General features: G+C 49.0%; 1 protein-coding gene and 1 long non-coding RNA gene across 4 annotated transcripts; one reads left to right on the top strand and one right to left on the bottom strand.

Annotated features, from left to right (window-relative positions):
• The first annotated feature begins 11,905 nt into the window (after nt 1-11,905).
• LOC145349464 (uncharacterized) lies at nt 11,906-15,967 on the top strand. Its single transcript, XR_013888078.1, has 3 exons — nt 11,906-12,062; nt 13,049-13,148; nt 15,815-15,967. It is a non-coding gene; the product is annotated as an uncharacterized LOC145349464 (long non-coding RNA).
• A 29,123-nt stretch (nt 15,968-45,090) lies between these two features.
• LOC145349278 (tripartite motif-containing protein 2-like) lies at nt 45,091-142,887 on the bottom strand. 3 transcript variants are annotated; one of them, XM_080197790.1, is made up of 12 exons: nt 142,868-142,887; nt 118,905-119,077; nt 118,437-118,671; nt 116,254-116,405; nt 100,603-100,783; nt 97,670-98,393; nt 80,914-81,017; nt 79,994-80,161; nt 75,338-75,518; nt 54,025-54,095; nt 53,623-53,763; nt 45,091-45,775 (listed from the first exon to the last, which is right to left on the bottom strand). In XM_080197790.1, exons 2-12 carry the CDS (start codon nt 119,033-119,035, stop codon nt 45,623-45,625), a joined length of 2,241 nt encoding a protein of 746 aa, XP_080053916.1. In that variant the 5' UTR covers nt 119,036-119,077; nt 142,868-142,887; the 3' UTR covers nt 45,091-45,622. The 3 variants fall into 3 exon arrangements, with proteins under 3 accessions (XP_080053916.1, XP_080053918.1, XP_080053915.1); XM_080197792.1 differs by lacking the exon at nt 142,868-142,887 and adding an exon at nt 134,931-134,993 and having other exon boundaries at nt 75,350-75,518; XM_080197789.1 differs by lacking the exon at nt 142,868-142,887 and adding an exon at nt 134,931-134,993 and having other exon boundaries at nt 45,092-45,775.
• Between the last annotated feature and the right edge of the window lie 1,292 nt (nt 142,888-144,179).

The raw sequence follows: 144,179 nt of genomic DNA, 5'->3' as shown, positions 1-144,179 counted from the left end.
GAACAAAGATTGACTAAGAAGTTGATAAAGAAAGGAAGGATAGACTGTGAAGCTAAACTAGCACTAAATATAAAAAAGGACAGTAAGAGTTTTTATAAATATATAAAGAGGAGGAGGCTGGCTAGAGTGAATGTTGGACCCTCAGAGGATGAGAGGGGGGATTTAGTGGTGGGAGATGAGGAAATGGCTGAGGCCTTAAATAAGTTTTTTGCCTCGGTCTTCACAGAGGAGGACACGAATAGTTTGCCAGATATTAAAGATAGAAGGATGGTAGGAGTTGAGGGCCTGAATGCGATTACTGTCACGAGCGAGGTAGTGCTTGATAGACTAGTGGGACTGACGGTGGACAAGTCCCCAGGACCAGATGGAATGCATCCCAGGGTTCTGAAGGAAATGGCAGAGGTGATAGTGGATGCCTTAGTGATTATTTATCAAAATTCGCTGGATTCCGGGGAAGTGCCGGAAGATTAGAAAATGGCTAATGTTACGCCGCTGTTTAAAAAAGGTAGCAGACAAAAGGCAGGGAATTATAGGCCAGTTAGTTTAACGTCTGTTGTTGGAAAAATGCTTGAATCCGTCATCAAAGAAGAAATAGCAAGGCACCTAGAAAAGAATGGTTTGATCGAGCAGACGCAGCACGGATTCGTTAAGGGGAAGTTGTGTTTGGTGAATTTATTGGATTTCTATGAGGATGTGACTAGTGCGGTAGACAGAGGGGAACCGGTGGATGTGGTGTTTTTAGATTTCCAAAAGGCATTTGATAAGGTGCCTCATAAAAGGTTGCTTCAGAAGGTTAGGGTGCATGGAGTTGGGGGTAAGGTGTTAGCGTGGATAGAGGATTGGTTGTCTTATAGGAGGCAGAGAGTTGGTATCAATGGGTGCTATTCTGATTGGCGGTTGGTGACTAGTGGAGTGCCGCAGGGATCGGTGCTGGGGCCTCAACTATTTACCATTTATATAGATGATCTGGAGGAGGGGGCTGAGTGTAGGGTGACGAAATTTGCTGATGACACGAAGATGAGTGGAAAAGCAAATTGCATGGAAGGCACGGAAAGTCTGCAGAGGGATCTGGATAGGCTGAGTGAGTGGGCGAGGACCTGGCAGATGGAGTACAATGTTAGCAAGTGTGAGGTTATCCACTTTGGCAGGAATAATAGCAGGAGGGATTACTATTTAAAGGGTGAAAAGCTGCAGCATGCTACGGTGCAGAGGGACCTGAGGGTCCTTGTGCATGAGTCGCAAAAACCCAGTCTGCAGGTGCAGCAGGTGGTCAAGAAGGCGAATGGGATGCTGGCCTTTATAGCGAGGGGGATAGAATATAAAAGCAGGGAGGTCTTGCTGCAACTGTACAGGGCACTGGTGAGGCCGCAGCTGGAGTACTGTGTGCAGTTTTGGTCGCCGCACTTGTTCAAGGATATTTTGGCCTTGGAGGGAGTGCAGAGGAGGTTCACTAGGCTGATACCGGAGATGAGGGGGTTGGACTATGAAGAGAGACTAAATAAACTGGGTCTGTACTCGTTGGAGTTTATAAGGATGAGGGGGAATCTTATAGAGATGTATAAGATAATGAATGGGATGGATAGGGTAGAGGTAGAGAGATTCTTCCCACTCAGAAAGGACAGCAGGACTAGAGGGCACAGCCTCAAGATAAGGGGGGGGGCGCAGTTTAGATCAGAGTTGAGGAGGAACTTCTTCACTCAAAGGGTGGTGAATCTCTGGAATTCTCTGCCCGTTGAAGTGGTGGAGGCTACCTCGCTAAATACATTTAAGTCACGGGTAGATAGGTTTTTGACAGACAAGGGAATTAAGGGTTATGGGGAGAAAGCGGGAAAGTGGAACTGATCCACTTCAGATCAGCCATGATAATATTGAATGGTGGGGCAGGCTTGAAGGGCTAGATGGCCTACTCCTGCTCCTGTTTCTTATGTTCTTATGTTCTTAAACTGCCCCCCTCTTATTTTGAGGCTGTGCCCTCTAGTTCTGGTTTCCTTTCTAAGCGGGAATAATCTCTCTACCTCTATCCATCCCCTTCATTATCTTATACGTGTCTATAAGATCCCCCCTCAGCCTTCTAAACTCCGAGTACAGACCCAGTCTATTCAATCTCTCTCCTCATAAGCTAACCCCCTCATCTCTGGTATCAGCCTGGTGAACCTTCTCTGTACTCGCTCCAAGGCCAATATATCCTTTCGCAAATAAGGGGACCAAAACTGCACACAGTACTCCAGTTGTGGCCTCACCAGTGCCCTGTACAGTTGCAGCAAGACCTCCCTGCTTTTATATTCTATCCCCCTCGCTATAAAGGCCAGCATCCCATTCACCTTCTTGATCACCTGCTGCACCTGCAGACTGGGTTTTTGTGACTCATGCACAAGGACCCCCAGGTCCCTCTGCACAGTAGCATGCTGCAGCTTTTCGCCTTTTAAATAATATTCCATCCTACTATTATTTCTACCAAAGTGGATAACCTCACATTTGCTAACATTATACTCCATCTGCCAGGTGCTCGCCCACTCCCTCAGCCTGTCCAAATCTCTCTAAAGACTTTCTGCATCCTCCACGCAATTTGCTTTTCCACTCATCTTTGTGTCATCAGCAAATTTTGTTACCCTACACTCAGCCCCCTCGTCTATGTACATGGTAAACAGTTGAGGCTCCAGCGCCGATCCACTAGTCACCAACTGCCAACCAGAAAAACATTTGATTCCAACTCTCTGCTTCCTATTAGACATCATCTCTCCTTATTGCAGAAATGGACTCTTTAATTAATAGTCTCACAGAGTCATAGAGTTTTACAGCTTGGAAACAGGCCCTTCAGCCCAACTTGTCCATGCCGCTCTTTTTCTTAAACCTCTAAGCTAATCTTGCCTTTGGTCCATATCCCTCTATACCCATCGTATCCATGTAACTGTCTAAATGCTTTTTAAAAGACAAAATTGTACCCACTTCTACTACTACCTCTGGCAGCTTGTTCCAGACACTCACCACCCTCTGTGTGAAAGAATTGCCCCTCTGGACACTTTTGTATCTTTCCCCTCTCACCTTAAACCAATGTTCTGTAGTTTTAAACTTCCCTACTTTTGGGAAAAGATATTGACTATCTCGCTGATCTGTGCCCCTCATTATTTTATAGACCTCTATAAGATCACCCCTCAGCCTCCTACGCTCCAGAGAAAAAAATCCCAGTCTATCCAGCCTCTCCTTATAACTCAATCCATCAAGTCCCGGTGGCATCCTAGTAAATCTTTTCTGCACTCTTTCTAATTTAATAATATCCATTCTATAATAGGGTGACCAGAACTGGACACAGTATTTCCAAGTGTGACCTTACCAATGTCTTGTACAACTTCAACAAGACATCCCAACTCCTGTATTCAATGTTATGACCAATGAAACCAAGCATGCTGAATGCCTTCTTCACCACTCTGTCCACCTGTGACTCCACTTTCAAGGAGCTATGAACATGTACCCCTAGATCTCTTTGTTCTGTAACTCTCCCCAACACCCTACCATTAACTGAGTAAGTCCTGCCCTGGTTCAATCTACCAAAATGCATCACCTCGCATTTATCTAAATTAAACTCTATCTGCCATTCGTCAGCCCACTGGCCCAATTGATCAAGATCCTTTGCAATTGGAGATAACTTTCTTCACTGTCCACTCTGCCACCAATCTTAGTGTCATCTGTAAACTTACTAACCATGCCGCCTATATTCTCATCCAAATCATTAATATAAATGACAAATAACAGTGGGCCCAGCACTGATCCCTGAGGCACACCGTTGGTCACAGGCCTCCAGTTTGAAAAATAACTCTCTACAACCACCCTCTGGCTTCTGTCATCGACACCAGGTGAAAGTCTAACAGGTTTATTTGGTAGCACGAGCTTTCAGAGTGTCTCTCCTTCATCAGGTGAAAGAACATAAGAACATAAGAAATAGGAGCAGGAGTAGGCCACCTAGCCCCTCGAGCCTGCCCCGCCATTCAATAAGATCATGGCTGATCTGTCGTGGCTCAGTTCCACATTCCCGCCCTCTCCCCATAACCCTTAATCCCCTCTCTTATCAAAAACCCATCAACCCGCGTCTTAAAAATATTTAGCGAGGCAGCCTCCACCACTTCAACGGGCAGAGAATTCCAGAGATTCACCACCCTTTGAGTGAAGAAGTTCTTCCTCAACTCCGTTCTAAACCGCCCCCCCTTTAACTTGAGGCTGTGCCCCCTAGTCCTACTGTCTTTTTTGAGCGGGAAGAGTCTCTCCACCTCTATCCTATCCATCCCATTCATCATCTTATATGTCTCAATGAGATCTCCCCTCATTCTTCTAAACTCTAACGAGTACAAGCCTAGTTTATTCAGCCTCTCCTCATAGCTCAACCCCCTCAACTACGGCATCAGCCTAGTAAACCTCCTCTGCACTCCCTCCAAGGCCAAAATATCCTTGCGTAAGTACGGCGCCCAAAACTGCACACAGTACTCCAGCTGCGGCCTCACCAATGCCCTATACAGCTGCAGCAAGACCTCCCTACTTTTATATTCAATTCCCCTCGCTACGAAGGCCAGCATCCCATTCGCCTTCCTGACCACCTGCTGCACCTGCAGGCTGGGTTTTTGCGACTCATGCACAAGGACCCCGAGGTCCCTCTGCACCGTCGCCTGCTGCAGTTTTTCGCCACGTAAGTAATAGTCCTTCCTACCATTCTTCCTACCAAAGTGGACCACCTCACACTTGCCAACATTAAATTCCATTTGCCATTTCCTGGCCCATTCGCCCAGCCTATCTAGATCCTTCTGCAGACTCTCCACACCCTCCGCACAATTTGCCGTTCCCCCAATCTTGGTGTCATCAGCAAATTTCGACACCCTACACTCGGTTCCCTCCTCCAGATCATCTATATAAATGGTAAATAGCTGAGGCCCCAGCACCGACCCCTGAGGCACTCCACTAGTCACCATCCGCCAATCCGAATAGCACCCATTGACCCCCACTCTCTGCCTCCTATTTGACAACCAATCCTCTATCCACGCTAACACCCTACCCCCAACTCCATGTCCCCCGACCTTCTGCAATAACCTCTTGTGAGGCACTTTGTCAAACGCCTTCTGAAAATCAAGAAAGACCACATCCACCGGCTCTCCTCTATCCACCGCCCTAGACACATCCTCATAGAACTCCAGTAAATTTGTCAGACACGACTTCCCCTTAACGAAATCGTGCTGCGTCTGCTCTGTCAAGCAATTCCCTTCAAGATGCCTCGCAATTTCCTCCTTGATGACGGATTCTAACATTTTACCTACAACAGACGTTAAACTAACCGGCCTATAATTCCCTGCCTTTTGCCTGCCACCCTTCTTAAACAACGGCGTAACGGCGAAAGCTTGTGTTACTGCGAAAGCTCATGCTACAAATAAACCTGTTGGGTTTTAACTGGTGTTGTGAGACTGTTTTACCCCAGTCCAATGCCAGCATCTCTACATTTTGCCATGAAGCCATTTAGATACCTCACCCTGAATCCCGTGAGATTTAACCTTATGCAACAACCAATAACGCTCCAGCATTTGCTTTTTTACCCCTTCCTCTGTCTGACCTAAAGATCCGATACCCCGGAATGTTGAGTTACCAGTCCCATCCTTCCCTCAACCAGGTTTCTGTGATGGCAACAATCTCACACTTCATGTGTCAATCCACAAAACACAGAGAGAGAGAGAGACAACGAGACAGAGAGACACACACAGACAGAGAGAGAGATAGATAGAGAGACAACGAGACAGAGAGACACACACAGACAGAGAGAGAGATAGATAGATAGAGAGACAACGAGACAGAGAGACACACACGGAGACAGAGACAGAGAGAGAGATAGACAGAGAGAGACACTCACAGAAAGAGACAACGAAACAGAGAGACACACACAGACACAGAGACAGAGACAGATTGCACAACAATGAAAAATGTGACAGAAATTGTTAACTTGATAAGGAATTGAACAGAGTTGGAAAATGTGATTGTAATCGTAGTGTTTCTCTGAATAGAATTGGGGAGTGGCAAAAAGCTGGATTTGTATCAGCAAATTCCTACTTACCGTCAACAAGGTTCCATTTACTGAAATATAACAGCCGGAATGTGGATCGAGAGCCCGAGGCAATGGACAGAGCTTTAAACAGATAAAAATAGAAAAGAGGAGGACATTCAGCCTCCCAGACTACACCTGTTCAGTAGTTTAATTTGCTTTGATTTATTATCACATGTTGAGTATACAGTGAAAAGTATTGTTTCTTGCACGCTATACAGACAAAGCATACTTTGTCTGAGAGGCTGAGGGATTTGGGGTTGTTTTCGTTGGAAAGAAGGCGGCTAAGAGGGGATCTTATTGAAACATATAAGATGATTAGAGGTTTAGATAGGGTGGACAGTGATAGCCTTTTTCCTCTGATGGAGAAATCTAGCACGAGGGGGCATGGCTTTAAATTAAGGGGGGGTAGTTATAGGACGGATGTCAGGGGTAGGTTCTTTACCCAGAGGGTGGTGAGGGATTGGAATGCCCTGCCTGCTGCAGTTGTAAATGTGCCTAGTTTGGGGGCGTTTAAGAGATCCGTGGATAGGTTTATGGACGAGAAGGGATTGGTTTAGGTTAGAGGGTCATTGTTTTTTAACTGGTCGGCGCAACATGGTGGGCCGAAGGGCCTGTTCTGCGCTGTAATGTTCTATGTTCTACTGTTCATAGAGAAGGAAAGGAGAGAGTGCGGAATGTAGTGTTAAGATCAGGGCTCATCTGCTGTCCCCACATCGCTTTCCCCCACTCTCCGCAAATCCCTGCATTCCCCAAATCCCACCAATCCCTGTTTGGACTATTCCTGGGGACAGAGAGAATTCAGAAAGGGTCACAACTTCCCCTCGAATCCTGCCTGAGATCCTGACCTCTTACCCTGAGACTGTGACCCCCGCCCCTGTTTCCATGAGGTGGGGGGCGTTGGAGAGGGCTGAGGATCCAGAGGAAATTCCCAATGGCTTTACACTGGCAGCACTCCCATTTCCATTAACCCCCCCGTCCCATTGCCAATAACACAACAGGGTTCCCACTGTGAAAGGTGGGCTGTCCATTGCCATAAATTAACAGATCATTAACAGGCCCCCCCCCACCAGCCCCTCACATTAGGATTCCCCACTCCCCCACCCCACAAGATCAATCACAGCTACCATTTCCTGACAAACAGGGATCCAGCAAAGAGAATCCATCAGGTTTGTACAGCATTCCCAGGAGAGATGTGCATTCCCAGGCAGGAATCCTGGCAGTGCCTAACCAGAGAGTGGGACACAAGAGGATCCGAAACAAAAGTCTCAGACACAAACAAAGACCGGAATCAGAGAGAGATCCCACTGGGCCAAAAAAACACCAGGATCAGAGAAATAGTGTGATGAGCCTGTCCAAAGTTCACCAATTGGTTCACTTGTAACGCGAACTTACCCTGAGTATTCAAATCTAGAAATAGCTGTAGTTTTCCTGATGGATCTGTAAAGATATCACTGGGTGAAGAAATAGTGAACATTGGAATCCTTTGTTTTTGTGTTTATATTGAAATCTTTCCAACTTTTTGTCAAAGATTGTCAGAGAATAGAGCAAGATACGGACAGGCTGGAAAATTGGACAGGGAAATGGCAGTTGGAATTTAATCCGGGGTAAAATAATTCATTTCCCCTGATTAATAAATGTTTTATTCTTTTACTGAAATTCACCAGCAGACTCTTGTGAATTTAGAACATAGAACATTACAGCACAAACAGGCCCTTCGGCCCACAAGTTGAGCCGATCATATCCATACCTACCAGGCCTATCTATAACCCTCAATCCCATTAAATCCCATAAACTCATCCAGAAGTCTCTTGAAAGATCCCAGCGAATTCACCTCTACCGCCACAGACGGCAGCCGATTCCACTCACCCACCACCCTCTGAGTGAAAAACTTACCCCTAACATCTCCTAATGTTTGTTCACTAACTTCTGCCATTTCTAAAACGATACAAGTTGGATCTATCAAAGCAGTCCGGGATCTGAATCCTCCAATAATCAGCCTGAACCAATGGGAGGGAGGAGTGGAACCTGTTGTAACTTCAGTGATAGAAATCCCACAGATGACACACGGCCAGTGAATGGGGTTCCTCACAAAACTGCTGACCTTTCTCCAAGTCTAACATCAGCAAATCTTCCTTATTCCTTTAACTTAATCCTTTGGTCATTGCACACTGGGTGTTAATCGACTGAATGAGACCATTTAGCCCGTTCTGTTAATGCCAGTTCATTTCAGGAACAACTCATCAACTCCCGTCCCCCTGCCTTCCCCCCGTATCCCTGCACACTGTTTCTGTTCAAATAATCATCTAACACCCTCCTGAATGCCTCCATCACACACTCAGGCGGAACATTCCAGACCGCAAACCACTCGCTGTGTGAAGAGCTTCATTCTCACATCATATTTATTTCTTCTGCAAATAATTTTAAATTTCTGCCCTCTCATTCTTGATCCTTTTCCGAGAAGGAACAGATTCTCCCTGTCTAATCTGTCCAGCCCCCTCAGGATTTTGAGCATTTCTACTGAAATCTCCTTTTAGTCTTCTTCCCTCCAAAAAGAACAGCCCCAACCTCTCCACTCTATCCTCATCACTGAAGTTTCTCATCCCTGGCACCTCTTTGGCACTCTCTCCAATGTGTTCACCTCCTGCTTGTAGTGTGGTACCCAGAACTGTACAATATTTCAGCTGAGATCCACCTTGTATTAGGGAAGGCAAGGGAAGGGCTGGCGTGGTTTACATGGACAATAGTAAAGCATCTGATATGGTCCCCCACACTGGTGCAAAAGATTCAATCTCATGGGATCAGAGATGAACTAGCTGCATGGATTCAGAACTGGCTTGGTTACAGAAAACACAGTAAAAAGTCTGACAACACCAGGTTTTAGTCCAACCTATTTATTTGATAATATACTCACAAGCTTCCGAGGGGACTGCCTCTTCGTCAGGTGAATGGAGAGTTCTGGCCTCAGACAGAGCATTTAAAGCACAGACAGTTTAGAGATTACTGATTAAAATGCGAATCCTTACACCTAACCTGCTGTTCAAGACCTGAAGTGGCTGATAATGTGAGTGGAAGGAGCACTGATCACAGTTTAAAGAGATGTGTATTGTCTCCAGACAGTACAGTAAGTGAGGTTTTGCAAACCCAGGCAAGTCACGGGGGTTACAGATAGTGCGACATGAACCCAAGATCCCTGTTGAGACCGTCCTCATGTGTGCGGAACTTGGCTATCAGTCTCTGTTCAGCGACTCTGCGCTGTCGTGTGTCGTGAAGGCCGCCTTGGAGAATGCTTACCCAAAGGTCAGAGGCTGAATGCCCGTGACCACTGAAGTGTTCGCCAACTGGAAGGGAACAGACTGTTTCGAGGCAGTCCCCTCGAAAGCTTGTGAGTATACTATCAAATAAATAGGTTGGACTAAAACCTGGTGTTGTCAGACTTTTTACTGTGTTTACGCCAGTCCAACGCCGGCATACCCACATCATGTCGGTTATAGAAGCCATGATGTGGAGATGCCAGCGTTGGACTGGGGGCTTCTTACTTGGTTATAGAAGACAGAGAGTCGTGGTGGAAGGGTGTTTTTCAGAATGGAGATCTGTAGCTAGTGGAATTCCACAGGGATCAGTGCTGGGACCTCTGTTGTTTGTAGTATATATAAATGATCTGGAGGAAAATGTGGGTAGTTTGATTAGTAAGTTTATGGATAATACTGAGATTGGCGGAGTTGCGGATAGTGATGAACATTGTTGGAGAATACAGCAGGATACGGATAGGCTGGAAAATTGGGCGGAGAAATGGCAGGTGGTCAATCCAATTCAGGTGGGAGATATAAAATAAATGTCAGAACCATCAGGATCACAGACACACAGAGAGAGCTGGGAGTCCAGGTCCACAGATCCTTAAAAGTGCCAGCGCAGGTGGAGAAGGTGGTGAAGAAAGCGTACGGCATGCTCGCTTTCACCAGCTGGGGAATCGAGTATAAGAGTTGGTAAATTATGTTACAGTTGTATAAAGTGCTGTTTAGGCCACATTTGGAATTCCAATTCTGGCCACCACATTACCCAGAAGGACATGGAGACTTTGGAGAGAGTACAGGAAAGGTTTACCAGGATGCTCCTGCTCCTATTTCTTATGTTCTTATATAAGAGAGGGGATTAAGGGTTATGGGGAGAGGGCGGGAATGTGGAACTGAGACACGACAGATCAGCCATGATCTTATTGAATGGCGGCGCAGGCTCGAAGGGCTAGATGGCCTACTCCTGCTCCTATTTCTTATGTTCTTATGTTTGCCTGGTATGGAGGGGATGAGCTGTGAGGAGAGATTGAATAAACTGGGATTGTTTTCCTGGAAAGATGGAGCTGAGGGGGTGACATGATAGAGGTTTATAAAATTATGGGGGGTATGGATTGGGTGAACAGTTGGAAGCTTTTTCCCAGGGGCTGAAATGATAATTACAAGGGGGTACAAGTTCAAGATAAGGGGAGAAAGGTTCAGTGGAGATGTGGGGGGGAGTTTTTTTACACAGAGGGTGGTGGGGGCCTGGAATGCACTGCCAGTGAGGTGGTTGAGGCAGATACGTTAGTGATTTTTAAGATTTATCTGGATAGACACAGGAACAGACAGGGAATAGAGAGAGATAGAGGTGGTTGGTCCAGATAGGACAACATGATTGGTCAGGCTCGGAGGAACTGTGCTGTATTGTTCTTTGTTCTAGTGTCCTGTATAAATTCAGCATTAATTCCTTGCTCTTGTACTCTATGCCACTATTAATAAAGTGCAGTATCCTATATGCTTTATTAACTGCTCTCTGTCTTGCCACTTTGAGTGATCCATGCACAGATACACATAAGAACATAAGAAATAGGAGCAGGAGTAGGCCATCTAGCCCTTCGAGCCTGCCCCGCCATTCAATAAGATCATGGCTGATCTGTCGTGGCTCAGTTCCACATTCCCGCCCTCTCCCCATAACCCTTAATCCCCTCGCTTATCAAAAACCCATCAACCCGCGTCTTAAAAATATTTAGCGAGGCAGCCTCCACCACTTCAACGGGCAGAGAATTCCAGAGATTCACCACCCTTTGAGTGAAGAAGTTCCTCCTCAACTCCGTTCTAAACCGCCCCCCCTTTATCTTAAGGCTGGTTCCTCTCTGCTCCTGCATCCACTTCAGAATTTTATCTCTTACTTTATGTTGTCTCTCCATGTCCTTCCCACCAAAATACATCATCTCTCACACTTCACTGCATTGTAGAATTCCTACAGTGCAGCTGGAGGCCATTCATCCCAACAAGTCTGCGCATACTCTCCCTACAGAGCATCCCACCCAGGCCCCATCAACGTAACCCATGTATTTACCCACTAATCCCCTTAATCTGCACATCTTGGAACACTAAAGGGCAATTTAGCACAGCCAATCCACCTAACCAGCACATCTTTTGGACTGTGGGACGAAACCAGAGCACCCGGAGGAAACCCATGCAGACACGGGGAGAAGGTGCAGATTCCACACAGTCAGTGACCCAAGCTGGGAATCGAGCCCGGGTCCCTGGTGCTGTGATGCAGCAGTGCTAATCACCGTGCCAGCGTGGCACCCTGGATATGTTGCATGTTCCAGGAAGCATGAGGATTTCTGGAATTCCTTCAACATCACTGACAATGGAACTGAATCCTGTGATTGCCTCTGCTGAAAATTCCCCTGATTGAAGCTCAGATGAGTGAGAAGAATGTGGAAGAGCAGGAAGTGGGTGAAAGTTGGCATTTACCCAGGGGAACAGTAACAACAACAGCCCCACAGATACGTAAACTATTCAAAAACTCAGAGCAGTCACAAACACTTCCTCATCAGCCAGCTTATAAAAACAAGCTGACTTTTCAGATCCCCATCTGTCTACAATCTCCATCTCACTCAACGAGATAGATTGAAGAGTTAATATGAAGTTTGTGATCATCACTCTGCTTCTGGTGATGGCAGCCAGTCAGATGCAGTGTACTGACGGTGAGTGACTGGGACGTACTGACCACATTACACCTGTCTCAGCAGCCAGGAGCTGTCTTCCCAGAGCGCAGTTTGTCCAGATCAGTGTAACAGTGAGATTCAGAGCAGTGATGGAGAACACACCAGAGCCACACTGTGTGTCACCCACTGAGCCCCAGTCAGTATGGGAAATGATAGCCCCCAGCCTGCTGAGTTCCCACTGAGGCATCCCTGAGCATTGAAAACCCCAGGGAATTAGTCAATTCACATTGACCAGTGTAGAGGGAGCTTTACTCTGTATCTAACCCTGTGCTGTACCTGTCCCGGGAGTGTTTGATGGGGACAGTGTAGAGGGAGCTTTACTCTGTATCTAACCCCGTGCTGTACCTGTCCTGGGAGTGTTTGATGGGGGGACAGTATAGAGGAGCTTTACTCTGTATCTAACCCTGTGCTGTACCTGTCCCGGGAGTGTTTGATGGGGACAGTGTAGAGGGAGCTTTACTCTGTATCTAACCCTGTGCTGTACCTGTCCCGGGAGTGTTTGATGGGGACAGTGTAGAGGGAGCTTTACTCTGTATCTAACCCCGTGCTGTACCTGTCCTGGGAGTGTTTGATGGGGGGACAGTGTAGAGGGAGCTTTACTCTGTATCTAACCCCGTGCTATACCTGTCCTGGGAGTGTTTGATGGGGGGACAGTATAGAGGAGCTTTACTCTGTATCTAACCCCGTGCTGTACCTGTCCTGGGAGTGTTTGATGGGGGGACAGTATAGAGGAGCTTTACTCTGTATCTAACCCTGTGCTGTATCTGTCCTGGGAGTGTTTGATGAGGACAGTGTAGAGGGAGCTTTACTCTGTATCTAACTCCGTGCTGTACCTGTCCTGGGAGTGTTTGATGAGGACAGTGTAGAGGGAGCTTTACTCTGTATCTAACTCCGTGCTGTACCTGTCCTGGGAGTGTTTGGTGGTTCTCATAGTGTTTAAGCTCTATTTTTGGTTTCTTTCTCAGCTCCTGCGCTGGAATGTGCGAATGGGGCAGGACAATGCGAGGCAGTTGGATGCACCGATGAGATCACTGAAGCTTCTGGGCAGTGTGGTGATGGATTATTGTAAGGAAATGATGTTTTTTATTGGTTTGGGGTCGTGTGTGTGTCGCTGGTCAGCTCGGCAGTTATTGTCATCCCTAATCTCCCGTCAACTAACTGCCTCTCTTGGCCTTTCAGTGGGTGGTGCAGACTCACCCACATCGCTGTGGGTCTGGAGTCACGTGTCGGCCAGACCGGATCTGGGTGGCAGATTTCCTTCCCTAAAACCATTAGTGAAACAGATGGGTTTTCCCGACAATCGACAAAGGTTTCGTTATTTATAGAATTCAAATCTCAGCAACTCCCCTGATATAATTTTATTTGAATTCATTAATTGAACATGGGCATTGCTGACAGGCCAGTATTTATTACTGTAAATTAAATCTGGATGTACGATTAGAGAATATTGCTGAAACGATGAATTAATGTATCTTGTGACTTCTAGTCTCTCCTTCACCATTTCAGCCACTTCCAAACATTAACCTTCAACCCCTAACCTCTCACCTCTTGGCTGGTTCACTGCATGCTGTTTATTCAGCCCTCCCCTTCCCCCACCGGACCCCCTTCCTGTCCCTGTGTATTGTTTCGCTGTGATAGAGAGGGGGCTGTGACATCCAGGCCCCCTCCTCACGTGTGAGTCCCTCTGGGTGGAATTGGCAAGATATTGAACCATTGGCTCATCAATAGATTCAGTGCCAGCCCCGGAGAGGCAGTGATGTGTGAACCCAGTCAGACAGCAGGGCAACAACACATCCACAACAAGACCCCAGTCTCCAACCAGCCAGACTGGGAAATTAGAGGGAAAATCTACCATCGTTACCATGACAACACCCATCCTAGTCTGCCAGAACCTGCCAACTCCCCGTCACCTCACACACCACTCGGAACAACTCTCTCAGCTTACTGTCTGAACGTAGTTTGTGTGATGAATTATTGTGAGGGGAATTACAATCATTGGGAGGTTATGCTTCAACTGTACAGGTCACTGGTGAGAGCAGAGCTGGAGTATTGTGTACAGTGTTGGGTCTCCCTACTTAAGGAAAGATTTAACTTTATTAGTAACAATTCAGAGAGGTTTAGAACATAGAAACATCGAACAGTACAACACAGTACAGGCCCTTCAGCCCTCAATGTTGTGCTGAGCTATGTCCAAACCCAAGATCAAGCTACCCCACTCCCTATCATTCTGGTGTGCTCCATGTGGCTATCCAATAACCGCTTGAAAGTTCCTAAAGTGTCTGACTCCACTATCACAGCAGGCAGTGCATTCCACACTCTAACCACTCTCTGAGTGAAGAACGTACCTCGGACATCCCTCCTATATCTCCCACCATGAACCCTATAGTTGTGCCCCCAGTAACAGCTACATCCACCCGAGGAAATAGTCTCTGAACGTCCACTCTATCAATCCCTCTCGTCATCTTATAAACCTCTATTAAGTCGCCTCTCATCCTCCTCCGCTCCAAAGAGAAAAGTCCCAGCTCCCTCAACCTTTCCTCGTAAGACCTACCCTCCAAACCAGGCAGCATCCTGGTAAATCTCCTCTGCACTCTCTCCAATGCTTCCACATCCTTCTTATAGTGAGGTGACCAGAACTGCACCCAATATTCCAAATGTGGTCTCACCAACGTCCGGTATAGTTGCAGCATAACCCCACGGCTCAAACCCCCTGTTAATAAACGCTATTAGACTTATATTTTATTTCTGTTTATTAGACTAAGAGCAGGAATGAGAGAGTTGTTTTATGAGGAAAGGTCGGAGAGGTTCTGTTTGTATCCACTGGAGTTTGGAAGAGAAAGAGACAACTTGATTAAAATCTCCAGGATCCAGTGGGGTCCCAACTTGTCCAAGCTGCCCTTTTTTAAAACCCCCTAAGCTAATCCCAATTGCTGCATTTGGCCCATATCCCTCTATACCCATCGTACCCACGTAACTGTCTAAATGCTTTTCAAAACATAAAATTGTACCCGCCTCCACTACTGCCTCTGGCAGCTTGTTCCAGACACTCATCACCCTTTGGGTGAAAAAAATTGCCCCTCTGGACACTTTTGTATCTCTCCCCTTAAACCTATGTCCTCTAGTTTTAGACGCCTCTACCTTTGGGAAAAGATATTGACTATCTAGCTGATCTGTGCCCCTCATTATTTTATAGACCTCTATAAGGTCACCACTCAGCCTCCTACACTCCAGAGAAAAATGTCCCGGGGTGGGGGAGGGTATCAACAGGGTGGATGTGGAGAGGGGAGAAGGAGACAAATGGAGAGTGAGGAATGAGGGGCTGCTGCAATGTGGGACAGGAGACCAGCTGAGTAGATGAGCGTTAGAATATAATGAGAGTTCAAAAGAAGCAATGACACAGTGGTTAGCACCCCAGCCTCACAGCACCAGCAACCCGGATTCAATACCAGCTTCGGGTCACTGTCTGTGTGGAGTCTGCACATTCTCCTCGTGTCTGCATGGGTTTCCTCCGGGTGCTCTGGTTTCCTCCCACAGTCTGAAAGATGTGCTGGTTGGGCCGTGCTAAATTCTCTCTCAGTGTAACCCAAACAGGCGGCGGAGTGTAGCGACTAGGGGAATTTCACAGTAACTTCATTGCAGTGTTAATGTAAGCCTATTTGTGACACTAATAAATAAACATTAAAACACATTGGAGAAATTCCTCAAACTAACCCCTTTTCTCTGGATTTCAGCTGTTGTCCGAAGCCCGAGGACTAGCTGAGAGCTGCGGGGAGAAGCACCCGACTGATCTGATCCATGGTTCTATCAATCTCTGTCTATCAGCAAATCACTACTGGAAATTCTGGTTCATGCCTGAATAAAAAATTTCCCAATGCTTCAATCTATTCATTGGCTTCAATGTCTGCTCCTTTCCCCATGAGACCGAGTGGAGTGGGAGGGGACGGGGCCTGCGAAAAAGGGAGAGGGGCAGGGAGGGAGTTTGAGCAGGTTTGAGGGGGCAGAGAGAGGAGGAAGGGTAGGGAAAGGGATTTGGGGACTGGTAGGGAAAGGGTAGGGGTGGGCCAGGGAGGGAGGAGTGTGGGTGGGGAAGGTGCCAGGAGGCGAAGGGGAGGACACAGAGCAAGGAAGAGGAACACCGCGCAGTCACAGACTCATAGAGGCTTACAACATGGAAACAGGCCCTTCGGCCCAACTTGTCCATTCCACCCTGTTTTTAACCCCTAAGCTAATCTCAATTGCCCACACATCCCTCTACACCAATCTTAACCATGTAACTATCCAAATGCTTTTCAAAAGATAAAATTGTACCCGCCTCTACCACTACCTCTGGCAGCTTGTTCCAGACACTCACCACCCTTGGTGTGAAACAATTGTCCCTCCCCTCTCACCTTAAACCTCTGCCCTCTAGTTCTAGACTCCCCTTTGGGAAAAGATATTGACTATCTCGCTGATCTGTGCCCCTCATTATTTTATAGACCTCTATAAGATCACCCCTCAGCCTCCTACACTCCAGAGAAAAAAGTCCCAGTCTATCCAGCCTCTCCTTATAACTCAATCCACCAAGTCCTGGTAGCATCCTAGTAAATATTTTCTGCTCTCTTTCTAGTTTAATAATATCCTTTCTATAATAGGGTGACCAGAACTGGACACAGTATTCCAAGTGTGGCCTTACCAATGTCTTTGTTCAACAAGACGTCCCAACTCCTGTATTCAATATTCTGACCAATGAAACCAAGCATGCTGAATGCCTTCTTCACCACTCTGTCCAGCTGTGACTCCACTTATTGGGTCTGATTTTACTAATGGGTAAAGTCAGGGCTGAGGCCATTAACGCAATTGGTGCCAGTGTCCACGCAGATTGCCCCTTTACCAGGACTTGGCAATGGTCACAATCAATTCACACCCAAAACGGGTGCGATGGGGATTTAAATGCATTTGTATTTAAACTGAATTAATGAACTGCCCGCCAACTCTATCATCATTTCCCCCTTTACCCCCCCTCCCCCTCCACATTCCCCAATCCGGAACCGAGCTGTAACGGACCCACTGAATAAAACTCTGAATCGGGCCCTCCAGCTGCTGAAGGGCGAGTTCCGAGCTGCCAACAGCTCCCTGACTCAGATCGATGGGGGGGGGGGTTTAGATCATTCTCTGGTTGTGTGGGGGGGGGGGGGGGGGGGGGCAGGGAGGTGGGTCAGATGTTCCTCTTGGGGGGGTGGTAGTGAGGCCACATCATTTTCTGGGGGGGAGGGGAGGAGAGAGGTTAGACCATTGTCACGGGTGGGGGAGGCCCGATCACTCGCTGCTGGGGAGGCACAGACGATCTCTGTTGGGTGGGCGGGGGGGAGGGGTGGTGCAGAAGGGTCTGCTGCCACTCTGGGGGCAATTGGTGGGGTGGATAAGGGGGTCAGTGATGTGTGTGGGTAGTGGGGGGGTGGATAAGGGGGACAGTGATGTGTGTGGGTAGTGGGGGGGTAGATAAGGGGGACAGTGATGTGTGTGGGTAGTGGGGGGGGTAGATAAGGGGGACAGTGATGTGTGTGGGTAGTGGGGGGGTGGATAAGGGGGACAGTGATGTGTGTGGGTAGTGGGGGGGGTAGATAAGGCGGACAGTGATGTGTGTGGGTAGTGGGGGGGTAGATAAGGGGGACAGTGATGTGTGTGGGTAGTGGGGGGGGTGGATAAGGGGGACAGTGATGTGTGTGGGTAGTGGGGGGTGGATAAGGGGGACAGTGATGTGTGTGGGTAGTGGGGGGGGGGTGGATAAGGGGGACAGTGATGTGTGTGGGTAGTGGGGGGGGTAGATAAGGGGGACAGTGATGTGTGTGGGTAGTGGGGGGGGTGGATAAGGGGGACAGTGATGTGTGTGGGTAGTGGGGGGTGGATAAGGGGGACAGTGATGTGTGTGGGTAGTGGGGGGGGTGGATAAGGGGGACAGTGATGTGTGTGGGTAGTGGGGGGTGGATAAGGGGGACAGTGATGTGTGTGGGTAGTGGGGGGTGGATAAGGGGGACAGTGATGTGTGTGGGTAGTGGGGGGTGGATAAGGGGGACAGTGATGTGTGCGGGTAGTGGGGGGGGTGGATCAGGGGGACAGTGATGTGTGTGGGTAGTGGGGTGGGTGGATAAGGGGGACAGTGATGTGTGTGGGTAGTGGGGGGGTGGATAAGGGGGACAGTGATGTGTGTGGGTAGTGGGGGGGTGGATAAGGGGGACAGTGATGTGTGTGGGTAGTGGGGGGGTGGATAAGGGGGACAGTGATGTGTGTGGGTAGTGGGGGGGGTGGATAAGGGGGACAGTGATGTGTGTGGGTAGTGGGGGGGGTGGATAAGGGGGACAGTGATGTGTGTGGGTAGTGGGGGGGTGGATAAGGGGGACAGTGATGTGTGTGGGTAGTGGGGGGGTGGATAAGGGGGACAGTGATGTGTGTGGGTAGTGGGGGGGGTGGATAAGGGGGACAGTGATGTGTGTGGGTAGTGGGGGGGGTGGATAAGGGGGACAGTGATGTGTGTGGGTAGTGGGGGGGTGGATAAGGGGGACAGTGATGTGTGTGGGTAGTGGGGGGGGTGGATAAGGGGGACAGTGATGTGTGTGGGTAGTGGGGGGGGTGGATAAGGGGGACAGTGATGTGTGTGGGTAGTGGGGGGGTGGATAAGGGGGACAGTGATGTGTGTGGGTAGTGGGGGGGTGGTGGATAGAACACAGAACACTACAGCACAAACAGGCCCTTCGGCCCACAAGTTGCGCTGATCACATCTATGCCTCTAACCATCGTGTCCCCCACCATTATTGCTCTCCTAATCCCCTTCTTTCCCTTCCGGGCCACAGAGCTTGTCTCCGTGCAGGCGATCTGGTCCTCATGGCCTACCCCTGGAGTGTCATCCCCTTCCACAGAATCCAAAACAATATCCATATTTTGGAGAGGGACAACCACAGGGAACCCATTCACTGACTCTCCCCCCTCGCTCACTCCCCTCCCCTCTCCCATCTGTCGCCCAGCCCTTACTATTATGGGAGACAGCCACTGGGGTACTCTCTGGTACATCACTCTTCTGATTTTTACCCTTCCTAATAGTGACCCACATATCTCCACCCCGAGGCCCCGGTGTGACTACCTGCCTATAATTTTTATCTATTAATTTCTCATTCTCCCTGACTAGACTAAGGTCATCGAACCGCAGCTCCAGTTCCCTTACACGGTCCCTCAGGAGCTGCAGTTCCAGCACCTGGCACAGATATGAACTTCTGGGAGGGAACTCGTCTCCAGGAACTCCCACATCTGATACTGAAATCAGCAAACTGGCCTCATACCTGCCATTTCCTTTATTGTTTTGGAAGAACCAAAACCACAACCTAAGAACATAAGAAATAGGAGCAGGAGTAGGCCATCTAGCCCTTCGAGCCTGCCCCGCCATTCAATAAGATCATGGCTGATCTGTTGTGGCTCAGTTCCACTTTCCCGCCCTCTCCCCATAACCCTTAATCCCCTCTCTTATCAAAAACCCATCAACCCGCTTCTTAAAAATATTTAGCGAGGCAGCCCCCACCACTTCAACCGGCAGAGAATTCCAGAGATTCACCACCCTTTGAGTGAAGAAGTTCCTCCTCAACTCTGATCTAAACTGCCCCCCTCCCTTATCTTGAGGCTGTGCCCTCTAGTCCTACTGTCCTTTCTGAGTGGGAAGAATCTCTCTACCTCTACCCTATCCATCCCTTTCATTATCTTACACGTCTCTATAAGATCCCCCCTCATCCTTCTAAACTCCAACAAGTACAGACCCAGTCTACTTAGTCTCTCTTCATAGTCCAACCCCCTCATCTGTGGTATCAGTCTAGTGAACCTCCTCTGCACTCCCTCCAAGGCCAAAATATCCTTGCGTAAGTGTGGCGACCAAAACTGCACACAGTACTCCAGCTGCAGCCTCACCAGTGCCCTATACAGCTGCAGCAAGACCTCCCTACTTTTATATTCTATCCCCCTCGCTATAAAGGCCAGCATCCCATTCGCCTTCTTGATCACCTGCTGCACCTGCAGGCTGGGTTTTTGTGACTCATGCACAAGGACCCCCAGGTCCCTCTGCACTGTAGCATGCTGCAGCTTTTCACCTTTTAAATAATAATCCCTCCTACTATTATTCCTGCCAAAGTGGATAACCTCACACTTGCTAACATTATACTCCATCTGCCAGGTCCTCGCCCACTCGCTCAGCCTATCCAGATCCCTCTGCAGACTTTCCACACCCTCCACACAATTTGTTTTTCCACTCATCTTTGTGTCATCAGCAAATTTCATCACCCTATACTCAGCCCCCTCCTCCAGATCATCTATATAAATGGTAAATAGCTGAGGCCCCAGCACCGATCCCTGCGGCACTCCACGAGTCACCAACCGCCAATCAGAATAGCACCCATTGATACCAACTCTCTGCTTCCTATTAGACAACCAATCCTCTATCCACGCTAACACCTTACCCCCAACTCCATGCCCCCTAACCTTCTGCAGCAACTTTTTAATGAGGTACAACCTGCCCTGCCTCTGCCTGTTCTCGCCGAAGCCCATTGAGCCAAAGCCCTTTCAGCCTTCATTCCGCTCCCTCTCACTCCGCTGCATAGTGCGGCCTTCCTTTTATGTCTCATCTACCCTTCCCAGCTCACCCCGCAACTTACTTCTGCTTTAAATTTAAAGCTACTCGTGAACAGAAAAAAACCGCGAAAAAATCAAAATAGACTCAATCGCTTACCGCACTGCACCAGTCACAAATAGCTCCAGGGAACAATGGACTTTAATCTGGTGTTGTGATACTGTGTCCAGTCCAACACTGACATTTCCACATCATAACTTTGACTTGTCAATCAATCTTCCCGTTCACAATACAGGGTCATTAAAGATCCTAGAAACTGCCTGAGAACCAGAGCCAAAACAAACAAAACCCCATTTAAACCATTGAAGCAGCAATAAAAGGACTGTTAGCAGCTGGCCCAGCAACACCGAAACCCATAGGGTTTGCTCACTACTGCAGAGAACATGATTTTAAAAAAGTCTTTTAAAGGTACACTCACATCACAAACTCAGCCCATATTTTCATTCAGTCTTCACAAACAAAAACACAAATAAGATATCAGGAATGTTGGTGACCCCAGGGTTCAGTGAGAGGGAGGAGCTGATGGAAATCAGGATTGGTATAAAAATGGTGGAAATTGATGGGATTGAAGGCGGATAAATCCCCAGGGGCTGATATTCTTTATCTCAGAGTACGTCAGTGGGTGGCCCAAGAAATAATGGATGTATTGGCCGTTATCTTCCAGGATTCTAGACTCTGGAACAGTCCCTGCAGATTGGAGGACAGCAAATATAACCCTGTTATTTAAAAAGGGAGGCAGTGGTCGTGGAGAAAATTCTAGAGTCGCTTATCAAAGATTTGACAGCAAAATATCTGGAAATTTAAGTTTTTTAAGTTTATTTATTATTAGAACATAGAACACTACAGCACAAACAGGCCCTTTGGCCTACAAGTTGCGCTGATCATATCCCTACCTACCAGGCCTATCTATAACCGTCAATCCCATTAAATCCTATATACTCATCCAGAAGTCTCTTAAAATACCTCAACAAGTTCACCTCCATCACCACCGACAGCAGCCGATTCCACTCACCCACCATCCTCTGAGTAAAAAACTTACCCCTAGTATCTCCTCTGTACCTGCTCCCCAGCACCTTAAACCTGTGTCTTCTCATAGTGACCATTTCCGTCCTGGGAAATAGCCTCTGAGAATCCACCCGATCTATACCTCTCAACATCTTATAAACCTCTATCAGGTCACCTCTCCAGGGAGAAGAGTCCCAGCTCCCTCAACCTATCTTCATAAGGCATGCCTCCCAATCCAGGAAACATCCCTGTAAATCTCCTCTGCACCCTCTCAATAGCTTCCACATCCTTCCTGTAGTGAGGTGACCAGAACTGAGCACAGTACTCCAACTGGGGTCTGACAAGGGTCTTATAAAGTTGCAGCATTACCTCCCGACTCCTAAACTCAATCCCTCGATTAATGAAGGCCAGTACACCATACGCCTTCTTGACCACATCCTCCACCTGCGAGGCCGATTTAAGAGTCCTGTGGACCCGGACCCCAAGATCCTTCTGATCCTCAACCCAGCTAAGAGTATGGCCTTGGTCACTCTGACATCCTGCCTGTCTTTTCTCCTGGCAATGACATAGTCGATAAGATGCCAATGCTGAGAGCGGGGGTGCATCCAGAAGGTCTTGTTACGGGTAGGCAGATGGAAGGTTGTGTTGGTGATGAGGAGGTTGTGTGCTGCACAGGTCTTCATTAAGAGTAGGCCATTACTGTTACGCTTTCCTACTCCATGCCTCCCAATGCCTCCCCGCCAAATTGCAGAGTCACACCCTACTCTTGCACTGAAATCACCAAGCAAGATCAGCTTATCAGTGCTGCTCACTGCTGATAAGAGGGCGTCTAGTTCTTTGTAGAACTTGTCTTTCATCTCATCTGGGTTGTTCATTGTGGGGACATAGGCGCTGATCAGGGTGGCTTGACTTCTGTTCTGTAGCGGAAGCTGTAATGTCATAAGCCGGTCGTTCACACCCTTGGGTAGACTAGCAAGTTTCCGAACAAGGTGACTCCTGACGGCAAATCCAACTCCAGCATCACGATGCTCATCACTGAAACGACCGCTCCAGAGAAAAGTGTATCCACCTCCAGTTTCAGTCAACTGACCTACGTTGGGAAGTCGAGTTTTGCTCAGGGCTGCAACGTCAACGTTGTATCTTGCAAGCTCTCATAGAACATAGAACATTACAGCGCAGTACAGGCCCTCTGGCCCTCAATGTTGCACCGACCAGTGGAACCAATCTAATAACCCTCTAACCTAAACTATTCCAATGTTACCCATATGCCTATCCACTGACCATTTGAACGCCCTTAAAGTTGGCGAGTCCACAACTGCTGCAGGCAGGGCATTCCACGCCCTTACTACCCTCTGAGTAAAGAACCTACCTCTGACATCCGTCCTATAATTACCACCCCTTAATTTAAAGCTACGTCCCCTTGAGTTAGCCATCACCATCCGAGGAAAAAGGCTCTCACTATCCACCCTATCCAATCCTCTGATCATCTTGTATGCCTCAATCAGGTCACCTCGTAACCTTCTTCTCTCTAATGAAAACAACCTCAAGTCCCTCAGCCTTTCCTCATAAGACCTTCCCACCATACCAGGCAACATCCTGGTAAACCTCCTCTGCACCCTTTCCAACGCCTCCACATCTTTCTTATAATGCGGCGACCAGAACTGTACGCAAGTAGGGTGGTGGAGGCAGGCACGCTGGACTTGTTTAAGGTTTACTTGGATAGGCACATGAGTGAACCAGGGATGGAGGGTTATAGGAGACTGTTTTAAAAAGCGTCAGAGCCTCAGGACGATACTGGAAATGTAATATTACATGTTAATGTTTTGTCTCTTTCAATCCGCAGGTGTGTTGGTCCACCTTGTTGTCAAACGAGGGGCATGCACACGGTGGGTCGTGTGTGAGCTGCTCTTGGAGGTTTCGAGAGTGGCCTAGTACTTCGTGTCGGTGTGTGTGCTTAATCCTGGACCAGCAGACGGGCTCCACAACAGCTCAGTGACTATCACTGCTAGCTGTGCAGATACATGGGTTTGGGCCTGTGTCTGTGGGAGTTTGCGCATTCTCCCTGTGGTTGCGTGGGTTTCCTCCGGGCGCTCCGGTTTCCTCCCACACCCCAAAGATGCGCTCTTAGGCTGATTGGTGTAACAAATTGACACTATTCTCCCCTGAATCTGGCTACATTAGGGGTACCATTCACATACACGCGGGGCAGGGTAGGTGTAGGAAAATGCTTTGTTAAGATGGCAGCGCGGGCTCATTGGGCCGAAGGGCCTGTTTCCCATGCTGGGTTGTTCTTTGTTGCAATACTCCAAGTGCGGCCGCACCAGAGTTTTGTGCTGTTGCCACATGACCTCACGGCTCCGAAATTCAATCCCTCTACCAATAAAAGCTAACACACCGTACGCCTTCTTAACAACCTTATCAACCTGGGTGCCAACTTTCAGGGAGCTATGCACATGTACCCCGAGGTCTCTCTGTTCGTCAACACTACTAAGAGTCCTTCCATTAGCCCTATATTCTGTAATCCTATTACTCTTTCCAAAGTGAATCACCTCACACTTTTCCGCATTAAACTCCATTTGCCACCTCTCGGCCCAGCTCTGCAGCTTATCTATGTCCCTCTGCAAACTGTAACATCCATCCTCACTGTCTACAACCACCGACTTTGGTGTCGTCAGCAAATTTACTAATCCATCCTTCTACACCCTCATCTAGGTCATTTATAAAAATGACAAACAGCAATGGCCCCAAAACAGATCCCTGAGGTACACCACTTGTAACTGAGTGGCAACTAACTCTCCGGCAACTAAGGCTGTTCTTCTCTCTGGTCTGTCTGCTGTAGGGTTGTCCAAAAGCGTGCGCATGTTCCAAATGCCAATGGTGAGCGGTGTCACCTTGTGTTTTATTTTGTTTGTTTGACCACAAGATGGGATCCCCGCCAGCCGTGGTAAACTGGCCAGGGTGTAGTGAAGCAGGTAATGTTTAGGGCACCTTTTCGAGCCCCTTCCTCATTCTATGGAGGTGAGCAGTGTGTTCCTGAAGAGGATTGCTCAGTCGCCCAGGGAGACACTGAGTTTCATTGCTGCTTTGGTCAGCGGAAAACGACCATTAGACCTGAGCCGCCTGTGTGCAGGTCCGTGACTACAGCTCCCAGTGTATCCACACCTGCTGCTTCGTCGCTCGTTCATCGCCACAGGACTTCAAGGGTTGAACAGGACACTGACGATGATGATCATGGTGTCAAGACTAGTGCTTGATTTGGATTAGAGTGAGGGAGAGTTGCGCCACATCAGCCTCACTCTTTCTTCCCAATTCCCATCTAGATCCAGTGGCAAGACAAGAGTCAAGCCGGCTGGAGATGGGACCAGGCGCAGTGGATGACCAGGACGTCGCCTGTGTCTTGTCCTGCTCTTTGCGTTCCACGCCGCTTACAGAGACCGCCTTCTTGACCATTGGACCTTTCACTGGTCTTGTCCCCTCAATCCGCTGGACTCTGTCTTCACAATCTGGGATAGAGATCTCCCTATCTCACCAAGGGATGAGACCTGTCGGCTCCCCTCACCTGGTTTAGCCGGCTTGTCAAGGCCGTTGCCCGGGGTGTGGCCACTGTCGCATAAAAACAGCTACAGGGAGCCACAGGTGAGAACTGAGTGCCAGGTGGGGACAAAGAGTGGACAAACTGCACTGAAAGGACACGACATATTCCTCCAGCAGAGGTACTACCCCTCCCTGACACCCCATACTCACCCGTGCAGAATGTAGTGTTACAGTCACAGCGAGGGTGTAGAGAAAGATCAACTTAATGCGAGGTAAATCCATTCAAAAGTCTGACAGCAGCAGGGAAGAAGCTGTTCTTGAGTCGGTCAGTACGTGACCTCAGACATTTATATCTTTTCCCTGATGAAAGACGGTGGAAGAGAGAATGTTCGGGGTGCGTGGGGTCCTTAATTATTTTGGCTGCTTTGCCGAGGCAGCAGGAAGTGTAGACAGAGTCAATGGATGGGAGGCTGGTTTGCGTGATGGATTGGGCTACATTCACCACCCTTTTGTAGTTCCTTGCAGTTTTGGACAGAGCAGGAACCCATACCACACTGTGAAACAACCAGAAAGAATGTTTTCTGTGGTACATCTGTCAAAGTTGGTGAGAGTCGTAGCTGACGTGCCAAATTTCCTTAGCTTTCTGAGAAAGTAGAGGCATTGGTGCACTTTCTTAACTGTAGCGTCGGCATGGGGGGACCAGGACAGGTTGTTGGTAATCTGGATACCTAAAAAGTTGAAGCTGTCGACCATTTCTACTTTGTCCCAATTGATGTAGACAGGGACATGTTCTCCTTTACATTTCCTGAAGTCGATGATCAACTTGTTGACATTGAAGGAGAGATTATTGTCGCCGCACCAACTCACCATAGAACCACAGAAAATTACAGCTCAGAAACAGGCCTTTTGGCCCTTCTTGTCTGTGCCAAACCATTTTTCTGCCTCGTCCCACTGACCTGCACTTGGACCATATCCCTCCACACCCCTCTCATCCATGAACCTGTCCAAGTTTTTATTAAATGTTAAAACTGAACCCGCGTTTACCACTTTATCCGGCAGCTCATTCCACACTCCCACCACTCTCTGCGTGAAGAAGCCCCCCCTAATATTCCCTTTAAACTTTTCTCCTTTCACCCTTAACCCATGCCCTCTGGTTTTTTTCTCCCCTAGCCTCAGTGGGAAAAGCCTGCTTGCATTCACTCTATCTATACCCATCAAAATCTTATACACCTCTATCAAATCTCCCCTCATTCTTCTACACTCCAGGGAATAAAGTCCTAACCTATTCAATCTCTCTCTGTAACTCAGTTTCTCAAGTCCCAGCAACATCCTTGTGAACCTTCTCTGCACTCTTTCAACCTTATTTACATCCTTCCTGTAACTAGGTGACCAAAACTGTACACAATACTCTAAATTCAGCCTCACCGATGCCTTATATAACCTTACCATAACACTCCAACTTTTATACTCGATACTTTGATTTATAAAGGCCAATGTACCAAAAGCACTCTTTACGACCCTATCCACCTGTGACGTCACTTTTAGGGAATTCTGTACCTGTATTTCCAGATCCCTCTGTTTAACTGCACTCTTCAGAGTCCTACCATTTACCCTGTACGTTCTACTTTGGTTTGTCCTTCCAAAGTGCAATACCTCACACTTGTCTGCGTTAAGTTCCATTTGCCATTTTTCAGCCCATTTTTCTAGTTGGTCCAAGTCGCTCTGCAAGCTTTGAAAACCTTCCTCACCGTCCACTACACCTCCAATCTTTGTATCATCAGCAAATTTGCTGATCCAATTTACCACATTATCATCCAGATCATTGATATAGATGACAAACAATAATGGACCAGATTCTCTATCTCATTCCTGTAGTCTGTGCATTGTTTGAGATCCGACTCACTACGGTAGTGTTGTCAGGAAACTTGAAAATCGAATTGAAGGGGAATTTGGCCACACAGTCATAGGTGTATAAGGAGTATAGTAGGGGGCTAAGAACACGGCCTTGTGGGGCATCGGTGTTGAGGATGACCGTGGAGGAGGCGGTGTTGCCTATCCTTACTGATTGTGGTCTGTGAGTTAGGAAGTTCAGGTTCCAGTCACAGAGGGAGGTGCCGAAGCCCAGGCCACGGAGTTTAGAGATAAGTCTCATGGGAATAATGGTGTTGAAAACTGAGCTGTAGTCAATAAATAGGAGTCTGACATAGATGTCCTTGTTATTTAGGTGTTCCAGGGTTGAGTGCAGGGCCAGGGGGATGGTGTCCACTATGGACCTGTTTCAGCAGTGGGTAAACTGTAGTGGATCCAGGCAGTCCGGGAGGATGGAATTAACCTTTCGAAGCATTTCATAATGATGGATGTCTGAGCTAGCAGCCGATAGTCATTAAGGCCACGCTGCCTGGCTTGCTGGTTATCTTCAGGAAGCAGGTGTAAATGAGCAGAGGGGAGTGTGTACTGAGAGGTGCCTGTGGTTTTGTTGCAGGCAGTGAAAGGTTGGTTCAGTGTGGGTTCAACCCTGCAGTGAGAGTGGAGTTCTAATCCATTCCAGAATGGTCACAGCGCTATTGGCTGTTTCGCTGTCCGAGGCTGCGGTTATCATGTTGTTCTGGTTGGATTTGGAGATGAGATTCAGTCCCCAATCTCACTCAGTGTCTCCTGCCAGAGATTGGAGCTACTGCCACATTTCTCATGCAGCTGATGGAAAGATCTTGTATATTCTGCCCCTTAGTGGGCAGAATCTGCATTGCAGCTCTGGGAGGCACTCTTCAGCTGAAGGGGGAAGGTGATTGAGGAGGATTTTTGTGATGACCTTCCCGTGACCTGTCACTGCTGCGGTCGGACTTGTTCCCTTCCTTCAAGATGGTCAAGATCACAGTTTCTCAGGGCTCCTGGCGTCTTGTCTTTCCAGAGGATGGCACAGTGGTTAGCACTGCTGCCTCACAGCACCAGGGACCTGGGTTCAGTTCCCTGGGTCGCTGTCTGTGTGGACTCTGCACATTCTCCCTGTGTCTGCTTGGGTTTCTCCCACAGTCTGAAAGACGTGCTGGTTAGGGTGCATTGACCCAAACAGGCACCAGACTGTGGCGACTAGAGGAATTTCACAGTAACTTCATTGCAGTGTTAATACAAGACTTATTGTGATTAATAAATAAACTTTAGGGAAATGAGGTCAGGCATTTGCACAAATTATTGTCGTGTTTTAGGGAGAATTTCATCTCCTCCTAATGCCTTGTTGTTGTTTAGTTATCGAATGGCCTTTCTGAGCCGGGTTTGGGTTGGGATTGTACTGAGATGGCGATGGGTGGCAGGTTTCAGGATGGAGTTGACAGGCAAGTTATTAACTCAGAGAGAAGATTCACTAATGAACAGAGAGTGGCGACAAATGGGTCTTTCTTGGTAAGACAGGTGGTGTGGAAGTGCTCTCTCCAGTGGGTGTTGACTGTTCCTCAGTCTTGGTGGGTACCCCTCTGTCCTGGGCTGGGGTTCTGGGTGTTTGGGGTGTAGGTGGTGTCACAGTGCTTGGCTAATTGCTGGATGGCCGGTGCCTTCTCCACTCACTCTCTGTTGTTTAGGTCACGGGGATTTTGAGAATCTCAGCAATCTGTGGAGCTGCTTCCTTGCTCCTGAGGCCTTGCACTCACGGATTCTCAACTCCTGACCTCCTGGCCGGTCTCATCGATCCCATCTCCGTATTTGCAGGTGGAACCTGTCTCCTCACAGGTGCTGGTTCCGGGGCCGCAAGGGTGGACCAGACACTGTGAACACTCGGTTCTCTGGGTCACTGGCAGTGAGGTACTGGCTGAATCAGCCCCTCTGTTATCAGGGTCTGTGAGTGTCTCAGCATTGATTTTCCGCCACTATTATTTGTGATTCTTGGCTCTTTTAAGGTGACATTAATATTGTTCAGAGGGCGGGTTAGACCGGGGTCTGTCCAGCAGTCATTGGCCAATGTAGGGAGGACTTATGTTCCCTCACTTGCACTGGGGCACGAGGCAGAGTGCGGAGCGAGCGTGTTCCCACGAGGCCTTGTAACAACATCACAACTAGGAGCAGGAGTCGGCCATTCGGCCCCTCGAGCCTGCCCCGCCATTCAATAAGATCATGGCTGATCTTTTCGTGTACACAGCTCCACTTACCCACCCACACACCATAACCCTTAATTCCTTTACTGTCCAAAAATCTGTCTATCCTTGCCTTAAAAACATTCACAACCCTTTGTGTGAAGAAGTTCCTCCTCAACTCAGTCCTAAATCTGCTCCCCCTTATTTTGAGGCTATGCCCCCTAGTTCTAGTTTCACCCTCCAGTGGAAACAACTTCCCTACTTCTATCTTATCGATTCCCTTCATAATCTTATATGTTTCTATAAGATCTCCCCTCATTCTTCTGAATTCCAATGAGTATAGCTCCAGTCTACTCAGTCTCTCCTCATAATCCAACCCTCTCAACTCCGGAATCAACCTAGTGAATCTCCTCTGCACCCCCTCCGGTGCCAGTATATCCTTTCTCAAGTAAGGAGATCAAAACTGTACACAGTAACTCCAGGTGTGGCCTCACCAGCACCTTATACAGCTACAACATAACCTCGCTGTTTTTAAACTCTATCCCTCTGGCAATGAGGGACAAAATTCCATTTGCTTCTTAATTACCTGCTGCACCTGCAAACCAACTCCTTGAGATTCCTGCACAAGGACACCCAGATCCCTCTGCACAGCAGCATGCTGCAATTTTTTACCATTTAAATAATAGTCCATTTTGCTGTGATTCCTTCCAAAATGGATGACCTCACATTTACCAACATTGTATTCCATCTGCCAGACCCTCACCCACTCACTTAGACTATCTATATCCCTTTGCAGACTTTCAGCATCTCTGCATACTTTGCTCTCTGCCCATCTTAGTGTCATCTGTGAATTTTGACACTTATAGAACATAGAACACTACAGCACAAACAGGCCCTTCGGCCCACAAGTTGTGCTGATCATATCCCTACCTACCAGGCCTATCTATAACCCTCAATCCCATTAAGTCCCATGTACTCATCCAGAAGTCTCTTAGAAGGCCCCAACGAGTTCGCCTCCACCACCACTGACGGCAGCCGATTCCACTCACCCATCACCCTCTGAGCGAAAAACTTACCCCTGACATCTCCTCTGCACCTGCTCCCCATCACCTTAAACCTGTGTCCTCTTGTGGAAGCCATTTCAGCCCTGGGAAAAAGCTTCTGAGAATCCACCCTATCAATTCCTCTCAACATCTTATAAACCTCTATCAGGTCACCCCTCATCCTTCGTCTCTCCAGGGAGAAGAGCCCTAGCTCCCTCAACCTATCTTCATAAGGCATGCCTCCCAATCCAGGCCACATCCTTGTAAATCTCCTCTGCACCCTCTCAATAGCTTCCACGTCCTTCCTGTAGCAAGGCGACCAGAACTGCGCACAGTACTCCGAGTGAGGTCTGACAAGGGTCCTACAAAGTTGCAGCATTACCTCCTGACTCCTAAACTCAATCCCTCAATTAATGAAGGCCAGTACACCATACACCTTCTTGACCACATCCTCTACCTGCAAGGCCGATTTAAGAGTCTTATGGACCCGGACCCCAAGATCCTTCTGATCCTCAACACTGCTAAGAGTCTTACCCTTGATATTGTATTCCTTCATCCCATGTGACCTGCCAAAATGGACCACTACACATTTATCTGCGTTGAAGTCCATCTGCCACTTCTCCACCCAGTCTTGCATCCTATCTATGTCTCGCTGCAACTTCTGACATCCCTCCAGACTATCCACAACACCTCCAACCTTCGTGTCATCGGCAAACTTACCAACCCATCCCTCCACTTCGTCATCCAGGTCATTTATAAAAATCACAAACAGTAAAGGTCCCAGAACAGATCCCTGGGGCACTCCACTGGTGACTGACCCCCATGCAGAAAAAGACCCATCCACAACCACTCTCTGCCTTCTGTGGGCAAGCCAGTTGGTCCCCAACTCCAAATCATTTGTATAAATCGTGAACAATTGTGGTCCCAACACTGATCCCTGAGGCACACCACTAATCACTGATCACCAACCAGAAAAACACACATTTACCCCCACTCTTTGCTTTCTGTTAGTTAACCAATCCTCTATCCATGCTAATACATTACCCGTAACACCGTGCACCTTTATCTTGTGCAGCAGTCTTTGGTGCGGCACCTTGTCAGATGCCTTCTGGAAATCCAGATACACCACATCCACAGGTTCCCCATTGTCCACTGCACATGTAATGTTCTCAAAGAATTCCACCAAATTAGTCAAACATGACCTTCCCTACGTGAATCCATGCTGCGTCTTACCAATGGGACAATTTATATCCAGACGTCTCGCTATTTGTTCCTTGATGATCGATTCAAGCATTTTCTCCACTACAGAAGTTAAGCTAACCGGCCTATAGTTACCTGCCTTTTGTCTACCTCCTTTTTTAAACAGTGGAGTCCGCTGTTTAAAAAAGGTAGCAGGCAAAAGGCAGGGAATCATAGGCTGGTTAGTTTAACTTCTGTTGTTGGAAAAATGCTAGAATCCATCATCAAAGAAGAAATAGCGAGGCACCTTGAGAAGAATGGTTTGATCGAGCAGACGCAGCACGGATTTGTTCAGCGGAAGTCGTGTCTGACAAATTTATTGGATTTCTATGAGGATGTGACTAGTGCGGTAGACAGAGGGGAACTGGTGGATGTGGTGTTTCTCGATTTCAGAAGGCATTTGATAAGGTGCCGCACAAAAGGTTGCTTCAGAAGGTTAGGGGGCATGGAGTTGGGGGTAAGGTGTTAGCGTGGATAGAGGATTGGTTGTCTAACAGGAGGCAGAGAGTTGGTATCAATGGGTGCTACTCTGATTGGCGGTTGGTGACTAGTGGAGTGCCGCAGGGATCGGTGCTGGGGCCTCAGCTATTTACTATTTATATAGATGATCTGGAGGAGGGGGCTGAGTGTAGGGTGATGAAATTTGCTGATGACACAAAGACAAGAGGAAAAGCAAATTGTGCAGAGGGTATGGAAAGTCTGCAGAGGGATCTGGATAGGCTGAGCAAGTGGGTGAGGACCTGGCAGATGGAGTACAATGTTAGCAAGTGTGAGGTTATCCGCTTTGGCAGGAATAATAGTAGGAGGGATTACTATTTAAAGGGCGAAATGCTGCAGCATGCTACGGTGCAGAGGGACCTGGGGGTCCTTGTGCATGAGTCACAAAAACCCAGTCTGCAGGTGCAGCAGGTGATCAAGAAGGCGAATGGACTGTTGGCCTTTATAGCAAGGGGGATAGAATATAAAAGCAGGGAGGTCTTGCTGCAACTGTACAGGGCACTGGTGAGGCCACAGCTGGAGTGCTGTGTGCAGTTTTGGTTGCCGCACTTGTGCAAGGATATTTTGGCCTTGGAGGGAGTGCAGAGGAGGTTCACTAGGCTGATACCGGAGATGAGGGGGTTGGACTATGAAGAGAGACTAAATAGACTGGATCTGTACTCGTTGGAGTTTAGAAGGATGAGGGGGGATCTTATAGAGACATATAAGATAATGAAGGGATGGATAGGGTAGAGATAGAGAGATCCTTCCCGCTCAGAAAGGACAGCAGGACTAGAGGGCACAGCCTCAAGATAAGGGGGCTGCAGTTCAGAACGGAGTTGAGGAGGAACTTCTTCACTCAAAGGGCGGTGAATCTCTGGAATTCTCTGCCCGTTGAAGTGGTGGAGGCTGCCTCGCTAAATATATTTAAGATGCGGGTAGATAGGTTTTTGGTAGGCAAGGGGATTAAGGGTTATGGGGAGAAAGCGGGAAAGTGGAACTGATCCACTTCAGATCAGCCATGATCTTATTGAGTGGTGGGGCAGGCTCGAAGGGCTAGATGGCCTACTCCTGCTCCTATTTCTTATGTTCTTATTTGCTGTTTTCCAATCTGCAGGAACCACCCCAGAGTCCAGTGAATTTTGGTAAATTACCACTAGTGCATTTGCTATTCCTCCCGCCATCTCTTTTAATACCCTGGGATGCATTCCATCAGGACCAGGAGACTTGTCTACTTTTAGCCCAGTTAACTTGCCCAACACTGGACAGGTTGAGTGAGTGGGTAAATCAATGGCAGAAGCAGTATAGTTTTGATAAACTTTGGAAGCAAAAACAAGGAGGCAGATTGCTACTTGAATGGCTGTAAATTGGGAGAGGGGAGTGTGCAGAGGGACCTGGGTGTCCTTGTGTACCAGTCACTGAAGGTAAGCGTGCAGGTGCAGCAGGCGGTAAAGAAGGTAAATGGTATGTTGGCCTTCATTGCGAGAGGTTTCGAGTACAGGAGCAGGGATGTGTTGTTGCAATTATACAGGGCCTTGGTGAGGCCACACCTAGAGTATTGTGTGCAGTTTTGGTCACCTTTTCTGAGGAAGGATGTTCTTGTTCTCGAGGGAGTGCAGCGAAGGTTTACCAGGCTGATTCCGGGGATGGAGAGACTGATGTATGATGAGAGATTGACCAGGTTAGGATTGTTTTCACTGGAGTCCAGGTGAATGAGGGGGGAATCTCACAGAGACTTATAAAATTCTGACAGGACTAGACAGGGTAGATGCAGGGAGGATATTCCCGATGGTGGGGAAGTTCAGGATCCGGGGTCACAGTCTGAGGATTCAGGGTAGGCCATTTAGGATGGAGGTGAGGAGACATTTCTTCACCCAAAGAGTGATGAGCCTGTGGAATTCATCATCACTGGAAGTAGTTGATGTCAAAATGTATCCAAGAGGCAGCTGGATTTTGCACTTGGGGTGAATGGGATCAAAGGTTATGGGGAGAAAGCAGGATTAGGCTATTGAGTTGTGTGATCAGCCATGATTGTAATGAATGGAGGAGAAGGCTCAAAGGGCAGGATGGCCTCCTCCTGCTCCTATCTTCTATACTTTTATGCTCTGCTTCCACTGTCCCCTCCTGCTGAGATTTTGCAGCATTTTCTCTTTTGGTTTCAGATTCCAGCATCTGCAGTAACTTGCTTTTATTTTAGGAAGATCTCGGGGTACAGGTTCATAGTGGAGAAAGTGGAGTCACAGGTGGACAGAGTGGTGAAGAAGGCATTCGGCATGCTTGGTTTCATTGGTCAGAACATTGAATACAGGAGTTGGGACGTCTTGTTGAAGTTGTACAAGACACTGGTAAGGCCACACTTGGAATACTGTGTACAGTTCTGGTCACCCTATTATAGAAAGGATATTATTAAACTAGAAAGAGTGCAGAAAAGATTTACTAGTATGCGACCGGGACTTGATGGTTTGAGTTATAAGGAGAGGCTGGATAGACAGGGACTTTTTTCTCTGGAGCGTAGGAGGCTGAGGGGTGATCTTATAGAGGTCTATAAAATAATGAGGGGCACAGATCAGCTAGATAGTCAATATCTTTTCCCAAAGCTAGGGGAGTCTAAAACTAGAGGGCATAGGTTTAAGGTGAGAGGGGGGAGATACAAAAGTGTCCAGAGGGACAATTTTTTCACACAGAGGATGGTGAGTGTCTGGAACGAGCTGCCAGAGGTAGTAGTAGAGGCGGGTACAATTTTGTCTTTTAAAAAGCGTTTAGATAGTTACATGGGTACGTTGGGTGCAGAGGGATATGGATCAAATGTGGGTAATTGGGATTATCTTAGCGATTAAAAAAAGGGGCAGCATGGAGAAGTTGGGCTGAAGGGCCTGTTTCCATGCTGTAAACCTCGGTGATTCCATGGGTCTGATTTTACCATTAGGTTTTTGGGGACGAAAATTTGGTAAAGTCGGGCGTGAAGCAAGTAGCGTGATCCTCATCTGCGTCTGTGCCAGATCCCCCTTTACCGCCATCAGGAGCGCACCTGAAACGGGTGTGACATCAATTTAAGTGTGTACACAAATATTAAAATTGACTTAATGGGCTGGACACCCAACTTTACCGGTACGTCACCCTTTACCATCACATTCACTTGTCCAGATTCAGCGTGGAACAGACATGGTTCACTAAGGTCAGATTCAGGCAGCTCCAGCCTTGCAGGAGGTAAATTCCCATCTTCTACCGGCTGTCGGGTTCAGAAGGGTGGGGGGGGAGGCAGTGTTGGAATGAGGCGGGTCAGGTCGCTCTCTGGTGGGGGGGCAGGATGAGCGGGTGGGGGCTGAGAGGGGTGTCTGCTGCCACTCTGCATCCGATCGGTGTAGGGGAAGGGGGCAGGGGGCGTGATCGGTCTGGGTAGTGTGCTGGCGGGAGGATAAGGGGGTCAGGTAATGTTGTGGGGGTGGGACAATGTCTGTGGGGGCCAGGAGGAAGCATTATAGATAAGCTGCAGAGCTGAACTGAGACGTGGCAAATGGAGTTTGATACGGAAAAGTGTGAGGTGATTCACTTTGGTAAGAGTAACAGGAGTACAGAATATAGGGCTAATGGAAGGACTCTTAGTGTTGACGAGCAGAGGGATCTCGGGGTACATGTGCATAGCTCCCTGAAAGTTGGCACCCAGGTTGATAAGGTTGTTAAGAAGGCGTACGGTGTGTTAGCTTTTATTGGTAGAGGGATTGAATTTCGGAGCCGTGAAGTCATGTTACAACTGTACAAAACTCTGGTGTGGCCGCACTTGGAGTGTTGCGTACAGTTCTGGTCGCCGCATTATAAGAAAGATGTGGAGGCATTGGAGAGGGTGCAGAGGAGTTTACCAGGATGTTGCCTGGTATGGTGGGAAGGTCTTATGAGGAAAGGCTGAGGGGCTTGAGGTTATTTTCATTGGCAAGAAGAAGGTTAAGAGGTGACCTAATTGAGGCACACAAGATGATCAGAGGGTTAGATAGGGTGGACAGTGAGAGCCTTTTACCTCGGATGGTGATGGCTAACACAAGGGGACATAGCTTTAAATTAAGGGGTGGTAATTATAGGACGAATGTCAGAGGTAGGTTCTTTACTCAGAGGGTAGTAAGGGCGTGGAATGCCCTGCCTGCAGCAGTTGTGGACTCGCCAACTTTAAGGGCGTTCAAATGGTCAGTGGATAGGCGTATGGATAACATTGGAATAGTTTAGGTTAGAGGGTCATTAGATTGGTTCCACTGGTCCGCGCAACATCGAGGGCCGAAGGGCCTGTACTGCGCTGTAATGTTCTATGTTCTATAATTTAACTGCTCCATCCCAGGCAGCATCCTGGTGCATCTCCTCCACACCCCCTCCAGTGCAGTCACATCCTTCCGGTAATGTGGTGACCCGACCTGCACACAGTATTCCAGCTGTGGCCTCACCAAAATCTTATACAACTCCATCATGACCTTTCTGCTTTTGTAATCTATACCCTGATTGATAAAGGCGAGTGTGCCATATGCCTATTAACCTGCCTTTCCGCCTTCAGAGATCTGTGGACAAACACGCCAAGGTCTCTTTGTTCTTCAGAACTTCCCAGTGTCAGATTTTTTATAGTATATTTCCTTGTCAAATTACTTCTTGTAAAATGCATCACCTCACATTTTCAGAGTTAAATTCCATCTGCCACTCATCCACCCATTTGACCATCTTGTCAATGTCTTGCTGTAACCCAAGACACTCAACCTCACTGTTAACCACCCGGCCAATCTTTGTGTCATCAGCAAATTTACCAATTCTACCCCCCACACAGTCATCAATGTCATTTATATAAATGACGAACAATAGGGGGCACGGCACGGACCCCTGTGGTACGTCACTGGTCCCTGGCCCCCGGTCACTGAAGCAGCCATCTGTACCATCCTCTGTCTCCTAGGCCAATTATGAACTCACCTCATCAGATCACCCTGTATCCCATGTGCATTTACCTTCTTAATAAGTCTCCCATGTGGGACTTTGTCAAAGGCTTTGCTGAAATCCATGTAAACTGTATCAACTGCATCTACACACTTGGATACATGCTCAAAAAATTCAATCAAATTTGTTAGGCGTGACCTCCCTCTGATAAAACCATGCTGACTATTCCTGATCAAACCTAGCCTCACCAAATGGAGATTCTCTCCTTCAGAATCTTCTCCAGTAGTTCCCCAACTACAGATGTGAGACTCACTGGTCTGTAGTTCCCTGGCTTGTCTCTACAACCTTTTTTAAATAGTGGAACCACATTAGCTGTTCTCCAGTCCCCTGGCACCTCCTCGGGGGTCAGAGAGGAATTTAAAATATGGGTCAGAGCCTCTGCAATTTCCTCCCTTGGCTCCCACAAATTTTCTGATTGGCAGTCAGTAATGAGTGGGGTTCCACAGGGATCTGTGCAAGGACCCCTATTCACAATATATATGAATGATTTGGAAGAGGGAACTGAATGTATTATCTCCAAATCTGCAGATGATACAAAGTTGGGTGAGCTGTGAGGAGGATGCAGAGATGCTTCAGTGTGATTTGGACAGGCTGAGTCTGTGGCTATCTGCATGGCAGATGCAGTATAATGTGGATAAATGTGAGGTTATCCACTTTGGTAGCAATAATAGGAAGACATTATTAATTCAATGGGTGTAAATTGAGAGAAGTGGATACTCAGCGAGACCTTGGAGTCCTCGTGCATCAGTTACTGCAAGTAAGCACACAGGTACAGCAGGCAGTGAAGAAGGCAAATGGTATGTTGGCCTTCATAGTGAGAGGATTTGAGTGTAGGGATGGGGAGGGAATGGGGGCCTGGAGGAGCAGCACTGTGGGGGTCCCAAGCTGGCCAACAAACAGGGAGACTGACAGATCGGGACCACGCGCATGCAGAGTTCCAGAACTGATGTGAACAGGCACCGGCCCCCTGGGATTTTAATGAGATTCCTGACTGGGAGGTCTGCAGTGACAGAGTGCGGAGATTCAGCTGAGAAGCTGAACTGACAAAACAGTCGGGATCTAGAACAGTTTCCCACCAATTCCGCACGTTTGGGAGAACTGCCCCCAGTGGTGGGGGAGTCCAGAACTAGGGGTGATATGAGGATAAGGGGTAAACCTTTTAGGACTGAGGTGAGGAGAAATTTCTTCACCCAGAGGGTGGGGAATGTGTGGAATTCACTCCCACAGGAAGTAGTTGAGGCCAAAACATTGTTGCTGCACTTACTGCACTGCCTTTTTAACCCTTATACGGTGGAGAAGGAATTCTGAGTAGACTTCTTATTAGTACACTAATATTTATTCACACACACAATTATTAATCATCCACCCAATCAGTACTAAATTATCTTACAGAAATACTAAAGTTCAACTCCAATACTAGACATTGACTTAACTTGGTGTGACTGGTGAGTATCCAGGCAGATATTGGCCTTTATCTGTGCGCTGCTCTCAATTGTCCTGGTCCTTTGGTCAGTCTGACACTCTGGCTCTGGTCTTCCTTCCTTCTCGGGTGTGGTGGCTCTCCTCGTGCTGGTTGTCGCTGGCAACGGTCATCGTTGTTGTAGCTCGTTTGTGAGGTCAGGGAGAGAGAAGCACACAGGTACAGCAGGCAGTGAAGAAGGCAAATGGTATGTTGGCCTTCATAGTGAGAGGATTTGAGTGTAGGGATGGGGAGGGAATGGGGGCCTGGAGGAGCAGCACTGTGGGGGTCCCAAGCTGGCCAACAAACAGGGAGACTGACAGATCGGGACCACGCGCATGCAGAGTTCCAGAGGGCATTGGTGAGGCCGCAGCTGGAGTACTGTGTGCAGTTTTGGGCGCCGCACCTGCGCAAGGATATTTTGGCCTTGGAGGGAGTGCAGAGGAGGTTTACTAGGCTGATACCGGAGTTGAGGGGGTTGAGCTATGAGGAGAGGCTGAATAAACTAGGCTTGTACTCATTAGAGTTTAGAAGAATGAGGGGAGATCTCATTGAGACGTATAAGATGATGAATGGGATGGATAGGATAGAGGTGGAAAGACTCTTCCCGCTCAAAAAAGACAGTAGGACTAGGGGGCACAGCCTCAAGATAAAGGGGGGGCGGTTCAGAACGGAGTTGAGGAGGAACTTCTTCACTCAAAGGGTGGTGAATCTCTGGAATTCTCTGCCCGTTGAAGTGGTGGAGGCTGCCTCGCTAAATATTTTTAAGAAGCGGGTTGATGGGTTTTTGATAAGAGAGGGGATTAAGGGTTATGGGGAGAGGGCGGGAATGTGGAACTGAGCCACGACAGATCAGCCATGATCTTACTGAATGGCGGGGCAGGCTCGAAGGGCCAGATGGCCTACTCCTGCTCCTATTTCTTATGTTCTTATGTAGATTCTGTTGTGCAGCACCTTTTATCCCTCCCTGGTTTTGTGTCCCTTTTGGGCGGTCTCCTGATTCTTGTCAATCGATCACAGCTTGATCACTCAGATCGATAAGAGTCCAATCAGGTGCTGCCACACCAATGTCTGAGCGTGTCCCCAACGGCCATGCCTATAGGTGCTGGAGACACGTAGGTCACACACCCCCCTCCCAAATAAGGGGTTAAGGTACCCGTGTGTGTGTTAAACACGTTTATTTGACCAGTGAGTCTTTGGGATGGCCGATTCAGTCTGTTTCTGTACTAGGCCAATTGTTCCAGCATGCTTTGCAAATCACTATCTGAAGTGGCCTGTTTGGTCTCAATGTTGTGAGATTTCAAGAAGAAATTAGATTTTGCTGTTGTGGCTACAGGGATTGAGGGATATCGGGGGGAAAGGAGGGATCAGGATGTTGTCCACTTCAACGGGCAGAGAATCTGGAATTCTCTGCCCGTTGAAGTGGTGGAGGCTGCCTCGCTAAATATATTTAAGTCGCGGGTTGATGGGTTTTTGATAAGAGAGGGAATTAAGGGTTATGGGGAGAGAGCGGGAATGTGGAACTGAGCCACGACAGATCAGCCATGATCTTATTGAATGGCGGGGCAGGCTTGAAGGGCTAGATGGCCGACTCCTGCTCCTATTTCTTATGTATTATGAATTCAATGAACAGCCATGAGCAAAATGAATGGTGGAGCAGACGCAAAGGGCCAAATAGCCTCCTCCTGCTTCTAGAACATTACAGCGCAGTACAGGCCCTTCGGCCCTCGATGTTGCGCCGACCAATCTAATGACCCTCTAACCTAAACTATTCCAATGTTATCCAAATGCCTATCCACTGACCATTTGAACGCCCTTAAAGTTGGCGAGTCCACAACTGCTGCAGGCAGGGCATTCCACACCCTTACTACCCTCTGAGTAAAGAACCTACCTCTGACATCCATCCTATAATGACCACCCCTTAATTTAAAGCTATGTCCCCTCGTGTTAGCCATCACCACCTGAGGAAAAAGGCTCTCACTGTCCACCCTATCTAACCCTCTGATCATCTTGTATGCCTCTAGTTTCTATGATGTTTATATCTTGGGAAAGATAAAGAATGATAAGGAAGAGAGAAATATACAAAAAGATATTGGAGAGAGGTTGGGAGCTGTGCGGACTTGTGGCCCTCTAGGGTCTCCTGAAGAGAATGGTCTGTGCTGGGATCCAACTGGGAAAGAGTGAAGTGAGGAGGTCCACCTCAGAGCGTCTGCTTGTCCCAGGGATCTCGTTAAAACATAAGCTTCCATCATCAGAGAGAGAGAGCGCAAGAAAAGCCCTGTGGAAATATCATCTACAGTAACACCGGGTTATACTTTGCAGTAATATTACCAAATATTATTATTGATTATACATCTATAGGAACTATTACTTAAATGACTATTTACTTGCAAGTCTAACCGAGAATCTATAATGACCTGTATAACTAATTGTTAACTTTGCAAATTTAATCCTGAGTGGTTAAGTTTTCTTTTCTTGTATTAATAAATGTTTTAATTTAATAATCTCCAAAAATGATATTGGAATTTGTGACTCATGACTTTAGTTTACATAAATTCACAACAAAATGCACATCGAGAATTGGAGTTTAATTCAGACAATGTGAGATGATGCATTTTAGAGGATCAAATTTAGGTGTGAATTATACTGTAAATGGCAGAACCCTTCAGAACATTAACTTACAGAGGGATCTGGGCATGCAGATCCACAGTTCCCTATAAGCAACAGAACAGGTGGTCAAGGTGATTAAGGCATACGGCATGCTTAGCTTCATCAGCCAGGCCATTGAGTACACCAGTTGGGAAATCATGTTGCAGCCAAATAAAACCTGGGTTAGGCTGCATTTGGAGTATTGTGCGCAGTTTTGGTCACCACACTAACAAGAGGATGTGGAAGCTTTGGAGAGAGTATAAAGAAGGTTCACCAGGATGTTGCCTGGTCTCGTGGGTGTTGAATATGAGAGGTTGGATAAACTGGGATTATTTTCACTGGAAAGACGGAGGCTGAGGGGCGACCTGATAGAGGTCTGCAGAATTCTGAGACACAGACAGGGTGGATAGTCAGAACTTTTTCCCAGGGTGGACGTGTCCATTACAAGGGGGCACAGGTTCAAGGTGAGAGCGGGAAAGTTTAAGGGAGATGTGCAGGGGAGGTTTTTCATGCAGAGAGTGGTGAGTGCTTGGAACGCGCTGCAACATTCAAAACATATTTTGATAGACACATGAACAGGAGATGAACAGAGGATATATATTGGCACAGGCATGGTGGACTGAAGGGCCTGTTCCTGTGCTGTACTGTTCTTTTCTCTTTGAAATAGTTGTGACAGGTTGTCCAAGTTTCCCTCTAACAGTCTCCTGCTAATCTCCTAAACTGGCCAATACGTTACCATCCAAATCCACATCCATAAATAAACAGAAACATTAAACTAAGGCACACACTGTAGCAGGAGTGGAGATATTTCACCAAGAATCACACACGCAGTAAGGTCACATCATTCTTTTATTATATTCTTTGACTGAAAGACACCCTACTCAGGGTCAAAGGTGAGAGAGAGAGCCTGGGGTTGAAGGTCAGAGAGCAACCTTGATGCTGACCCACCACAGTAGGAATTTCACAACATCTCACTCAACACCAACCACACCAATGGTCACCACATCAACTGGACATCCATCATGGTGACAATTCACCACAACTGGAACACTGGTGAGGTTCAGGGTACATCTCTCTCCAGGAATGAGGGATACAGGGGGTACAGCTGCTTCCCAAGTTGTTTGGGGGGGGTGGGGGGGGCACACAGCTCCCATCCAGAGTGGGCTACGCCGGCTCTCTATGAGAAATGTGGGACATTGCCCTCATTAAAATAAACATCAGATTAAACCCAGTCCTGGGGAAAGACAACCTGGGGTCAAACATTGACCCTTGCCCTTCTCACCTTAGGGTCAACCTAATGGAAAGACCCTGAAGGAGTTCAGTGCAAGTGTCAATGGAGGAAACCCTCAGATAAAGTACGGGGGCTGGGCCAGGAGGATAGTGATAGGAGCTTCCTGATTAACGAAGGGGTGAAAGGATATCTGGGGGTGGGGGGGGTGGTGTGAAAGGTTATTGGGAATGTAGGGTTGGGGTTACAATCAGCCGTGATCATAGAGAATTAGGCCAACTGGCTGGAGGGCCTGAGTGGTCCACTCCCTTTAGGTACATTCACATGGTCCAATCAGGATTGAAGCTGTGATAGGGATAAAAATCTGGACCAGGATCTGAACTCCAGACTCAGATTGGTGCTGTATGTACACCCGTGACAGACAGATTATCCAGCAGGGAAGAGGCATTAAATAATTAGAGCACTAACCAGCGAGATAATGTCATCAACCAGTGGGATAACTCCGCTAACCGGCAGGGTAACTCCGCTAACCGGTGCTCTTGTCTCTGAATCTACCCAAAGTCTATATTTCCCAGTATTTACTACAGGCTGTGATTGGGTGGAATTTGCCAAGTCTGAGTGCAGTATCTGTGCATCCCAGAGTGATTCCTGCCTCGGGGACTCTCCCTAACAGCACTGGGGCTGCACCTACACCTGGAGAACTCTCGTCTGCATTGAAGGCGGCAGCTCAGCACCACCTTGTGAAGGACAATTGGGGATGGACAGTAATTGCTGGCCTAGCCAGCGACACCACATCCCATAAATGAACAATAAAGAATGCTGGAACTTTACTCAGACATTGAAAGATACTTCCACAATGAGACTCCCTCGCATTCTCCTTCCTGTTTGAGAAGGGCCCCATCCCCAATAACAATTTTGGAGACCCCCCCCAGCTGTCAGCTATTTGATCCAGTAACCTCAGGAACCCTCCCACTGCCCTTAATGGGAGGCAATGGGGGCAGGGGTCAGTGTTTCGAGGTGTGGACCAGGGAGTTTCAGGGCTACGTTAGGGGGTCAGGGGTCAGGGAGCGGAGTTCAGAGGCTGAACTGTTCTACAGAAACACATGCTTCTGCCTCTCAAAAATAATTTATCAGCAAAGGAATGCATGCAATGTCCACCGTCTCCACCACAAACTCTCACACAGCAAGATCCCACATTAGACAAACCAGAGTCTTTAACATCAATTTGTGCTTCTTTAATATTAATCCTATCTCCCTGACCTTTCAATACATTCTGCAGAATATGGTTAGGTACGGGTCCCAACAGAAACTGGAAAACCCTGGTGCCCAACACACACTGACTCTCACTGGGGTACGTTTCCCACACACACTGACTCTCACTGGGGTATGGGTCCCACACACACTGACTCTCACTGGGGTACGTTTCCCACACACACTGACTCTCACTGGGGTACGGCTCCCACACACACTGACTCTCACTGGGGTATGGGTCCCACACACACTGACTCTCACTGGGGTACGGCTCCCACTCACACTGACTCTCACTGGGGTACGGGGCCCACACACACTGACTCTCACTGGGGTACGGCTCCCACACACACTGACTCTCGCTGGGGTACGGCTCCCACACACGCTGACTCTCACTGGGGTACAGGTCCCAACACACACTGACTCTCACTGGGGTACAGGTCCCAACACACACTGACTCTCACTGGGGTACGGCTCCCACACACACTGACTCTCACTGGGGTACAGGTCCCAACACACACTGACTCTCACCAGGGTACGGCTCCCACACACACTGACTCTCGCTGGGGTATGGCTCCCACACACGCTGACTCTCACTGGGGTACAGGTACCAACACACACTGACTCTCACTGGGGTACAGGTCCCAACACACACTGACTCTCACTGGGGTACGGCTCCCACACACACTGACTCTCACTGGGGTACGGGTCCCACACACACTGACTCTCACTAGGGTACGGCTCCCACACACACTGACTCTCACTGGGGTACGGGTCCCACACACACTGACTCTCACTGGGGTACGGGTCCCACACACACTGACTCTCACTGGGGTACGGCTCCCACACACACTGACCCTCACTGGAGTACGGGTCCCACACACACTGACTCTCGCTGGGGTACGGGTCCCACACACACTGACTCTCACCAGGGTACGGGTCCCACACACACTGACTCTCGCTGGGGTACGGCTCCCACACACACTGACTCTCACTGGGGTACGGCTCCCACACACACTGACTCTCACGGGGTACGGGTCCCACACACACTGACTCTCACTGGGGTACGGCTCCCACACACACTGACTCTCACGGGGTACGGGTCCCACACACACTGACTCTCACTGGGGTACGGCTCACACACACACTGACTCTCACTGGGGTACGGGTCCCACACACACTGACTCTCACTGGGGTACGGCTCCCACACACACTGACTCTCACTGGGGTACGGGTCCCACACACACTGACTCTCACTGGGGTACGGCTCCCACACACACTGACTCTCACTGGGGTACGGGTCCCACACACACTGACTCTCACTGGGGTACGGGTCCCACACACACTGACTCTCACTGGGGTACGGGTCCCACACACACTGACCCTCACTGGGGTACGGCTCCCACACACACTGACTCTCACTGGGGTACGGGTCCCACACACACTGACTCTCACTGGGGTACGGGTCCCCACACACACTGACTCTCACTGGGGTACGGGTCCCCACACACACTGACTCTCACTGGGGTACGGCTCCCACACACACTGACTCTCACTGGGGTACGGGTCCCACACACACTGACTCTCATTGGGGTACGGGTCCCACACACACTGACTCTCAGTTGCACTGGTCCCAGTTCAGTCGCCGTGGAGACGGGGCAAAGGGTTTGATTGGTCTATTTCCCATTTGAAAGCTGGAATATTCTGTCCAATCCTGACGATTGTGAGGCTGGATTAATCCTCTTCGGCCCCTTTGTCCAGTCTCGGTGGTGAGTGACCCATCTCTCTGGACAATGGGAGCACTGGACTCTCCATGGTGACCTCTGACACTCCATGGTGACCTCTGACCTTGGGCCTTGGTTGGACGTTGCTTCTCTCTTGTACTTACAACATTAACACAAACCCAAAAGCACTGCTTATCCTTGACTGGACAGAATTGCACAGAAAGTAAATAGCTTCCATTGACCCTCACACAGAGTTCCAGAACATTCCTTCACTGCAGGTAACGGTAAATCTTGAAGCAGTGATTGCCCGAATCTGCTACAGCCACATGTCCATCTGAGGTCAATGCCAACCCCTGGGGTCCATACAGAGGGTCAGCAGACGTGTTAATGTAGGAGAGGAATGATCCAGCACTGTCAAACACCTAGAGAGACAGAGAGGGCGACACAGAGAGAGAGAGAGGGCGACACAGAGAGACAGGGAGAGGGCGACACAGAGAGACAGGGAGAGGGCGACACAGAGAGACAGGGAGAGGGCGACACAGAGAGACAGGGAGAGGGCGACACAGAGAGACAGGGAGAGGGCGACACAGAGAGACAGGGAGAGGGCGACACAGAGAGACAGGGAGAGGGCGACACAGAGAGACAGGGAGAGGGCGACACAGAGAGACAGGGAGAGGGCGACACAGAGAGACAGGGAGAGGGCGACACAGAGAGACAGGGAGAGGGCGACACAGAGAGACAGGGAGAGGGCGACACAGAGAGACAGGGAGAGGGCGACACAGAGAGACAGGGAGAGGGCGACACAGAGAGACAGGGAGAGGGCGACACAGAGAGACAGGGAGAGGGCGACACAGAGAGACAGGGAGAGGGCGACACAGAGAGACAGGGAGAGGGCGACACAGAGAGACAGGGAGAGGGCGACACAGAGAGACAGGGAGAGGGCGACACAGAGAGACAGGGAGAGGGCGACACAGAGAGACAGGGAGAGGGCGACACAGAGAGACAGGGAGAGGGCGACACAGAGAGACAGGGAGAGGGCGACACAGAGAGACAGGGAGAGGGCGACACAGAGAGACAGGGAGAGGGCGACACAGAGAGACAGGGAGAGGGCGACACAGAGAGACAGGGAGAGGGCGACACAGAGAGACAGGGAGAGGGCGACACAGAGAGACAGGGAGAGGGCGACACAGAGAGACAGGGAGAGGGCGACACAGAGAGACAGGGAGAGGGCGACACAGAGAGACAGGGAGAGGGCGACACAGAGAGACAGGGAGAGGGCGACACAGAGAGACAGGGAGAGGGCGACACAGAGAGACAGGGAGAGGGCGACACAGAGAGACAGGGAGAGGGCGACACAGAGAGACAGGGAGAGGGCGACACAGAGAGACAGGGAGAGGGCGACACAGAGAGACAGGGAGAGGGCGACACAGAGAGACAGGGAGAGGGCGACACAGAGAGACAGGGAGAGGGCGACACAGAGAGACAGGGAGAGGGCGACACAGAGAGACAGGGAGAGGGCGACACAGAGAGACAGGGAGAGGGCGACACAGAGAGACAGGGAGAGGGCGACACAGAGAGACAGGGAGAGGGCGACACAGAGAGACAGGGAGAGGGCGACACAGAGAGACAGGGAGAGGGCGACACAGAGAGACAGGGAGAGGGCGACACAGAGAGACAGGGAGAGGGCGACACAGAGAGACAGGGAGAGGGCGACACAGAGAGACAGGGAGAGGGCGACACAGAGAGACAGGGAGAGGGCGACACAGAGAGACAGGGAGAGGGCGACACAGAGAGACAGGGAGAGGGCGACACAGAGAGACAGGGAGAGGGCGACACAGAGAGACAGGGAGAGGGCGACACAGAGAGACAGGGAGAGGGCGACACAGAGAGACAGGGAGAGGGCGACACAGAGAGACAGGGAGAGGGCGACACAGAGAGACAGGGAGAGGGCGACACAGAGAGACAGGGAGAGGGCGACACAGAGAGACAGGGAGAGGGACAGAGACAGCGACAGAGAGAGAGGCAGTGACAGAGAGAGAGATAGACAGAGAGAGTCATAGTCATACAGGTTTACAACATGGAAACAGGCCCTTCGGCCCAACTTGTCAATACTGCCCCCTTTATATTTTTAATCCCCAAGTGGATCCCAATTGCCTGCATTTGGCCCATATCCCTCTATTCCCATCGTACCCATGTAACTATCTAGATGTTTTTAAAAAAGACAAAATTGTACCTACCTCAACCGCTACCTCTAGCAGCTCATTCCAGACACTCACCACCCTCTGTGTGAAAAAGATGCCCCTCTGGACACTTTTGTATCTCTCCCCTCTCGCTTTAAACCTATGTCCTCTAGTTTTAGACTCCCCTACCTTTAGAACATAGAATATTACAGCGCAGTACAGGCCCTCGATGTTGTGCCGACCTGTGAAACCAATCTAAAGCCCATCTAACTTACACTATTCCAATATCATCCATATGTTTATCCAATGGCCATTTAAATGCCCTTAATGTTGGTGAGTCCACAACTGCTGCAGGCAGGGCATTCCACACCTTACTACCCTCTGAGTAAAGAACCTACCTCTGACATCTGTCCCAAATCTATCGCCCCTCAATTTAAAGATATGTCCCCTCGTGCTAGCCATCTCCATCCAAAGAAAAAGGTTCACACTATCCACCCTATCTAATCCTCTGATCATCTTGTATGCCTCTATTAAGTCACCTCTTAACCACCTTCTCTCTAACGAAAACAGCCTCAAGTCCCTCAGCCTTTCCTCATAAGACCTTCCCACCATACCAGGCAACATCCTGGTAAATCTCCTCTGCACCCTTTCCAATGCCTCCACATCTTTCTTATAATGCGGCGACCAGAACTGTACGCAATACTCCAAGTGCGGCCGCACCAGAGTTTTGTACAGTTGTAATGGTAGGAAGGACTATTACTTACGTGGCGAAAAACTGCAGCAGGCGACGGTGCAGAGGGACCTCGGGGTCCTTGTGCATGAGTCGCAAAAACCCAGCGTGCAGGTGCAGCAGGTGGTCAGGAAGGCGAATGGGATGCTGGCCTTCATAGCGAGGGGGATTGAATATAAAAGTAGGGAGGTCTTGCTGCAGCTGTATAGGGCATTGGTGAGGCCGCAGCTGGAGTACTGTGTGCAGTTTTGGGCGCCGCACCTGCGCAAGGATATTTTGGCCTTGGAGGGAGTGCAGAGGAGGTTTACTAGGCTGATACCGGAGTTGAGGGGGTTGAGCTATGAGGAGAGGCTGAATAAACTAGGCTTGTACTCGTTAGAGTTTAGAAGAATGAGGGGAGATCTCATTGAGACGTATAAGATGATGAATGGGATGGATAGGATAGAGGTGGAAAGACTCTTCCCGCTCAAAAAAGACAGTAGGACTAGGGGGCACAGCCTCAAGATAAAGGGGGGGCGGTTCAGAACGGAGTTGAGGAGGAACTTCTTCACTCAAAGGGTGGTGAATCTCTGGAATTCTCTGCCCGTTGAAGTGGTGGAGGCTGCCTCGCTAAATATTTTTAAGAAGCGGGTTGATGGGTTTTTGATAAGAGAAGGGATTAAGGGTTATGGGGAGAGGGCGGGAAAGTGGAACTGAGCCACGACAGATCAGCCATGATCTTATTGAATGGCGGGGCAGGCTCGAAGGGCCAGATGGCCTACTTCTGCTCCTATTTCTTATGTTCTTATGTTCTTATGTTCTTATGTAACATGACCTCACGGCTCCGAAATTCAATCCCCTCTACCAATAAAAGTTGACACGCTGTACGCCTTCTTAACAACCTTATCGACCTGGGTGCCAACTTTCAGGGAGCTATGCACATGTACACCGAGATCTCTCTGCTCATCAACACTACCAAGTAACTTTCCATTAGCCCAGTACTCTGTATTCCTGTTACTCCTTCCAAAGTGAATCACCTCACACTTTTCCACATTAAACTCCATTTGCCACCTCTCAGCCCAGCTCTGCAGCTTATCTATGTCCCTCTGTAACCTGCAACATCCTTCCGCACTGTCCACAACTCCACCAACTTTAGTGTCATCCACAAATTTACTAACCCATCCTTCTACACCCTCATCCAGGTCATTTATAAAGATGGGAATATCTTTGGGAAAAGGTATTGACTATCTAGCTGACCTGTGCCCCTCATTATTTTATAGACCTCTATAAGATCACCCCTCAGCCTCCTACGTGCCAGAGAAAAAAGTCCCAGTCTATCCAGCCTCTCCTTATAACTCAATCCATCAAGTCCCAGTAGCATCCTAGTAAATCTTTTCTGCACTCTTTCTAGTTTAATAATACTTTTCTATAATAGGGTGACCAGATCTGTACACAGTATTCCAAGTGTGGCCTTACCAATGTCTTGTACAACTTCAACAAGACATCCCAACTCCTGTATTCAATGTTCTGACCAATGAAACCAAGCATGCTGAATGCCTCCTTCACCACTCTGTCCACCTGTGACTCCACTTCCAAGGAGCTATGAATATGTACCTCTGGATCTCTTTGTTCTGTAACTCTCCCCAGTGCCCTACCATTAACTGAGTAAGTCCTGCCCTGGTTCAATCGACCAAAATGCATCACCTCGCATTTGTCTAAATTAAACTCTATCTGCCATTCGTCAGCCCACTGGCTCAATTGATCAAGGTCCTACTGCAATCCTAGATCACCTTTTTCACTGTCCACTCTGCCAGCAATCTTGGTGTCATCTGCAAACTTACTAACCATGCCCCCTATTGTTCTCACCCAAATCATTAATATAAATGATAAATAACAGTGGGCCCAGCACTGATCCCTGAGGCACACCGCTGGTCACAGGCCTCCAGTTTGAAAAACAACCCTCTACAACCACCCTCTGGTTTCTGTCAAGAAGCCAATTTTGTATCCATTTAGATACCTCACCCTGGATCCCGTGAGATTTAACCTGATGCAACAACCTACCATGCGGTACCTTGTCAAAGGCCTTGCTAAAGTCCATGTAGATAACATCAACTGCACTGCCCTCATCTACCTTCTTAGTTACCTCTTCAAAAAATTCAGAGGGTCAGAGAGAGAGGGTGAGACAGGCCAAGGGAGGATCAGAGACTAAGGAGATGATTCTGACAGCATCACAGCGCGCTGGGAGACATCAGGGGAAATTGGTGTCGCGGGCTCCCCACTGAGCGCCACCTTCTCAGCGCATCTACAGTCACCGGATTTCTGACGCGATCAGCTCTGCACCACAGATCAGCAGAGAAATGATTATAATGTTCATTTCCATCTGATCAGCAAGCCAGGATGGAAATCTCTGTATCCACGAGCATCTCCCCCCCACCCCCTCTCCCATCCCTCCCACCCCTCCTTCTCACCACACCCCTGCCCATCTCTCCCTCCCCACCAGGAGCGTCTCATTCCAGCGGGGTTTACACGGCACCCCCAGCAGCCGATCCCACTGGAGTGGAGGGGGGACAATCGAGGCTCCCCCAGAGGGTCGGGCGCTGGGAGGCCCTGGCACTGCCCACCAGGCACAGGGCAGTGACAAGGGGGCGATGCCTAATGGGGGGGCCTGATGGTGGGGGAGGGCACTTCATTAGCCACTCTGCATTCGGGCTGAGTTAGAGGGAGGGGCCAGCAATGGGGTCTGGGCACAGGGGTGGAGGGGCTGCGGTGGAGGGGTTTGGGGCTCAGAACCCTGCCATTGACCCTCTAATCCACATTCATGTTTGTCCTACCAAAATGAATCACCTCACACTTATTAGGGTTAAACTCCATTTGCCACTTTTCAGCCCAGCTCTGCATCCTATCAATGTCTCTTTGCAGCCTACAAGACCCCTCCACCTCATCCACTACTCCACCAATCTTGGTGTCATCAGCAAATTTACTGACCCACCCTTCAGCCCCTCTTCCAAGTCATTGATAAAAATCACAAATAGCAGAGAACCCAGCACTGATCCCTGTGGTACACCGCTGGTAACTGGCCTCCAGCCTGAAAATTTTCCCTCCACCACCACCCTCTGTCTTCTATGAGAGCCAGTTACTTATCCAATCGGCCAAATTTCCTTCAATCCCACACCTCCTTACTTTCTTCATGAGCCTACCATGGGAAACTTACCAAACGCCTTACTAAAATCCATGTATACGACATCAACTGCTCTACCTTCATCTACACACTTAGTTACCTCCTCAAAGAATTCAATCAAATTTGTGAGGCAGGATTTACCCCTCATGAATCGTGTTAACTATCCCAGATTAAGCTGCATCTTTCCAAATGGTCATAAATCCTATCCCTCAGGACTCTTTCCCTTTCCGATCACTGAAGTAAGACTAACTGGCCTATAATTACCAGGGTCATTCCTATTTCCTTTCTTGAAGAAAGGAACAACATTCGCCACTCTCCAATCCTCTGGCACAAACTCTGTGGACAGTGAGGACCCAAAGATCAAAACCAAAGGCTCTGCAATCTCATCCCTTGCCTCCCGAAGAATCCTAGGATATATCCCATCTGGCCCAGGGGACTTATCAACCCGCAGGTTTTTCAAAATTGCTAACATATTTTCCCTCAGAACATCTACCTCCTCCAGGCTATCAGCCTGTATCACACACTCATCCTCAAAAACATGGCCCCTCTCCTTGGTGAACACCATCAGACTCACTGTGGACTATTCTCCAGAATCAGTTACATACTTAGACACATACGTCTCCATTAAGGACGGTCACCTCAGCACCTCACTGTACTGCAAGCCCACGGATAACCTCATGATGCTCCACTTCTCCAGCTTCCATCCTAAACACGTTAAAGGAGCCATCCCCTACGGACAAGCTCTCCGTATACACAGGATCTGCTCAGATGAGGAGGATCGCAACAGACAACTCCAGACGCTGAAAGATGTCCTCATAAGAACAGGTTATGGTACTCGACTCATCGATCGACAGTTCTGACGCGCCACAGTGAAAAACTGCACCAACCTCCTCAGAAGACAAACACAGGACACAGAGGACAGAGTATCCTTCATCGTCCAGTACTTCCCCGGAGCGGAAAAGCTACGACATCTTCTCCGGAGTCTTCAACATATCATTGATGAAGGCAAACATCTCGCCAGGGCCATCCCCACACCCCCACTTCTTGCCTTCAGACAATCGCACAACCTCAAACAGACCATTGCTCGCAGCAAACTACCCAGCCTTCAGGAGAACAGTGACCACAACACCACACAACCCTGCCACAGCAACCTCTGCAAGACATGCCGGATCATCGACACGGATACCATCATCTCACATGAGAATACCATCCATCAGGTACACGGTACATACTTTTGCAATTTGGCCAACATTGTCTACCTGATACGCTGCAGGAAAGGATGTCCCGAAGCATGGTACATTGGGGAGGCCGTGCAGACGTTACTACAACGGATGAATGAACACTTCTCGACAATCACCAGGCAAGACTGTTCTCTTCCTGTTGGCGAACACTTCAGCGGTCACAGGCGCTCAGCCTCTGATCTTCGGGTAAGCATTCTCCAAGGCAGTCTTCACGACACACGACAGCACAGAGTCGTTGAGCAGAGACTGATAGCCAAGTTCTCCACGCATGAGGACGGCCTCAACCAGGATCTTGGGTTCATGTCGCACTATCTGTAACCCCCACGACTTGCCTGAACTTGTAAAATCTGACTAACTGTCCTGTCTGTGGACAATACACATCTCTTTAACCTGTGCTTAACCCTCTCTCCACACACACATTGTCTGTACCTTTAAGACTTGATTTGTTGTAAAGACTCACATTCCAACCATTATTCTGTAAATTGAGTTTGTGAACAGATCTCCCACTCACCTGACGAAAGAGCAGCCAGTTCCGAAAGCTAGTGGATTTTGCTACCAAATAAACCTATTGGACTTTAACCTGGTTTGTGAGACTTCTTACTGCGTCCCATCAAACACTCCCAGGACAGGGACAGCACGGGGTTAGATACAGAGTAAAGCTCCCTCTACACTGTCCCCCATCAAACACTCCCAGGACAGGGACAGCACGGGGTTAGATACAGAGTAAAGCTCCCTCTACACTGTCCCCCATCAAACACTCCCAGGACAGGTACAGCACGGGGTTAGATACAGAGTAAAGCTCCCTCTACACTGTCCCCCCATCAAACACTCCCAGGACAGGGACAGCACGGGGTTAGATACAGAGTAAAGCTCCCTCCACACTGTCCCCATCAAACACTCCCAGGACAGGTACAGCACGGGGTTAAGTATAGGGTAAAGTTCCCTCTGCCAATATTCCCACCTGGATTCGGCTGTTTCCCCAGTCAGCGACGATAATGTTCCCGTTGCTGTCGACAGCGACTCCTGTCGGTGCATTGAATTGTCCATTGCCTTCTCCGTGAGATCCAAACTTGAAGAGGAATTCACCGTCCGAATTATAAACCTGGGAAGGTCACCAAAAATTCAGTCACAACCTCACCCTCCTTTCTATGGATCAGCCAATCAGGAGGCAGTCTGGGGGGGTGGCGGGGGCTTTAGTGAGATGTTAAGGTCATGAAGCCAATGCCAGTCCAAAGCAAAGAGCTGGTGACCCAATCATGGAGTCTGTTCCAGATGGGAGTCTCCCAGGATCTCAGCAGCTTTCCCAGAGTGGGAATGTTCAAGGTCAGCTTGGAAAATGTACAAGAATCAAAGCTGGACTCACCTTCACTGAGTGATTGTGGAAATCTGTCACCAGAATCTCGTTCTTATCATTGACCGCAACAAAATGTGGCCCTGCAACAGTGAAGAAAATCAGCTGAATCTCTCACATTACAGACTGCCCATCAGAATGCAGCTTCCAGACAGTTTGTTCACTCCTCTGGGACCGTGCTGAACTTTATTTATTAGTCAAACATAGGCTGACATTAACATTGCAGTGAAGTTACTGTGAATAGTTATTGTGACGCTCTGGCACCTGTTCAGGTCAATGCACCCTAACCAGCACAGCTTTCAGACTGTGGGAGGAAACCGGAGCACCCAGAGGAAACCCACACAGACATGGGGAGAATGTGCAGACTCCACACAGACAACGACCCAAGCTGGGAATCGAACCCCGGTCCCTGGCGCTGAGAGGCAGCAGTGCTAATCACTGAGCTACCGTGTCACTCTTGAACCAGATCAAAAGGATATTGGACAGGATGGAGATGAATCCATTATTCTGATCCGTGCTGGAAGCAACAGCCTTGGGAAGCAGGGATGTTGGGGAACACCAAGAAACTCAAAGCTAAATTAAAGACAGGAACTCAAGGGTTAAAATCTAGGGATTATTGGGTGAGCTGTGTGCAAAGTGGGGAGGTTGTTTCAGGAGACGGACATCAGACTGGAGGATGGTGTGGGAGAGAGACAGGAATTCCCTTTCCTGGGATTGGAAGGGGCTGCACTGTTGCGATTTTGCCAGGGTCACTCAGCTCCAGACCTCATTCCAGCCTTGGTTCAAACATGGACAAAAGAGCTGAATTCCAGAGGTGAGGTGAGAGTGACAGCCCTTCACACCAAGACCACAATGGACTGAGTGTGGCATCAAGGAGCCCGAGTGAAACTGGAATCAATGGATATCGGGGACAAACTCTCCGCTGGTTAGAAACACAGGAATTAGGAGCAGAAGTCAGCAAGTTCAGCTCTTTGAGCCTGCTCTGCCATTCAATTAGATGATGACTGATCTCTCCCTGGTCTCAGATCCACCTCCCCACCTGTTCCCCATATCCCCCTATCTCTTTTTTATTAGAAATATATCTATCTCCTTCTTTAAACCATTTAATGATTCAAACTCCACTGCGCTATGGGGCAGCGAGTTCCCCACATTCTCCACCCTCTGTGAGAAGTAGTTCCTCCCCATCTCAGTTTTAAATCTACCGCCTCTCAACCTATCCCTGTCACCTCTTGTTCAGATTGCCCCATAAGAGGAAACATTTGATTTACATTTATTTTATCAATCCCTTTGAAAATTTTATACCCCTTGATCAGATCCCCTCTCATCCTTCTAAACTCCAGTGAGTACAATCCCAAACTGTTTAATCTCTCCTCATCAACACTTTCATCCCCGGAATCAATCTGGTGAACCTCCTCTGAACATAGAACATAGAACATTACAGCGCAGAACAGGCCCTTCGGCCCACGATGTTGTGCCGACCAGTTAAAAAAGCAATACCCTCTAACCTAAACCAATCCCTTTCCATCCATAAACCTATCCACGGATCTCTTAAACGCCCACAAACTAGGCGCATTTACAACTGCAGCAGGCAGGGCATTCCAATCCCTCACCACCCTCTGGGTAAAGAACCTACCCCTGACATCCGTCCTATAACTACCACCCCTTAATTTAAAGCTATGCCCCCTCGTGCTAGCTTTCTCCATCCGAGGAAAAAGGCTATCACTGTCCACCCTATCTAAACCTCTAATCATCTTATATGTTTCAATAAGGTCCCCTCTTAGCCACCTTCTTTCTAACGAAAACAACCCCAAATCCCTCAGTCTCTCCTCATAGGACCTTCCCTCCATACCAGGCAACATCCTGGTAAATCTCCTCTGCACCCTCTCCAATGCCTCCACATCCTTCCTATAATGTGGGGACCAGAACTGTACACAATACTCCAAGTGTGGACGCACCAGAGTTTTGTACAGTTGCAACATGACGCTGCGACTCCTAAATTCAATCCCCCTACCAATAAACGCCAAGACACCGTATGCCTTCCTAACTACCTTATCTACTTGATTCCCAACTTTCAGGGATCTATGTACACATACACCTAGATCCCTCTGTTCATCAACACTATTCAGAGTCCTACCGTTAGCCCTATACTCTACACATCTGTTATTCTTGCCAAAGTGAATTACCTCACACTTTTCCGCATTAAACTCCATCCGCCACCTCTCGGCCCAGCTCTGCAACTTGTCCAAGTCTCTCTGTAAACTATGACACCCCTCTTCACTATCTACCACTCATCCGACTTTGGTGTCATCAGCAAGTTTACTAATCCACCCAACTATACCCTCATCCAGATCATTTATAAAAATTACAAACAGCAGTGGTCCCAAAACAGATCCCTGAGGCACACCACTTGTAACCGAACTCCATGCCGAATACTTTTCATCAATCACCACCCTCTGTCTCCTATCTGCTAGCCAATTCCTGATCCAATTAACTAAATCACCCTCAATCCCATACATCTGCATTTTCTGCAGAAGCCTTCCATGGTGAACCTTATCAAACACCTTACTAAAGTCCATATATACCACGTCAACTGCCTTACCCCCATCCACCTCTTGGTCACTTTCTCAAAAAACTCAATAAGGTTAGGAAGGCACAACCTACCCTTCACAAAACCGTGCTGACTATCTCCAATCAATTAATTACTCTCCAAATAACTATAAATCCTATCCCTAGTAATTTTTTCTAAAACCTTGCCCACAACAGAAGTAAGACTCACCGGTCTATAATTCCCGGGGAAGTCTCTGTTCCCCTTCTTAAACAATGGGACAACATTCGCTATCCTCCAATCTTCTGGCACTATACCTGTGACCAACGACGACCTGAAGACCAGAGCCAGAGGCTCTGCAATCGCCTCTCTTGCCTCCCAGAGAATCCTAGGGTAAATCCCGTCCGGCCCAGGGGACTTATCTATTTTCAAACCCTCAAGAATATCTAGCACATCCTCCTTATCAACTCCTTATGAACTGCCTCCAGTGCCACCACATCTTTCCTCAAATAAGGATACAATACTCCAGATGTGGTCTCACCAACACGCCGTACAATTGCAACAACACACATCTGCTTTTATACTCCAGTCCCTTTGCAATAAATGCTAACATCCCATTTGTGTTTTTTGTTACATGCTGTACCTGCATACCAACTTTCTGTGATTCACAAACACAGACACCCAGATCCCTCTGCGCTGATGAATATGTTAGACATTAGGGTCTTAACTGTCACACAGGAAGATAGTTTTATCGCCTTGTTAATCAAGACTCTGTCTAACTCTGCCTTAAAAATATTCAGACATGGCTTTTGAGGAAGAGAATTCCAAAGACTCACCGCCCTCTGAGAAAAAACAATTCTTCATAACTTTGTTTATGTATATATCAGGAGCAAGAGAAAGAGTAGGCCCTCTCTAGGATAATGGAGAGAAGTTATGTATGGAGCCACAGGAAGTGGTTGAGACCCTTGAGTTCTTTGTGTCAGTTTTCACCAAGGAGAAGGACATGACAGATGTTGAGGTCAGGGATAGGTGTGTGAACACTCCAGAGAATGTCAATATATCAAAGGAGGAAGCATTGAGTATTCTAAATTGCATTAAGGTAGACAAATCCCTGGGGCTGGGTGGGATTTAGAACATAGAACATTACAGCGCAGAACAGGCCCTTCGGCCCACGATGTTGTGCCGACCAGTTAAAAAACAATGACCCTCTAACCTAAACCAAACCCTTTCCATCCATAAACCTATCCACGGATCTCTTAAACGCCCACAAACTAGGCGCATTTACAACTGCAGCAGGCAGGGCATTCCAATCCCTCACCACCCTCTGGGTAAAGAACCTACCCCTGACATCCGTCCTATAACTACCACCCCTTAATTTAAAGCCATGCCCCAGGTTACGGCGGGAGGCAAGGGGGAGAAATAGCTGGGTCTTAACAGATATCTTCACATCCTCTTTGGCCACAGGACAGGAGGATAACCAATGTTGTTCCCTTGTTTAAGAAAGGAAGCAGGGATAATCCAGGAAATGATAGGCCGGTGAGCCTGATGTCAGTGGTGGGAAGCTTTTGGAGAATATACTGAGGGACAGGATACATGCACATTTGGAGGAAAATGGGCTAGTTAGTGACAGGGGCAAGGTTTACACAGAGGGTGGTGGGTGCCTGAAACCCTCCGCCTGGGGAGGTAGTGGAAGCAGATACATAAAAACATAGAAGATAGGAGCAGAAGGAGGCTATTTGCCCTTCAAGCCTATTAATTACGAACATGGCTGATCATCCAACTCCATGGACTAATCCTGCTTTCTCCCCATAACCTCTGATCCCGTTCACCCCAAGTGCTATATAAGGACATAAGAAATAGGAGGAGTTGGCCATCTAGCCCTTCGAGCCTGCCCCGCCATTCAATAAGATTATGGCTGATCTGAAGTGGATCGGTCCCACTTTCCCGCTTTCTCCCCACAACCCTTAATTCCCTTGTCTATCAGAAACCTATCTACCCGTGACTTAAATATGTTTAGCGAGGCAGCCTCCACCACTTCAACGGGCAGAGGATTCCAGAGATTCACCACCCTTTGAGTGAAGAAGTTCCTCCTCAACTCTGTTCTAAACTGTCCCCCCCAATCTTATTTTGAGTCTGTGCCCTCTAGTTCTGCTATCCTTTCTAAGCAGAAAGGATCTCTCTACCGCTACCCTATCCATCCCCTTCATTATCTTGTAAGTCTCTATAAGATCCCCCCTCAGCCTTCTAAACTCCAACAAGTACAGACCCAGTCTATTCAATCTCTCTTCATAAGCTAACCCCCTCATCTCCGGTATCAGCCTGGTGAACCTTCTCTGCACTCCCTCCAAGGCCAATATATCCCTTCGCAAATAAGGGGACCAAAACTACACACAGTACTCTAGTTACGGCCTCACCAGTACCCTGTACAGTTGCAGCAAGACCTCCCAGCTTTTATAAGAACATAAGAAATAGGAGCAGGAGTAGGCCATCTAGCCCTTCGAGCCTGCCCCGCCATTCAATAAGATCATGGCTGATCTGTCGTGGCTCAGTTTCACATTCCCGCCCTCTCCCCATAACCCTTAATCCCCTCTCTTATCAAGAACCCATCAACCAGCTTCTTAAAAATATTTAGCGAGGCAGCCTCCACCACTTCAACGGGCAGAGAATTCCAGAGATTCACCACCCTTTGAGTGAAGAAGTTCCTCCTCAACTCCGTTCTAAACCGCCCCCACTTTATCTTGAGGCTGTGCCCCCTAGTCCTACTGTCTTTTTTGAGCGGGAAGAGTCTCTCCACCTCTATCCTATCCATCCCATTCATCATCTTATACGTCTCAATGAGATCTCCCCTCATTCTTCTAAACTCTAACGAGTACAAGCCTAGTTTATTCAGCCTCTCCTCATAGCTCAACCCCCTCAACTCCGGCATCAGCCTAGTAAACCTCCTCTGCACTCCCTCCAAGGCCAAAATATCCTTGCGTAAGTACGGCGCCCAAAACTGCACACAGTACTCCAGCTGCGGCCTCACCAATGCCCTATACAGCTGCAGCAAGACCTCCCTACTTTTATATTCAATCCCCCTCGCTATGAAGGCCAGCATCCCATTCGCCTTCCTGACCACCTGCTGCACCTGCAAGCTGGGTTTTTGCGACTCATGCACAAGGACCCCGAGGTCCCTCTGCACCGTCGCCTGCTGCAGTTTTTCGCCACGTAAGTAATAGTCCTTCCTACCATTCTTCCTACCAAAGTGGACAACTTCACACTTGCCAACATTAAATTCCATTTGCCATTTCCTGGCCCATTCGCCCAGCCTATCTAGATCCTTCTGCAGACTCTCCACACCCTCCGCACAATTTGCCTTTCCCCCAATCTTGGTGTCATCAGCAAATTTCGACACCCTACACTCGGTTCCCTCCTCCAGATCATCTATATAAATGGTAAATAGCTGAGGCCCCAGCACCGACCCCGGGGCACCCCACTAGTCACCATCCGCCAATCCGAATAGCACCCATTGACCCCCACTCTCTGTCTCCTATTTGACAACCAATCCTCTATCCATGCTAACACCCTACCCCCAACTCCATGTCCCCTGACCTTCTGCAATAACCTCTTGTGAGGCACCTTGTCAAACGCCTTCTGAAAATCCAGAAAGACCACATCCACCGGCTCTCCTCTATCCACTGCCCTAGACACATCCTCATAGAACTCCAGTAAATTTGTCAGACACGACTTCCCTTTAACGAAACCGTGCTGCGTCTGCTCTATCAAGCAATTCCCTTCAAGATGCCTCGCTATTTCCTCCTTAATGACGGATTCTAACATCTTACCTACCACAGACGTTAAACTAACCGGCCTATAATTCCCCGCCTTTTGCCTGGCACCCTTCTTAAACAACGGCGTAACATTAGCTGTTTTCCAATCTTCCGGCACTTCCCCGGAATCCAGCGACGTCTGGAAAATAACCACCAAGGCATCCACTATCACCTCCGCCATTTCTTTCAGAACCCTCGGATGCATTCCATCCGGTCCTGGGGACTTGTCCACAATCAGCCCCTCCAGTCTGTCGAGCACCACCTCTCTAGTAACAGTAATGTCATTAAGACCCTCCAGTCCTACCACCTTTCCATCGCTAACACCCGGCAAATTATTCACGTCCTCCTCCGTGAAGACAGAAACAAAAAAGTTATTCAAGACCTTAGCCATATCCCCATCCCCTACCACTAGGTCCCCTTTCTCATCCTCTAAAGGACCAACGTTCACCCTAGCCAGCCTCTTCCTTTTTATATATTTATAAAAACTCTTGCTATCCTTTTTCATATTAAGTGCTAGCCCAGCTTCATAGCTTCTCCTACCCTTCTTTATCAGCTTCTTTGTCAATCTTTGTTGACATTTAAACCTCTCCCAATCCTCTTCTCGCCCACTGCTCTTAGCTACTCTAAATTCCTCCGCTCTTAATTTAACACTTTCCTTCACCTCCTTCGTTATCCACGGCTTATTACCTCTCCTCCTACGGTCCTTTTTGACCATCGGAATAAATTTCCGCTGAGCACCAAGAAAGATCTCCTTAAAGATCTTCCACTGCTCCTCAGCAGACCTACCTTCCAACGCGCTCCCCCAGTCCACATTCGCCAATTCTTCTCTCATCCTACCGTACTCCCCTCTATTCAAACAAAGGACGGTGTCCGGGAACCCACTTTCTCCTCCTCCATCTGCAACAGAAACTCCACCGTACAATGATTACTCTCCCCAAGAGGATCCTTCACCGCAAGGTCCCTAATTCTACCCGCCTCATTACATAGCACCAGATCCAAGATAGCTCGCTCCCTCGTCGGCTCCAATACACACTGTTCAAGGAAATTATCCCGGCAGCATTCCAAGAACTCCTCCTCGAGCCCACCTCGTCCAACATGGGTCGACCAATCAATACGCAGATTGAAATCCCCCATAACTACTGTCGTCCCATTCCTGCCCGCCCCACCTCCAAATCATTATTCGGGGGCCTATAGACGACACCCACCAGCGTCTTCCTCCCTTTGCTGTTCCTAATCTCCACCCACAACGATTCCACCCTCTGCTCCTTGGCTCCGATATCATCCCTTGCTACCACCTTGATACTATCCTTAATCAGCAGAGCTACGCCACCCCCTCTTTCCTCCTGCCTATCCTTCCTAAACACTTGATAGCCCTGTACATTCATCTCCCAGTCCCTGTCACCTTGCAGCCACGTCTCTGTAATGGCCACCAGATCGTATCCATTTGTGTCGATCTGCGCCACCAGCTCATCCACTTTATTCCGAATGCTTCGTGCATTCAGATAAAGCGCTTTCATCCCAGCCTTCACCTGGACCCTATTTGCCGTAACGCCACCAATTGGGACATCCTCGGCCTCTTCCCTTACCTGTACCCTCTCCTTAACTTTAGACCTCGTAACGTCACCTACCTTCACACCCTCCCCCCCTCAATTAGTTTAAAGCCCTGTCTACAGTCCTCTTTACTCGATTCGCCAGCACTCTGGTCCCAGCACGGTTCAGACCAACCCCATCCCGCCCGAACAAGTCCCACCTACCCCAATACTGGTGCCAATGCCCCATAAATTCAAACCCATTCCTCCCACACCAATCCCTGAGCCACCCATTCACTTCCTTAATCCTGTCAACCCTACGCCCGTCTGCACTCGGTTCAGGCAGTAGCCCGGAGACGACCACCTTGTCGGTTCTACTTTTTAATTCCATTCCCAGCTTCTCATACTCCCTCCCCAGATCCTCAGTCCGCACTTTGCCGATGTCGCCGGCACCCACATGTACCACAACGACCGGATTCTCACCCTCCCACTCCAGGTTCCTCTGCAGCCCAGCTGCGACATCCTGTACCCGAGCACCAGGCAGACAACACACCCTTCTGTGCACTTTGTCATTGTGACAAAGGACAGTGTCAGTACCCTTCACCCCACTATCCCCAATCACTACTACGTTCCTTTTCCCCTTCTCTTTGCCTATGTCCTGCTGCATCACTGTACCGTGTGCAGTTTGCTCACCAACCTCACCTGCCTCGTCCTCTTCCAGAGTGGAAGCAAGAACCTCAAACCTGTTATGCAGATTAAGAGGCTGAGGCCTCTGCTCCTCACCCCCCTTCCTCCTCCCAGCAGCCCCCTTTTGTCTCTGACCCTTAGATTTAGCCAGTCTAGGGGGGGTGGATGTCACTTGCACCCCATTGACAATGGCACCCTCTCTCCCCCTGATGAGCCTCAGTGTCTGTAGCTCAGAGGCCAGCTCATCCACCTTGAGCTGGAGCTCTTCCAGCAACCTGCACTTACTGCAGATATGGTCACTGGGATGGACCCTGGGTCCACCAGTTCCCACATCATACAGAAACCACACATCACATGCCCCTCCATTATTCACTGTAATTTTTTATGGGAAAAAATTTTTTTTCCTTGTTTCTTGCTGTAGTAGTTTTGAAAAAATTTTTTTTCCTTGTTTTTTCAAACAAACTCACCTGGCCTTTTTTCCTTCAAGCCCTTTTTGATATTAAGCCCTATTAGCTCACTCTGCTTCCCACTCACTCCGCTGCCCGCTGTCTACACCAGGCCTCCTTTTAAACCTGGCGCTCATTTAAAGCAGGCTGGTCCACAAATGCCTTTTAACCTTTTATATTCTATCCCCCTCGCTATAAAGGCCAACATCCCATTCGCCTTCTTGATCACCTGCTGCACCGGCAGACTGGGTTTTTGCGACTCATACACAAGGACCCCCAGGTCCCTCTGCACAGTAGCATGCTGCAGCTTTTCGCCCTTTAAATAATATTCCATCCTACTATTATTTCTACCAAAGTGGATAACCTCACACTTGCTAACGTTATTCTCCATCTGCCAGGTCCTCGCCCACTCACTCAGCCTATCCAGATCCCTCTGCAGACTTTCCACATCCTCCACGCAATTTGCTTTTCCACTCATCTTCATGTCATCAGCAAATTTTGTTATCCTACACTCAGTCCCCTCCTCCAGATCATCTATATAAATGGCAAAAAGGCCCCAGCACCGATCCCTGCGGTAGGCCACTAGTCACCAACCGCCAACCAGAAAAGCACCCATTGATTCCAACTCTCTGCTTCCTGTTAGACAACCAATCCTCAATCCACGCTAACACTTTACCCCAAACTCTGTGCACCCTAACCTTCTGCAGCAACCTTTTCTGAGGCACCTTATCGAACGCCTTCTGGAAATCTAAAAACACCACATCCACCGGTTCCCCTCTGTCTACCGCACTAATCATATCTTCATAAAAATCCAGTAAATTCATCAAACACGACTTCCCCTTCATGAATCCGTGCTGTCTGCTTGATCAAACCGTTCTTTTCTAGGTGTCCTGCTATTTCTTCTTTAATGACGGATTCTAGCATTTTTCCAACTACAGACATTAAACTAACCAGCCTATAATTCCCTGCCTTTTGTCTGCTACCTTTTTTAAACAGCAGCGTAACATTAGCTGTTTTCCAATCTTCCAACACTTCCCCAGAGTCCAGCGAATTTTGATAATTACTAAGGCATCCACTATTTCTTCTGCCATTTCTTTAAGGACCATGGGATGTATTTCATCTGGTCCCGGGGACTTGTCTACCTTCGGTCTCATTAGTCTACCAAGCACTACCTCTCTAGTGACAGTAATTGCATTAAGGACCTCATCTCCTACCATCCCTCTATCTTTAATATTCAGTAAGTTATTTGTGTCCTCCTCCGTGAAGACTGACACCAAAAACTTATTTAAAGCCTCAGCCATTTCCTCATTTCCCACGATTAAATCCCCCCTCTCATCCTCCAAGGGTCCAACATTCGCTCTAGCCAGTCTCCTCTTCTTTATATATTTGTAAAGACTTTTACTATCATTTTTTATATTCAGAGCTAGTTTAGCTTCATAGTCTATCTTTGTTTTCTTTACCACTTTCTTAGTCATTCTTTGTTGATTTTTAAATCTTTCCCAATCTTCTAATCGCCCACTATTTTTAGCCACTCTGAACGCATCAACTTTTAATTTAATACTCTCCTTTATTTCCTTCGATAACCACGGCTGGTTATCCCTTCTCCTACATTCCTGCTTTCCCATCGGAATATATTTCTGCTGAGCACCGAAAAAGATCTCCTTAAAAATCCTCCACTATTCCTCAGCCGTCCTCCCAACCAATCTGCGCCCCCAATCTACATTCACCAATTCCGATCTCATCCTATCGTACTCCCCTCTGTTCAAGCAGAGGACACAGGTTCGGGACCCTACTTTCTCATCCTCCATCTGCATCAAAAACTCAACCATACAATGATCGCTCGTCCCAAGAGGATCCCTCACAAGAGGATCCCTAATTCTTCCTGCCTCATTACACAACACCAGATCTAAGATAGCTCGCTCCCTCGTAGGTTCCGTCACACACTGTTCAAGGAAACTATCCCGACAACATTCCAAGAACTCTTCCTCAAGCCCACCGCTTCCAACTTAAGTTATCCAATCAATATGCAGATTAAAATCCCCCATAATTATCGCCGTTCCATTTCTGCACGCATCATTTATTTGCTTGTTTATAGCCCGCCCCATCTCAAAGTTATTATTTGGGGGCCTACAGACCACACCCACCAGCGTCTTCCTCCCCTTACTATTCCTTATCTCCGCCCACAACGATTCCACATTTTGCACTTTAGAGCCTATATGTTCCCTTACTACCACCCTGATATTATCATTAATCAGCAGAGCTACCCCCACCCCCTTTTTCTTCCTGTCTATCCTTCCTAAATGTCTGATATTCAGCCGCCTCTTGAATACATTCAATGTTTTGGCCTCAACTACTTCCTGTGGTAATGAATTCCACAGGCTCACCACACTTTGGGTGAAGAAATGTCTCCTCATCTCCATCCTAAATGGTCTACCCTGAATCCTCAGACTGTGACCCCGGATTCCGAACTTCCCCACCATCGGGAACATCCTCCCTGCATCTACCCTGTCTAGTCCTGTTCGAATTTTATAAATCTCTGTGAGATTCCCCCTCATTTGTCTGAACTCCAGCAAAAACAATCCTAACCTAGTCAATCTCTCATCATACATCAGTCCCACCATCCCCAGAATCAGCCTGGTAAAGCTTTGCTGCACTCCCTCGAGAGCAAGAACATCCTTCCTCAGAAAAGGAGACCAAAACTGTACACAATACTCTAGGTGTGGCCTCACCAAGGTCCCTGTAGAATTGCAACAACATATCCCTGCTCCTGTACTCGAAACCTCTCACAATGAAGGCCAACATACCATTTACCTTCTTTACCCGCCTGCTGTACCTGCACGCTTACCTTCAGTGACTGGTGCACAAGGACACCCAGGTCCCTCTGCACACTCCCCTCTCCCAATTTACAGCCATTCAGGTAGTAATCTGCCTTCTTGTTTTTGCTTCCAAAGTGAATAACCTCACATTTATCCAAATTATACTGCATTTGCCATCGATTAGCCCACTCACCCAACCTATCCAGATCATTCTGAAGGATCTCTGCATCCTCGTCACAGTTCACCCTCCCACCCAACTTGGTATCACTAGGATATTTTGAGATGTTACATTTTGTTCCCTCATCCAAATCATTAATATATATTGTGAATAGCTGGGGTCCCAGCACCGATCCCTGTGGAGCCCCACTACTTACTGCCTGCCAATTTGAAAAGCACCCATTAATTCCCATTCTTTGTTTCCTCTCTGCCAACCAGTTTTCTATCCATCTCAATACACTTCACCCAATCCCATGTGCTTTAATCTTGTACAATAATCTCTTATGTGGGACTTCGTCAAACGCTTCCTGAAAGTCCAAATGCACCACATCGACTGGTTCCCCCTTGTCAACTCTACTAGTTACATCTTCAAGGAATTCCAACAGATTTGTCAAGCATGGTTTCCCTTCATAAATCCATGCTGACTCTGTCTGATCCTGTCACTGCTTTCTAAATGCTCTGCTATACAGTCCTTGATAATGGATTTGAGAAATTTTCCCACTATCGACATTAAGCTTACTGGTTTATAATTCCCTGTTTTCTCTCTACCTCCCTTTTGAATATTGGAATGAGATTCGCTCTCTCCCAATCTGCAGGGACTGTTCCAGAGTCTATAGAATCCTGGAAGGTGACCACCAATGCATCCACTATTTCTACAGCCACTTCCTTCAGTACTCTGGGATGGAGATTATCAGGCTCTGGGGATTTATCCACCTTCAATCCCAGCAATTTTTCCAACACCATTTCTCTACTAATATTGATCTCCCTCAGTTCTTCTCTCTCACTAAACCTTGCATTCTCCAACATTTCTGGTATCTGATTTGGGTCCTCTTTTGTAAACCAAAGTTTGTATTCAGTTGCTTGGCCGTTTCTTTGTGCCCCTCTTATACATTCCCCCGTTTCTGTCTGTAGGGGACCTACATTTGTCTTCACCAACCTCTTGCTCTTCACGTATCTATAGAAACTCTTAGTGTCAGTCTTTATGTTCCCTGCAAGCTTACTTTCATACTGGACTTTCCCCTTCTCAATCAATCCCTTGGCCCTTCTTTGCTGAATTCTAAACTGCTCCCAATCCTCAAGTCTGTTACTTTTCTTGGCCATTCTGTATGCTTCTTCCTTGGATCAGATACTCTCTCTAATTTCCTTTGTAAGCCATGGATTGGCCCTCTTACCCACTTTGTTTTTGTGCCAGGCAGGAATAAACAGTTGCTGCAGTTCCCCCATGCGTTCCCTGAATGTTTGCCATTGCCCATCCACTGTCATCCCTTTAAGTAACTCTCCTCAATCTATCAAAGCCAACTCACGCCTCGTATCCTCAGTTTTCTTACCATAAGACTTTTAAAGAGGCAACAGGACAAATACATGAATAGGGTGGGAATAGAGGGATACAGTCCCCAGAAGGGTAGGGGATTTTAGTTCAATCGGGGGCAGCATGGTCAGTGCAGGCTTGGAGGGGCCAAAGGGCCTGTTCCTGTGCTGTAATTTTCCTTGTTCTTGAAATGAGCTACCCCTTACTTTTAAACAGTGATGCCTAATTCCAGATTCTCCCATCAGTGGAAATACCCTTTCTACATCCACTCTTAACCATGTTTCAGTAATTGCTATAATATCCCAGTCCCATGTAACCATCAATGCCTTGAGTTCATCTGCCTTGTCTGTCAGGCCTCTTGCATAGAAATAAATGCAGTTTAATCTGGACTTCCCTTGCTCTCTGTCTTGCTTTTGCCTGATCTGTCTGGTACTACGATTACTGACACTGCCTTTACTACTTAATGTGCTCTCTTTAACTTCTGTGCTGTCCTCAACCCTCTCTTCTGTCTCCCTTCTGCTTTGGGTCCCACCCCCCAGCCAAACTAGTTTAAACCCTCTTGAGTGGCTCTCGCAAATCTCCCCGCCAAGATATTAGTCCCCCTGGCAGGGAGATTTGCTTTGTTAGTAGAGCAGGTCAGACACTAGGAATACTGTGGCAAGTAACTCATCTCCTGACTCCCCAAAGCCTGTCCACCATTTACAAGACACAAGTCAGGAGTGTGATGGAATAATCCCCGCTTGTCTGGATGGGGACAGCTCCAACAACACTCAAGAAGCTCAACACCACCCAGGACAGAAGAGCCCGCTTGATTGGCACCACATCTACAAACATTCAATCCCTCCACCACCAACACTCAGTAGCAGCAGTGTGGACTATCTACAAGATACACTGCAGCAATTCACCAAAGATCATCAGACAGCACCTTCCAAACCCACAACCACTTCCATCCTAAAGGACAAGGACAGCAGGTAAGTGGGAACACCATCACCAGCATGTTCCCCTCCAAGCCACTCACCATCCTGACTTGGAAATATATCACCGTTCTTTCACAGTCACTGGGTCAAAATCCTGGGATTCCCTCCTGAACAGCACAATGGATCAACCCACAGGACGTGGACTGCAGCGATTCGGGAAGGCAACTCACCACCACCTTCTCAAGGGCAACTAGGAATGGGTAATAAATGCTGGCCAGCCAGCGACAACCATATCCCACGAATGAATAAAAAAAATTAGTAAACCTTCTCTGAATTGCTGCCAACACATTTATATCTTTCCTTAAATAAGGAGACCCCACACTGTACACAATACTCCCGCTCTGCTCTCACCAATAACCTGTACAGCTGAAGCATAACCTTTGTATTCAATTCCCTTCACAATTTATACCATCACAGATTCACAGAATTATTACTGAGAGGAGGCCATTTGGCCAGTCATGTCTATGCTGGTACTCCAAATAAGCACCATGATTTGGTGCCATTCCTCTGCCTTTTCCCATCCCCCTGCACATTGTTTCTCTTCAAATAATCATCTAACGTCCTTTCCAATGCCGCAATTGAACCTGCCTCCAACATGCTCCCAGGCAGAGCTGTCTATTAGCTTTCCCAATTACTGGCTTTACCTGTCCACTAGCCTTCTGTAATTCATGCACTAGGGCACCCAGATCCCTCTGCAATCTCTGTAAGTTTGTCGGCCTGGGGTTAACTGTAACGATAATGGATGTGTTGTTTGTGAGACTTCTAACTATGCCCACCCCAGCCAAAGGCTGGCATTTCCACACCATGGCACTCTCTCTATGGTGAGTATATCCTTCCATGAGTAAGGGGATCAAAACTGTACACTATACTCCAGGTGTGGTCTAACAATTGCAGCAAGATATCTTTACTCCTGTACTCGGCCCTCATGTAATGAAGGCCAACAGACAATTTGCTTCCTAATTGCTTGCTGTACCTGCATGTTGTCTTTCAGTGATCACCCACGTCACCCAATCTCTGACTATTTCAGAAATACTCTGCACTCCATCTCTCCTACCATAATGGATAACGTCATACTTATCCACACTGTACAGCATCTATCACGTTTTCACCCACTAACTAAACCTCTTCAAATCCCCTTGAAGTCTCTTTGCATCCTCCTCTTAACTCGCATTGCACCTAGTTCTGTGTCAGGCACTTGGAAATATTACATTTAATCCCTACAGCCAAATCATTCTTTGAGAATTTAAGCAGCTGGATCCCTATCAGTAAGGGTAGGCAATAACACCTCCTCCACGATCATCCTCAACACCGGTGCCCCACAAGGCTGTGTTCTCAGCCCCCTACTATTCTCCTTATACACCTAAGACTGTGTGGCCAAATTCCCCTCCAATTCAATTTTCAAGTTTGCTGACAACACCACTGTAGTAAGTCAGATCTCAAACAATGATGAGACAGAGTACAGGAAAGTGATAGAGAATTTGGTGAACTGATGTGGCAACAATAATCTCTCCCTCAATGTCAATAAAACAAAGGAGATTGTCATTGACTTCAGGAAGCGTAAAGGAGAACATACCCCTGTCTACATCAATGGAAGTGAAGTAGAAAGGATTGAAAGCTTCAAATTTTTACGTGTCCAGATCACTAACAACCTGTCCTGGTCCTCCCATGCTGACACTATAGTTAAGAATGGAATGTTGGCCTTTATAGCAAGGGGGATAGAATATAAAAGCAGGGAAGTCTTGCTGCAACTGTACAGGGTACTGGTGAGGCCGCAGCTGGAGTAGTGTGTGCAGTTTTGGTCGCCGCATTTGAGAAAGGAAATATTGGCCTTGGAGGGAGTGCAGAGAAGGTTCACCAGGCTGATAGCAGAGATGAGGGGGTTAGCTTATGAACAGAGATTGAGTAGACTGGGTCTGTACTCGTTAAGAGTTTAGAAGGCTGGTTGCAGTGTGTCCGAAGATGACTGATCAGGCCAATTCGGGCATGGAATGTGCTGGCACATATTGGACAGACTTGTGTAGACACTGTAGTTGTTACGCTGGTGGTTCTGGACTTGCGCAGTTCATGCTTAAGTTGTGCTTCAGTAATACACCTTGCTTTGTGAGCTTGACAGCCTTTGTGGATGAGGCAGCACCAGGTAGGGCGGTTTTGTGCCAGCGTTTCCCAGGTGGTCGTGTCAATGTCAAGCGACTTCAGGGAGGCCTTGAGTGTGTCTTTGAAATGTTTCTTCTGCCCTCCATGATCATCTCTGCGGGTATGGCATCTGTCCCTGTGGCTTTGCCACTGGATAGCTGGCTGACAGCTTTCGTGACTTTGGCTACTACCGTTGGGTCATCCATGGCGCTGTTGATGTCAACCTGGGGAATCCTGTCTGTTGCCTCATCGTTAATAGATGACGGTCGGTTGAGGACGGCTTCAAAGTGTTCAGCCCATCTCTGCAGGATCTGAGCCCTCTCTGTAATGAGAGTTGTACCATCTGTACTCAGGAGGAGGGAACTCCTGAGAGATTGAGGTCCGTAGAGAGTGTTGAGGGCTTCATAGAACCGTTTCAAGTCGTTTCAATCAGCGTATCCCTGTATTTCATCTGCCTTGGCGCTCAGCCAGGCATCCTGCATTTTACGCAGTTTATTCTGGACTGTCCTGCGAGCACTGGGAAAAGCATTTTTCTTGGCAGCTGAAGATGGGTCATTCTGACAGACCCGATGAAGACGGTGCTTTTCAACAAGTAGAGCCTGTATCTCCTCATCATTCTCATTGAACCAGTCATGCTGCTTGTGGGTGGAGGGCCCGAGCATCTTCAGCGCAGATGTATGGATAGCATCCGTGAAGCGTTCCCAGTCTTCCTCAGCGCTGCCTGCGAGGTGTAGGTCAGCAAGCTTGATTTCTAAGTCTTCAGCCAGTGCTGAAGCTATGCTGGGGTTCTTTAGCTTGGCCGCATTGATTCTTTTCATAACCTTGTTTCCTTGTGGTCGCCTCTTGGGTCTGATGCGGAGCCTCATTTTGGAGACAATGAGCCTGTGATCTGTCCAGCAGTCAGCACCACACATGGCCTTGGTCACTCTGACATCCTGCCTGTCTTTTCTCCTGACAATGACATAGTCGATAAGATGCCAATGCTTAGAGCGGGGGTGCATCCAGAAGGTCTTGTTATGGGTAGGCAGACAGGGGTTGTGTTGGTGATGAGGAGGTTGTGCGCTGCACAGGTCTTCATTAAGAGTAGGCCATTACTGTTACGCTTTCCTACTCCATGCCTCCCAATGACTCCCCGCCAAATTGCAGAGTCACACCCTACTCTTGCATTGAAATCGCCAAGATCAGCTTATCGGTACTGCTCACTGCTGATAGGAGGGTGTCTAGTTCTTCGTAGAACTTGTCTTTCATCTCGTCTGGGTTGTTCATTGTGGGGACATAGGCACTGATCAGGGTGGCTTGACTTCTGTTCTGTAGCGGAAGCTGTAATGTCATAAGTCGGTCGTTCACACCCTTGGGTAGAATATCAACTTTCTGAACAAGGTGACTCCTGACGGCAAATCCAATTCCAGCATCACGACGCTCATCACCGCCATGACCACTCCAGAAAAAAGTGTATCTACCTCCAGTTTCAGGCAACTGACCTACGTTGGCAAGTCGAGTTTCAATCAGGGCTGCGATGTCAGGATTAAGGAAAACCCCAAGGTGTTCTACAAGTATGTGAAGAGCAAAAAGACAAGACGTGAAGGAATATGACCTATCAGGTGTGACGGTGGGAAAGTTTGTATGGAACCTGCAGAAATAGCAGAGATACTTAATGAATACTTTACTTCAGTATTCACAGTGGAAAAGGATCTTGGTGGTTGTAGTGCAGGTTTGCAGCGACTGAAAAGCTTGAGCATGTAGATATTAAGAAAGAGGATGTGTTGGAGCTTTTGCAAAGCATCAAGATAGATAACTCGCCAGGACCGGATGGGATGTACCCCAGACTACTGTGGGAGGCGAGGGAGGACATTGCTGGGCCTCTGGCGATGATCTTTGCGTCATCAACGGAGACGGGAGAGGTTCCAGAGGATTGGAGGATAGCGGATGTTGTTCCTTTATTCAAGAAAGGGAGTAGAGATAGCCCTGGAAATTATAGACCAGGGAGTCAAACCTCAGCGGTTGGAAAGTTGATGGAGAAGATCCTGAGGGGCAGGATTTGTGAACATTTGGAGAGGTATAGTATGATTAAGAATAGTCAGCACGGCTTTGTTAAAGGCAGATCATGCCTTACGAGCCTGATTGAATTTTTTGAGAATGTGTCTAAACACATTGATGAAGGAAGAGCAGTAGATGTGGTTTATATGGACTTCAGCAAGGCATTTGATAAGGTGCCCCATGCAAGGCTTATTGAGAAAGTGAGGGGGCATGGGATCCAAGGGGACATTGCTTTGTGGATCCAGAACTGGCTTGCCCACAGAAGGCACAGAGTGGTTGTAGATGGGTCTTTTTCTGCATGGAGGTCGGTTACCTGTGGAGTGCCCCAGGGATCTGTTCTGGGACCCTTGCTGTTTGTGATTTTTATAAATGACCTGGATGAGGAAGTGGAGAGATGGGTTGGTAAGTTTGCTGATGACACAAAGGTTGGCGGTGTTGTGGATAGTCTGGAGGGATGTCAGAAGTTGCAGCGAGACATTGATGGGATGCAAGACTGGGCGGAGAAGTGGCAGATGGACTTCAACCCAGATAAATGTGTAGTGGTTCATTTTGTCAGGTCTGATGGGATGGCAGAATATAATATTAATGGTGGGACTCTTGGCAGTGTGGAAGATCAGAAGGATCTTGGGGTCCGAGTTCATAGGACGCTCAAAGCGGCCTCGCAGGTTGAAGCTGTGGTTAAGAAGGCGTATGGTGTCCTGGCCTTCATCGATCGAGGGATTGAGTTTAGGAGTCGGGAGGTAATGCTGCAACTTTATAGGACCCTGGTCAGACCCCACTTGGAGTACTGTGCTCAGTTCTGGTCACCTCATTACAGGAAGGATGTGGAAGCCATAGAAGAGGTGCAGAGGAGATTTACAAGGATGTTGCCTGGATTGGGTGGCATGCCTTATGAGGATAGGTTGAGGAAGCTCAGCCTTTTCTCCCTGGAGAGATGAAGGATGAGAGGCGACCTGATAGAGGTTTATTAATTGTTGAGAGGAATAGATAGGGTGGATTCTCAGAGGCTATTTCCCAGGGCTGAAATGGTCGCTACGAGAGTTCACAGGTTTAAGGTGCTGGGAAGTAGGTACAGAGGAGATGTCAGGGGTAAGTTTTTCACTCAGAGGGTGGTGGGTGCGTGGAGTCGGCTGCCATCGGTGGTGGAGGCGGATTCAATAGGGTCTTTTAAGAGACTTTTAGATAAGTACATGGGACTTAGTAAGATAGAGGGTTATAGGTAAACCTAGTAATCTCTAAGGTAGGGACATGTTCGGCACAACTCAGGGCCTGTATTGTGCTGTAGTTTTTCTATGGTTCTATGTTTCTAACTGACTCCAGAACAGCTTCTGCCCTGCTGCTGTCAGACTTTTGAATGGACCTACTTTGCATTAAGTTGATCTTTCTCTACACCCTCGCTATGACTGTAACACTACATTCTGCACTCTCTCCTTTCCTTCTCTATGAATGGTATGCTTTGCCAGTATCGCACACAAGAACAATACTTTTCACTGTATGTTAATACGCGTGACAATAATAAATCGAATCAAACCAGATACTGAACCTTGCAGCACTCCACTCATCACAGCTTTATTTGACCAGTTTATTTTTTCTGACAAGACTGCCCTCTTCGGAGTGATCGCGGAGACTGGGCCTGTGTTCTTGAATGTGGAAGAATGAGGGGTGATCTCACTGAAATTTGAAAAACTCAGGGTAGATACAGGAGAGCTGTTTCCCCCGGCCACTGAACCAGGGACACAGTCTCAGAGGGACGGGGAGTTTAGGGATGGGAAAGGTCTGTTTACTTTGGTAGACAGATCAGTGACTGGGAATAAAAAGAGGGGAGATGTCAAAAGCATTTTTCACCAGTGGATTGTAGGCGATTGAAATGTTTTTCCTGAAAGGGTAGAAGCAGAAACCCTCAATCTATTTACAAGGGGTCTGGATAGGTGTCTCAGGTGCTGTGGACCAAATTCTGGCTAGCTGGCTCAGTTTCTGGCCGATTCAGGCACAAAGAGCCAAGTGGCTTCTTTCTATGCTAGAGAACTTTTAATGACTCTATTAACGGAGTTGTGATGGGTGACTTTAACTTCCCCCATATTGATTGGGATTCCCTTGCAGCCAGGGGCTCGGATGGAGAGCAATTTGTTAGATGTGTCCGGGGGGCTTTTTGATACAATATGTTGACAATCCAACCAGGGAGGGGGCCAAACTAGACTGGGTATTGGGGAACGAGCTGTGATGGGTGACTGGGACTCCCTTGCGCAATGAACCAAGCAACCTCTTTCTCTTCTGGAACCTTCCGTGATTCGAGGGTTATCGGACTATAACGAGGAGGAATTTCTTCACTCAGAGGGTGGTGAATTTAGAATTCTCTCGCCACGGAGCTGTGGAGACTCAATCAGTGAAACACTGATAGATTTCTGGGGACTTTTATTCATTAAGGTAATGTAGACATCGCTGGTTACAACAGAATTTACTGCCCATCCCTAATTACCCTTGAGAAGGTGGTGGTGAGCTGCCTTCCTAAACCTACTGCATTCCGAGGTGTAGGTACACCCAGGGAATTCCAGGATTTTGATCCAGGCAAATAGCCAATCAAGGAGTAGATAGTGGGAAAAGTAACAGTGAGGATAAGATCAGCCAATGATTTTTTTGATAGCAGAGCTCACTTGAGGGGCTTGAATGGCCTCCTCCTGCTTCTATATTCCAACAGTCCTATGGCAGCAGAAAATGACAGGATTGTCTGGGAGGCAAATTGGAAATCCGGGATCAAAGAGACACATCATGCACTGTAGACAGATAGTATTGAGAAAAGGAGCTGATTGGTTCTTGTTATTACCATCCAGTATACCTGCAAACTGCCTGTCTGCAGTACCACGTGAGCCAAAGCGAGTCACCAACTTGCCGTTCGACTGGAAGATGAAGACACAACAAGCCTTATTATCCACCACAATCAGGTGTCCATTGTGGTCAACAGCGACCCCCTTTGGACCCAACAGCTTCCCAGCACCAATCTTACCCTGTGGAGAGACAGAGAGAGAGAGAGAGTGAGTGAGAGAAAGAGAGGGAGTGAGAGAGAGAAAAAGAGAGAGAGTCACAGAGGTTTACAGCATGGAAACAGGCCCTTCAGCCCAACTTGTCCGAAGCTAATCCCAATTGCCTACATTTGACCCATATTTCTCTATACCCATCTTATCTACGTAACTGTTTTTAAAAGATAAAATTGTACCTGCCTCTACTACTACCTCTGGCAGCTTGTTCCAGACACTCACCACCCTCTGTGAAAAAACTGCCCCTCTGAACACTTTTGTACCTCTCCCCTCTCACCTTAAACCTCTGCCCTCTAGTTTTAGACTCCCCTACCTTTGGGAAAAGATATTGACTATCTAGCTGATCTGTGCCCCTCATTATTTCATAGACCTCTATAAGATCACCCCTCAGCCTTCTACACTCCAGAGAAAAAAGCCCCAGTCTATCCAGCCTTTCCCTATATCTCAATCCATCAAGTCCCAGTAGCATCCTAGTAAATCTTTTCTGCACTCTTTCTAGTTTAATAATATCCTTTCTAAAATAGAGTGACCAGGACTGTACCTTGTATAGCTTCAACAAGGCATCCCAACTCCTGTATTCAATGTTCTGACCAATGAAACCAAGCATGTGAGTGCTCTCTTCACCACTCTGTCCACCTGTGACTCCACTTTCAAGGAGCTATGAACCTGTACCCCTAGATCTCTTTGTTCTGTAACTCTCCCCAACACCCTACCAGAGAGACAGAGACAGGGAGTGATTGAGTGAGACAAAGAGAGTGGAAGGGTGTGAGACAGAAAGAGAGAGAGAGCGAGACAGAGAGAGGAGGAGGGCCAGAGAGTGAGGGGGGCAATGGAGACAGAGGGAGGGAGTTAGTGAGAGAGGGAGGAAGTGAGTGAGTGAGAGACAGAGAGAGAGATTGAGTGAGAGTCACAGGGAGAGAGAGGGGGATGGAGGGAAAACAAGAGAGAGAGTGAAACAGACAGAGCGGGAGAGAGGGAGGGAGACAGAGGGGCAGAGAGTGAAGGGGGAATAGAGAGAAGGACTGAGAGAGGGGGGAATGGAGCCAGAGAGAGTGAATGAGTGACAAAGGGAGGAAGACGGAGGGAGGGAGGGAGGGAGGGAGGGAGGGAGGGAGGGAGTGAGTGAGTGAGGGAGGGAGGGAGGGAGAGAGAGATAAAGAGAGGGATAGAAAGGGAGAGTGGGAGACAGAGAAAGAGAAAGGAAGGGAAGGAAATAAAGAGGGAGTGAGTGAGTGAGAGACAGTGGGAGAGAAAGAGAGGAGGCAGAGAAAAAGAGAGGTGGATGGACAGAGAATGAGGGAGGAATGGAGAGAGAATGGAGACAGGGAGAGAGACGGGGAGAGAATCAGAGCTGGGAAGGAGAGAAAGATGTTGAAAATGAGAGAAATCTGGGTAGAAATATAAAGATAGTTTGATCTTTTAAAATTGCTGAGACTTTGAACAATATATTTTATCAATTTTCATGACAAGAAACATCTGCAAAGTGATTGGGTTCAACGAGGAAGAGAAAATTCTCACCATCATAAAAAGCAGAAGGGAGACAGAAGAGAAGGTTGAGGACAGCACAGAAGTTAAAGAGAGCACATTAAATAGTAAAGGCAGTGTCAGTAATCCTAGTACCAGACAGATCAGACAGAAGCAGGGCAGAGAGCAAGGGAAGTCCAGATTTAACTGCATTTATTTCTATGCAAGAGGCCTGACAGGCAAGGCAGATGAACTCAGGGCATGGATGGGTACATGGGACTGGAATATTATAGCTATTACTGAAACATGGTTAAGGGAAGGACAAGACTGGCACCTCAATGTTCCAGGATACAGATGCTATAGGAAAGATAGAACAGGAGGTAAGAGAGGACAGGGAGTTGCACTTTTAATTACCAAAAGCATCACAGCCGTACTGAGAGGGGATATATCCGAGGGTAGGCAGCTGGGATGAAGTGGATCCCTTGAAGAGTATAGAGGACGTAGGAGTAAAAAGAGGGATCAGGAGGGCAAAAAGGGGACACAAGATTGTTTTGGGAGATAAGGCAAAGGAGAATCCAAATAACTTTTACAAATACATAAAGGGAAAAAAGTAATTAGGGAGAGAGTAGGACCTCTTAAAGATCAACAAGGTCATCTATGTTCAGATCCACAAGAGGTGGGAGAGATCCTAAATGAATATTTCTCATCAATATCTACTGTTGAGAAAAGCATGGGTGTTAGGGAACTTGGGGAAATAAATAGTGATGTATTGAGGACTGTACACATTACAGAGAAGGAGGTGCTGCAAGTCAAAGTTCATTAAGGTAGATCACTCTTTGTGTCATCTGCAAACTTACTAATCAGACTGCCTTCGTTTTCCTTCAGATCATTTATATATACTACAAACAACAGAGGTCCCAGCACTGATCCCTGCGGAATTCCACTAGCTACAGATCTCCATTCTGAAAAACACCCTTCCACCACTACTCTCTGTTTTCTATAACCCAGATGTGGGTATGCCGGCGTTGGACTGGCGTAAACACAGTAAAAAGTCTGACAACACCAGGTTTTAGTCCAACCTATTTATTTGATAATATACTCACAAGCTTTCGAGGGACACCCTCTTTCTATAACCCAGTCAGTTCTGTATCCATCCAGCCAATGGGATTTTAGTTTTTGTACCAGTCTGCCAATTGTACCACTTTTGCCGTTCTGACTGCCAGTATATTGATTGGAATTCAGAAGAATGAGGGGAGATCTTACAGAAACATACAAGATTATGAAGGGAATAGATAAGATAGAAGCAGGGAAGCTGTTTCCACTGGAGGGTGAAACTAGAACTAGGGGGCATGACCTCAGAATAAGAGGAAACAGATTTCGGACTGAGTTGAGGAGGAACTTCTTCACACAAAGGGTTGTGAATCTGTGGAATTCCCTGCCCAGTGAAGCAGTTGAGGCTCCCTCATTGAATGTCTTTAAGGCACAAATCAATTACAGCCTTCCAGATTGCCTGGGGTCCACTACTGTTTGCCTATCGCTGTAACAGGTCCACAGCAGATGCCATTTCCCTGGCCCAGGACTCAACCCTGGAACACCTAGATAACAAGGATACCTACGTCAGACTCCTATTTATTGATTACAGCTCAGTCTTCAACACCATTATTCCCACAAAACTCATCTCCAAACTCAGTGGCCTGGACCTCGACACCTTCCTCTGTGACTGGATCCTGAACTTCCTAACTCACAGACCACAATCAGTAAGGACAGGCAACAACACCTCCTCCATGGTCATCCCCACAAGGCTGTGTTCTCAGCCCCCTACAATACTCCTTATACACCTATGACTGTGCGGCCACATTCCCCTTCAATTCGATTTTCAAGTTTGCTGATCTCACTGCCATAGTGGGTCAGATCTCAAACAATGACAAGACGGAGTACAGGAATGAGATAGAGAATCTGGTGAACTGGTGTGGCAACAATAATCTCTCCCTCAATGTCAATGAAATGAAGGAGTTGTCATTGACTTCAGGAAGAACATGCCCCTGTCTACATCAACAGGGGTGAAGTAGAAAGACTTGAGAGCTTCAAGTTTTTAGGTGTCCAGATCACCAGCAACCTGACCTGGTCCCCCCACGCTGACACTATAGTTAAGAAAGCCCACCAATGTCTCTTCCTTCTCAGAAGGAAATACATAGGATAGTACAGCACAGTACAGGCCCTTCGGCCCTCAATGTGCCAAGCTTTGTTCAAAACTAAGATCAATCTATCCCACTCACCATCATTCTGGTGTGCTCCATGTGCCTATCCAATAACCGCTTGAAAGTTCCTAAAGTGTCCGACTCCACTATCACAGCAGGGAGTGTATTCCACACCCCAACCACTTTCTGAGTGAAGAACCTACCTGGGACATCCCTCCTATATCTCCCACCATGAACCTTATGGTGATTTTATCTGAGATTGTGGATTTGTGGGACAGACAGTAAAGTGGGTATGGGATCACAATCAGGTTGAAATGGTACAGCAGACTCGCTCGATGTGCTGGTTAGGGTGCATTGACCGAATAGGTGTTGGAGTGTGACAACTACAGGAATTCCACAGTAACTTCATTGCAGTGTTAATGTAAGCCTTACTTGTGACACGAGTAAATAAACTTTGAAACAGAATGGCTTAATCCATTCTGAATTCTTATATTTAGAGTAGAGATCAGTGGATCCACCCCAAACTGAACTCCCCCTGAAATCAATACTATCCCCCCCAACCCCCACCCTGCCTCTCCCCCATCCCCACCCTGCCCCCAGCCCCTCCCCAAACCCTCTCCATCCCAGCCCCTCCCCTGCCCCCTCTCCTCCCTCTCTCCACCCCCCTTGCCCTCTTCCCCACCCCTCTCCAGCCCCTACCCCACCCCCTCCTTTGCCCTCTCCCGCCGCTTCCCCACCCCCTCCCCTCCCCGCCCCGCCTGTCTCCCTTCCCCTCCCCCGCACCTTGAACTTGCCATCGGGGGTGAACGTGCTGACCCAGCGATTGTCATAATCGGCCACAATGATGTCACCATTGGGGTCAACGGTAACTCCGGTTGGACGCTGCAGTTGCCCTGGCGACCGTCCCCGGATCCCAAACCGCAGCTTGAACTGCCCGTCATTGGAGAACACCTGGGGGGAGGGGAGAGGTCCATTAACAACTGGAACACATCTGCTCAATGAGAACCAACAACAATATCATCCAACTGAGGGCAGTACGGTGCCCAGCGCCAGGCTGGACACAGTCTGGGTCTCCCTGACCTGAGGGCAGTACGGTGCTCAGTGCCAGGCTGGACACAGTCTGGGTCTCTCTGACCTGGGAGCAGTACGGTGCTCAGTGTCTCACTGGACACAGTCTGGGTCTCTCTGACCTGAGGGCAGTACGGTGCTCAGTGCCAGGCTGGACACAGTCTGGGTCTCCCTGACCTGAGGGCAGTACGGTGCTCAGTGCCAGGCTGGACACAGTCTGGGTCTCCCTGACCTGAGGGCAGTACGGTGCTCAGTGCCAGGCTGGACACAGTCTGGGTCTCCCTGACCTGGGGGCAGTACGGTGCTCAGTGCCAGGCTGGACACAGTCTGGGTCTCCCTGACCTGAGGGCAGTACGGTGCTCAGTGCCAGGCTGGACACAGTCTGGGTCTCCCTGACCTGAGGGCAGTACGGTGCTCAGTGCCAGGCTGGACACAGTCTGGGTCTCTCTGACCTGGGAGCAGTACGGTGCTCAGTGTCTCACTGGACACAGTCTGGGTCTCTCTGACCTGAGGGCAGTACGGTGCTCAGTGTCTCACTGGACACAGTCTGGGTCTCCCTGACCTGAGGGCAGTACAGTGCTCAGTGCCAGGCTGGACACAGTCTGGGTCTCCCTGACCTGCCGAAGGCTGGTTACCTGGATACACTGGTTGTTGCTATCAGCGACCACAATCCGGTTATTTCCGGAGGCTGAAATTCCCTGTAGGTTGGTAAATTCTCCTTTCTCCCGACCTCTGGTCCCTTCAGACAGAAAAACAGAGAGAACACCAGTCAGGACAGGAGCCTCAAACTAATCAGCACAGGGCAGCACTGGGCCTGGTAACAATGCCAGCGCCAAGCCAACCTAGCTGGCCATGGAAATTAATGAGGTCATTAGCATGGGGCGGACAAGGATGGGGCGATCAAGGCGACAGGCTCCCTGTCACTTTTGACCAGTACCACACTCTGACCCTCACTCTGAACAGCCTCATGGAAATGAGGAGGAGAATGGGGCGGCACGGTAGCACAGTGGTTAGCACTGCTGCTTCACAGCTGCAGGGACCTGGGTTCAATTCCTGCTCGGGTCACTGTCTGTGTGGAGTTTGCACATTCTCCTTGTGTCTGCATGGGTTTCCTCCGGGTATCCTCCCACAGTCCAAAGATGTGCGGGTTAGGCTGATTGGCCTTGCTAAAATGCCCCTTACTGTCCTGGGATGCTTAGATTAGAGGGATTAGTGGGTAAAATATGTAGGGAGATGGGGGTAGGGCCTGGGTTGGGATTGTGTTCAGTGCAGACTTGACGGGCCGAACTGTAGAGTTCTAAAATCAAACCCTCACCACCAGACCAATCAACTCAACGTTGCTGCAGCAACCCAGGGCAGACTTCAGGACAGAATCTCATTGGCTTAGAGTGCAGGGGGCAGAGATGGACAGAGGGCAGAGGGTAGGGCAGGGGGCAGGGTCAAGGGTGTTTCAGCTACAGTGAGCCACGGGCTTTTCCCCCGGATCACCTCCGCTCCGGTGGGCATCCGCACCCCGGTGATTTGGCGATTGGGCGATTGAGGAAAATGATTTCTCTCCTCGAATGTAGAGACCATAAACATGAGAAAGAATTGCATTTGTATAGCACCTTTCACATTGAAGCATTGTGACTGCTGCAACATGGGAAATGCAGCATGGAGTTAACACATAGCAAGATCCCACACACAACAATCTGATAAAGAGCAGTGAAAGTAAACATTGGTCCTTTAGAGGTTGAGAAGGGGGACGTAATAACTGGAAATGAGAAAATAGCTGAGGCATTGAACAGGTATTTTGTGTTGGACTTCACAGTGGAAGACTCAAGTAACATGCCAAAAATTGATGACAGGAAGGCTGTGGCAGGTGAGGACCCAGAAACTATCATTATTGCAAAAGAGGTAGCGTTGGGCAAGTTAATGGGGGCTAAAGGTAGACAAGTCTCCAGGTCCTGATGGAATGCATCCCAGGGAACTAAAAGAGATGGTGGGAGAAATAGTAAATGTACTAGTGGAAATTTACCAAAATTCATTGGACTCTGGGGTGGTTCCCACAGATTGGAAAACAGCAAATGTGACACCACTGTTTAAATAAGGAGATAGACAAAAGGCAGGTAACTATAGGCCGGTTAGCTTAACTTCTGTAGTTGGGAAAATGCTTGAATCTATCATCAAGGAAGAAATAGCGAGACATCTGGATATAAATTGTCCCATTGGTAAGACACAGCATGGGCTCATGAAGGGAAGGTCATGTTTGACTAATTTGGTGGAATTCTTTGAGAACATTACATGTGCAGTGGACAATGGGGAACCTGTGGATGTGGTGTATCTGGACTTCCAGAAGACATTTGACGAGGTGCCGCACCAAAGACTGCTACATAAGATAAAGGTACACGGTGTTACGGGTAATGTGTTAGCATGGATAGAGGATTGGTTAACTAACAGAAAGCAAACAGTGGGGGTAAATGGGTGTTTTTCTTGTTGACGATCAGTGACTAGTGGTGTGCCTCAGGGATCAGTGTTGGGACTGCAATTGTTTACGACTTACACAGATGATTTGGAGTTGGGGACCAAGTGTAGTGTGTCAAAATTCACAGATGACACTAAGACACTATAGATGATCTGGAGGAGGCGGCTGAGTGTAGGGTGATGAAATTTGCTGATAACACGAAGATGAGTGGAAAAGCAAATTGCATGGAGGGTGTGGAATGTCTGCAGAGGGATCTGGATAGGCTGAGTGAGTGGGCGAGGACCTGGCAGATGGAGTATAATGTTAGCAAGTGTGAGGTTATCCACTTTGGCAGGAATAATAGTAGGAGGGATTACTATTTAAAGGGCGAAAAGCTGCAGCATGCTACGGTGCAGAGGGACCTGGGGGTCCTTGTGCATGAGTTGCAAAAACCCAGTCTGCGGCTGCAGCAGGTGATCAAGAAGGCGAATGGGATGCTGGCCTTTATAGCGAGGGGGATTGAATATAAAAGCAGGGAGGTCTTGCTGCAACTGTACAGGGTACTGGTGAGGCCGCAGCTGGAGTACTGTGTGCAGTTTTGGTCGCCGCACTTGCACAAGGATATTTTGGCCTTGGAGGGAGTGCAGAGGAGGTTCACTAGGCTGATACCGGAGATGAGGGGGTTGGACTATGAAGAGAGACTAAATAGACTGGGTCTGTACTCGTTGGAGTTTAGAAGGATGAAGGGGGATCTTATAGAGACATATAAGATAATGAAAAGGATGGATAGGGTAGAGGTAGAGAGATTTTTCCCGCTTGGAATTTAATGTTGGCAAGTGCAAGGTGGTCCACTTTGGTAGGAATAATGGTAGGAAGGACTATTACTTACGTGGCGAAAAACTGCAGCATGCGACGGTGCAGAGGGACCTTGGGGTCCTTGTGCATGAGTCGCAAAAACCCAGCCTGCAGGTGGTCAGGAAGGCTAATGGGATGCTGGCCTTCATAGCGAGGGGGATTGAATATAAAAGTAGGGAGGTCTTGCTGCAGCTGTATAGGGCATTGGTGAGGCTGCAGCTGGAGTACTGTGTGCAGTTTTGGTCGCCGCACTTACGCAAGGATATTTTGGCCTTGGAGGGAGTGCAGAGGAGGTTTACTAGGCTGATACCGGAGTTGAGGGGGTTGAGCTATGAGGAGAGGCTGAATAAACTAGGCTTGTACTCGTTAGAGTTTAGAAGAATGAGGGGAGATCTCATTGAGACGTATAAGATGATGAATGGGATGGATAGGATAGAGGTGGAGAGACACTTCCCGCTCAGAAAGGACAGTAGGACTAGGGGGCACAGCCTCAAGATAAAGGGGGGGCGGTTTAGAACGGAGTTGAGGAGGAACTTCTTCACTCAAAGGCTGGTGAATCTCTGGCCATCTAGCCCTTCGAGCCTGCCCCACCATTCAATAAGATCACGGCTGATCTGTCATGGCTCGGTTCCACATTCCCGCCCTCTCCCCATAACGCTTAATCCTCTCGCTTATCAAAAACCCATCAACCCTTGTCAGGCCCCACTTGGAGTACTGTGCGCAGTTCTGGTCGCCTCACTATAGGAAGGACGTAGAAGCTATTGAAAGGGTACAGAGGAGATTTACAAGGATGTTGCCTGGATTGGGAGGCATGCCTTATGAAGATAGGTTGAGGGAGCTGGGACTCTTCTCCCTGGAGAGACGAAGGTTGAGAGGCGACCTGATAGAGGTTTATAAAATGTTGAGAGGAATAGATAGGGTGGATTCTCAGAGGCTATTTCCCCGGGTTGAAATGGTCGCTACGAGAGGACACAGATTTAAGGTGCAGGGAGGCAAGTACAGAAGTGATGTTAGGGGTAAGTTTTTCACTCAGAGGGTGGTGAGTGAATGGAATCGGCTGCCGTCAGTGGTAGTGGAGGCGAACTCGCTGGGGTCTTTTAAAAGACTTCTGGATGAGTATATGGGAGTTAGTGAGTTTGGGGGTTATAGATAGGTCTATGGATTGGTAGGTGTTGATGTGATCGGCGCAACTCGTGGGCCGAAGGGCCTGTTTGTGCTGTAGTGTTCTATGTTCTAATTCTCTGCCCGTTGAAGTGGTGGAGGCTGCCTCGCTAAATATTTTTAAGACGCGGGTTGATGGGTTTTTGATAAGCGAGGGGATTAAGGGTTATGGGGAGAGGGCGGGAAAGTGGAACCGAGCCACGACAGATCAGCCATGATCTTACTGAATGGTGGGGCAGGCTCGAAGGGCTAGATGGCCTACTCCTGCTCCTATTTCTTATGTTCTTATGTTAGAAAGGATAGCAGGACTAGATGGCACAGCCTCAAGATAAGGGGGGGGGCTGCAGTTTAGATTGGAGTTGAGGAGGAACTTCTTCACTCAAAGGGTGGTGAATCTCTGGAATTCTCTGCCCATTGTAGCGGTGGAGGCTACCTCGCTAAATATATTTAAGTCACGGGTAGATAGGTTTCTGCTAGACAAGGGAATTAAGGGTTATGGGGAGAAAGCGGGAAAGTGGAACTGATCCACTTCAGATCAGCCATGATCTTATTGAATGGCGGGGCAGGCTCGAAGGGCTAGATGGCCTACCCCTGCTCCTATTTCTTATGTTCTTATGTTCTTAAGATGAGTGGCAGAGCAAAGTATGCAGAGGATGCTGAAAGTCTGCAAAGGGATATCGATAGTCTAAGTGAGTGGGCGAGGGTCTGGCAGATGGAGTACAATGTTGGTAAATGTGAGGTCATCCATTTTGGTAGGAATCACAGCAAAATGGACTATTATTTAAATGGTTAAAAAATTGCAGCATGCTGCTGTGCAGAGGGACCTGGGTGTCCTTGTGCAGGAATCTCAAGGAGTTGGTTTGCAGATACAGCAAGGAATTAAGAAGCAAATGGAAATTTGTCCCTCATTGCTAGAGGGATGGAGTTTAAAAACAGCGAGGTTATGTTGCAGCTGTATAAGGTGCTGGTGAGGCCACACCTGGAGTTACTGTGTACAGTTTTGGTCTCCTTACTTGAGAAAGGATATACTGGCACTGGAGGGGGTGCAGAGGAGATTCACTCGGTTGATTCAGGAGTTGAGAGGGTTGGTTTATGAGGAGAGACTGAGTAGACTGGAGCTATACTCACTGGAATTCAGAAGAATGAGGGGAGATCTTATAGAAACATATAAGATTATGAAGGGAATCGATAAGATAGAAGCAGGGAAGTTGTTTCCACTGGAGGGTGAAACTAGAACTAGGGGGCATGGCCTCAAAATAAGGGGAAGCAGATTTAGGACTGAGTTGAGGAGGAACTTCTTCACACAAAGGGTTGTGAATCTGTGGAATTCCCTGCCCAGTGAAGCAGTTGAGGCTCCCTCATTGAATGTTTTTAACGTAAGAACATAAGAAATAGGAGCAGGAGTAGGCCATCTAGCCCTTCGAGCCTGCCCCGCCATTCAATAAGATCATGGCTGATCTGTCATGGCTCAGTTCCACATTCCCACCCTCTCCCTATAACCCTTAATCCCCTCTCTTATCAAAAACCCATCAACCCGCGTCTTAAAAATATTTAGCGAGGCAGCCTCCACCCACTTCAACGGGCAGAGAATTCCAGAGTATCACCACCCTTTGAGTGAAGAAGTTCCTCCTCAACTCCGTTCTAAACCGCCCCCTCTTTATCTTGAGGCTGTGCCCCCTAGTCCTACTGTCCTTTCTGAGCGGGAAGTGTCTCTCCACCTCTATCCTATCCATCCCATTCATCATCTTATACGTCTCAATGAGATCTCCCCTCATTCTTCTAAACTCTAACGAGTACAAGCCTAATTTATTCAGCCTCTCCTCATAGCTCAACCCCCTCAACTCCGGTATCAGCCTAGTAAACCTCCTCTGCACTCCCTCCAAGGCCAAAATATCCTTGCGTAAGTACGGCGCCCAAAACTGCACACAGTACTCCAGCTGCGGCCTCACCAATGCCCTATACAGCTGCAGCAAGACCTCCCTACTTTTATATTCAATCCCCCTCGCTATGAAGGCCAGCATCCCATTTGCCTTCCTGACCACCTGCTGCACCTGCAAGCTGGGTTTTTGCGACTCTTGCACAAGGACCCCGAGGTCCCTCTGCACCGTCGCCTGCTGCAGTTTTTCGCCACGTAAGTAATAGTCCTTCCTACCATTCTTCCTACCAAAGTGGACCACCTCGCACTTGCCAACATTAAATTCCATTTGCCATTTCCTGGCCCATTCGCCCAGCCTATCTAGATCCTTCTGCAGGGTCTCCGCACCCTCCGCACAATTTGCCGTTCCACCAATCTTGATGTCATCAGCAAATTTCAACACCCGACACTCTGTTCCCTCCTCCAGATCAACTATATAAATGGTAAATAGCTGAGGCCCCAGCACTGATCCCTGGGGCACTCCACCAGTCACCAACCGCCAATCCAAATAGCACCCATTGACCCCCACTCTCTGCCTCCTATTTGACAGCCAATCCTCTATCCACGCTAACACCCTACCCCCAACTCCATGTCCCCTTACCTTCTGCAACAACCTCTTGTGAGGTACCTTGTCAAATGCCTTCTGAAAATCAAGAAAGACCACATCCACCGGCTCTCCTCTATCCACCGCCCTAGACACATCCTCATAGATCTCCAGTAAATTTGTCAGACACGACTTCCCTTTAACGAAACTGTGCTGCGTCTGCTCTAGCAAGCACTTTCTTAAGGCAAGGATAGATACATTTTTTGAACAGTAAAGGAATTAAGGGTTATGGTGAGCGGGTGGGTAAGTGGAACTGAGTCCATGAAAACATCAGCCGTGATCTTATTGAATGGCAGGGCAGGCTCGAGGGGCCGGATGGCCTACTCCTGCTCCTAGTTCTTATGTTCTTATAAATATGAGGATTCATTTCCCTCATTTCAGTTGAGGGAGAAAGTGAACCCTAATCAAAACACCAGGAACCCAGGTTTGATTCCAGCCTTGGGTCACTGTGTTTGTGGTGTCTGCATGGGTTTGAAGGAAAGTGTTAAACTAAAAGCGGAGGCGTTTAGAGTAGCTAAGAGTAGTGGGCGAGAAGAGGATTGGGAGAGGTTTAAATGTCAACAAAGATTGACAAAGAAGTTGATAAAGAAGGGTAGGAGAAACTATGAAGCTGGGCTAGCGCTTAATATAAAAAAGGATAGCAAGAGTTTTTATAAATATATAAAAAGGAAGAGGCTGGCTAGGGTGAACGTTGGTCCTTTAGAGGATGAGAAAGGGGACCTAGTGGTAGGGGATGGGGATATGGCTAAGGTCTTGAATAACTTTTTTGTTTCTGTCTTCACGGAGGAGGACGTGAATAATTTGCCGGGTGTTAGCGATGGAAAGGTGGTAGGACTGGAGGGTCTCGATGACATTACTGTTACTAGAGAGGCGGTGCTCGACAGACTGGAGGGGCTGATTGTGGACAAGTCCCCAGGACCGGATGGAATGCATCCGAGGGTTCTGAAAGAAATGGCGGAGGTGATAGTGGATGCCTTGGTGGTTATTTTCCAGACGTCGCTGGATTCCGGGAAAGTGCCGGAAGATTGGAAAGCGGCTAATGTTACGCCGTTGTTTAAGAAGGGTACCAGGCAAAAGGCGGGGAATTATAGGCCGATTAGTTTAACGTCTGTGGTAGGTAAAATGTTAGAATCCGTCATTAAGGAGGAAATTGCAAGGCATCTTGAAGGGAATTGCTTGATAGAGCAGACGCAGCACGGTTTCGTTAAAGGGAAGTCATGTCTGACAAATTTACTGGAGTTCTATGAGGATGTGTCTAGGGCGGTGGATAGAGGAGAGCCGGTGGATGTGGTCTTTCTGGATTTTCAGAAGGCGTTTGACAAAGTACCTCACAAGAGGTTATTGCAGAAGGTCGGGGGACATGGAGTTGGGGGTAGGGTGTTAGCGTGGATAGAGGATTGGTTGTCAAATAGGAGGCAGAGAGTGGGGGTCAACGGGTGCTATTCGGATTGGCGGATGGTGACTAGTGGAGTGCCCCAGGGGTCAGTGCTGGGGCCTCAGCTTTTTACCATTTATATAGATGATCTGGAGGAGGGAACCGAGTGTAGGGTGTCGAAATTTGCTGATGACACCAAGATTGGGGGAACGGCAAATTGCGCAGAGGGTGTGGAGAGTCTGCAGAAGGATCTAGATAGGCTGGGTGAATGGGCCAGGAAATGGCAAATGGAATTTAATGTTGGCAAGTGTGAGGTGGTCCACTTTGGTAGGAATAATGGTAGGAAGGACTATTACTTACGTGGCGAAAAACCGCAGCATGCGACGGTGCAGAGGGACCTCGGGGTCCTTGTGCAAGAGTCGCAAAAACCCAGCTTGCAGGTGCAGCAGGTGGTCAGGAAGGCGAATGGGATGCTGGCCTTCATAGCGAGGGGGATTGAATATAAAAGTAGGGAGGTCTTGCTGCAGCTGTATAGGGCATTGGTGAGGCCGCAGCTGGAGTACTGTGTGCAGTTTTGGGCACCGCACCTGCGCAAAGATATTTTGGCCTTGGAGGGAGTGCAGAGGAGGTTTACTAGGCTGATACCGGAGTTGAGGGGGTTGAGCTATGAGGAGAGGCTGAATAAATTAGGCTTGTACTCGTTAGAGTTTAGAAGAATGAGGGGAGATCTCATTGAGACGTATAAGATGATGAATGGGATGGATAGGATAGAGGTGGAGAGACTCGTCCCACTCAAAAAAGACAGTAGGACTAGGGGGCACAGCCTCAAGATAAAGGGGGGGCGGTCTAGAACGGAGTTGAGGAGGAACTTCTTCACTCAAAGGGTGGTGAATCTCTGGAATTCTCTGCCCGTTGAAGTGGTGGAGGCTGCCTCGCTAAATATTTTTAAGACGCGGGTTGATGGGTTTTTGATAGGCGAGGGGATTAAGGGTTATGGGGAGAGGACGGGAAAGTGGAACTGAGACACGACAGATCAGCCATGATCTTATTGAATGGCGGGGCAGGCTCGAAGGGCTGGATGGCCTACTCCTGCTCCTATTTCTTATGTTCTTATGTTTCCTCCAAGTGCTCCGGTTTCCTCCCACATTCCAAAGATGCGCATTGTCCATGCTAAATTGCCCCTTGGTATCCCAAGACAGAAACATAGAAACCAGGAGCAGGAGTAGGCCATTTGTCCCTTCAAGTCTGCGGTGCCATTCATTTTGATCATGGCTGATCGTCGAATTCAACATCCTGATCCCCCCTTCCCCCCACACCCTTTGATCCCTTTCGCCCCAAAAGCTTTATCTAATTTCTTCTTGGAATCAGACAGTGCTTTGTCCTTAGCTACTTTCTGTGGGAGTGAATTCCACACATTCACCACCCTCTGGGTGAAGAAACTTCTCCTCACCTCAGTTCTAAAAAGTTTACCCCTTATCCTCAAACTATGGTCCCTAGTTCTGGACTCTCCCACCATTGGGAACATTCTTTCTGAGTCTACCCTGTCCAGCCCTGTTAGAATTTTATAAGTTTCTATGAGATCCCCTCTCACTCTTCTAAAGTCCAGTGAATATAATCCTAACCGACTTAATCTCTCATATGTCAGACCCGTTATCCTAAGAATCAGCCTGGTAAACCTTTGCTGTGCTCCCTCTATAGCAAGGACATCCTTCCTCAGATAAAGACACTAAAACTGCTCACAATACTCCAGGTATGGTCTCACCAACACCCTGTATAATTACAGCAAAACATCCCTATCCCTGTACTCAAATCCTCTCACTATGAAGGCCAACATTTGCCTTCTTTACTGCCTGCTGTGTCTGCACACTTACTTTCAGCGACTGATGCACAAGGACTCCAAGGTCTCGCTGAGTATCCCCATCTCTCAATTTACACCCATTGAATTAATAATGTCTTCCTATTATTGCTACCAAAGTGGATAACCTCACATTTATCCACATTATACTGCATCTGCCATGCAGATACCCACACACTCAGCCTGTCCAAATCACACTGAAGCATCTCTGCATCCTCTTCACAGCTCACCCTCACACCCAACTTTGTATCATCTGCAAATTTGGTGATAATACATTCAGTTCCCTCTTCCAAATCATTAATATATGATGTGAACAGTTGGGGTCCGAGCACAGATCCCTGCAGAACCCATCTAGTCTCTGACTGCCAATCAGAAAAAGATCCATCTATGCCAACTCTTTGCTTCCTATCTGCTAATCAGCTTTCTATCCATCTCAAGACATTACCTGCAGTCCCATGTGCTTTAACTTTACACAGTAGTCTGTTAAGTGAGATCTTGTTGAAAGCCTTCTGAAAGTCTAAGTAAACCACATCCACTGGTTCTCCTCGGTCAACTCTACTAGTTACATTCTTAAAAATTCCAATAGATTTATCAAGCATGTTTTCCCTTCTGTAAATCCATGCTGCCTTGTGAAATCCTTGATAATGGACTCCAGTAACTTCCCCAGTACTGACGTTAGGCTCACTGCTCTATAGTTCCCTGTTTTCTCTCTACCTCCCTTTTTGAATATTGGGCTTACATTAGCTCCCCTCCAATCTGTAGGAACCAGTCCAGAGTCCAAAGAATTTTGGAAAATAGCCACCAATGGGTTTACTATTTCCAGGGCCATTTCCTTCAGTACTCTGGGATGAAGATTATCAGGATCTGGAGATTTATCCACCTTCAATCCCATCAATTTTCCCAAAACTATTTCTCTATTAATGCTGATTTCCTTCAGTTCCTCATTAAAACATGTTTCTCTCAGTACTTCTGGTACATTATTCATGTCTTCCTTTGTGAAGATTGAAGCAAAGTATAAATTTAATCCCTCAGCCATTTCTTTATTCCCCATTATAAATTCTCCTGTTTCTGACTGTAAGGGGCCTACATTCATTCTTGTCAATCTTTTTCTCTTTACGTACCTATAGAAACTTTTACAGTCAGTTTTTATGTTCCCCACTAGCTCACTTTCATACTCTATTTTTCTCTTTATAATCAATCCCTTGGTCTTCTTTTGCTGAATTTTAAGCTGCTCCCAATCCTCAGGCCTATTGCTTTTTCTTACCAATTTGCATGCTTCTTCCCTGAATCTGATACTATCTACAATTTCCCTTGGCCCACTTGGTACATAGCCCTGAATGCTTGCTGGGCCGAATCCCCTGTCCCTATAGTGCAGGGATTCTCTGATTGGTCAGAATATAAAAAATGGAGTAGAACCCTTAGAGTATTGACAGGCAGAGGGATCTGGGTGTACATGTCCATCGATCACTGAAAGACAATGCAGGTGGAGTAGGTAATGAAGAAGGCGTACGGCACACCTGCCTTCATCTGCTGGGGCATTGAGTTTAAAAATTGGCAGGTCATGCTGCAGCTTTATAGAACCTTAGTTAGATCTCATTTAGAATATTGTGTACAATTCTGGTCACCGCACTACCAGAAGGATGTGGAGGCTTTGGAGAGGATACAGAAGGGATTTACCAGGATGTTGCCCAGCCTGGAGGGTATTAGCTATGAGGAGAGGTTAGATAAACTCGGTTTGTTCTCACTGGAATGACGGAGGTTGAAGGGTGACCTGATCGAGGTTTACAAGATTATGAGAGGCATGGACAGAGTGGATAGTCAGATGCTCTTTCCTAAGGTAGAAAAGTCAAGCACTAGGGGACATAGGTTTAAGGTGCGTGGGGAAAAGTTTAAAGGAGATGTGCGAGGCATGTTTTTTTTTACACAGAGGGTGGTGAATGTCTGGAGCGCGCTGCCCGGGGAGGCGATGGGTGCAGGTACTACAGCGACATTTAAGGTGCAACTAAACAAATGCACGAATAGAATGGGAATGGAAGCATACGGACTCCGTAACGGCATATGGTTTTAGTTTCTGCAAATATCATGGTAGGTGCAGGCTTGGAGGGGCCGAAGGGCCTGTTCCCGTGCTGTACGCGGAGGGGCCGACGGGCCTGTTCCCGTGCTGTACGCGGAGGGGCCGAAGGGCCTGTTCCCGTGCTGTACGCGGAGGGGCCGAAGGGCCTGTTCCCGTGCTGTACGCGGAGGGGCCGAAGGGCCTGTTCCCGTGCTGTACGCGGAGGGGCCGAAGGGCCTGTTCCCGTGCTGTACGCGGAGGGGCCGAAGGGCCTGTTCCCGTGCTGTACGCGGAGGGGCCGAAGGGCCTGTTCCCGTGCTGTACGCGGAGGGGCCGAAGGGCCTGTTCCCGTGCTGTACGCGGAGGGGCCGAAGGGCCTGTTCCCGTGCTGTACGCGGAGGGGCCGAAGGGCCTGTTCCCGTGCTGTACGCGGAGGGGCCGAAGGGCCTGTTCCCGTGCTGTACGCGGAGGGGCCGAAGGGCCTGAAATCTTAATCAGGAGAAAACAATCAGCGAATGAGAGAAAGCTGGGATAAAAAAAAATCAGATGTAAAGGAAAGGAGTGTGTAAACAGTAAGAGAGTGAGAATGGGAGTTAGTAATAGATCGTAAGGAAATGGCCAATGAAATGAGTAAGTACTTTGCCCTGTCTTCACCATGAAGAATAACTAAAACATCCCAGTAAAAGCTGCCAATCGGGAGGGAGCGAGGGACTTGGTGAAATTATAATCCCTGGGGTACTGAGCAAACTGGCAGAGACGTGACTGACACGTCGCAGTCAGATAGACACCATCCCAGGGTTTTAAAAGAGACCATTAGTGAACCAGTAGATGCGCTGGTGTTAATTATCCCAAATTCAATAGGTTCCGTCAAACAGAAAGTCGCAAATATAACCCCTCTTTTCGAGGAGGGAGGGAGGTAGGAACCAGGAAAGAATCAGCACCTGTGGTGGGTAAGGTATTCGAATCGATCATTAAGGAAATCATGGCTGGAAAACTCAGGGAAATTCGTGGTTTTGTGAAAGAGACATCCTATTGAATCAAGTTACTGCGGTTCTTTGGAGGAATAACACATGCCATGGATAAAGGGGAACCCGTAGATGTTATGTACTTGGATTTCCAGAAGGCATTTGATAAGGCACGACATCAAAGGTTATTGTGGAAAATAAAAGCTCATGGAACAGTGGGAAAGATATTAGACTGGATTGGAAACTGTCTGGCTGGCAGAGAGTACGTATAAATGGATATTTTTCTGATTAGCAAGGTGTGGTGAGTAGTTCCGCAGAGAACCAGGCTGGGGCCTCAATTCATATCACAGGCTTAGACAAGGGGAGTGAAAGTACAGGAGCTAAACTTGCAGATGATATAGAGATGTTGTGAAGAGGACATAAGGAGTTTTCTTTTAATCCTTTAAGTTTTCTTTTGAGTTTTCTTTTAATCCACTGGTGCTTCGGTCCGTCTTGTTGTCCAATGAGGGGCATACACGCGATGGGTCGTGCGAGGGCTGCTCTTGGATGTTCGAGAATAGCCTAGTGCTTCATGTCGTTAGTGTGTGCCTAAACTGGACCAGATACTGGGCAACACGACAGCTCAGTGACTATCACTGTTTGCTGTGCAGACACATGGATTTGGGCCAGTGTTTGCGGGAGTTTGCACATTCTCCCCGTGCTTGCGTGTGTTTTCTCTGGGTGCTCCGGTTTCCTCCCACACCCCAAAGATGTGCTGTTAGGCTGACTGGTGTAACAAATTGTCCCTAAATTAGTCTCCCCTCAGCTCAATGTTAAGATGGCGGCGCGGGCTCGTTGGGCCGAAGGGCCTGTTTCCCGTGCTGTGTTGTTCTTTGTTCTTTAGAACATAGAACATAGAACATTACAGCGCGGAACAGGCCCTTCGGCCCACAATGTTGCGCCGACCAGTCTTATTTTTTAAAAAAAAACATTGACCCACTAATCTAAACCACTCCTTTTTCGTCCATAAACCTATCCACCAATCTCTTAAACGCCCCCAAACTAGGCGCATTTACAACTGCAGCAGGCAGGGCATTCCAGTCCCTCACCACCCTCTGGGTAAAGAACCTGCCCCTGACATCCGTCCTATAACTACCCCCCCTTAATTTAAAGCCATGCCCCCTCGTGCTAGATTTCTCCATCCGAGGAAACAGGCTATCACCATCCACCCTATCTAAACCTCTAATCATCTTATATGTTTCTATAAGATCCCCTCTTAGCCGCCTTCTTTCCAGTGAAAACAACCCCAAATCCCTCAGTCTCTCCTCATAGGACCTCCCCTGCATACCAGGCAACATCCTGGTAAACCTCCTCTGCACCCTCTCCAAAGCCTCCACATCCTTCCTGTAATGTGGGGACCAGAACTGCACACAGTACTCCAAGTGCGGCCGCACCAGAGTTGTGTACAGTTGCAACATGACGCTGCGACTCCTAAATTCAATCCCCCTACCAATAAACGCCAAGACACCGTATGCCTTCTTAACAACCTTATCTACTTGATTCCCAACTTTCAGGGATCTATGTACACATACACCTAGATCCCTCTGCTCCTCCACTCTATTCAAAGTCCTCCCGTTAGCCCTATACTCAACACATCTGTTATTCCTACCGAAATGGATTACCTCACACTTCTCCGCATTAAACTCCATCCGCCACCTCGCGGCCCAGCTCTGCAACCTGTCCAAGTCACCCTGCAAACTTCGACACCCTTCCTCACAATCTACCACACCTCCGACTTTGGTGTCATCAGCAAACTTACTAATCCACCCAACTATACCCTCATCCAGATCATTAATAAAGATTACGAACAGCAGTGGCCCCAAAACAGATCCCTGAGGCACACCACTCGTAACCGAACTCCATGATGAATAATTACCATCAACCACCACCCTCTGTCTCCTATCTGCTAACCAATTCCTGATCCAAGTACCTAAATTACCACCAATCCCATACATCTGCATTTTCTGCAGAAGCATACCATGGTGAACCTTATCAAACGCCTTACTAAAATCCATATATACCACATCTACTGCCTTACCCCTATCCACCTCTTTGGTCACCTTCTCAAAGAACTCAATAAGGTAAGTTTGCAGATGGATGGGGATCAGCTGAGTGAATGAGTAGATGGAGTATAATGTGGGAAAATGTGAAGCTGTTGTGTGAAGAATGGAAAAACAGAGCGTGACTTACACGGAGGAGTGCAGAATCCAAGGTGTAGAGGGATCTGGGCGTTCTTGTGAATGAGTCAGAAAATGTTAGTGCGCAGGTACAGGTAAAGCGGCTAATGGAATGCAATCCTTTATTACAGGACGAATTGAACACAAAAGGAAGGATATTATGCTTCAGTTATACAGGGAATTGGTGAGAGTATATCTCGAAAATTGTGTGCAATTTTAATCTCCTTATTGAAGGAAGGATGTTAATGCACTGGAGACGGCTCAGAGGCGGTTTCTGAGATTGGCCTGGAATGACTGGGTTGGCTGATGAAGAAAGGCTGGACAGGGTAGGCATGTTTCATAGAGAATCACAGAATCCCTACAGTGCAGAAGGAGGCCATTCAGCCCATCGAGTCTGCACTGACAACAATCCCACCCACGGCCTATCCCCATAACCCCACATAATCCCCCTGACTCCAAGGGGCAATTCCACCCAGGTCTGTTCCCCACAACCCCAAATATTTACCCCACTAATTCCACGAATGTATACATGTTGGAACACTAAGGGGCAATTAACATGGCCAATATATCCAACCTGCACATCTTTGGACTGTGGGGGAAAACCAGAGCACCTGGAGGAAACCCATGCAGACACAGGAAGAACGTGCAAACTCCACACAGATAGTGACCCAAGCTGGGAATTGAACCTGGGTCCTGGCGTTGTGAGGCAGCAGTGCTAACCACTGTGTCAGCGTGCCACTCCATCCCACTGGAGTTTAGAAGAGTGAGGGTGAGTTGAGTGCAGTAATAAATATCGCAAACAGCCTCGACAAGGTGAACGTGGAAAGGACGTTTCCTCTCGTGGGGAAGTCCTGAACTAGGGGGGCAGTGTTTTAAACTGAGGGGGTCATCCTTTTAGGACAGAGATGAGGAGAATTTCTTTCTCTCAGAGGCTTGTGTGCCTTTGGAACCTTGCCTTAGAGGGCGGTGCAGACAGAGTCACTGAATATTAAGGTGGATTTAGATAGATTTTAGTTGGACAAGTGAATCAAAGGTTATCAGGGTAGACGGGGAATGTGGAATTAGAAACACCAACAGATCAGCCAGTATCTCATCGAATTGTGGGACAGGCTCGACGGGTTGAATGGCCTGCTGCTTGTTTGAATAATTAGAAACAACCCAGAATATTAGTCACCACTGTCACATTATTAAAACTACTGCATTGTTGGAAAAGTCCATCTGGTTCACTGGTGTCCTTTAGGGAAGGAAATCTGCCGTCCTTACCTGGTCTGGCCTACATGCAAGTCCAGAGTCACTGCAATGTGGGTGACTCTGCACTGCCCCCTCATGGGCATTTGGGCTGGGCAGCTGGAGTACTGTGTGCAATTTTGGTCCCCTTATTTGTGGAAGGATATATTGGCTTTGGAGGGAGTACAGAGAAGGTTCACCAGGCTGATAGCGGAGATGAGGGGGTTAGCTTATCAGGAGAGATTAAATAGACTGGGCCTGTACTCGTTAGAGTTTAGAAGGCTGAGGGGGGATCTATAGAGACATATAAGATAATGAAGGGGTTAGATAGCGTAGAGGTAGAGAGATTCTTTCCACTTAGAAAGGAAACAAGAACTAGAGGGCACAGCCTCAAAATAAATTGGGGGGCGGGGGGCTGCAGTTTAGAACGGAGTTGAGGAGGAACTTCTTCACTCAAAGGGTGGTGAATCTCTGGAAGTCTCTGCCCATTGAAGTGGTGGAGGCTGCCTCATTAAATATGTTTAAGACACGGGTAGATAGGTTTCTGATAGACAGGGGGATTAAGGGTTATGGGGAGAGAGTGGGAAAGTGGATCTGAGCCACTTCAGATCAGCCACGATCTTATTGAATGGCGGGGCAGGCTCGACGGGCTAGAGGGCCTACTCCTGCTCCTATTTCTTATGTTCTTATTCTCAGACCATGGAAGATTTTTAAAGACTCACCAATGCGAATAATTAGCTCATCCTCAATGGGGTTGTCCTTCTTCTTGCCGCTGCTGTACATACTGGCTGGGCGACGCACAGCCTTCTGCCGAATGTGTCCACTACTAGGAGACTTCACCCTGCGTTTAACATCATCAGGAGAGTGCGCAGTGTCAGAGGGTTTTGTGGCTCTGACCCTGTAGGGACTGCCTTTCACTGGCTGATCGTACAGAGTTACAGAGAGGGTAAAGTCTCCCTCTGTCTTGAGAGTGTACAGTATGTCGTAGGTGCCGTTCCTGTTATCCAGCACCTCCCCCTCAGTGAAGCTCCCATCCGGGGCTGTGACCTCGGCGCGCAGGATGGCATTGCCACTTTTCACCAGCTCACCATCTTTATCCTTGGTTGTCACGGTGACCGTTGTCTGTTGGCCAACCACAGCGTGACGCAGACCCTCCCCCGTAGCGACGGTCTGCTGAGCAATGGCGCTGGTGGTGATCAGAACTCCGAGGTTCTGGATGGACTTCCTAACTCCATCTGTCTCCACTCTCAGGTCCAGGTGATGGTTTTCTTGTGGCTGGAGCGGGAAGTCCTGTCCAGCCAGTTCATTCAGCGTCTCACTCATCTGTTTCTTCACCAGTAAAACCTCCGTCTCTGTCCCATGGCTCAGAGCTTGTTCTGTAAACTCGGAACTGCTCCGGATTTTCTCCTCACCCTGTAGCAGATATTCCAACTGAGTCTGAAGGACCTGGAGGGAGGAGGTTAAAGAACAAGCGTGAGTTTTCCAATCTCACTCCCCCGGCCCACGGCATCTTCCCATGCAATCGGAGAAGGTGTAACACCTGTCCCTTTACCTCCTCCCTGCTCACCCTCCTTGCTCCTAAACACCCCACTCAGGTGAAGCAGTGCTCCACATGCCCCTCCTTCAGCCTGGTTTATTGTAAACTGTAGATTAAATGCAGACTGGATGAGCCCTTTGCAGAATACCTTTGCTCAGTCCATGAGCATGGCCCCAGGCTCCTGATCACTTGTCATTTTAACTCAGCATCTTGTTGTCATGTCTATGCTCGGCCTGTCGCAATGCTCCAGTGAAGCCCAGCGCGAGCTGCAGGATCAGCACCTCATCTTCTGATTAATGAAACACACACCTGCACACACTAACATGCATGTGAGTACGTGCGCACACGCACATACACACACGTGCGCGCGCTCACCCACAGACATACAGACTCTCTCAGACACACACATACACACACACACTCACCCACAGACATATAGACTCTCACAGACACACACACACATGCACACACTCACCCAGACATATAGACTCTCACGGACACGCACACACACTCTCACACTCACAGAGCCTTCTATCTCTCCATTTTCATTTCCCTGAGCACGGACTGTAGTGTTTTGATGAGCACACTCCACTGTCTGGCCCTCATTCCCCTGTTAACACCTCCTTTAGTCTTTCACGCTGCCATTAACACTTCCTCCATTTTGTGCTTCACATCTTTGTTGCAATCTCTGTTCACTCCCACCAATCATTAACTTGTCAAAGTTCCCATCCTCTCAAAGACAATATCAAATCCATCACATTCTGTCTTTCTGATCTGCTTTCATCATTCACATTCATGGCTGGGATAGGAAGACGTGCCGAGGTTTCTATAAAACCTGGTGTTGTCAGACTTATTACAAAGCTTCTATAATAACAGCAACAGCAGCTCTCCTCCAGCCTGTTGTCTGGGATACAGGAGAAAAGCATTTCCACGGCGTATCGCCTGGGATCATCCCGGCAGACACCATGTTTACTGTCCACCCCCTCGCAGCTCACTCCAGGGAACAGAGGGATCTCAGGGTAGTCACTCAGGGTGCTAGAGGATGTGAATAGGATAATTAAGAAGGCACATGGGACAGTTGCTTTTATCAGTTGTTGGATAGAATGCAAGAGCAAAGAGGTAATGTTAGAGTTGTACAGTGTGTTGGTTACGCCACAGCTGGAGTATTGTGTGGCCTGGCCACCTCACTACGGGAAGGATGTGATGACACTCGAGGGTGTGCAGAGGACGTTCACCAGGATGCTGCCTGGGACAGAGCTACAAGGAGAGACCCAGCACACATCCATAGAACATGGAACATAGAACAGTACAGCACAGTACAAGCCCCTCGGCCCTTGATGTTGTGCTGAGCTATGTCCAATCCCAAGATCAAGCTATCCCCTCCCTATAATTCTGGAGTGTTCCATGTTCCTACCCAGTAACCGCTTGAAAGTTCCTAAAGTGTCCGACTCCACTATCACAGCAGGCACCTCAAGAACTCTCTGAGTGAAGAATCTACCTCGGACATCCCTCCTATATCTCCCACCATGAACCTTATAGTCATATCCATTGGAATCTCACTCACTCACACCTCAGGGGACACCAGCCCTCACTCTCTCACACACATCCTCATTTACCCTGTGGGTCCTCCTCATCTCACTGCTCCCACTCACCGTCCACATTCACTGGGCACCCTCTCCCCTCCGCCCTCTGCCCGGGCACACCCCCAGCTGACACTCCATCTGTCTCCTTATACAGCAGCTGGCTCATTACAAGAGGGAGAGATCCCATTAGGCGGAGGGCTGCCAAGGTCACTGCTGTATATTTGGGGAGTTCCTGTCTGGGGCATGGCCCCTTTAAGAGGGCAGTCACGTGATCACTGTGACATCATCAGCACCTTGGCATTGGATTGGAGCCTGTCCAGTGCCCCCTTAAAAACCCCAAACCCCAAAACCTGTTTCCATCAAACCGTGTGTGGACCTCCTGACTGGAACTGACCCCCACACCCCCCCAACCCCATCCCCACCCACACCCCCATTCTCACCCCCACTGCCTACCAATCCTCCCCCCACCCCAAAACCACTCCCTCTCCCCATTCCCCCATTCCTGGCCCCTCCCCACCCCGCCGGGTGGCCTCACCTTCTGTTTGCTGTTGCACATTCCCTCCAGTTCGGAGATCAGTGTGGATTTACGCTGGTGGAGAACTCTCTGAAGTTCCTCGAAGATGTTGCTGATCTCACTCACCGCCGTGTTCTTGCGCTCCGTAAGCTGACGGCAAATCTCGTGGACAAGATCGATGGCAGCATTGAGCTGCGGCAGGCTGAGGGGAAACTCATCATTAACCCTTTAAATCCCGGGACTGAGGGGAAACTCATCATTAACCCTTTAAATCCCGGGACTGAGGGGAAACTCATCATTAACCCTTTAAATCCCGGGACTGAGGGGAAACTCATCATTAACCCTTTAAATCCCGGGACTGAGGGGAAAACTCATCATTAACCCTTTAAATCCCGGGACTGAGGGGAAACTCATCATTAACTCTTTAAATCCCGGGACTGAGGGGAAACTCATCATTAACCCTTTAAATCCCGGGACTGAGGGGAAACTCATCATTAACCCTTCAAATCCCGGGACTGAGGGGAAACTCATCATTAACCCTTTAAATCCCGGGACTGAGGGGAAACTCATCATTAACCCTTTAAATCCCGGGACTGAGGGGAAACTCATCATTAACCCTTCAAATCCCGGGACTGAGGGGAAACTCATCATTAACCCTTTAAATCCCGGGACTGAGGGGAAACTCATCATTAACCCTTCAAATCCCGGGACTGAGGGGAAAACTCATCATTAACCCTTTAAATCCCGGGACTGAGGGGAAAACTCATCATTAACCCTTTAAATCCTGGGACTGAGGGGAAAACTCATCATTAACCCTTTAAATCCCGGGACTGAGGGGAAACTCATCATTAACCCTTTAAATCCCGGGACTGAGGGGAAACTCATCATTAACCCTTTAAATCCTGGGACTGAGGGGAAAACTCACCATTAACCCTTTAAATCCTGGGACTGAGGGGAAAACTCATCATTAACCCTTTAAATCCCGGGACTGAGGGGAAACTCATCATTAACTCTTTAAATCCCGGGACTGAGGGGAAACTCACCATTAACCCTTTAAATCCTGGGACTGAGGAGAAACTCATCATTAACCCTTTAAATCCCGGGACTGAGGGGAAACTCATCATTAACCCTTTAAATCCTGGGACTGAGGGGAAAACTCATCATTAACCTTATTAGTACATAAATCTATGTACTAACCTTACTGAGTTTTTTGAGAAAGTGACCAAAGAGGTGGATGGGGGCAAGGCAGTTGACGTGGTATATATGGATTTTAGTAAGGCGTTCGATAAGGTTCACCATGGTAGGCTTCTGCAGAAAATGCAGCTGTATGGGATTGAGGGTAGTCTAGGAAATTGGATCAGGAATTGGCTGGCAGATAGGAGACAGAGGGTGGTGGTTGATGGTAAATATTCATCATGGAGTTCAGTTACGAGTGGTGTGCCTCAGGGATCTGTTTTGGGGCCACTGTTGTTTGTAATCTTTATTAATGATCTGGATGAGGGTATAGTTGGGTGGATTAGTAAATTTGCTGATGACACCAAAGTCGGAGGTGTGGTAGATTGTGAGGAAGGGTGTCATAGTTTGCAGGGAGACTTAGATAGGTTGCAGAGCTGGGCCGAGAGGTGGCGGATGGAATTTAATGCGGAGAAGTGTGAGGTAATTCACTTTGGTAGGAATAACAGATGTGTCGAGTATAGGGCTAACGGGAGGACTTTGAATAGTGTGGATGAACAGAGGGATCTAGGTGTATGTGTACATAGATCCCTGAAAGTTGGGAGTCAAGTAGATAAGGTTGTCAAGAAGGCGTACGGTGTCTTGGCGTTTATTGGTAGGGGGATTGAATTTAGGAGTCGCAGCGTCATGTTGCAACTGTACACTACTCTGGTGCGGCCGCACTTGGAGTACTGTGTGCAGTTCTGGTCCCCACATTACAGGAAGGATGTGGAGGCTTTGGAGAGGGTGCAGAGGAGGTTTACTAGGATGTTGCCTGGTATGGAGGGGAGGTCCTATGAGGAGAGACTGAGGGATTTAGGGTTGTTTTCGTTGGAAAGAAGGCGGCTAAGAGGGGATCTTATTGAAACATATAAGATGATTAGAGGTTTAGATAGGGTGGATAGTGATAGCCTTTTTCCTCGGATGGAGAAAGCTAGCACGAGGGGGCATGGCTTTAAATTAAGGGGGGGTAGCTACAGGACGGATGTCAGGGGTAGGTTCTTTACCCAGAGGGTGGTGAGGGATTGGAATGCCCTGCCTGCTGCAGTTGTAAATGCGCCTAGTTTGGGGGCGTTTAAGAGATCTATGGATAGGTTTATGGACGAAAAGGGATTGGTATAGGCTAGTGGGTCATTGTTTTTGTAACTGGTCGGCGCAACATCGTGGGCCGAAGGGCCTGTTCTGCGCTGTAATGTTCTATGTTCTAACCCTTTAAATCCCGGGACTGAGGGGAAAACTCATCATTAACCCTTTAAATCCCGGGACTGAGGGGAAACTCATCATTAACCCTTTAAATCCCAGGACTGAGGGGAAAACTCATCATTAACCCTTTAATTCCCGGGACTGAGGGGAAAACTCATCATTGACCCTTTAAATCCCAGGACTGAGGGGAAAACTCATCATTAACCCTTTAAATCCCAGGACTGAGGGGAAAACTCATCATTAACCCTTTAAATCCCGGGACTGAGCGGAAAACTCATCATTAACCCTTTAAATCCCGGGACTGAGGGGAAAACTCATCATTAACCCTTTAAATCCCGGGACTGAGGGGAAAACGCATCATTAACCCTTTAAATCCCGGGACTGAGGGGAAAACTCAAAGATGTGCTGTTAGGTGCATTGACCCAAACAGGTACTGGAGTGTGGCAACTAGGGGAATTTCACACTAACTTCACTGAAGTGTTAATGTAAGCCTACTTAAAACCAATAAATAAAAAGATTCAGCATTAACCCTTTAGATCACAGAATCCCACAGTGCAGAAGAGGCCCTTCGGCCCATCGAGTCTGCACCAACGCATGAAAAGCCCTGACCTTCTAAATCACAGAACATTACAGCACAGTACAGGCCCTTCGGCCCTCGATGTTACGCCGACCTGTGAAACCAATCCAAAGCCCATTTAGTAAAGAATCTACCTCGGACATCCCTCCTATATTTACAAACAAATGGACAAATGAGCAGCACAGGCTTGGTGGCCAAAGGGCTTGTTTCCTCTGCTGTACTGTTCTTTGTTCTTTAAACTACACTATTCCAAAATCATCCATATATTTATCCAATGACCATTTAAATGCCCTTAAAGTTGGCGAGTCCACTACTGTTGCAGGCAGGGCATTCCACGCCGTTACGACCCTCTGAGTAAAGAACCTACCTCTGACACCCATCCTATAATTACCACCCCTTATTTTAAAGTTATGTCCCCTCGTGTTAGCCATCTCATCCAAGGAAAAAGACTCTCACTGTCCACCCTATCTAACCCTTTGATCATCTTGTATGCCTCTATTAGGTCACCTCTCAACCTTCTCTCTAATTAAAACAGCCTTAAGTCCCTCAGTCTTTCCTCATAAGACCTTCCCACCATACCAGGCAACATCCTGGTAAACCTCCTCTGCACCCTTTCCAATGCTTCCACGTCCTTCCTATAATGCGGCGACCAGAACTGTATGCAATACTCCAAGTGTGGCCGCACCAGAGTTTTGTTCAGCTGAAACATGACCTCACGGCTCCAAAATTCAATCCCTCTACCAATAAAAGCTAACACACCGTACGCCTTCTTAACAACCTTATCAACCTGGGTGCCAACTTTCGGGGATCTATGCGCATGTACCCCGAGATCTCTCTGCTCATCAACACTACCAAGAGTATTTCCATTAGCCCAGTACTCTGTATTCCAGTTACTCCTTCCAAAGTGAATCACCTCACACTTTTCCACATTAAACTCCATTTGCCACCTCTCAACCCAGCTCTGCAGCTTATCTATGTCCCTCTGTAACCTGCAACATCCTTCCGCACTGTCCACAACTCCTCCGACTTTAGTGTCATCCGCAAATTTACTAATCCATCCTTCTACACCCTCATCTAGGTCATTTATAAAAATGACAAAAAGCAGTGGCCCCAAAACAGATCCCTGAGGTACACCACTTGTAACTGAACTCCAGGATGAATATTTCCCATCAACCACCACCCTCTGTCTTCTCACAGCTAGCCAATTCCTGATCCAAACTGCTAAATCACCCTCAATCCCACACCTCCATATCTTCTGCAAAAACTTACCTTATCAAACGCTTTACTGAAATCCATATACACCTCATCAACTGCTTTTCCCTCGTCCACCTCTTTGGTCACCTTGTCAAAGAACTCAATAAGGTTTGTGAGGCATGACCTACCCTTCACAAAACCACCTACCCTGCCCACCTAATCCCACTTGCCAGCATTTGGCCCGTAGCCCTGAGTGTCATGATTTGCCAAGTGCTCATCCACATACTTTTTGAAGGATGTGAGGCATCCCGCCTCTACCACCCTCCCACGCAGCACATTCAGACCGTCACCACCCTCTGGGTAAAAAGCTTTTTCCTCACATCCCCTCTAAACCTCCCATCCCTCACCTTGAACCGACGTTTCCACGTGACAGACCCTCCAACTAAGTTAACGCATTTAAGGGTTCTGTCATTTATTTATACAGTAAATGGCAGAACCCTTAAGAGTATTGAAAGGCAGAGGGATCTGGACGTACAGGTACACAGGTCACTGACAGTCGCAATGCAGGTGGAGAAGGTAGTCAAGAAGGCATACGGCATGCTTGCCTTCATTGGACAAGGCATTGAGTTTAAAAATTGGCAAGTCACGTTGGAATGGAATGTTGGCCTTTATCGCGAGGGGGACAGAATATAAAAGCAGGGAGGTCTTGCTGCAAATGTACAAGGTACTGGTGAGGCCGCAACTGGAGTACTGTGTGCAATTTTGGTCCCCTTATTTGCAAAAGGATATACTGGCCTTGGAGCAAGTACAGAGAAGGTTCACCAGGCTGATACCGGAGATGAGGGGGTTAGCTTATGAGGAGAGATTGAGTAGATTGGGCTTGTACTCGCTGGAGTTTAGAAGGCTAAGGGGGGATCTTATAGAGACATGTAAGACAATGAAGGGGCTAGACAGGGTAGAGGTAGAGAGATTCTTTCCACTTAGAAAGGAAACCAGAACTAGAGGGCACAGCCTCAAAATAAGGTGGGGGGGGGGAGCAGTTTAGAGCAGAGTTGAGGAGGAACTTCTCTCAAAGGGCAGTGAATGTCTGGAATTCTCTGTCCATTGAAGAGGTGGAGGCTACCTCATTTAATATGTTTAAGTCACAGGTAGATAGATTTCTGATAGATAAGGGAATTAAGGGTTATGGGGAGCAGGCGGGAAAGTGGAACTGATCCACTTCAGATCACATGATCTTATTGAATGGCGGGGCAGGCTCGAAGGGCTAGATGGCCTACTCCTGCTCCTATTTCTTATGTTGCAGCTTCATAGAACCTTAGTGGAACCTTGGAATATAGTGTTCAATTCTGGTCACCACACTACCAGAAGGATGTGGAGGCTTTGGAGAGGGTACAGAAAAGATTTACCAGGATGTTGCCTGGTATGGAGGGCATTAGCTATGAGGAGAGGTTGGAGAAACTTGGTTTGTTCTCACTGGAACGACGGAGGTTGAGGGGAGACCTGATAGAAGTCTACAAGATTATGAGAGGCATGGACAGAGCGGATAGTCAGAAGCTTCTTCCCACGGTGGAAGAGCCAATTACTAGGGGGCATAGGTGCATGGGGCAAGGTTTAAAGGAGATGAACGAGGCAGATTTTTTTTTACACAGAGGGTGGTTTTACACAATGTGTGGCTTTTAAGGGGCGTCTTGACAAATACATGAGTAGGATGGGAATTGAGGGATATGGTCCCCGGAAGTGTAGGAGGTTTTAGTTCAGGTGGGCAGCACGGTCGGTGTAGGCTGGGGGGCAGAAGGGCCTGTTCCTCTGCTGTAATTTTCTTCGTTTCTGTAAGAGGAACAGCTGCTCCTTATCCACTCTGTCCGTGTCTCTCATAATCTTGTACACCTCAATCAGGTCACCCCTCAGTCTTCTCTGCTCCAATGAAAATAACCCAACCTCTGTTTACAATTTAACTGCTCCATCCCAGGCAGCATCCTGGTGAATCTCCTCCGCACCCCCTCCAGTGCAATCACATCCTCCCGGTAATGTGGTGACCAGAACTGCACACAGTATTCCAGCTGTGGCCTCACCAAAATTCTATACAACTCCAACTGACTTCCCTGATTTTGTAATCTATACCCCGATTGATAAAGGCGAGTGTGCCGTCAGCCCTTTTCACCACCCTATTAACCTGCCTTTCCACCTTCAGAGATCTGTGGACAAACACACCAAGGTCCCTTTGTTCTTCCGAACTTCCCAGTGTCAGACCTTTCATAGAATATTTCCTTATCAAATTACTCCTTCCAAAATGCATCACCTGTCACTTTTCAGAGTTAAATTCCATCTGCCACTCACCCACCCATTTGACCATCTTGTCAATGTCTTGTTGTAACCCAAGACACTCAACCTCACTGTTAACCACCCGGCCAATCTTTGAGTCATCGGCAAATTTACCAATTCTACCCCCCACACAGTCATCAATGTCATTTATATAAATGACGAACAATAGGGGGCACGGCACGGACCCCTGTGGTACGTCATTGGTCCCTGGCCCCCGGTCACTGAAGCAGCCATCTGTACCATCCTCTGTCTCCTAGGCCAATTATGAATTCACTTCATCAGATCACCCTGTATCCCATGTGCATTTACCTTCTTAATAAGTCTCCCATGTGGGACTTTGTCAAAGGCTTTGCTGAAATCCATGTAAACTGTATCAACTGCATCTACACACTTGGATACATGCTCAAAAAATTCAATCAAATTTGTTAGGCGTGACCTCCCTCTGATAAAACCATGCTGACTATTCCTGATCAAACCTAGCCTCACCAAATGGAGATTCTCTCCTTCAGAATCTTCTCCAATAGTTTCCCAACTACAGATGTGAGACTCACTGGTCTGTAGTTCCCTGGCTTGTCTCTACAACCTTTCTTAAATAGTGGAACCACATTAGCTGTTCTCCAGTCCCCGGCACCTCCTCGGGGGTCAGAGAGGAATTTAAAATATGGGTCAGAGCCTCTGCAATTTCCTCCCTTGGCTCCCACATCAGCCTGGGACACAATTCATCCGGACATGGAGATCTGTCCACTTTTAAGCTTACCAATACCTCCTTATGATAATGTTCTCTGGAGCCTCAGTCTCCCTCGCAATGTTCAATAACTACCTCCTCATTCTCGTGGGTGAAGACATGTGAAATATTGATTGAACGCCCTACCAATGTCCTCTGCCTCCACCCACAGATTTCCCCCTTGGTCCCTAATGGGCCCTACTCTTTTCCTAGTTATCCTCTTCCCATTGATACAGAATATTTTAGGATTTTCACTGCTTTTACCAGCCAGAGCTTTCTCACATCACCTCTTTGTTCTAACTGATTTCTTAAGCTCCATCCTGCACTTTCTGTACTCCACTAATGCCTCACAGACTTACTCCCCTTATACTTGATAAAAGCCTCTCTTTTCCTTCTCATTGTATCCTGAATGTCTCTGGTCATTGATGGTTCTCTGGGTTTGTTGTTACACCTTCCTATTGCCCAAAAGGGAACATGTTGGGCCTGTACTCTGCCCATTTTATCTTTTAACACTCTCCCACTGCTCTTCTGTCGATTTCCCCACAAGTAACTCGTTCCAGTCTACCTCAGCCAGATCCTGCCTTATTTTGTTAAGATAACTCTCCCCCAATCCAAAACCTTTTTCTGCAACTTGTCAATTTCTTTGTCCATAACAAATTTGAATTGAACCACGTTGTGATCGCCATCACTAAAATGCTCCCCTACTAGGTAGGTTCTTTACCCAGAGGGTGGTGAGGGATTGGAATGCCCTGCCTGCTGCAGTTGTAAATGCGCCTAGTTTGGGGGCGTTTAAGAGATCCGTGGATAGGTTTATGGATGGAAAGGGATTGGTTTAGGTTAGAGGGTCATTGCTTTTTTAATTGATCGGCGCAACATCGTGGGCCGAAGGGCCTGTTCTGCGCTGTAATGTTCTATGTTCTAACATATCATCCCAAAACTGAGGGGAGTGATTCATCATTAACCCTTTAAATCCCGGGACTGAGGAGTAAATTGTGATACATTTAAATGATCTAGTTCTTTTGATATTCCTTGTCCTGTTGCTATAATTTCTTACTGTGTCCTTATCTGATTCTGGCCCTTGATTTCCCTGCCTATCACTTTTCTTATTCTTTTCCTCTTGTTCTTGATCTCCCTTGCTCTGAATCTTTATATAGGTTCCCATCCCTCTGATATATTAGTTTAAACCCAACCCAACCACTATAGCAAGTAGCCCCCCCACCACTACCGCAAGGACATTAGTCCTGGTCCTGCTGGGAAACTCGAGATAAAGCCTAACAGGCAACTAAAAAGTCTCAAGGCATTAGCAGTGCCTTATGCAATTCATCCCAAGGTTGTTGAAGAAGAAGAAGAAAGTTGAAGAACAATTATAACTTATCAGGTGAGCAGAAAATCAGCAAGATTGTTCTTTTACCAGCATATTTACTGATTAATGTAGTCGCTGAATCTCAACCATTGCTTACCATTGTTATTCATAAAGGTCTTTTTCATTCTAAAAAATTGCCTTTAATAATATCTACACCATCTATCCCAGAGATCGATGGGTCAGATTTTCAGTGGTCTCTCTGGGGTACAATGTTATCTGGATGATACGCTAATTACAAAGGCCCAGTTAACAGGAACACTTGAACTTCATTAGAACATCTTCAAGCACATGGTCTACATATGAAGAAAGAAAAGTGTGACTTTTTCCAGATGTCAATCTAGTACTTGGGTCATATTATTAATAGTAAAGGCCTACATAAAGCACCTAGAAAAATAGAGGCTATTTTAGAAGCACAACATCTGACGAATGTGATGCAACTGAAGTCTTTTAGAGTCATCGAGGGTTACAGCATGGAAACAGACCCTGCGGCCCAACTTGTCCATGCTGCCCTTTTTTTTAAACCCCTAAACTAGTCCCAATTGCACATGTTTGGCCCATGTCCCCCTATACCCATTGTATCCATACAACTATCTAAATGCTTATTAAAAAACAAAATTGTAGCCACCTCTACTACTACCTCTGGCACCTTGTTCCAGACATTCACCACCCTCTGTGTGAAAAAATTGCTCCTCTGGACACTTTTGTATCTCTCCCCTCTCACCTTAAACCTATACCCTCTAGTTTTAGACTCCCCTATCTTTGGGAAAAGATATTGACTAGCTGATCTGTGCCCCTCATTATTTTATAGACCTCTATAAGATCACCCCTCAGCCTCCTACGCTCCAGAGAAAAAAGTCCCAGTCTAACCAGCCTCTCCTTATAACTCAATCCATCAAGTCCCAGTACCATCCTAGTAAATATTTTCTGCACTCTTTCTAGTTTAATAATATCCTTTCTATAATAGGGTGACCAGAACTGGACACAGTATTCCAAGAGTGGCCTTACCAATGTCTTGAACAACTTCAACAAGACATCCCAACTCCTGTATTCAATGTTCTGACCAATGAAACCAAGCATGCTGAATGCCTTCTTCACCACTCTGTCCACCACTGACTCCACTTTCAAGGTGCTATGAACATGTACCCCTAGATCTCTTTGTTCTGTAACTCTCCCCAATGCCCTACCATTAACTGAGTAAGTCCTGCCCTGGTTCAATTTACCAAAATGCATCACCTCACATTTGTCGAAATTAAACTCCATCTGCCATTCGTCAGCCCATTGGCCCAATTAATCAAGGTCCTGTTGCAATTGGAGATAACTTTCTTCACTGTCCACTATGCCACCAATCTTGGTGTCATCTGCAAACTTACTAACCATGTCCCCTATAGAACATAGAACATAGAACACTACAGCACAAACAGGCCCACGAGTTGCGCCGATCACATCAACACCTACCAACCTACAGACCTATCTATAACCCTCAATCTCATTAAACCCCATATACTCATCCAGAAGTCTTTTAAAAGACCCCAGCGAGTTCGCCTCCACCACCACTGACGGCAGCCGATTCCATTCACTCACCACCCTCTGAGTGAAAAACTTACCCCTAACATCACTTCTGAACTTCCCTCCCCGCACCTTAAATCTGTGTCCTCTCGTAGCAACCATTTCAACCCGGGGAAATAGCCTCTGAGAGTCCACCCTATCTATTCCTCTCAACATTTTGTAAACTTCTATCAGGTCGCCTCTCAACCTTCGTCTCTCCAGGGAAAAGAGTCCCAGCTCCCTCAACCTAACTTCATAAGGCATGCCTCCCAGTCCAGGCAACATCCTTGTAAATCTCCTCTGTACCCTCTCAATAGCTTCTACATCTTTCCTATAGTGAGGCGACCAGAACTGCGCACAATACTCCAAATGAGGCCTGACAAGGGTCTTATAAAGTTGCAGCATTACCTCCCGACTCCTAAACTCAATCCCTCGATTAATGAAGGCCAGTACACCATACGCCTTCTTGACCACCTCCTCCACCTGCGAGGCCGATTTAAGAGTCCTGTGGACCCGGACCCCAAGATCCTTCTGCTCTTCAACACTACTCAGACTTCTGCCCTTGATAGTGTACTCGTTCATCCCGTTGGTTCTGCCAAAATGGACGACTACACATTTATCCGCGTTGAAGTCCATCTGCCACTTCTCCGCCCAGTCCTGCATCCTATTTACGTCCTGCTGCAACTTTTGCCATCCTTCCAGACCATCCACAACACCACCGACCTTCGTGTCATCAGCGAACTTACTTACCCATCCCTCCACTTCCTCATCCAGGTCATTTATGAAAATGACAAACAACAAGGGTCCCAGAACAGATCCTTGAGGCACTCATCCAAATATTCTCATCCAAATCATTAATATAAATGACAAATAACAGTGGGCCCAGCACTGATCCCTGAGGCACACCACTGGTCACAGGCCTCCAGTTTGAAAAACAACCCTCGTCAACCACCCTCTGGCTTCTGTCAAAAAGCCAATTCTGTATCCATTTAGATACCTCACCCTGGATCCCGTGAGATTTAACATTATGCAACAACCTACCATGCAGTACCTAGTCAAAGGCCTTGCTAAAGTCCATGTAGACAACATGAACTGCACTGCCCTCATCTACCTTGTTGGTTACCCCTTCAAAAAACTCAATCAAATTTGTGAGACATGATTTTCCACTCACAAAGCCATGCTGACTGTCCCTAATCAGTACTTGCGTCTAAACACCTGTAGATCCTGTCTCTCAAAATACCTTCCAACAATTTACCCAGCACAGATGTGAGGCTCACTGGCCTGTAGTTCTCAGGCTTTTCCCTGCAGCCCTTTTTAAACAAAGGCACAACATTTGCCACTTTCCAATCTTCAGGCACCTCACCCATGACTATCAATGATTCAAATATCTCGCTAGGGGATCCACAATTTCCTCCCTAACCTCACACAGTGTCCCCGGATGCATTTCATCGGGTCCCGGGGATTTATCTACCTTGATGTGCTTTAAGATTTCCAGCACCTCCTTCTCTGTAATATGTACACTCCTCAAGACATCACTATTTATTTCCCCAAGTTCCCTAACATCCATGCTTTTCTCAACAGTCAATACTGATGAGAAATATTCATTTAGGATCTCACCCATCTCTTGTGGATCCGCACGCAGACGACCTTGTTGAACCTTACGAGGTCCTATCTCTCCCTTGTTACTCTTTTGCTCTTTATGCATTTGTAGAAACTCTTTGGATTCTCTTCGATTAGTAAATCATCACGAATTATTTATAAATTAGTAAATTATTCTGGAAAATTTGTTCCTAACTTAGCTACACTATTGAAACCATTACATAATTTATTGTGTGTAGAAAAGTCATGGGATGAATGTCAAAGATGCTTTGCAGAAGTCTGACGTATTGGTTTATTTTAATCAAAAGCAACCATTACTGCTTGTTTCACCTACTGGAATCAGGGCAGTAATTTCACATGTTTATGCCTTCTGGAGAAGAATGACCAATAGCTTTTGCTTTGTGAGTTCGGACTAGTACTGAATCTAACTATATTCAGCTAGAAAAAGAAGTATTGATACACTTCTGGTGTAAGAAGTGATCATTATTTCCAAGGATGTGCAGGTCAGGTACTAAATTGCTCCTTCATGGCAGAGGGGTTAGTGAAGTAAATACATGGAGTTACGGGAATAGGGACTGGATGAGATTGCTGTCGGTACAGGCTGGATGGGCCGTATGGCCTCCTTCTGCACTGATAGGACTCTATGATTCAAGGTGGGTGTCTGTGGCGAGGAATTGAGTGATCATTCCTCCTCGTCTGTGGAGCAGAGCTCGTGAACAACGACCTGAAGGACATCCTGTTAAAGTCCAGATGAAGGAATTAACAGAGGGTTTTTTTGGTGGCCGGATCTGGATGTTCAGATTGAAGCAGGAAGTGGGACAGTGTCAATCCTGTTATTGAATAAAGAATACACCAACACTATCTCCTTTACGCCACTGGGAATGGCCTAAATCACTACAGCAACAATTACAGGTAGATTCTGCTGGTCTGTTTCAGGATTACGGTTCAGGATTGCGGTTGTAAATGCGCCTAGTTTGGGGGCGTTTAAGAGATCCGTGGATAGGCTTATGGACGAAAAGGGACTGGTTTAGGTTAGTGGGTCATTGTTTTTTAACTGGTCGGCGCAACATCGTGGGCCGAAGGGCCTGTTCTGCGCTGTAATGTTCTATGTTCTATGTTCGCAGTTATAATTGATACACACTCAAAGTGGCCAGAACTTATCATGAAATCTAGACAACTGATTAAACCATTGAAAAACTATTGAAATGTTTGCAGGATCTGTGAAAGCAGAACACATTGTTCATAATAAGACTTCAGAGTTTACTTCACAAGAGGTAAAGAATATCTCAAATAAGTAATGTGCACTTTAAACATTTTTAAATTTTAAAGCTTTAAAAGTTTAAAGTTTTAATGTTTATTTATTAGTCACAAGTTGGCTTATATTAACAATTCAGTGAAGTTACTGTGAAAATTCCCTAGTCACCACACTCCGGCGCCTGTTCAGGTACACAGAGGAAAAATTTAGCGTGGCCAATGCATCTAATTAGCACATCTTTCAGACTGTGGGTGGAGCAAACAGAAGAAACCCACGCACCGATAATGACCAGAGCCAGGAATCGAACCCGGGTCCCCGGTGCTGTGAGACAGCAGTGCTAACCCACTGTGCCACCATGCCCCTGGGGTTGAACCTGTGTCCCTGGCGCTGTGAGGCAGCAGTGCTGCTCACAAAAATCCACACCTTATCATCTATCAGCCAATGAATTCACAGAGTTTTGTACAATCTCTGAAACTTTCTTTAAAAGCTCAAAGAGAGCAGGAGTTCATTATCACGCTGTGCCAATGCCTGTCTGGCATCTTAGAGAAACACAACTCCCAAAGTTAACCTGCATCAATACTCTTCAAGAGAAAGCTGAAAGATTTGTTTGATTCGTTACTGTCTCCAGAAACGTCTGAGATAGCAAAGCGTCATCAGCAATCTCAAGTTAAGAACATAAGAACTAGGAGCAAGAGTAGGCCATTCGGCCCTTCGAGCCTGCCCCGCCATTCAATAAGATCATGGCTGATCTTTTTGTGGTTTCAGCTCCACTTACCCACCCGCTCACCATAACCCTTAATTCCTTTACTGTTCAAAAATCTATCTATCCTTGCCTTAAAAACATTCAATGAGGGACCCTCAACTGCTTCACTGGGCAGGGAATTCCACAGATTCACAACCCTTTGTGTGAAGAAGTTCCTCCTCAACTCAGTCCGAAATCTGCTTCCCCTTATTTTGAGGTCATGCCCCCTAGTTCTAGTTTCACCCACCAGTGGAAACAACTTCCCTGCTTCTGTCTTATCTATTTCCTTCATAATCTTATATATTTCTATAAGATCTCCCCTCATTCTTCTGAATTCCGATGAACATAGAACATAGAACATTACAGCGCAGAACAGGCCCTTCGGCCCACCATGTTGCGCCGACCAGTTTTTTTAAAAAAAAACACTGACCCACTAATCTAAACCAATCCCTTTTCGTCCATAAACCTATCCATAGATCTCTTAAACGCCCCCAAACTAGGCGCATTTACAACTGCAGCAGGCAGGGCATTCCAATCCCTCACCACCCTCTGGGTAAAGAACCTACCCCTGACATCCGTCCTATAACTACCACCCCTTAATTTAAAGCCATGCCCCCTCGTGCTAGCATTCTCCATCCGAGGAAAAAGGCTATCACTATCCACCCTATCTAAACCTCTAATCATCTTATATGTTTCAATAAGATCCCCTCTTAGCCTCCTTCTTTCCAGCGAAAACAACCCCAAATCCCTCAGTCTCTCCTCATATGACCTCCCCTCCATACCAGGCAACATCCTGGTAAACCTCCTCTGCACCCTCTCCAAAGCCTCCACGTCCTTCCTGTAATGTGGGGACCAGAACTGCACACAGTACTCCAAGTGCGGCCGCACCAGAGTTGTGTACAGTTGCAAAATGACGCTGCGACTCCTAAATTCAATCCCCCTACCAATAAACGCCAAGACACCGTATGCCTTCTTAACTACCTTATCTACTTGATGAGTATAGCCCCAGTCTACTCAGTCTCTCCTCATAAGCCAATCCTCTCAACTCCGGAATCAACTGAGTGAATCTCCTCTGCACCCCCTCCAGTGCCAGTATATCCTTTCTCAAGTAAGGAGACCAAAACTTAGGCAGATATATGATCGGCACAACTTATGGGCCAAAGGGCCTGTTTGTGCTGTAGTTTTTCTATGATTCTATGAAAACTACACAGTAACTCCAAGTGTGGCCTCACCAGCACCTTATACAGCTGCAACATAACCTCGCTGTTTTTAAACTCCATCCCTCCAGCAATAAAGGACAAATTTCCATTTGCCTTCTTAATTACCTGCTGCACCTGCAAACCAACTCCTTGAGATTCCTGCACAAGGACACCCAGGTCCCTCTGCACAGCAGCATGCTGCAATTTTTTACCATTTAAATAATAGTCCATTTTGCTGTGATTCCTACCAAAATGGATGATCTCACATTTACCAACATTGTACTCCATCTGCCAGACCCTCACCCACTCACTTAGACTACCTATATCCCTTTGCAGACTTTCAGCGTCCTCTGCACACTTTGCTCTTCCACCCATCTTAGTGTCATCTGTGAATTTGGACACACTACACTTGGTCCCCAACTCCAAATCATCTGTGTAAATTGTAAACAATTGCAGTCCCAACACTGATCCCTGAGGCACACCACTAATCACTGATCACCAACCAGAAAAACACACATTTACCCCCACTCTTTGCTTTCTGTTAGTTAACCAATCCTCTATCCATGCTAATACATTACCTGTAACACCGTGCACCTTTATCGTTTTGTGTGAAACCTCAATCCCTCACATCGATAGCACATCAGAAAAAGATTAACCCTTTAAGCCCCGACACACTGAAGAGGGAACATTGACAGGGAGAGGGTGTTGTGGGAGTGAGCAACAGGCTGGTATTGTACCGGTTTTTGATGGCGTCGAGTTGTTTCTTCAGCGAAGCCTTGTGCTGTTCCACCACGTCCTTCAGCGGCACGGTCTTGTGCTCTCGATGCTCCCCCTCCGTGCATTCCCCACACATCGCAGTCTCACAGGAACCACAGTAAAACTCCATCCCCTAGGGCAGGAGAATGAGATTGAGGGAGAGAGAGAGGGGAGAGGGAAAAGAGAGAGGGGGAGGGGGGAGAGACAGAGAAGGGGGGGAGAAGAGAGAGAAGGGGGGAGAGAGAGGGGGGAAGGGGGGGAGAGAGAGCAAGATGGGGGGAGAGAGTGAGAGAGAGGGGGGAAAGAGAGAGGGGGGGAGAGGGAGGGCGAGAAAGAGAGAGGAAGGGAGAGGTGGGGAGACAGAGAGATAGAGGGAGAGGCGGGGGGACAGAGAGATAGAGGGAGAGGCGGGGGGACAGAGAGATAGAGGGAGAGGCGGGGGGACAGAGAGATAGAGGGAGAGGTGGGGGGACAGAGAGATAGAGGGAGAGGTGGGTGGGGGGAGAGATAGAGGGAGAGGTGGGTGGGGGGAGAGATAGAGGGAGAGGTGGGTGCGGGGAGAGATAGAGGGAGAGGTGGGTGGGGAGAGAGATAGAGGGAGAGGTGGGTGCAGGGAGAGATAGAGGGAGAGGTGGGTGGGGGGAGAGATAGAGGGAGAGGTGGGTGGGGGGAGAGATAGAGGGAGAGGTGGGTGGGGGGGAGAGATAGAGGGAGAGGTGGATGGGGGGAGAGATAGAGGGAGAGGTGGGTGGGGGGGAGAGATAGAGGGAGAGGTGGATGGGGGGAGAGATAGAGGGAGAGGTGGGTGGGGGGAGAGATAGAGGGAGAGGTGGGTGGGGGGAGAGATAGAGGGAGAGGTGGGTGGGGGGAGAGATAGAGGGAGAGGTGGGTGGGGGGAGAGATAGAGGGAGAGGTGGGTGGGGGGACAGAGAGATAGAGGGAGAGGTGGGTGGGGGGAGAGATAGAGGGAGAGGTGGGTGGGGGGACAGAGAGATAGAGGGAGAGGTGGGTGGGGGGACAGAGAGATAGAGGGAGAGGTGGGTGGGGGGAGAGATAGAGGGAGAGGTGGGTGGGGGGACAGAGAGATAGAGGGAGAGGTGGGTGGGGGGACAGAGAGATAGAGGGAGAGGTGGGTGGGGAGATAGATAGAGGGAGAGGTGGGTGGGGGGAGAGATAGAGGGAGAGGTGGGTGGGAGGAGAGATAGAGGGAGAGGTGGGTGGGGGGAGAGATAGAGGGAGAGGTGGGTGGGGGGAGAGATAGAGGGAGAGATAGAGGGAGAGGTGGGTGGGGGGAGAGATAGAGGGAGAGGTGGGTGGGGGGAGAGATAGAGGGAGAGGTGGGTGGGGGGAGAGAGAGAGAGAGGAAGAGGGATAGAGAGGGAGGTGTGGAGAGGGGTGAAAAGAGAGAGCAAGCAACACTGTATAAGATGGAGAAGGGGAGGGGAAAAGGGGAAAATGTGCGGAGAAGTGGGAGACGTCAGGGGGCGAGAGATGAGGAAGAGGGTGAGTTCCAGGGTGGTTGGAGAGGGGGCGGGGGGAAGGGGGAGGGGGGATTAGTGGGTCTCCATCCAGCCTACATCATGTGACAAATAATCTGAGTCTCTTTGGCTTCCCTGATCCTGATGTGGGTATGCCGGTGTTGGACTGGTGTAAACACAGTAAAAAGTCTGACAACACCAGGTTTTAGTCCAACCGATTTATTTGATAATAGACTCACAAGCTTTTGGGGTTTCCCTCTTCGTCTGTGCTTTATATGCTCTGCCTGAGGCCAGAACTCTCCATTCACCTGACGAAGAGGGAAACCTCGAAAGCTTGTGAGTATATTATCAAATAAATCGGTTGGACTAAAACCTGGTGTTGTCAGACTTTTTACTGTGTCTTCCCTGATCCTGACAGGCAGCTGGGACTAGAGTTACTGGGATCTTGCTGTGCATGCATTCACCACTCACTATTCCAGACCCAATTGCAGAAAAGGGCATCAAGGAACTGGGGGAGGGGTCCCCAGGCACATCAAGAGGGAGGGGGGTCAGCGCTGGGGGAGGGGTGGTTCTAATCATTAAGCTGAACATCAGAATCCCTGACCACAGTGTCTGACTTCTGACCCTTGACCCCTGCCCTTGTATCCACTCCCTGACCTCGATGACCTCGCCATGTGGACACTGACCTTGCCTTCGTGGTTAGGGCAGCACAGTGATTGGCCGGACACTGCGCTGACCGTCTCCTTCATGGAGGCCTGTTGATGATTACAGGCCGTGTCTCTCTGGAGAACCTCCATCAGGTTGGTGATGAAGAAGTTGTTCTGAAGTGCTGACACTCCCTTCTCCGGCAGGATGGACGTCTGGCGGCAAACTGGACATGACAGCGTCAGACTCTGTGGGGGGATGTAATTCTGCAGGCACCTTCCGGTGGGGGAGGGGGGGGGGGGAGAGAGAGAGAGAGAGAGCGGCTGAGAGATTGCAGAATCAGTGCACCCACCCCCATCTCTCCACATACACCCACACCGCCACACACACTGCCCACTCCCACATACACACACTCACAGCCCCCCCACACACTCAACCACACCCCCTCGCCCCATGCATACACCCTCGTACCCTCCCTCTCACCTTCCCGGTCAGTGGGTCAGACTCACCTCTCACAGAAGGTGTGCAGACATGGCAGAACCTTGGGGTTGTTGTATCGATCCAGACAAATGCTGCAGACCAGAAACTGCTTATCAATCTGACGGACCACAGGGCTGGTGATGGACTCACAGCTCGCCATCGCAGCTCCCAACACAGACAACACTCACACAGCAAGTTTATCCTGTAGGAATAGGGAGAGAGCGAGTGAACGGGAGCGAACCTCACGGGAGACTGGTACGAAAGGTGAAGTCACACGGGATCAGAGGAGAACTTGGCAACATGAATACAGAACTGGCTTGGCCATAGAAGGCAGAGGGTAGCAGTCGAGGGGTGCTTTTCTGAATGGAAGGCTGTGACTAGCGGTGTTCCACAGGGATCAGTCTGGGGCCTTTGTTGTTCTTGGTATAGTATAAGTGATTTGGAGGAAAATGTAGCTGGTCTGACTAGTAAATTCGCAGACAACACAAAAATTGGTGGAGCTGTGAATAGTGAAGAGGATTGTCAGAAGATACAGCAAGATATAGACCAGTTGGAGACTTGGACAGAGAAATGGCAGACGGAGTTTAATCTGGACAAATGTGGAATAATGCATTTTGGAAGGTCGAATGCGTGTTGGAATTAGAACATAGAACATAGAACACTACAGCACAAACAGGCCCTTCGGCCCACGAGTTGCGCCGATCACATCAACACCTACCAATTATACAGTAAATGGTAGAACCTTTAGGAGTATTGATAGGCAGAGGGATCTGGGTGTACATGTTCACCAATCACTGAAAGTGACAACACAGGTGGATAAGGTAGTGAAGAAGGCATACGGCACGCTTGCCTTCATCTGACAGGTCATGCTGCAGCCGTACAGAACCTTAGTTAGATCTCATTTAGAATATTGTGTACAATTCTGGTCACCGCACTACCAGAAGGATGTGGAGGCTTTGGAGAGGATACAGAGGGATTTACCAGGATGTTGCCCAGTCTGGAGGGTATTAGCTACGAGGAGAGGTTAGATAAACTCAGTTTGTTCTCACTGGAACGACGGAGGTTGAAGGGTGACCTGATCGAGGTTTACAAGATTATGAGAGGCATGGACAGAGTGGATAGTCAGATGCTCTTTCCTAGGGTAGAAAAGTCAAGTATGAGGGGACATGGGTTTAGATGCGTGGGGAAAAGTTTCGAGGAGATGTGCAAGGCATGTTTTTACACAAAAGGTGGTGAATGTCTGGAATGCATTGCTGGGGGCGGGGGCCGGGGGGGGGGGGGGGGGGGGTTGGAAGCAGGTACGATAGCAGCATTTAAGGGGCAACTAAACAAATACATGAATAGGGTGGGGAATAGAAGGATTCGGACTCCGTAACGGCATATGGTTTTAGTTTCTGCAGGCATCACGATCAGCACAGGCTTGGAGGGGCTGAAGGGCCTGTTCCTGGGCTGTACTGTTCTCTGTTTTTTGGGAGTGTGAACGACAGGGAGTGTAAAGGTTCAAGGGTGATTCAATGTGGTTTGATTCAACCACAAAGCAATAATAGGAAGACAGATTATTACTGGAATGGGTGTAAATTGAGATCCAGCCCACGCAGAGACAGAGACCCGCAGAGACAGAGACCCGCAGAGACAGAGACCGTTGAATATTCCTCACTATTGAACTTTGGTTTTTGGAGATTTCATTCCCCATCCTGCCCATGTGACCTCACTGACAGTAACTCAGCCTTTTCCCCTTGAATCTGAAATTCCAATAAGGATCTGATTCCTTTTCCAAATCCTCGGTTGAACCCTCCCCCACCACACTCTCAGGCAGAACATTCTAGATTCGAGCCACTTGCTGTGAGGGGAAGGTTTCCCTTCTGTCACTATTGCTTCTTCTGCCAATTCCTTCCATCTGTGTCCCTGTACCTGACATTTATGAATGGATTGTGGGCCAGGCCAGGATTCTGCTGCTCATTCCCAATTGCCTCTTGACCTTTAGGAGTTGAGAGTTTGCAGTGGGTCTGGATTTACAGGATTGTCTGGTGATTGTCGAACTGTGCTCAGTTGTGAGTAGCACCACACCACACAACCCTGCCACAGCAACCTCTGCAAGACATGCCGGATCACCGACATGGATACCATCATCTCACGTGAGAACACCATCCACCAGGTACACGGCACACACTCTTGCAACTCGGCCAACATTGTCTACCTGATACGCTGCAGGAAAGGATGTCCCGAAGCATGGTACATTGGGGAGACCATGCAGACACTACGACAACAGATGAATGAACATCGCTCGACAGTCACCAGGCAAGACTGTTCCCTTCCTGTTGGCGAACACTTCAGCGGTCACAGGCATTTGGCCTCTGACCTTCGGGTAAACGTTCTCCAAGACGGCCTTCACGACACCCAACAGCACAGAGTCGCTGAGCAGAGACTGATAGCCAAGTTCGGCACACATGAGGACGGTCTCAACAGGGATCTTGGGTTCATGTCGCACTATCCGTAGCCCCCATGACTTGCCTGCGCTTGCAAAATCTCACTAACTGTACTGTCTGGAGACAATATACATCTCTTTAACCTGTGCTTAATACTATCTCCACTCACATTGTCTGTACCTTTAAGACTTGAATAGCAGATTAGCTGTAAAGACTTGCATTCTAATCAGTATTCTGTAAACTGTGTGTGACTTTATATGCCCTGTTTCGGATCAGAACCTTCCACACACCTGACGAAGGAACAGCGTTCCGAAAGCTAGTGGCGATTACTGTCAAATAAACCCGTTGGACTTTAACCTGCTGTGAGACTTCTTACTGTGTTTGCAAACTCAGTGACATTCCCACCGTCTCCCCATCTCGCCTCCTGCCAATGGGAACGATACTCTCCACTCTCTCCAGACCATTCCTGAATTTGGGATAGCTGGATCAGGTCACAGGAGAGGCAACTTTCCTGATCTGTATATCACACGTTTCTGGCACTATTTTGGTAAATCTCTGCACCTTCAACAGTGCCTGTGTAATGAGTGGGCGGGGGGTGGTGTGGTTGAGTGGGCCACTAAGCTTGCTAATTGTTTTATGTTTCAGTTTGTTTGAATAATTATTGGGCTTTGGCTGGCCATGGTCAGGAATGCAATGGGGGCTGGCAGAGCAGACTGGGAGCATTGTGAGGGCTTTGGTGTCCTTTGCCTGAGGCCCTATTCCCCAGGCCATCACCCAGAGATTCCCCCCACCACATCGTACCCACTGCATCGGAGGCACGGTAGCACAGTGCTTAGCACTACTGTCTCACAGCTCCAGGGACCTGGGTTTGATTCCCGGCTCAGGTCGCTGTGGAGTTTGCACATTCTCCCCGTGTCTGCGTGGGTTTCCTCCCACAGTCCAAAGATGTGTGGGTTAGCTGGATTGGCTGCGCTAAAATTGCCTCATAGTATCCTGGGATGTGTAGGTTAGAAGGATCAGTGGACTACGTTTTGTGGCAGGTAGGTCGTGCCTTACTAACCTTATTGAGTTTTTTGAGAAAGTGACCAAAGAGGTGGATAGGGGTAAGGCAGTGGACGTGGTGTATATGGATTTTAGTAAGGCGTTTGATAAGGTTCACCATGGTAGGCTTCTGCAGAAAATGCAGATGTATGGGATTGGGGGTGATCTAGGGAATTGGATCAGGAATTGGCTAGCGGATAGGAGACAGAGGGTGGTGGTTGACGGTAAATATTCGTCATGGAGTTCGGTTACGAGTGGTGTGCCTCAGGGATCTGTTTAGGGGCCACTGCTGTTTGTAATTTTTATTAATGATCTGGATGAGGGTATAGTTGGGTGGATTAGTAAATTTGCTGATGACACCAAAGTCGGAGGTGTGGTAGATAGTGATGAAGGGTGTCATAGTTTGCAGGAAGACTTAGGCAGGTTGCAGAGCTGGGCCGAGAGGTGGCGGATGGAGTTTAATGCGGAGAAGTGTGAGGTAATTCACTTTGGTAGGAATAACAGATGTGTCGAGTATAGGGCTAACGGGAGGACTTTGAATAGTGTGGAGGAGCAGAGGGATCTAGGTGTACGTGTACATAGATCCCTGAAAGTTGGGAGTCAAGTAGATAAGGTTGTTAAGAAGGCATACGGTGTCTTGGCGTTTATTGGTAGGGGGATTGAATTTAGGAGTCGCAGCGTCATGTTGCAACTGTACACTACTCTGGTGCGGCCGCACTTGGAGTACTGTGTGCAGTTCTGGTCCCCACATTACAGGAAGGACGTGGAGGCTTTGGAGAGGGTGCAGAGGAGGTTTACCAGGATGTTGCCTGGTATGGAGGGGAGGTCCTATGAGGAGAGGCTGAGGGATTTGGGGTTGTTTTCGCTGGAAAGAAGGCGGCTAAGAGGGGATCTTATTGAAACATATAAGATGATTAGAGGTTTAGATAGGGTGGATAGTAATAGCCTTTTTCCTCTGATGGAGAAATCTAGCACGAGGGGGCATGGCTTTAAATTAAGGGGTGGTAGTTATAGGACGGATGTCAGGGGTAGGTTCTTTACCCAGAGGGTGGTGAGGGATTGGAATGCCCTGCCTGCTGCGGTTGTAAATGCGCCTAGTTTGGGGGCGTTTAAGAGATCCGTGGATAGGTTTATGGACGAAAAGGGATTGGTTTAGGTTAGTGGGTCATTGTTTTGTAACTGGTCGGCGCAACATCGTGGGCCGAAGGGCCTGTTCTGCGCTGTAATGTTCTATGTTCTATGTTCTACGTGGGGTTGTGGGGATAGGGCCTGGGGTAGGATTGTGGTTGGTGCAGACTCGATGGGCTGAATGGCCTCTTTCTGCACTGTAGGGTTTCTATGATTCTATAATCAATGTCTATTCTTTCCCTCACCTCAGTACAGGATTTCCCCTTTTAAAATCAACACCAGTTATTCACCATTAGGAGCTGGATTTTCGAGACAGTTCCAGGGCAGGGCACACTCCGGGGTGGGACACGCTATGAGGAGAACAAATAGTTGGAATTCCAACCAAAACTCCACTCACTGTCAGTGGCACCAGAACTTCACACCCACAAACAAAGATGGCAAATTTCAACCACTATCTCCCATTACTAGATGTTCTTCTATTTTATCTTTTAATAACAACTCTATTAATGTTTCTCCCAGTGACATCCAGCTGATTGACCCAGAATTGTCTGGAGATGCTCTGCCCCTTCTTTTTAAATACAGGTTGGGAAGAGCATCCTGTAGTCAGCGTCACTGTGAAGCAGGTTGGGAATGATGTTTGTGGTTTATGTACATGATTTAGACTTCAATGTAGAAGAGTGGATCAGTAAGTTTGCAGATGGTAAATAGTGACGATCGTAGCCTTAGTTTACAGGCGGATATAGATGGGCTGGTCAGATGGGCGGATCCATGGAAAATGGAATTCAATCCTGATAAATGTGAGGTGATGCACTTGGGCAGGACAAACGAGGCAAGGGAATACATGGTGAATGGCAGGACCCTGGGAAGCTCCGAGGATCAGAGGGACCTTGGTGTGTATGTATCCAGTCTGTGGAACTGGCTTTACCAGGACCATCTTGTAGATAGTACACACGGCTGCTACTGAGCATCGGTGGTGGAGGGAGTGGATGTTTTTAGATATGATGCCAATCAAGCAGCTGCTTTGTCCTGGATGGTGTTGAGCTTCTTGAGTGTTGTTGGAGCCACACCCATCCAGGCAAGTGGGGATTATTCCATCAGACTCCTGACTTGTGCCTTGTAAATGGCGGACAGGCTTTGGGGAGTCAGGAGGTGAATTACTCACCGCAGTTTTCCCAGCCTCTGACCTGCTCTTGTACCCACTGTGTTTATGTGGTGAGTCCAGTTGAGTTTCTGGTCAATGGTGACCCCATGGATGTTGACAGTGGAGGATTCAGTGACGGTTACACCATTGAATGTTAAAGGGCGGTGGTTAATGTATCTCTTATTGGTGATGGTCATTGCCTGGCATTTGTGTGGCACAAATGTTACTGCCACTTGTCAGCCCAAGCCTGGATATTGTCCAGATCTTGCTGCAATTGAACATGGACTGCTTCAGTATCGCGAATGGTGCTGAACATTGTGCAATCATCAGCGAACATTTCCACTTCTGACCTTATGTCGGAGGGAAGGTCGTTGATGACGCAGCTGAAGATGGTTGGGCCTAGAACACTATCCTGAGGGACTCCTGTAGAGATGTCCTGGAGCTGAGATGACTGACCCTCCACAACCACAACCATCTTCCTATGTACCAGGTATGACTCCAACCAACGGAGTGTTTTCCCCAATGATTTCAGTTTCACTTGAGCTCTTTGATGCCACACTCGGTTGAATGCAGCCTTGGTGTAAAGGGCTGTCACTCTAACTTCACCTCTGGAATTCAGCTCTTTTGTCCATGTTTGAACCAAGGCTGTAATGAGGTCAGGAGCTGAGGGACCCGGGCGAAACTGAACCCAGGTAATTAGGGATGGGCAGTAAATGCTGGCCCAGCCAGCGATGCCCACATCCAGCAGGGATCTGAGCGTGGGGCAGATTGTCGAGAATGGCAGTGGAGGACAGGAAATCCCACAAAAAAGCAGGCGTTTAGTTAATACTTTTCACAAGCTGAGGACAACACACACTGAGCGTTCTGACAGGAGAGGCTGAAAGACACTCAGTCGCAAAAGTCACGTGTGGAGTGATCTAAACCTCGTGACTCCCGTGTGACATTGTCACATAACAGGTTTGTTCCAATGTCAACAAGGGCAGGAGGCTGATTGGAGAGGCTCAAAACTGGGGTTTGGGGAAAATCTGGGCGACGACAACATGCTCAGAGAATCGTGGAGAGGGGAAGAGGTGTTTTGGGCTCAGATATGAAATCATTTTGATTCTCTCGCCAAAGTTTCTACAACAGCAGTTTGCTTCAGACCTCCAGCATCCGCACTATCTCGCTTTTATGTTGGAGATGGGATGGTAACTCACAAGCGCTCAGATGTCAGGGATTTTTATTTGAGGAGGATACAGATAGGCTGGAAAATTGGGTGGAGAAAGGGCAGATGGAATTTAATCCAGATAAACTCGAAGTAATGCATTTTGGTACAACTAATGTAGGGGGGAGTTTACAATAAATGGCAGTACCATCAGGAGTATACGTAGAAGCTATTGAAAGGGTACAGAGGAGATTTACAAGGATGTTGCCTGGACTGGGAGGCATGCCTTATGAAGTTAGGTTGAGGGAGCTGGGTCTCTTTTCCCTGGAGAGACGAAGGTTGAGAGGCGACCTGATAGAAGTTTATAAAATGTTGAGAGGAATGGATAGGGTGGATTTTCAAAGGCTATTTCCCCGGGTTGAAATGGTCGCTACGAGAGGACACAGGTTTAAGGTGCGGGGAGGAAAGTACAGAAGTGATGTTAGGGGTAAGTTTTTCACTCAGAGGGTGGTGAGTGAGTGGAATCGGCTGCCGTCAGTGGTGGTGGAGGCGAACTCGCTGGGGTCTTTTAAAAGACTTCTGGATGAGTATATGGGGTTTTATGGGATTGGGGGTTATAGATAGGCGTTGATGTGATCGGCGCAACTCGTGGGCCGAAGGCCCTGTTTGTGCTGTAGTGGTCTATGTTCTATACACACAGAGGGACCTGGGGGTGCAAGTCCACAGATCCTTGAAGGTGGCAGCACAGGTGAAGAGGGTGGTGAAGAAGGCATATGGCGTGCTTGCCTTTATAGGACGGGGTATAGAGTATAAAAGCTGGAGTCTGATGTTACAGCTGTATAGAACGCTGGTTAGGCCACATTTGGAATACGGCGTCCAGTTCTGGTCACCGCACTACCAGAAGGAGTGGAAGCTTTGCAGAGAGTACAGAGAAGGTTTACCAGGATGTTGCCTGGTATGGAGGGTCTTAGCTATGAGGAGAGATTGGGTAAACTGGGGTTGTTCTCCCTGGAAAGACAGAGAATAAGGGGAGACCTAATAGAGGTGTATAAAATTATGAAGGGTATAGATAGGGTGAACATAGAACATTACAGCGCGGAACAGGCCCTTCGGCCCACCATGTTGCGCCGACCAGTTAAAAAGCAATGACCCACTAATCTAAACCAATCCCTTTTCGTCCATAAACCTATCCACGGATCTCTTAAACGCCCCCAAACTAGGCCCATTTACAACTGCAGCAGGCAGGGCATTCCAGTCCCTCACCACCCTCTGGGTAAAGAACCTACCCCTGACATCCGTCCTATAACTACCACCCCTTAATTTAAAGCCATGCCCCCTCGTGCTAGCTTTCTCCATCCGAGGAAAAAGGCGATCACTATCCACCCTATCTAAACCTCTAATCATCTTATATGTTTCAATAAGATCCCCTCTTAGCTGCCTTCTTTCTAGCGAAAACAACCCCAAATCCCTCAGTCTCTCCTCATAGGACCTCCCCTCCATACCAGGCAACATCCTGGTAAACCTCCTCTGCACCCTCTCCAAAGCCTCCACATCCTTCCTGTAATGTGGGGACCAGAACTGCACACAATACTCCAAGTGCGGCCGCACCAGAGTTGTGTACAGTTGCAACATAACGCTGCGACTCCTAAATTCAATCCCCCTACCAATAAACGCCAAGACACCGTATGCCTTCTTAACAACCTTATCTACTTGATTCCCAACTTTCAGGGATCTATGTACACATACACCTAGATCCCTCTGTTCATCCACACTATTCAAAGTCCTCCCGTTAGCCCTATACTTGACACATCTGTTATTCCTACCAAAGTGAATTACCTCACACTTCGCATTAAACTCCATCCGCCACCTCTCGGCCCAGCTCTGCAACCTGCCTAAGTCTCCCTGCAAACTATGACACCCTTCCTCACAATCTACCACACCTCCGACTTTGGTGTCATCAGCAAATTTACTAATCCACCCAACTATACCCTCATCCAGATCATTAATAAAAATTACAAACAGCAGTGGCCCCAAAACAGATCCCTGAGGCACACCACTCGTAACCGAACTCCATGACGAATATTTACCGTCAACCACCACCCTCTGTCTCCTATCTGCTAGCCAATTCCTGATCCAATTTCCTAGACTACCCTCAATCCCATACATCTGCATTTTCTGCAGAAGCCTTCCATGCTGAACCTTATCAAACGCCTTACTAAAATCCATATACACCACATCAACTGCCTTACCCCCATCCACCTCTTTGGTCACTTTCTCAAAAAACTCAATAAGGTGAGTAAGGCACGACCTACCCGCTACAAAACCATGCTGACTATCTCCAATCAATTCATTACTCTCCAAATAACTATAAATCCTATCCCTAATAATTTTTTCTAAAGCCTTGCCCACAACAGAAGTAAGGCTCACCGGTCTATAATTCCCGGGGAAGTCTCTGTTCCCCTTCTTAAACAATGGGACAACATTCGCTATCCTCCAATCTTCCGGTACTATACCAGAGACCAACAACGACCTGAAGATCAGAGCCAGAGGCTCTGCAATCACCTCTCTTGCCTCCCAGAGAATCCTAGGGTAAATCCCATCTGGACCAGGGGACTTATCTATTTTCAAACCCTCTAGAATATCCAGCACATCCCCCTTATCAACTGCAATACTGTCTATTTTACACCCCTGCAACCCAGTGTCCTCCTCAGCTATATTCATGTCGCCCTGCGTGAACACCGAAGAGAAATATTGGTTCAATGCCTCTCCAATCTCTTCCGGTTCCACACATAACTTCCCTCTACTGTCTGTAACTGGCCCTAATCTTGCCCTAACCAACCTTCTGTTCTTGACATACCTATAGAACGCCTTAGAATTCTCCTTAATCCTATCAGCCAAAGTCTTCTCATGTCCTCTTTTAGCCCTTCTTAACTCACTCTTCAACTCCCTCCTAGCCAATCTAAAGCTTTCTAATGCACTACCTGAGCCCTCAAGCCTCATCCGAACATAAGCCTCCTTTTTCTTTTTAACCAACGAATCAACTTTTTTAGTGCACCACGGTTCCCCAGCCCTACCAAATCCTCCTTGCCTGACAGGGATATACCTATCACGGACTTGCAGTAGCTGCTCCTTGAAAAAACTCCACATTTCGGACATTCCCAGTCCCTGTAATCTCCTAGTCCAACCTATGCTTCCTAATTCTCTCCTAATAGCCTCATAATTACCCTTCCCGTGGGAAGCTTTTTCCCAGGTCGGAGGTGACAAACACGAGGGGTCACAGGTTCAAGGTGAGGGGGGTGAGGTTTAACTCAGATATCAGAGGGACGTATTTTACACAGAGGGCGGTGGGGGCCTGGAATGCACTGGGTGGTAGAGGCGGACACGCTGGTATCGTTTAAGATTTATCTGGATAGTCACATGAGCAGACTGGGAATGGAGAGATATAAACAAATGGTCTAGTTGGACCAATGAGTGGCGCAGGCTTGGAAGGCCGAAGGGCCTGTTTCCTATGCTGTATTGTTCTTTGAGAGGGTGGTGATAGCTGATTTGAAAGCAGAGGCAGTACATAGAAACATAGAACATTACAGCACAGTACAGGCCCTTCAATGTTGTTCCGAGATATGTCCAATCCCAAGATCAAGCTACCCCATTCCCTATCATTCTGGTGTGCTCCATGTGCCTATCCAATAACCGCTTGAAAGTTCCTAAAGTGTCTGACTCCACTATCACAGCAGGCAGTGTATTCCACACCCCAACCACTCTCTGAGTGAAGAATCTACCTCGGACATCCCTCCTATATCTCCCACCGTGAACCCTATAGTTATGCCCCCTAGTAACAGCTACATCCACCCGAGGAAATAGTCTCTTCACATCCACTCTATCTATCCTCCTCATCATCTTATAAACTTCTATTAAGTCACCTCTCATCCTCCTCCGCTCCAAAGAGAAAAGCCCCAGCTCCCTCAGCCTTTCCTCATAAGACCTACCCTCCAAACCAGGCAGCATCCTGGTAAATCTCCTCTGCACTCTCTCCAATGCTTCCACATCCTTCTTATAGTGAGGTGACCAGAACTGCACCCAATATTCCAAATGTGGTCTCACCGACGTCCGGTATAGTTGCAGCATAACCCCACGGTTCAAACCCCCTGTTTCAGCTCACACGGGGATCAGGAGGGTCAGCACAGTGGGAACAGGAATCATAGAGTCAGAGAGGCTTACAGCATGGAAACAGGCCCTTCGGCCCAACTTCTCCATGCCGCCTTTTTTTTAAACCCCTAAGCTAATCCCAATTGCCTGCATTTGGCCCATATCCCTCTATACCCATTGTACCCATGTAACTATTTAAAATGCTTTTTAAAAGATAAAATTGTACCTGCCTCTACTACTGCCTCTGGCAGCTTGTTCCAGTCACTCACCACCCTCTGTGTGAAAAAATTGCCCCTCTGGACACTTATATATCTCTCCCCTCTCACCTTAAACCCATGCCCTCTAGTTTTAAACCTTTGGGAAAAGATATTGACTATCTACCTTGTCTATACCCCTCATTATTTTATAGACCTCTATAAGATCCTGTCACCCCAGGAATCAGTCTGGGGAACCCTCGTTGCACCCCCTCTACAGCAAGAATATCCTTTCTTCCATCAGGATGTCAAAACTGCGCACAATACTCCAGGCGTGGTCTCACCAAGGTGCTGTACAGCTACACTGATACATCCTCACTCCTGAACTCAAATCCTCTTGCATTGAAGGACAACACACCACTTGCCTCCTAACTGCTTGCTGTATCTGTATGTTTGCTTTCAGTGATTGGTGTACAAGGACACCTAGGTCTCTCTGTACATCAACATTTCCCAATCTATTGCCATTTAAATAATACTCTGCCACTCTGTTCTCATATTTGAAGTGGGTCATTTTACATTTAGCCATGCTGTACCGCATCTGCCATAGACTTGCCCACTCACACAACTTGTCTGGATCACTCTGAAGCCCTCTTAATATCCTCCTCACCTCTCACATTCCCACCAAGTTTTGTGTCATCAGCAAACTTGGGAACGTTACATTTGGTTCCTTATCCAAATCATCGATGTATATTGTGAATAGCTGGGGTGTCAGCACTGATCCCTGCAGGACCCCCCCTCCCCACCCCCCACCCACTGCCTGCCACTCCAAAAAAGACCCATTTATTCCTACTCTCTGTTTCCTGTCTGCTCCCCAATTCTCATTCCCCTCAATCCCATGTGCTTTAATTTTGCGCACCAATCTCTTCTGTGAGACTTTATCAAAAGCTTTCTGAAAATCCAAATACGCCACATTCACTGGTCCACCCTTATCTATCCTGCTAGTTACATCCTCAAAACTCTCCAGTAGGTTTGAGGGGAGACCTGATAGAAGTCGACAAGGTTATGAGAGGCATGGACAGAGTGGATAGTCGGAAGCTTTTTCCCAGGGTGGAAAAGTCAATTACTAGGGGGCACAGGTTTAAGGTGCGAGGGGCAAGGTTTAAAGGAGATGTACGAGGCAGATTTTTTACACAGAGGGTGGTGGGTGCCTGGAACTTGTTGCCGGGGGAGGTAGTGGAAGCGGATACAGTAGTGACTTTTAAGGGGCATCTTGACAAATCCATGAATAGGATGGGAATAGAGGGATATGGTCTTTGGGAGGGTAGGGGGTTTTAGTTTAGTCGGGCAGCATGGTCGGTGCAGGCTTGGAGGGGCCGAAGGGCCTGTTCCTGTGCTGGAATTTTCTTTGGGTTTTTTTTGCCTTTGATAAATCCACACTGACTTTGTCTAACTGATATTCTCTCAGTTTCCTGTTATCACATCCTTTGGAATTATGTCTGGGGGCCAGGAATCTCCAGGCCCTTTGTATCACGCAGGTTTGACAGCGAGAGCAGAAAGAATCCCAAGAAGGTCAAAGTTACATTCACGTTGATGCAAAAGCAGGAAGTGATCTCCCCAGCTGCATGTCCCAACATTTAACATCAGAAACAGCATCTCTGTTCTGGGCCAGGCACCAAGTCATTGTTTCACTGCTCACCATTTCCTTCTCGTGTATAAATTCCCTCGGTTCTGACGCAGACTAGGCCGAGGCTGAAGGTACTGAGGATGGAGATTTAAAGCAGTTTGCAGTGGAGATGAGGAGTTGGGATATCTCTGCTTGTCGGAATGATCCTGAGCAGTTTTAGCAACTCCGAGATAAACGGTCCTATCAGATTTGGCAGTGTTGGGTGAACGGAGTGTTTTGCAGTGTTTAGCGCATTGTGATGTTTGGATTGGAGACAAGGGGGTTGTAACAGGGGAACTGGTCTGGCTGACAGAGGGTCACATATCGCTCGGTGACTGAGGGGGTGAGAAGGGAAATAGAAATGGTAAATAAATCTCAGCTGTGCCCAGCTCCTAACTGCAAAAGCAGCCAGTGTGCAGCAGGAGATCGGGAGAGGAATATGTTGGGTTAACAGTTTAAACAAATCATTCTATCACTGCGACACTCAGAGGGTGAAGCTGCGGAATCAGCAACTTACCCTGGATTCCAATCTCCAACTAAACCAGCCTTTCATCTCCAATCACACTCCAATTTCCCCCATTCCCGATCCCCAATCGTTCACTTTCCTCGGTGAATTGAAATCCAAAGCAGCTGGGATAAAGACCTGGGGCAGAATTTTCCCAAAAATACTCGGGGAAGGGAGGGGCAATGACCTTACCCAAAAAATACAAAGTGCCGAACACGCATGAAGACGGGAGAAAATCACACCCGGCACTGAGAGAAAAGAAAAGGCAAAATGTGATTCTCACCAGAAGGAGGAGTGGCCACTGCGCAGGTGCCCTGATCTCCCAGTGCACTGTGCACCGTGTGTGTACTGGGAGATCTGTCACTCCCCACAACAGACATCACTCCTCCAACAACTCCCCCACCCCCAAATCACTCCCCAGACACCACCCCTCCCCAAAAGCCAATCACTGCCCATGACTGCCCCCCTCCCAGCTGATCCTCCACCCTCAATGCACAGTAACGCCCCCCCACCTCCCCCCCAACCTTTACGGTGTTCCCTGCCTCCCCATCAGAATCCGACCCCCCCCCATCATGGGCCTATTCCCTTGAGGCCCCACTCCCTCCTCTTTGGCCCAACCAACTTGGCACCACCTGGTGCCCAGAGGGCAGTGCCACGGTGCCAAGCTGACACTGCCCAGCCCTGCCCCCTAACCATCCTGCCAGTTCAATGGCCTCTGGTCCCACCGGCAAGCCCAAGGCGCGCAGTCCCCGCTACTGCAGGGAAACAGGGACTGTCATCAGTGAGGGCAAAGCAGCCAGACGAGAGCCGGGCAGTCTTGCAAGGCAATCGTGTGCAAGGAGACTTTGTGTCCTAATGAGAGCAAAGACATTACCGCCACAAAGCAGGGCCGGAGCCATACAACACCAGGTGGCTATGGGTGCGGACAGGACTTGAGAATTCACACACCATCTTTCCAGCTCGCCACAGCAATTTCCCAGCACGCTGAGACAGTGAGATCACAGCCCTGAACTTACACAAATTCACTCAGCCAGAAAACCATGTAAACTCACCAATCCCCAGAGAAACAGGGAGCTACACAAAGTAATGCTGCCCTCTCCAACACACACTTCAGAGGCTTAATGCAGAAATCCAGGTCAGTGCTGAGGAAGTGTCGCACTGTCAGAGGGTCGGTGCTGAGGGAGTGCCGCACTGTCAGAGGGTCAGTGCTGAGGGAGTGCCGCACTGTCAGAGGGTCAGTGCTGAGGGAGTGTCGCACTGTCAGAGGGTCAGTGCTGAGGGAGTGTCGCACTGTCAGAGGGTCAGTGCTGAGGGAGTGCCACACTGTCAGAGGGTCAGTGCTGAGGGAGTGTCGCACTGTCAGAGGGTCGGTGCTGAGGGAGTGCCGCACTGTCAGAGGGTCAGTACTGAGGGAGTGCCGCACTGTCAGAGGGTCAGTACTGAGGGAGTGCCGCACTGTCAGAGGGTCAGTGTTGAGGGAGTGCCGCACTGTCAGAGGGTCAGTGCTGAGGGAGTGCCGCACTGTCAGAGGGTCAGTGCTGAGGGAGTGCCACACTGTCAGAGGGTCAGTGTTGAGGGAGTGCCGCACTGTCAGAGGGTCAGTGTTGAGGGAGTGCCGCACTGTCAGAGGGTCAGTGCTGAGGGAGTGCCACACTGTCAGAGGGTCAGTGTTGAGGGAGTGCCGCACTGTCAGAGGGTCAGTACTGAGGGAGTGCCACACTGTCAGAGGGTCAGTGTTGAGGGAGTGCCGCACTGTCAGAGGGTCAGTACTGAGGGAGTGCCGCACTGTCAGAGGGTCAGTGCTGAGGGTTATTTGCAGTGTTGATGGGGAGTGTTTTGTGCAGCATTAGGGGGTGTTGTTCCAGTCTGTGTGATGTAGTCTGTGCTGTGGGAGTGGGGATGCTGAGCTCAGTAATAAATCTTCACACAAACACGAAGGGCCGGTGTGTCCAGCGGCCGGACTGTGGACCCTTCCCCCAGATCCCCATGGGCTGAAATCTCAGCTACCCCCTCACACCCACACACCCTCACACACACAGACACAGACCCTCACACACACATACACACACCCTCACACACACAGACACACACCCTCACACACACAGACACAGACCCTCACACACACATACACACACCCTCACACACACAGACACACACCCTCACACACACAGACACATACCCTCACACACACATACACACACCCTCACACACACAGACACACACCCTCACACACACAGACACATACCCTCACACACACAGACACATACCCTCACACACACAGACACACACCCTCACACACACAGACACACACCCTCACACACACAGACACAGACCCTCACACACACAGACACACACCCTCACACACACAGACACACACCCTCACACACACAGACCCAGCCCCTGTGACAATCCCCCACAGACTGGGCTGATTATCTGTCGGATATTTTCAGTGCACTGACCGTCTCCCCTCCATGGGGGGGTGGGGGGGGGGGTGGGGAATGCGGCAGGTTCCCCCCCCTCTCCCCGGGGCTGCAATCACAGCCCGGGCCCCCCCCGCCCCGCCCGTTTCCCGGGGGGAGGCGGCAGCATCGCTGACAGAGTCCCCCCCCCGGTACATTACCCCGGGTGTCGGGGCTGATCCCCCCCCCGGGTTGTTGTTGTACTCACCGGGCCGCTCCATCTCCCCCTCACCGAGCGCCAGGCCGCGGTGGGCGGGGCGGTGACGTCAGCGCCGCAACAACACTTCCCGGATCAGAGGGCGGGTCCGCCCGGAGCCCCCCCCCCCCCCAAACCCGGTAAAACACCCCCCCCCCACTCCCCGGAGCCCCCCCCCCCCCCCCCCAAACCCGGTAAAACACCCCCCCCCCCATTCCCCGGAGCCCCCCCCCCCCCAACCCGGTAAAACACCCCCCCCCCCATTCCCCGGAGCCCCCCCCCCCCCCCCCCCGGTAAAACACCCCCCCCAACCCGGTAAAACACCCCCCCCCGAGCACCCCCCGTTCCCCGGTAAAACACCCCCCCATAACACCCCCGGAACCCCCCCCACCCATAACAACCCCCCTCTGTAAACACCCCCCACAAAAACCTCCCTCCCCTGTAACCCCCCCATCCCTGTAACCCCCCCATATCCCTGTAACCCCCCCTCCCCATCCCTGTAACCCCCCCATCCCTGTAACCCCCCCATATCCCTGTAAACCCCCCTCCCTATCCCTGTAACCCCCCCTCCCCATCCCTGTAACCCCCCCATCCCTGTAACCCCCCCATATCCAAGTAAACCCCCCTCCCCATCCCTATAACCCCCCCATATCCCTGTAAACCCCCCTCCCTATCCCTGTAACCCCCCCATATCCCTGTAAACCCCCCCTCCCCATCCCTGTAACCCCCCTCCCCATCCCTGTAACCCCCCCATCCCTGTAACCCCCCCATATCCCTGTAACCCCCCCTCCCCATCCCTGTAACCCCCCCATCCCTGTAACCCCCCCATATCCCTGTAAACCCCCCTCCCTATCCCTGTAACCCCCCCTCCCCATCCCTATAACCCCCCCATATCCCTGTAAACCCCCCTCCCTATCCCTGTAACCCCCCCCATCCCTGTAAACCCCCCCTCCCCATCCCTGTAACCCCCCTCCCCATCCCTGTAACCCCCCTCCCCATCCCTGTAACCCCCCTCCCCATCCCTGTAACCCCCCCATCCCTGTAATCCCCCATATCCCTGTAAACCCCCCTCCCTATCCCTGTAACCCCCCCTCCCTATCCCTGTAACCCCCCCTCCCCATCCCTATAACCCCCCCATATCCCTGTAAACCCCCCTCCCTATCCCTGTAACCCCCCCATATCCCTGTAAACCCCCCTCCCTATCCCTGTAACCCCCCCACATCCCTGTAACCCCCCCTCCCTATCCCTGTAACCCCCCCATATCCCTGTAAACCCCCCCTCCCCATCCCTGTAAACCCCCCCACCCATATCCCTGTAACCCCCCCATCCCTGTAACCCCCCTCCCATATCCCTGTAACCCCCCCATCCCTGTAACCCCCCCACCCATAACCCTGTCAACCCCCCCATCCCTGTAACGCCACTCCCACCATCCACTGCACACTCCATCACCCCCACCCCATCAACAACTCTGACACGGTTTGCCTCAATATCCCGGCATTGAAACCAGCCGGATAAATCATTCACAGCATCAACAGAACACTTCAAATAATCTGTGACGGAGGAGTGTGAACGAGAGAGGGGTAAATTCCACAGAATTCCAAAGATTCAGGTCCATTCTGCCGGGAGTGAGGCAGCAATAAACATCCAGAATCCAGACAGGCTGGAATTCGGGATCAGAGGGTTACCGGGCTGGAGGGGGTTACACGGATAGGGAGGGGGTGTAGGGGGATGGAGGGGGTGTAGGGGGATGGAGGGGGTGTAGGGGGATGGAGGGGGTGTAGGGGGATGGAGGGGGTGTAGGGGGATGGAGGGGGTGGAGGGGGTGTAGGGGGATGGAGGGGGTGTAGGGGGATGGAGAAGGTTACAGAGATAGGGAGTGAGTTTGGGGGCTGGAGGGGGGTGGAAGGGGCTGGAGGAGGTGAGGGGGTGGGGTGAGGGGGGTGTGAGGGGGTGGGGTGAGGGGGGTGTGAGGGGGTGGGGTGAGGGGGGTGGAGGAGGTTACAGAGACAGGGAGGGGTGTAAGGGGCTGAAGGAGGATACAGAGATAGGGAGGTGTGTAGGGACTGGAGGAGGTTGTAGCGATAGGGAGGGGGGTGCAGTGATGTTCATCCTGCTCCCTGGCCAGATCGAGGGTTAGCAGCTCGGTATGACTTCGCTGATGCCCACTCATGGCTGGTTGTCCCGCAGTGACACGGAGAGGGAGGTTGTAGGTGGGAGTGTTGGTATTGATGTTGGTGATGGGCGCTGGGGGGAGTGTGGGGGCTCGGGAGAGCGCTGGAGTGTGAGGAGCATGGCAGCTACTGGGGGAACACAGTGAGTGCGGGAGGGAGAGGGGGAACACAGTGAGTGCGGGAGGGAGAGGGGGAACACAGTGAGTGCGGGAGGGAGAGGGGGAACACAGTGAGTGTGGGAGGGAGAACACAGTGAGTGCGGGAGGGAGAGGGGGAACACAGTGAGTGCGGGAGGGAGAGGGGGAACACAGTGAGTGCGGGAGGGAGAGGGGGAACACAGTGAGTGCGGGAGGGAGAGGGGGTACACAGTGAGTGCGGGAGGGAGAACACAGTGAGTGTGGGAGGGAGAGGGGGAACACAGTGAGTGCGGGAGGGGGAACACAGTGAGTGTGGGAGGGAGAGGGGGAACACAGTGAGTGCGGGAGGGGGAACACAGTGAGTGCGGAGGGAGAGGGGGAACACAGTGAGTGCGGGAGGGAGAGGGGGAACACAGTGAGTGCGGGAGGGAGAGGGGGAACACAGTGAGTGCGGGAGGGAGAGGGGGAACACAGTGAGTGCGGGAGGGAGAGGGGGAACACAGTGAGTGCGGGAGGGAGAGGGGGAACACAGTGAGTGTGGGAGGGAGAACACAGTGAGTGTGGGAGGGAGAGGGGGAACACAGTGAGTGCGGGAGGGGGAACACAGTGAGTGCGGGAGGGGGAACACAGTGAGTGTGGGAGGGAGAGGGGGAACACAGTGAGTGCGGGAGGGGGAACACAGTGAGTGCGGGAGGGGGAACACAGTGAGTGCGGGAGGGGGAACACAGTGAGTGCGGGAGGGGGAACACAGTGAGTGCGGGAGGGGGAACACAGTGAGTGCGGGAGGGGGAACACAGTGAGTGCGGGAGGGGGAACACAGTGAGTGCGGGAGGGGGAACACAGTGAGTGCGGGAGGGGGAACACAGTGAGTGCGGGAGGGGGAACACAGTGAGTGCGGGAGGGGGAACACAGTGAGTGCGGGAGGGGGAACACAGTGAGTGCGGGAGGGGGAACACAGTGAGTGCGGGAGGGGGAACACAGTGAGTGCGGGAGGGGGAACACAGTGAGTGCGGGAGGGGAACACAGTGAGTGCGGGAGGGGGAACACAGTGAGTGCGGGAGGGGGAACACAGTGAGTGCGGGAGGGGGAACACAGTGAGTGCGGGAGGGGGAACACAGTGAGTGCGGGAGGGGGAACACAGTGAGTGCGGGAGGGAGAGGGGGAACACAGTGAGTGCGGGAGGGAGAGGGGGAACACAGTGAGTGCGGGAGGGAGAGGGGAACACAGTGAGTGCGGGAGGGAGAGGGGGAACACAGTGAGTGCGGGAGGGGAGAGGGGGAACACAGTGAGTGCGGGAGGGAGAGGGGAACACAGTGAGTGCGGGAGGGAGAGGGGGAACACAGTGAGTGCGGGAGGGAGAGGGGGAACACAGTGAGTGCGGGAGGGAGAGGGGGAACACAGTGAGTGCGGGAGGGAGAGGGGGAACACAGTGAGTGCGGGAGGGAGAGGGGGAACACAGTGAGTGCGGGAGGGGGAACACAGTGAGTGCGGGAGGGAGAACACAGTGAGTGCGGGAGGGGGAACACAGTGAGTGCGGGAGGGGGAACACAGTGAGTGCGGGAGGGGGAACACAGTGAGTGCGGGAGGGGGAACACAGTGAGTGCGGGAGGGGGAACACAGTGAGTGCGGGAGGGGGAACACAGTGAGTGCGGGAGGGGGAACACAGTGAGTGCGGGAGGGGGAACACAGTGAGTGCGGGAGGGGGAACACAGTGAGTGCGGGAGGGGGAACACAGTGAGTGCGGGAGGGGGAACACAGTGAGTGCGGGAGGGGGAACACAGTGAGTGCGGGAGGGGGAACACAGTGAGTGCGGGAGGGGGAACACAGTGAGTGCGGGAGGGGGAACACAGTGAGTGCGGGAGGGGGAACACAGTGAGTGCGGGAGGGGGAACACAGTGAGTGTGGGAGGGAGAGGGGGAACACAGTGAGTGCGGGAGGGGGAACACAGTGAGTGTGGGAGGGAGAGGGGGAACACAGTGAGTGCGGGAGGGGGAACACAGTGAGTGCGGGAGGGAGAGGGGGAACACTGAGTGCGGGAGGGGGAACACAGTGAGTGTGGGAGGGAGAGGGGGAACACAGTGAGTGTGGGAGGGAGAGGGGGAACACAGTGAGTGTGGGAGGGGGAACACAGTGAGTGTGGGAGGGAGAACACAGTGAGTGTGGGAGGGAGAGGGGGAACACAGTGAGTGCGGGAGGGAGAGGGGGAACACAGTGAGTGCGGGAGGGAGAGGGGGAACACAGTGAGTGCGGGAGGGAGAGGGGGAACACAGTGAGTGCAGAGGGAGAGGGGGAACACAGTGAGTGTGGGAGGGGGAACACAGTGAGTGCGGGAGGGAGAGGGGGAACACAGTGAGTGCGGGAGGGGGAACACAGTGAGTGCGGGAGGGAGAGGGGGAACACAGTGAGTGTGGGAGGGAGAGGGGGAACACAGTGAGTGCGGGAGGGAGAGGGGGAACACAGTGAGTGCGGGAGGGAGAGGGGGAACACAGTGAGTGCGGGAGGGAGAGGGGGAACACAGTGAGTGTGGGAGGGAGAGGGGGAACACAGTGAGTGTGGGACGGAGAACACAGTGAGTGTGGGAGGGAGAGGGGGAACACAGTGAGTGTGGGACGGAGAACACAGTGAGTGTGGGAGGGAGAGGGGGAACACAGTGAGTGTGGGACGGAGAACACAGTGAGTGTGGGAGGGAGAGGGGGAACACAGTGAGTGCGGGAGGGAGAGGGGGAACACAGTGAGTGCGGGAGGGAGAGGGGGAACACAGTGAGTGCGGGAGGGGGAACACAGTGAGTGCGGGAGGGAGAGGGGGAACACAGTGAGTGCGGAGGGAGAGGGGGAACACAGTGAGTGCGGAGGGAGAGGGGGAACACAGTGAGTGCGGAGGGAGAACACAGTGAGTGTGGGAGGGAGAGGGGGAACACAGTGAGTGCGGGAGGGAGAGGGGGAACACAGTGAGTGCGGGAGGGAGAGGGGGAACACAGTGAGTGCGGGAGGGAGAGGGGGAACACAGTGAGTGCGGGAGGGAGAGGGGGAACACAGTGAGTGCGGGAGGGAGAGGGGGAACACAGTGAGTGCGGGAGGGAGAGGGGGAACACAGTGAGTGCGGGAGGGAGAGGGGGAACACAGTGAGTGCGGGAGGGAGAGGGGGAACACAGTGAGTGCGGGAGGGAGAGGGGGAACACAGTGAGTGCGGGAGGGAGAGGGGGAACACAGTGAGTGTGGGAGGGAGAGGGGGAACACAGTGAGTGTGGGACGGAGAACACAGTGAGTGTGGGAGGGAGAGGGGGAACACAGTGAGTGTGGGACGGAGAACACAGTGAGTGTGGGAGGGAGAGGGGGAACACAGTGAGTGCGGGAGGGAGAGGGGGAACACAGTGAGTGCGGGAGGGAGAGGGGGAACACAGTGAGTGCGGGAGGGGGAACACAGTGAGTGCGGGAGGGAGAGGGGGAACACAGTGAGTGCGGAGGGAGAGGGGGAACACAGTGAGTGCGGAGGGAGAACACAGTGAGTGTGGGAGGGAGAGGGGGAACACAGTGAGTGTGGAGGGAGAGGGGGAACACTGAGTGTGGGAGGGAGAGGGGGAACACAGTGAGTGCGGGAGGGAGAGGGGGAACACAGTGAGTGCGAGAGGGAGAGGGGGAACACAGTGAGTGCGAGAGGGAGAGGGGGAACACAGTGAGTGCGGGAGGGAGAGGGGGAACACAGTGAGTGCGGGAGGGGGAACACAGTGAGTGCGGGAGGGGGAACACAGTGAGTGCGGGAGGGAGAGGGGGAACACAGTGAGTGCGGGAGGGAGAGGGGGAACACAGTGAGTGCGGGAGGGAGAGGGGGAACACAGTGAGTGTGGGAGGGAGAGGGGGAACACAGTGAGTGTGGGAGGGAGAGGGGGAACACAGTGAGTGTGGGAGGGGGAACACAGTGAGTGCGGGAGGGAGAGGGGGAACACAATGAGTGCGGGAGGGGGAACACAGTGAGTGCGGGAGGGAGAGGGGGAACACTGAGTGCGGGAGGGGGAACACAGTGAGTGTGGGAGGGAGAGGGGGAACACAGTGAGTGCGGGAGGGAGAGGGGGAACACAGTGAGTGCGGGAGGGAGAGGGGGAACACAGTGAGTGCGGGAGGGAGAGGGGGAACACAGTGAGTGTGGGAGGGAGAGGGGGAACACAGTGAGTGTGGGACGGAGAACACAGTGAGTGTGGGAGGGAGAGGGGGAACACAGTGAGTGTGGGACGGAGAACACAGTGAGTGTGGGAGGGAGAGGGGGAACACAGTGAGTGCGGGAGGGAGAGGGGGAACACAGTGAGTGCGGGAGGGAGAGGGGGAACACAGTGAGTGCGGGAGGGAGAGGGGGAACACAGTGAGTGCGGGAGGGAGAGGGGGAACACAGTGAGTGTGGGACGGAGAACACAGTGAGTGTGGGAGGGAGAGGGGGAACACAGTGAGTGCGGGAGGGTGAGGGGGAACACAGTGAGTGCGGGAGGGAGAGGGGGAACACAGTGAGTGCAGGAGGGAGAGGGGGAACACAGTGAGTGTGGGACGGAGAACACAGTGAGTGTGGGAGGGAGAGGGGGAACACAGTGAGTGCGGGAGGGAGAACACAGTGAGTGCGGGAGGGAGAGGGGGAACACAGTGAGTGCGGGAGGGAGAGGGAGAGTGTTTCCAGCCTGTGGTTACAGCTCCCTCCGTGAGGTGTGATGCATCTTTTGTGCCTGCAGATACTGCTGGGTGTGCTCCCCAGTGCACCCCTCAGTGCACCCCCCACCCCAGTGTGTTATTGCCAGTGCACCCCCCAAGTGCGTCGCTAGTGTGCACCCCCCATGCAACCCCCAGTGAACTTCCCAGTGTGTCCCTCTGTGCGCCTCACAATGCACCCCCCCAGTGTGCCCCCCCCTTCAGTGCGCCCCTCCCCAGTGCACCCCCCCCACCCCCCCCAGGGTGTGCAGCTGTTTAGTTGCTGTGGGGTGGGTGAATCAGAGGGAGGTTGATGTGAAACTGAAGGAGAATAAAAATGATCACTAATGAGGTGTACGATTTCCCCAAAAACGTGTCAGTGTCGACAGTGGAAACAGTCTGTTCCTCACACCAGAACTCTGCCAGTCTGTGGTACGATTTTGCCCAGTATAACTGGGTTCCACTTCTCTTAAAGTAAAAATACAGAAATATAAATCAAACAAAGTTATATTTCACTCCTAACACCCATAAATCCAAATACAACTTTGTTAACTCATTCCTACCAGAGCCCCACTTCCCCTGTCCCTCTCTGTAACCTCCTGGTTACTGTGTCTCCCCGATATCACTGCCCTGATCGGTGATTCCCCCCACACTGATCAGAGCAACGAGAATGGGTCTGTGTGACAGCAGCCCCACCCAGCTGGGCGACCCGGGTGAGGGAGTGAAGGGGGGGGGTGAAATCGGGGAGTCACAGACAGTGGGGGAAGGACGGGGCGGGGGGAGGTTTCTAACACTCAGGAGGTCGGGTGCAGTGACAAAGAAGATACTGACCCATTGATGCAGCTGCAGAGTAAATACACGGCAAAGTAATCAAACCCAACACAGAAACAGCGCAGCAATAATACAGTTTACTGTCAATGCCACAATAGCAGAGGGACAGCTCACCATCTGTAGTATATCAGACATTACTCACCAATCTCACAATCACCAGGATTGCATTGGACTGGCACCTGTCACGTACAACTTCCCAGGAATGTGTCAAGAAGCGACGAACGACAGGGTGGGTTTGGAGAGAGTGAGTAAACAGGATCAGCTGATATATCTGGAGGTTTGACCTGAGTGTGAGCATTGTTCCTCTGACAGAGTGTGGCACACACTGCCCTTTGTAAACACGTACAAACCAGTGGGTGTCACTGAGGGATTAAACTCAGCACCAGCCCTGTGTCATCATCTCCTGATCCTCTGACTGGCTGGAGACCAACGCCATTTACAGCGGCCATTCCCTCAGGAATCAGGCGGATCACTCCCATCCCATCCTGCTCACCACTCCCTGGGAAGGGGTCTCCAATCCCTTGGGATTCAATGGGAAGTATCCCTGCTCCGGGAAACATCCACACAGAGTGATCAATGAGATGGATTGAGGATGAATCTATCCGGAGGGAGGTTAACGCTGACACTGCTGGATCCTTAATTCCTGAAACTACAAAAACCAACAAAAACTGAAGCATCTTCCTGTAAAACCAGCTGATGGGATTTGTAGGACAGGGAGGAGATGGTGCCATTAAAGATTAACATCACGGTCGATATTGAGTTGAGTGGACCAACAGCGAGCTGTCTCTCCGTCCGCTCCGTGGAAATTTTCCAGCATGATTTGGGACGTTGTGATTGGAGGAGATGAAGCTTAACTGGAGAATTGTCAACAGGTTGGTCAATTCCAGAACAGACATACAGAACTTTCCGGATGAAAGTGGCAGTGGGATTGAAGGAGCTGCCTTCCTGGACAGAGAAACAACTGAGTGTAAACCAATAACCAGCAAATCGACCAGAGACGCACAGCAGAGGAGCTGGGACCACCCCCGGAGCCACAGCTCAGTAATTCACATCCTGAACCTCAGCTTCCACAGAGAAAAAGGAATTCCGGAATGGGATATAGATGGAGAAGGACAAAAAACATTCAGAGGTGATCATTCCCAATATCTGCATCAGCAATGCAAACATAGATCACTTACAACTATCCCTCGCTTCCTGAAACGAATCCCACTTCCCAAAACTACCCCCGCTTCCCGAAACTATTTCCTGCTTCCCGAAAAACCCCCGCTTCCTGAAACTAATCCCACTTCCCGAAACTACACCCCGCTTCCCAAGAAACCCCCGCTTTCTGAAAACTACCTCCAGCTTCCCGAAAAACCCCCCCTTCCCGAAAAAATCCCCCATTCCCAAAACTACCCCCACTTCCTGAAACTACCCCCCCACTTCCCAAAACTACCCCCCGCTTCCCAAAACTA

The sequence above is a fragment of the Carcharhinus amblyrhynchos genome, chromosome 10, assembly GCF_965287045.1.
Source record: "Carcharhinus amblyrhynchos chromosome 10, sCarAmb.v2.hapA, whole genome shotgun sequence".
Taxonomy (NCBI): domain Eukaryota; kingdom Metazoa; phylum Chordata; class Chondrichthyes; order Carcharhiniformes; family Carcharhinidae; genus Carcharhinus; species Carcharhinus amblyrhynchos.
Note: the sequence above shows the minus strand (reverse complement) of the source record. Positions and strands in the feature narration are given on the sequence as shown.

Bases quoted from the DNA above. Each gene is read 5' to 3' on its own strand.
- LOC145349278 (XM_080197790.1), bottom strand. From the start codon at position 119,035: ATGGCGAGCTGTGAGTCCATCACCAGCCCTGTGGTCCGTCAGATTGAT. The intron at 98,394-100,602 runs GTGAGGCCACCC...TCCTCCCTCCAG, and splicing joins TGTGCAACAGCAAACAGAAG to GTCCTTCAGACTCAGTTGGA. The intron at 75,519-79,993 runs GTGCGGGGGAGG...GTCTCTCCACAG, and splicing joins CCCCCGATGGCAAGTTCAAG to GGTAAGATTGGTGCTGGGAA.